The sequence below is a fragment of the Marmota flaviventris genome, chromosome 6, assembly GCF_047511675.1.
Source record: "Marmota flaviventris isolate mMarFla1 chromosome 6, mMarFla1.hap1, whole genome shotgun sequence".
Classification (NCBI taxonomy): domain Eukaryota; kingdom Metazoa; phylum Chordata; class Mammalia; order Rodentia; family Sciuridae; genus Marmota; species Marmota flaviventris.
Window position 1 is genome coordinate 15,664,043 of NC_092503.1, and position 136,722 is coordinate 15,800,764.

The window sequence follows — 136,722 nt, forward strand, 5'->3', positions numbered from 1 at the left end:
CCCGCAGCTTCCGGTTGGGGCCCTGACTATGGAAATGACTTCCTTTGTCCTCACATGTGCCTGCCTGGCTGCTAAGCATCCTCTGGCTGCTGAGATCACCCCGTGCGTGAGACCAGAATGTCTACCCACATTTGCGTTACCCTAGAAATGGCCTACTTCTGAGCTTCTTTCATTCCCAGGAATCCAAAGCCCTTCTGTGCATAATATGGATATTATATAATCTATATGCAAACAGTATATATGTACACATAGGCTGCTTGAGCCAGTTCTTTGGAACATTCTATTCCTCCCTGTCAGCTGCCAAATCTGGCAGGCCAGCCAACACCCAGCTAGGCCATGTTATTCATCACTGTACAAAACCAGGGTTTGGCCCCTCTCTTTCTAAGAATCACAGAACACAAAAGCTGGGAAGGGCTGGGGGATCCCTCACTTCTCCCTTGACAACCCAGGCCCCTTCCTGGGGTTTAGATTAAGCATTTGGTCCCAGCTATTGTGAGCCTGTCTTCCTGGTGATGGAGCACTTGTGGCTTTATTCTTTGGAGAGCGCAGAAACCCAGTCTAAGGAACAGCTGGATGTACGAGAGGGAGGGCAGTCGCAGCCTCTGGGGAGAATCCTATCGAATGACCAAGGCTCCAAGTAGCAGGAATGTCTGTGGCATGAACTCTTTCATTTCATAGCAACTGTCTGATGTAATCCAAGTGTCTGCCATCGGGATGACAATTCTCACGTCTTTCTCCTGGAGGTTACCCTCGCCTTCACAGCTAAGAACAGGAGCTTGAATCCGTTCCATGTTCATTCTGAAGCTCAGTGCCCCCACGTCTCCTGGGAGTCTCAGAAGAATTAGATTCCTCTTGGTGTTCTCTCTCTCTCTTCTCCTTTTCCCTAGAATTCTCCATCCTAGGGTCTCATCATGTTACCCTGTGCTGTTCCTCTTCCTTCATTCCTGAAGCACCACCAACACAGTTCTAGTGTGCATAGTAGGCATTTTAGTGAAGTTCAAGAATGGAGAAGGAATTACAGCAAATTCAGGTGATAACATACCGCTGAGCATGTACAAGCCAGGACAGCCCAAAACGCCAGTTTCCCTACTGATCTCTCAACACTCCACACAGAAAATTCTGTGACCGGGTGTGTGGTTTTTCTCCAAGCCAAACAACTCTCCAACACCAATTGGGCATCCTATAATCCCATTAAATTTTGACACTGGAGTTAGAGGCAGATCCTACAGTTAAGGACTCGGTTCCATGAGATTGCTTCTCGACTTTGGATGCCAGTGGGTTCTACTGATAAACTGGTATACATGGGGAGTCCCCATAACTTCCTCCTTGAGCAGATAAAACTCAAGAACAGCCACATGAAAGAGAAGCATAGAGTGATGTAGATCAGCCATCTGAAGCTCTCTGAACCCTGTCTTGTGGGTTTCTCTGGAAGCTTCTTTACATAGGCATGATGGATTGCATCATTGGCCATTAATCAATTCCACTTTCAGCCTCTCTCTCCTTCTAGAAGGCAAGGTGGGAAGAGAAGGTGGAAATCAAAGTTCCAACCCTCTAGTCATAAATTTGGTTCCCCTGACATTCAGCCCTCATGCTGTAGCTACCCAGGAGCCCGGCCCACAGGTCACCTCATTAGCCAACAAAGACATTTACCTCTTTCAAAATTCCCATGGTTTTAGGAACTGCATACCAGGAAGTGGGGGCCAAATATATATTTCTTATTATAAATCAGTCTCACAGCATGAGACACCAGTCGGACATTTCCTGGCCGCCTCACCAGAGACTTTCTCATGGGCATTCCTTCCTCCCAGGGCTCCTGCCTGGTGATATCTACAGGGATTCTGGGTCTTTTACTACCAATCATCTCCTCTCTTTCAGATTATGAGCCCCTAACTCCAAATTCCTGCTACGTATAGTGCACAGTCAGTCCTTGCACCCAGGCAAGTAAAATATTTGCTTCTTGATTAAAAATAATCTAACCGATTCTTTACCCAATCAAAAAATGAGATATATTTTTCATGTCTACCTATAAGCATTGTTAGAAAAGCCTCTTTAAAATACTATCATGATATATTTCAAAATAACTGAAGGAGTCCAAAGGGTCCCAGCAACATAGGAATAATAAATGTTTAAGGAGATAGAAATGCCAGTGATTCCATTTGGTCATTATACATTATATGTGTGTATCAAATTACCCTAATTAATTAGTATCCCATAAATGTGTACAAATGTTATGAGCCATAATAGTAAAAATTAACTAATTAATTAAATGAAAACTATGAAATCACTTGCACATTTAGAAGGCCTCACTTTTCTTGGTTGAAAAGCTTTACTGGCCAAAAGATAAATGACACGGTTCCCATAGAATGGAGATTTTCAGCAATCATTGTTTCGTAGCTGTTTTTACTAACATGTAATTTCCAGCTACGTTGTTCTCAGACTCCTGGAATAACTCAACCCCCATGAAAGTATATCATTCATGGCTCATGGAGTAGGGATCCTCTCATCTGAAAAATGAGGGCACCTGGACCAGATCACCTCTGGTTTCTTCTCGCAGCCCATGCTCCCTGGATCTATAAGTGCACCCGTGTCTCTCTCCCTGCACTTGGAGATGGAGGTGAAGGGGAGGTGAACGGGTGTGGAGCAAGACCAGTGGTTTCTGATGTCCTTGCTAGTATCAATGCGCTGGAATGATTCTAAAGGCATTCACTGAACAGTTTGTTCATTTAAAAAATTATAGATCCCCAAGTTCTACCTCTGGGAGATTCTAATTTAAGATATCAGGCAAGAGATCTAGTATCTATATTGTTAAAAAGTAAAATAATTATCTCTACAGGAAATTTTGTTTTATACACAAAAGGTTTATAAACCATTGGATTTTTACTACAATCAACTATGATAACCAAAACTGCAGGTTAAAACAATCAATTTGAATTATCAAAAAGGAAAATTTATATTAATCTCCTTAAATAGATTCAGGGAGTGTCTCAAGTATGAGACTATACAAGCTGATTTGGTTTTGACATAATAAAATTGAGAGCCTAAGTGAAGTAAGCCAATCCCAAAAAACAAAGGCCAAATGGTTTCTCTGATACAAGGATGTGTTAATTCATAATGGGAATGGGGAGGTCAGTGTGGAAGGAATAGACGAACTTTAGATAGGGCAAAGGGGAGGGAGGGGAAGGGAGGGGGAATGGGGGTAGGAAAGATGGTGGAATGAGATGGACATCATTACCCTAAGTACATGTATGAAGACATGAATGGTGTGACTCTGCTTTGTGTACAACCAGAGACATGAAAAATTGTGCTCTATATGTGTAATATGAATTGAATCACATTCTCCTGTCATGTATAACAAATTAGAATAAATAAAATTTTTAAAAAATCAAGAGCCTTTCCAAAGGAATGTTTTCATCAAATAGTCATAAAAATGTAGAGTAGCAACCAGGGCTTGGAAGGGTCTCTTTAATATTTAAAAGTAATGTAACAAAGCTCTTTAGCTGGTACTCCCCAATCTAAGGCATTCAGGGGTGCTTCAGAATATCTTTGCAAATGAAGTATTCCTTCTAAATTAAAAATAATCTAACCAATACTTTCTCGTTCTAAAAACTAAACCACAACAAAATGTTGTTTTAGTTGACTTTTCATTACTGTGACAAAATACCTCAAATAATCAACTTATAAGAAAAAAGGGTTTATTTTGGCTCACGATTCAGAGGTTTTAATTCATAATTGCTTGGCATGTTGTTTTGGGCCTGTGGCAGCACACTATGACAGGAACATGTGATAGAAGAAGTCTGCTCACCTCATGGCAGCCAGCTAACAAAATAAACAGAGAGAGAGACAGAGAGAGAGAGAGGAAGGGGCTGGCATTCCAATATCTCCTTCAAGGGTCCATCTCCAGTGACGTATTTTCCTTCCACTAGACCTCACCTCCTAAAGGTTCCATCACCTCCCAAAACCACCACAGGCTGCAGACCAAGCATTCAATACCTGGACCTTTTTTTTTTGGGGGGGGGGTGGGGCGGTGAGGACATACTCCAGATCCAAACTATAGCAAAAGTGACACAGTCTGTTCCTACTTATTTAGATAGAAAAATGTCCTGAATGAAAAAGTAAAGTTCAAAGCGTATATTAAGTATAATGCATAAGGCATGAAATTACTTGCAAATGTAGACAGAGAAAATATTTATAGTTTCTTTAACTCTTAGTTGTAAACAATAAATATTTCCCCATTAAATGTGGAAAAGAGATCATTCTAAAGGAACTAAAAACTCCTTCTCAAAACACAAGTAAAACTTTTTGTTTCAAAATATGTTTTTCCTTGCTTTTGTATTAGTTGTCACTGCTATATAATAAATGACACCAAACTTCCGTGACTTAAAAAAACAATAAACATTGGTAAATTCATAGTTTCTGAAATCTGAAGTCTGGGAGTGCCTTAGCTGGGTGGTCTGGCTCGGGATCTCTCATGAGGTGGCATCCAGATGTTGGCCTGGGCTGCCGTCCTCTGAGTGATGGCGTGGGGTGAAGGAGCTGCCTTCATGTTGACTCATTCCCGCGCCTGGGCAAGTTGGTGCTGGCTGTTGGCAGACTATCTTCACGCCTTTCAACATGGACTCTCCATTGGACGCTGATGTTTCCTGATGACACGGCAACTGGTTTCTTCCAAAGAGAGAGATCTGAAAAAGAACAAGAGAGCAGCAACCAGGTCTTCGATGACACAGCACTGGAAACTCCGTGGTGACTTTCCACAATACCCTATTCATTCACAGGTCAACCTCACTCAGTAATGGAGGGGGCTCACAAGGGCATGGATATGGGGAGGGAACAATAACTGGGGCCATCTTGGACACTGGTAGCACACTGCTTGAAACTAAAATCAGACCTCATTATTGGGCCTAAAATACATTAACTTTAAAACATCTTCATTTCATTTTACAATAAGGAAGGAAAAAATTGGCCAGTATTGGGAGACTCTACAAATAGTCCTGGACTACCAAAGGGTATCCCTTCAGTGTAGGGGTAAATGAGAAATCCATTCTGCAAAAGTAAGCAGAATTCTCACAAATCTCACTGGCAGTGATGAAGGTGGAGAAAGGTTCCCTGGAAGAAGGTTCCCTGAACTCGAAGAGGCAGGGCCACCCATTGAAGACACATTTTAATAGAACTATCTGAAAATGCTCTTCTAAGAAACTTGCTTTGAATCCAGTCTGCATACAATTGTAAGACATATTCCAATTTTAGAGAATGATAAAACGTGGGAAAATCTGCATCTTAAAAAAAAATCACAAAAATACAGTCAGTCATATCAGCGAAGACTTAGGGGAAAATGTCCAGAAATAGATTCGAGTCAGCATTCCTCAGGGCAAGATTATGAAAATGGAGTCTTGTGAAAAAAAGAACAGAATCTCAGCCCATCTGCTGTGTTCTACTGGCCAATACCATGTCCTTTCTCATGTCAGTTTCTTAGACTCAGCTAACTACAGAAGCAGAAAGAGAGGAAAAGTAGAAAACTGATCAAGGGAATCGTGTAGAATCACTAGAAGTGGAATAAAATTTAAAGTAGACCCACTTATGTCCAAGACTTTAATTGCTGTGTTATCTTAAGCAAATTGCTTTAGTTCTTAGGCCTCTAGTCAGTCGTATGACCTCAGGTAAGGTCAAGGCAATGACTTATCTGCAGAGTAAGAGCTAAGTATCACGTATATGGAAAACCCAGCATTGTGCCTACTATGTGAGCTCAGCAGCGATGGCTATTAGTATGATTACCATCTATCAGTTTCTAAGACCCTACTCCTTTTTGGAGATTTCTTTTTTAAGTCTCAGGCAATAATACCCAAGGAAGACTACCTTCCTCCTGTGCTCATTCAGTAATAAGCATGAACATTGCTGAACTTCTGTCTTAATTGAACTGGACTCCTGGACTCCGGTGTTATTTCAGCTGCACAAGCTTGGTGGCCCTGCCTCCTTCCCAAAGGGCTGAGAGAGGAACCGGTCCTAGGGTGGGGATGCCCTCCTCAGGCCATCACCAAGAGGATCCCAGCAAGCCTCCATCCTGAGGAGGGAGGCAACCTTCCCGGATGGGAGATTTGGAATAAGTGGCTCTTTGTTCTACAAATCTTTAGCAAGTATCTGCTAAGTTCCAGACTCAGGACCAGGTTGCAGCGGCACAGAGAGTAACAGAGCATGGTCAGTGAGTGCCCTTGAGAAGCTGGCCATCTGGTGGAAGAAAGAGCGGAGAGAATGAATCACAACAGCCAAATGCAAAGTCCCACAAGAGAGGTAGGCAGAGGTGGTGGGGGGATCTGGGGGCACGTACGGACTCCACCTGGAGATATCAGGGAAGGCTGCGCCATGAAGGATACCCAGGGTTTTCCAAGGCAGATGACGCCATCTGAGAGATTCAATATGTGACATTCGTTTGTTTCTCCCCATCACAAGCGTGGAATCAGTTCAGATATAAGACACAAGAGACAAATGGAGGTCAGAATGTCAGCTTTATTGCTGAGAAAGTCCATTGGAGAACGTGATTTTTATGCCAAAAGAACATGCCAAGAGGAGGAACCCAACGATCTCTACCTGCTAGGTGACCAGGGCCAATGTCGACAGTCGGAAACCATGCTGACAGCAGGTGCCCTGGATGTGATACGATGGGAATGGCACTTTACCTCTGTGTCCTCTTCCCCAAAAACTTTCCCCTCCCTACCTTCCCACTCATGGGACTTTCTACCAAACTCCTGGCCAGCACTCCTCAAAACTGTCAAGGTCATCAAAAAGAAGGCAGGCCTGGGAAACTGCCCCTGTGGAGGGGAGTCGGAGGAGTGACGGGGAAGGAAGGTGCAGCAGTATCCTGGGTGGGACCTTGAAACAGAAGGAAGGTGGGAGGTGAGATCTGAGGACTCTAAACCAGCTGTGGACTTCAGTTAATAATAACGCCTCAGTCCTGACTCCATTGATTGCAACGAGCTCATCACACTAATTTAAGATGTCATTCATAGGGAAAGCCCAGAGTAGGTCATGCTCCTGTAATTTTGAAACTGTTCTAAAAATAAATAACTAAAGATGATGCTATGGTTTGGATGCGACTCATCCCTGCCAAAATTCATGTTGGTATGCAGTTGCCACTGGGGTGGTACTGAGAGGCAGTGGGACTTTTAAGACTTTTAAGGTCATGAGGACTCTGCCTTCATGAGTGGATTAATGTAGTTCTCATGGGACTGAGTTAATTTTCACAGGAGTGGCTTGTTATAAAGCAAGGTTGCCCCAGGTGTTCCACCCTGCTTGCCCGTCCAATTTCCACTATGAACAGAAGAAGCATGAAGCCCTCACCAGAAATTAGGAAGACGATCACATCCTGCTCTCAGACTTCTGACCCTCCAGGACCAATAGCCATGTAAACCTCTTTTCCTTACAAGTCACCAAGACCCAGGTATTCTGTTATAGCCACAGAAAATGTACTAAGCATTAGAAAGAAAAAAACTAGGGGAATGCCACACGCCCCAGTGCCCCACCTCCAGCCCATGCACACATAGACCTTACTGCAACTATGTGGGAACGGGAGCGCCGTTTCTCTGATCCAGGATTTCTGCCCGGAACAGCAAGGAGAAACTGGATTCCAGGATTTGAAGGCACTGACTGGCCCAACCATGGGCCACTGACTGTGACCTGCAATCAGGTTACTAAGGCAGCCTCCACAGAGGGTCAGAGAAAAGGTGCAGAGGCCATGTGTATTTCCAGAGAGTCCCCACAGCAAAGCAGACATGGTATGGCTGCTGGAGCTCAGCCTCATGAACCCAAAGCTTGGGTTGGCTGCTTTTTACCTATGCAAACTTGGCAGGCTGTTTGCCCTGTCTGCATCTCAGTTTTGTGATCTGTAAGAATAAGATCAATCTCAATGGGCTGAGAGAAGATCAGAGACTACAAGTAAAGTGGCTGGAAACGTCACTTTACATGCAAGCTGTTATTATGGTTCACACGAGAACATAAAATCAGGGGAATGATCAGGATGGCAGAAGATCCTGGGGGCTGGTTGGAAGCAGCCCTGCCAAAGAGGAGCCTCCTGGGAACCCGTGGTCCCTGCTGTGGCTGCAGCCCAGGGCACATTCCAGGACAGGGGGTAGATCAGACTGGAGCAGAAGAGACAGGCTCCATCATGACAGACAATGAGCAGGGCTCTCAACCTTTCTAGGAGGAGAGGGGAACATGTTAGACTAGGACAGCAGACTTTTTCTGGAAAAAGACCAGACAGTAAATACTGTAGGCTTCATGGGACCAAGAAGAAAAATCAAATGTCTCATGTAGGTACTTACAGAGGAAAATTTTCCCCAAGTGAAAGTGCATTTTCTAAAAACTATCTGGGATAGGTACTCCTGCACACCAGCTAGAGACTAGAATACAACGGTTGAGTGAGTCCAACCCTGTTGTGTAGCTCCATTGTCACCTCTCTGGATCCCCAACACATACACTTTATTGAAAGCATGGCTTAAAAACTGAGAGCAAAGCAACCAAGGTAATTTGAGGAACTCTGGGGTCTCCATTTGTTAGCAAAAGGCTCAGCACTCACCCAGGTGGGGGACAGTGCCTCAGACTTGCTCCCTTCTACCCTGTCATTGGGAGTTTGACATCTTTAATGAAAATAAGGTGGAATGTCCCAGTCCTGATCCTCTGGTAGCAGGTGTGCACTTCAGACACTGGGGAGCTATCGCCCTGATTTATACCGCTCCAAGCAGCATACCCCCTTTCTGTTCCAAAAAACCTTGACAAGTTAAGGAACAATGAGAACATGCCCGGGCTGAAATATCTAGGTAAATATTACCCAGAAGGACACTGGCTTTCTCTTACTCACACTGGGAACAGGGACAAGTCAGTGTTACCTGTTGAAAGCCACTTTCTTGCATGTACACTGGAGCAGTTGCTGGTCAGAAAAACAAAATGCTGACGATGTCACTGCACCTGCAGCCTAACATAAAACCCCTCCCTGAGTGGGGACAGGCACAGAACTGAGGACACTGTGGAAGGAGCATGTCACTCATTCAGCTGGTTGCCTCTGGACAAAACACCATGAGGAAGAGGAGGCACTGCTTGGAAGGCCCTGTACTAGGTGTGTGTGGGGGGGTGCTGTTGTTGGCCCCTGGCCACTGAGCTCTTCCTGAGCAGTCACTGATCTCTTGCAAGCTTTCCCCAATAAACCATGCCTATGGTGCGGTCTCTGGGCACTTCCTTGGCCTCCCAGCAGCCTCTCCCATTGCCCTGGAACAATTGGCTCATGGACATGACAGAAGCCCACTTCTGAGATAACACACTCCCTCCCTTGATGAGGCCATTCATCTTCCATTCATGCACTGGGGAGCCTCACGTACCATTCACCTCTTAAGCATCCCACCTCTTGATCCTGTTAACCACACAACCAAATATCAACATGATGTTTCCAGGATACTCAAACCTTAGCAAGGGTCAGCTCATGTTACAGAGACAAGACCAGAGAAGCCAGTTGTTGTCCAAGATCCACACTAAGTGGTGGTAGATGAGGCTGGACCCTCAGTGTCCCCAGACTGGGAATGATATGGTGGAGGCACCTGTCTCTTATCAGGCTGGCTGAATCCACAGGATGAATCTCCTTTATACCAGCAGTCTCATGTCCTGCTCCTAAGGAAGTGAACATTACGTTGGGTGGACAGGACAGTGTGGTATATATATTCCACCTCCAGCATCCTTTCCCTCACCAAAGTGACTGTTTTGAACCATCTATGGTCACCCTGGTATCTGGCCTGTTGGAAGGGGTGAAGAAATTAAGGTGTCAGACATGACTATGACCATCTGTCAGGCCTCTCCAAGACTCCAGGTCCAGGCTGGAAGGTTTTAAAAACCTCTTAATAACATACTTGTTTTCTTCTTGCAGCTGTTACCATCGGCACCAGCCTGGTTCAAAGGCCTTACAACCCTGCGGTGATTTTCTCCATGAACAGAGGGCCCAGCGCTGCTTTTCACCCCATCAGTCCAGGAGCAGCCGCAGGGCAAGCGCAGATCCACCTTCAGCACGACTGTACCTGCCCCTCAGAACAGCCCAGGGACCTGGTCACAATCCAGAGCGCCAACACCAACGATTCGGAAAATCCTCCCTCCTTAAGAAGATGACTTTGTAGCCAGCTGCCCTTTGGGAAGCTTAGGTACTTGTCTGGACAGAGGACTTGCCCAGCAGGCTCTGAGTGTGACCCTGAGCATCCTGACAGTCAGTTAATGCATGAATAAAGGTGGCGCAGGGAGTCTGTCTTGGGAGGGTTTTCCTGGGTGGGCTTGGACCCCTTGCAGACAGAGGGGTGCAGTCAGATTCCTGAAGGGCACCTGAGGTGAGTCCCACGCGAGGGTCCCAGGCCATCCCAACACACACCACCCATTTAAGACCTGATTCAGAGACACTCTGGCCGCTCTTTCCCTTTGTGTCTTTTCCTCGGCCTTGTGCTTGCTTAATGGGCTTTTTCCTAGAGCTAAAGGTGAGATCCCCGGGGAGAGATTTAGATTAATGAAAGAATGAATCAGCCAATCAATCACTCAGAGCAGAGCAGAGGGGAGCAAGGAAGGCAGGAGCCAATTACAGGGGCTTCGATCCCGAGAGGGGTTTTGAGCTGCATGGGGTGAACACCTCCTCTGCGTCCCCAGGGAATGCAGAGTATCTGGGCTCACATAATTCAGAATGTCGCCCTGTGTTGTCCTGGTGGCTTCCAGGCCTGGTCTTTCCGTGGCCTCGCCTGCAGCTTGCAGCTCTGCCCATTTACTCCAGGGCACCTTCCATATCACCATGATATAAAAATAATCCAAAGAAACAACCGGACTGAGAAACCCTGAAATTATTCCACCACACTCCTATCTTCCAGGCTTCTCTTTAACTGGTTCATTTGGGGAGAAAGTGCTTTCAATCCACTTTGCCACTGAGGGGGACAAGGCTGTCATATTCATGTATTTTTTTTTTTATCAATATCAAGTAGTCACTATGGACTGGTGGATGCCAGCTCAGGAACAGGGAGGAAGCTGGCTGCCCTGTCACTTCTCTTTGTGTCCCCAGCAGTTAAAATGTGCTATGCTAATCTGTTCCCAAACCTTCAGTCTCAGCCCCTCCCATGTCTCCTGGTTTCTTTCCCTCGGAGGAAGCTTCTCCCGGGCTGGCTGTCTCCCCATCAACACCCTCCTCCTGCTCACTGCAGGATTCATTGTCCCCGGCTGACTGGACAGCTTGAGGACAGAGAATGGAAGTGGTTCCCCCCTGATAGATTCATTGTAAGACTCCTTTGCACTTCCAAGCGTCCCAGTGTGACTTAGGGAGCTGCTTGGGGCTACTTGAACCTCAGGCCTAAACCCACAGGCAGTGACTGCGGTTGCTGAGCCAAGAGAGGCCAGTCAGCCTGCTGCTCTGACCGGTGAGGGTCAAGCCAGGCCAGCTGGGAGCCCCCCATAACAATATCTACGGGCAGCGATGCCTCCAGCACTCCTTTTCCCAGAGCGACCGCAACAGCGGTTAACCAGACGTGCTGGGCCAGTGGCTTTCCTCTGGGAAAGAGAGGGGCGGCCATATGCTCAGCTTTTGTGTGCTTAACTAGTGGAGTCAGAGCATATGTTGAGGCAGCCCTGGAGACACCGCTGTCCACTTAGCTTTGTCCACACAGTTAATTGGGAGCAGGAAGCCCTCATTCCATTCAGTGCGCTCCCGCACCCCCCTGTGCCAACCAGCCCCTCCACTTGGCCAGCAGTGTCTTTGTTGTCTGAAGGAGGTTCCAGACGGGGAAGGCCAGACGTAACCGACCAAGAAGATGGGCTCACACCACCGCGCCAGTTTTGTCATGGAAAAAAAGTATTCCCCGACAGAGTGATGAGTACTCAGTAGAAACTGGTGGTGATGCCCGAGGATTCGTCTTTAGGAGACGGTAGACCCAGCTACCTGTGAGGGAGGCCCCGACTCCCTGGAGCCTACGTGGATGCTTAAATGGACCAACTCGCTCTTGGGTTGCTTTTAGAATCATAGGATTTTAAGGGAGAAACAGCAACAACAACAACAAAAAGAAGGCAAAGTGCCAAAATGTAACAGTTATAATAGAATTTTAGGTGCGTTTTTTCTTTTCTCCTACTGGATACATTCTCCAGTGTTCTAGGGCCAGCACTTACTACCATTATAATCAGACAGAAGACACCGTGTCCTAACACTGGGTGTGCCTGAGTCTATACCATGCAAATGAACGAACTCAGTGGCAGATACTTGTCAGGTGGGATCGGGTGGAGGGGAGACAGGCATCCTGGTAAAGATTTTTCTTTTAAAAAGAACTCAGTGGAAATGTTTAAAAAATGAAAAAAAAAGTCTTCACACACCTGGCTGTGGTGGTGCATGCCTGTAATCCCAGCAGCTCAGAAGGCTGAGGCAGGAGGATCACAAGTTCAAAGTGAGCCTCCACAATTTAGGGAGATCCTGTATCAAATTAAAATATTAAAAGGGCTGGGGATGTGGTTTAGTGGTTAAGTGCCTCTGGGTTTAATCCCTGGCGCACGAGCATGCAAGCGCCTGAGCGTGTGTACACACACACACACACACACACACACACATACACACACACACAGTGGGGGGAGGGAGAAAAAAGAGAGAAAGTCTGTACATGCAGGAACTGTGCGCCTCTGAACACACCTCAACCCAGGCAGCAGGCTCTTAGAAGCAGAGACTGGTGAGGAACCACCAGCCACGCCATAAAACCAGTTCAGAAACCTCCTTAGAAGCTTGGGAACCCTAATTCCATTGAGAGCTATCCTCACCACCACCCAGGCAGGGAGCAAGACTGGAAGAGAAGAAAAGTTGAAGGGGCTTCCTCTGGTGTTAGAGTCGTAAACAAGTCTGGATGGTGCCTGGCAAAATGCTAGAGGGAGTGGTTTGAGAAGTAACAAAAACGAGCCATTAAGTGTGGAGATTCCTTATTGGTTGACTGATGTATCTAGTTTATGCTAATTAGATAAGCTGTGTGGAATGTATAAATACTGCTCCTGTCCTACAATAAATGGCTCCTACTCCTGCTGTATCAACGGACACAAGTTGTTCGTCACACCCCCCCCCCCCCCCCCCCCCCCCCCCCCCGGTTATTTTGCCCAGCCAGCCGGGCTGCGGCACTCTGGCCCACTTGATTCAGTGTCTCTGGCCTGGAAAAGTGGCCAATGTCAGCAATGTTTGGGGGACTTGCCCCAGCCTGGGTTACTAATCATTTTGTCCAACTGTGGCTGCTCTGAGCACAGATTGGGAGTAGGGGAGAGGGGACCTTTGTAGGTAAATATGTGACAGGGCATGCTTAAAATAGGAACACACAGGTGCGGGGCCCCTGGTGCTGAGGAAGCTAATGAGAAGTTACCCTCTTGCCAGCATTGACCTCTCAGGGTATATACTAGACAAAAGAATATCCAGGTACTTATTCCACTCAGCATATATTATATACAAATTTATCTCTTTATTCCAACCTTCTCCCAGGGGCTTTCTTATATTGCAAATTAAATATCCCAGATTCTCTTGCAACTAGTGTTTCCTATATAGTCGAGAATTGCCACCTACATGCCCTTATGAAGCCTTGATAGGAACTGGGTTAAGTGGGGGTGAGGCAGGGCTCACAGATGGGTTTGTAACCAGCAGGCTGGGTGGTGGCTTTTGATCCCTGGATTGTAGCTGGAACTCTATGTTCTTGCAATCACCATTTGCAATGGCTACTTCTTGCTCTTTGGAGTACAGTGAAGGGGGGGATCCTGGAGCCCTGCAGCTAGCAGAGCTGATTCCCCATCTGAAGGGGAAGCTCCTGTCCATCACAGTGCTGAGAGAACGAATCTTCCCCTCTTCCCTTAGTGAGCTCAAAAAATAAAGCACTTCTCCTGGGAGCATGCTGGGCTTTGGAAGACTTTACTTAATCTATGATATCTACTTTGTAATATTTATCTAGTCTATTAAATCCATATCATTTATTCATCTGGATGCTCCCAAGAGAACTTTGCTCTTAGATTAAATGAAAATTGCGGATCTTCACATTTCTCCATATAGAGTAGTATATTTGACCAGTGAAGACATCTTGTCAGCAGTGAGCCAGGTATGGATAAATACCAAATCAGCTCAGGGGACACGTGGCTCTTAAGTGAATCGAGGCTTTTAAACCTGGGGCTCAACTGGCCTTGCTTTTAAAATACACCCTCCACTCAGTGTACCTCTGGGTCCGGACTCTTCCTAAATACCACTTATTCATCTGGATGATCCCAAGACAAAAATCACTCCCTTGATGCCTGGCTCTTGAAAGCATCATAACTCTGAGGCCACTCTACCTGTATCATATTCTGCCGACTGAATATGATGTGTAGCTGTCCCTGTGCCAGAGGCCAACCTCCATGTGCTCACGGGGCCCCAAGACCTGTCCCTTTAGATTCCTCCGCTCCTCTCCCTTCCCGTGGAATTCTCAAGCTGCCAGAGGCAGATATTTCCCCTCATCTCTTGATGATGCAAAAAACAAACAAAACCACCACAACAAAATCCAAAACCAGGCAGAGTTAAATAACCTCAGCCCAGGTCCAGAACCTTTAAATTCCTCAGTGGCTCCCACTTCCCTCAGGATAAAGTCTCTGCGACTTAATACACAGGAGAAGCCCTTCCTGACCCCCACCCAGCCTCACCCCATCCAGCCTCACCCCACCGCCACCTCTCCTGCAGGCTCCAACCCTGCAGAGCCCTGCACTTTGCCGTACCTGGTGTTAAAGATACAGCAACGAACGAACAGACCCAGTCCTGCCCTCCCAGAGCTTACGGCTCAGCGAGGCAGCGAAGAAACATGTTTAAACAGGCAGGAATTGATGCTATGACAGGTGAGGTGACAGAATAAGAACATGGGTGACAGGACCTGATAACATCAGAGTTCTCCTGAGAAACAGAACCATTAGGATGTTTGTGTGTATATCTATAAATAGATTTATTATAAGAAATTGGCTCACATAGTTAGGGAGGGGCAGGTCCCAAGGTCTACAGGGTGAGTCCACCAGCTAGGACAGGGAGAGGAGATGTTCTGCTTTCAGTCTGAGGTGGGAAAACTTGATATCCGAGTCTGAAGGTTGTCAGGTGGAGGACTTCTCTTAGCTCAGGAGGGTCCATATTTTGTTCCATTTTATCTTTCAACCACGGGACTGAGGTCCACTTACATTAAAGAGAGCAATCTGCTTTATTCTGTCTACTCAGTAAGTGTAACTCTCATTCAAAACACCCTTACAGGAACACTCAGAATGATGTTTGACCAAATATCTGGGTACCCTGTGGCCAAGTCAAGTTGACATATAAAATTAGCCATCTCAGGGTCCAAGAACCTCAATTCTAGAAAGGCTCCATGATCCCCTTGCCTCCATAAGACTGCATGCAGTGGCCTGCTCTCTGTTCCTATGGCTCCATCACAGTCCATGTCAGAAGTTGTTGTCATGTCATGTGATGTCATGCCAGAATCCTGCTGACTTCTTGTCCTATCCGCTGGACTGTGACCTCTTTGTCGTCTTTACAGAGCTCTTAAACCCTTGCTCTGGAGTCAGACCAACTAGGCTAACATCCTGACTCTCCTACTTTTATACATGAACAGCTTTCTTCATGACCCCTAGCCTCAGCTTACTTATCTGTCAAAGGAGACAGTAGTACTACCTCGGCCTCACAGGAATGCTGTGAGAATTAAATAAGTCACCTCAGGGGTCCCTAGAAAATAGAAGCCATTATTCTCATTCCTGGTGGAACTCTATCCCCAGCACACTCTCCTGCACATGACAGGCTCCTGATTGGCTCACAGGGCACAACACTGACTCCCAATTCCTGGTCTACCAGTAACTGAATGTGTCTGTGCCCCATGTCCAATGGCAGCCCAGGATCCATTCTTATAGAACCTGCTAGCACTGCCCAGCTCCCTACAGACAGGTTCAGTGGGAAGGAAGTGCCTGATCATGTCTCCAGAAGCAGCACAAGAGCATGGCAGCTGAGCAGAGCATGTGGGGGCTTAGAGGAGCTGGTCCAGCAGCCGTTCCCAGTCCGTACTGAACACTCGGTCTTTAGTGACCTGCACTGTCTCGTTTGCTCTTTGGTTAAGAGCAAGACTTAATTCCATCAGGCAATTGATTTCTGGCCAATCACTTTAAAAAGGAGACCACAGGACAGGTCATTATCTAGCATTTGTTTTCCTCTTCAAAGAGAAACAGCACCCAGTGGAATGAATCAGGTGGGCAATTCCATCTTTTCCCATCATTAAGGATTTTTTTGAGAATTTTGGATCCCATCCTTTCCTTGTCTAATCTGAACTCAGAGGTGTACATATGTGAAGGGTTTCTTGTTCTCCAACCACACAGGGGCATGGAGCAAACCTCAGAATGGGAGTTACGTTCTGTGCTTGCATCTCTCACTAGCCTCTGTCTCACTTGTCATGCCCACTGTAGGTAGGCAGGGTCACCACCCTACATAACATACAAAATGATATCTACACCCACTAGGTGATCCTCGTGACAATGTGTGGGGCAGGATACAGCACAGCACAGTACTGCTGGTAGCTAACATGGGAAGGATTCAGCCCAAGACCTTGCAGAAGCCAAGCTCATTTCTGCATGGAAATAAACGTGAAGTGGAGAAAAGACTTCTCAGAGCATGTGAATCAACGACCACATAATGCTGCTCTTTAAGAGATGATTTTGGCATCATCTCTGATATTCCCTGGAGTTGCTTCTGCTCTGAAGTTAATAACATGGTGATCACAGGATTTGGCCTCCATTGTATTTTTTAATTTCTGATTTTCATTCCAATCCATTTTTTTTTTTTTTTAGCATGAGCACCACCAACTAAATGAAAGCTCATTGCCGCACATTTAAAAAGATGTTGAAAGACAGCAACAGTGAATGAATGTTAAATTAACAGCCCCTAGCTGCCACCGGTGACACTGGCCGGGGTTTCTCTGCATGCAATCACAGTGCACTTTGAACTGAGTATTTGCTCCTCAGATAAAAGGACCAGAGCAAAGGCACAGTTTATGATTCATTGAGCCCACTGTGAAAGTTGGGTGTTAGGGGTTGAATGGTGTCCCCCTCCCCCAAAATGTTGAAGTTCTAACTCCCAGCAACTGTGAATACGACCTTATGTGAGTCTTTGCAGATGATGAAGTTTTGAGGCCAGAAGGGTGAGCCTTAATCTGATTTGACTGGTGTCTTCATAAGAGATGGAGATTTGAATACAGAAACAGACACCTGCAGAGGGAGGGTGTCATGAGGACTCAAGAAGAACACCATCTTCAAACCATGGGACCCTGAAGCCTCTGGAAGCTCAGGAAGAACCATGAACATCTTCCTCAGGAGGAACCAGCCCTGCCAACACCCTGAGCTTGGCCTTCTGGTCCCCCCAAACTCTGAGACAATGAATTTCTATTGTTTCAGCCACCAATCTATTATACTTCATCATGACAGCTGCAAACGGATATCCTAGGCTACTCCTGATTATTTTAATTTGGAGGGATTAATCCCCTTAAGGTGATATCATTTATTTAAACATCCTGCTTCCAAGGCACACAATTAGCCACGGTAACTTGGATACCTAGGAAATGTTTGGGGAAGAAGAATCCATAGCAATCTGGAGTTCCTACAAGTGAAGAAGGCAAAACAATTTAGGAATATGTATAAATAACTGAAATGGTAGCTAGCACCCATTGACTATCTTGTTAAGCAATTCTCACGCATTGATTCATTTAACTTGCTCAACTCTACATAACAGATAAAACCCCCACTTTTTAAATGTGGATAAAGGAGCCCAGAGAAATTTGGTTACTTGCTTGAAGTGGCACAGCAAGAAAGTGGGGATGTCATAGTTTTATCATAGGCAACCTGACCACATGGCATACCTCTTATGGCTAGAAAGGCCTGCCAGTTAACAATCCTATAAGTTATGGTTAATTCATGATCAGCATCTGTGAGATGATAAGGCAGGTTTGTTACCTACTTCTTCAGCCTATACTTACCATGGTGTACCATGGCAGGCATGGTGCTGGGCACTGGGGATTCAAAGCTGAAAACCATGCATACCTACTGTTATGGTTTGGATGTGAGGTATCCCCCAAAGCTCATGTGTGAGACAATGCAAGTAGGTTCAGAGGAGAAATGATCAGATTATGAGATCCTTGATCCAATCTGTGAATTGATCCCCTGATGGGATTCACTGAGTGGTAACTGAAGGTGGGTAGGGTGTGGCTGGAAGAGGTGGGTCATTGGGGGTGTGCTCTTGGGGTATATATTTGGTGAGCTGAGCTTAGTCTTTCTTCTGTGCTTGATCATCATGTGAGCTACTTCCTCTGCCACACTCTCTGCCATGATGTTCTGCCCCAACTCAAACACCAAGGAATGGAGCCTGCTGTCTATAGACTGAGATCTTTGAAACCATGAGCCCCCAAATAAACTTTTCCTCCTTGATAATTGTTCTGATCAGGTGTTTTAGTCATAGCAGCAAAAAAGCTGACTAAAACAAAATACCTTCAAAGAACACACGTCGATGGAGTACAGACCGTGGCATAAATCTTTGGTTTCACTTTTATGTGATTATTCTTAGTACTTCCTACCACAAAATTGAGACTCATGCTAGGAGAAAGATTTCTATAATATTATAGCGGTGGGTAGTTGTATGTATCAGCTTGGCTAGGCTGTGGTTACTCAATCCAGCACTTCTTAGTATTGCTGAGAAGTATGTGGTTAACATCTACAGTTATTGGACTCTAAGGAAAAGAGATCATACCTCAGGACATGGGCTGGCAGACCATTAAAGATTTTGCTGTGGTTTGGATCTAGAAAGTCCCCTGAAGTTCCATGTGCTCAGAATTATGGCTTTGGGAAGTGATTGGATAGGGAGGCCCTGACCTCATCAGTGGATTAATCCATTTATGACTGAATGAACTATTTGGAAAGTGAGTCCTGGTTGGAGGAAGTAGGTCACTGGTGTACCATGGCAGGGCTGATCTTCTCTCTGTCCCTTCCTTTCTCTCTGCTTCCTAGCCACCATGAGATAAGCAGCTTTCCTCCACTATATCCTTCTACCATGATGTGTCTGCCATGTGTCTGCCATGGAGCCCACCATAGACTGAGAACAGGAGCCAAAATAAATCTTTCCTAAGTTGTTCTTGTCAGGTGTTTTGGTTGCAGCAATAAAAAACTGACTAACACAAGGCCTAAGAGAAAAATTGAACCTTTCCAGAGAAGAGAAATTTCTTTTTTCTCAAAATTGCTGCTTTAACTTCTGCCTGAGTTTCCAGATTTTTAAACTAGCCAACCCTCACAAGCACATGAGCCAATTCCTTAAAATAATAAATTACATATGTATAAACATACATGCACATAAATACACATATATGCAAACGTGTGTTTGTATGTGTCCTATTTCTGTCTTCAAAAAACCCTGACTGAAACAATCAATAGTCTAATTTTGAAAAATTACAGAACCATATACCAGCTCTGGGACCTTCAGAAAATTCTAGAAGCCCTTAGAATTCTTTTCAGAAATTCTTTTTAAGTTTTAAATTCTTCATGTTCAAAATGACAATAAAAATGTTTCTGAATAACAATATTTGCGTTCACAGAGATGAAAACTCTTTTATACAATAAAATGACACACTAATAGTTATTAAATGCCAAGAGTATATTTCTTACAGATGATAACCAATTATTTCTTCTTAATTCAGAGTTTGCAAAACAGTCCTCGGAGTAAGACATTAAAAAGGGGATATTCAGTCTCAGATGGAAAGAATACACACAAAAGCAGTTTGGGGGTCCCCATGAGCCAATCAAGGAGGTATTCAATAGGTCGTCCTGCATGGGCTAGCCCCGCCCCAGGCAAGAACTGGGGAAGACAGACTCAGAGACCAGTTCCAGTCAGCTCCTCTTGGGCATGGAGACAGAGGAAAGAAGGCATTTCCCATCTGTTCTGCAGTCTCCTTAAGAGATTTGTGGACAGGAAATTGAACAGGCTCAGTGGCTACTCCTCAGCTTTGTGGGTGAAACTGCTGTCCCTGTAACATGGCTTTACAGAGCTGTGTTGAGGCTATCCCTAAGTATAGCCTGAGCAGAGTACTTGACGGTGTGATTTGGGAGCCAGGAAGGAAACCTATGACAAACCCCAAACAGTCACAGAATTAAAGCTTTGGTTTTATGACCATCTGGGGAGCACAGAGTGCTGGTGAAATCACAGTACCATGGAGGAATGTGAGCATGGACCTCGTACATGCAACACCTGTGCCTGCCGCACCCTGTGCCTGGGGCCCCCAGTATGTGGGTGCAGGAGGGCAGGAAGGAAGGGGTAAGTGTGGGTAGACCAACTGCAAAACTATCAGGAAGCTGTGGCTGGGACTTACTCTTATTGTCTCTGTGTGCAAAACCCAGACAGACCTGCGGACGAGACTATCCACATGGGAGAGTGCTGCTGAGTTCCTCTGGCAATCTGGTGGTGACTTCCTCACTTGCTCCCTTCCCCAGAAGAAAGGAGTTGGGAGGAGCGGCCAAGCCTGCATTTGGCCTGCAAAGCTTAAAATGTGCATCTCGCCCTTTATAGAAGGGCTTAACATCCTTAACAAAGACAATGACATCTGTAGGGTCACAGGGCCACAGGGCATTTCCCTGGTCTTCCAGAATGCTATGCTTTATTCAAGCCAACAAATTAATTCTGAGAACAAGATGTTTTTTCTTTAATTCAAACAACCAACCTTTTGCTCTCATATTATCCTTCTAACTAAAAAATGGCCACGGTGGCGGGCCTGAGATTGATGGAGGCCCGGCTGTGCCTGGCCTGGGACTCCTCCTTACTATACGTTTTCCATTACAAATATTGATGTTATATTCTTCCCCCTGGAGACTCGGCACACTTAACTTTGGTCATTTTCAAAACCCTTTATCATTTGCTTGATTTTCCAGACTCTTCTATTACCCCCCTCCCCAAGATGACCATAACAATCAGTTTTAATGAACATATAACACAATCATGGCAATAAATCATGCTTGAGTTTTATGTATGGCTATGTGTTCCATGAAAACTGCCTGTCATACTTGCTCCGTAACGGTGTCTGTTTGGGAGCTGAAAGTCCCATGGACAGCACAGAGCTTTTTTTATATGGCATGCTGCTCCTCAAACAAAATCAGTAAATATCTGAGGTCAAGCAAGAAGTCCCTGTGGTTCCAAGAAAGGATCAAGTGCTTGTAGTGTGAAGAAACAATGCATTTTGCAAGCTTCATGGCAGAGAGAGACACAGAGGGGGCGGGGGGTGGGGTGGGGAGGCGATCGTGGACTACCAGGGAGAATGGGGGAGTGATAGGGTTTGTGGCTTTCTACTATCATCTCAGAGTATTTGGTACCTCAAATAAATTTAGAAATGTGGAGAGTCCCAGCCCAGGGACACCCAGGGCAGGGCCAGTGCACCAAGCTGGTGGCCAAATCCCCCAGCAGGCTGTTCCTTTATGGCTCACAGTCAGGGCCGTGAAGAAGGGAATTGGGAGGAGCGACCAAGCCTGCATATGGCCTGCAAAACTTAAAATGTGCATGTGGCCCTTTATAGAGAAGAAGTGCCCTAGAGCGTCCTAGACTGGCCTGATCACCTGAAGGCTCGCCTGTGGTGAGTGTCACACACACAGATAAAGCTGGTGGGGTGTCTGGTGCAGAGTGGGCTCGGAGGTCTGTATTTTTAACAATGCCCCCAGGGGTCCCAGGATCAGAGAGTTTGGGAAGGATTGCCTGAAGCCAATTCTGACTTCTGTGGACAAGGAGGGACCTGGAAGGACTACCACAGAGCTGCCCCTAATCACTGCAAGTCAGGATCACCTACACATCCATCCAGGGGACACAGGACATGGCCCTTAGCATAAATGAGATGGCCATAATTATTAATGGAAGAAATCCTCACCTGTGAAAATTAAATTGCAGAGAGATCCTCTAAATAGGATACCATTATATGAAGTTTTTACTGCATATGAATGGGTTCTACACACGGCAAATGCTCAAAGCCAAGCATCGGAAGGACAAATACCAACCTCAGGGTGGTAGTTACTCTGTGGAGGGAGAGGAAAGGGGCAGAGAGAGGTACAATCAGGCTTCCATTTTATCTATAATGTTTCATTTCTTAAGTGTCATGTCACTTAACATGATGCAGGAGATGATATATGGAGATCAATAATATTCCCTGGATTTTTCTAGATACCAGAAATATTTTATTCTAATAATTTTTAAAATGACTACTGAGTAATTTTTAGCTCTTAATTCCAGGAAACCAAAGTCTTTTAGGGTCATATGTGGATCACATGAAAGAAACTTCACATTTTCTTGTGCATTTTTTTTTAAATAATATATTTAGTTGTAAATGGACATAATACCTTTATTGTATTTACTTTATGTGGTGCTGAAGCTTGAATGCAGTGCCTCACATGTGCTAGGCCAGTGCTCTACCACTGAGCTACAGCCCCAGCCCTTCTGTGCCTTTTCTAGTGATCAATTTATTGAGTGATAAAGATTTTTTTTTAAAATCAACTGGCTTTTATCAATCACTATAGGGAGAAGGAATAGTAGGGAGATGCTAGACCAAGAACTTGCCTCAACCTTTTTTCCTAGAAGGCCCTTTATATTTCAGTTCTTTTAGCTGAAGGAAGGAACATCGCTTCCAGAAGCTTCTCTCAGCAGCATGTTATGGTTTGGATCTTAAATGTCCTCCAAAGGCCCGTGAGCTAACACCTTGGTCACCAGCTTATGGTGCAATTGGGAGGTGGTGGACCGTTTAGGAGGTGGGGTCTAGCAGAGGTAAGAGAAGTCACTGGGGGTGTGGCCTTGAAGGGGACATGGGGACCCTGCTCCTCCTACCCCCCGCTGCCACACAGTGAACAGATCTCCTCCACTATGTGCCCCACTGCTATGCCGTATACTGAGCCACCATCACAGGCCCAAAGCATCCAGGCCACGTGACCATGCACTGGAATGCTGAAACCCAGAGCCAAGATAGACCATTCCTCCTTTGAGTTGATTTTCTCAGATATTTTGTTGTGGCTATGGAAAACGGACTAACCTATAGCAGGGAATGCTGGTCAACATCTTTATTAAAACACTAGAGGCAGATGTAGACATCAGGGCAAGGTGGGATAGCTGATGAGGTGGTGACGAGGCAGGCCTGGTGGTTTAAGAGAGAGTGGGCTCTGCCCTCAGCAGCACTCTCAACAAAGACACGCTGGGAAAGAAAAGGATGCAACCTGAGACTGCAGGGGAGAAACTGCACAGCAGATGCTTCCAGAGAGACTCAAACGGATCACAGCTACCAGACAATGGTGAGAGCTGCAAATAAAGCCTGCAGGCCAAGAGGAGAGATTCTGCTAATTGGAGTACATAATTCAAGAGGTGAACACAGCACAAACGCCCCCGCAGGGACTGACTGCAGGTTTAATTAAAGATGATCTTCCATAACCTTGTCCTGATTTAAAAAACACTGGCCCTGAGAAATGCTCAGGAAACGTGCGCGCCTCATTAGTAAGTTTCTTATTCTTCGAATCTTAGATATTGGGGCTATTTTCCCATCTGTAATTTGGCCTCTGGGATGGCTGTTGGATTTAGGATTCTTTCTCAAAGGCTGTCTCCACCCCCGGCCAAATACAATATCACCAGGGAGAAGTGAAACAAACACATTTCAGTATTAAAAAGGACGAAGCGTAACACAGAGATAATAGAGACTTTTTAAACCCACCTTCCTTCCTTCCTTCCTTGTCCCTCCCTTTGCCCCTCCCTCCATTTCTCTCTCTCTCTCTCTCTCTCTCTCTCTCTCTCTCTCTCTCTCCTCTCTCTCTCTCTCTCTCTCTCTCTTCTCAGGAGCATTCTGAGATAGAGCCCTGAAGGTCAGGTGCTCTACCTCTGCTTCTAGAAACATCAAATTGTAGCCTGGCAGACCAGGGGAACAGCCAGCTTCACTGAAATCCCCTGTTCCCCACCGTGGCTGAGCAGAATCAGATGAATGATGGGCACAGCACCAGGAGGAAGTCAGAGGAGAAGAAGCAAGGGCTTTGGGGTGGTCATTGCTTTTAATAATCAAGTATCCATGTAACTCCATGCAGGGTCTTCCTGTTCACAGAAGACTGGCAACAGAGGTGTGGCAAGGTGCTCTATGTGTATAAATGCTGTATGTGTGGTCCCCAACCTGTGGTCCCCAACAGGTTTTACCTGTGATTTTTCAATTTTTCAACCTCACAATGGTGTGGAAGTGATAGGTATTTAGTAGAAATCAGACTTTGAATTTAGGATTTGGATCTTTCCCTGGGCAGCAGCAGCTGCAGCCATAGCCCCATCACGAAGGGAAACAAGCAAGATTCCACGGAAGACTGTGCTGTTGGCAATTTGGGGGATATTTATGTTTGGTTTTCACATCTCATCACGTCTTTAAAAGTTACAGGAGGTATTCGACACTTTTATCAGAAGATGGGCTTTGTGTTCTATGATTTTGTCCACCAAAGGCTAATGGACGCGTTCTGAACATTTTTAAGGTGAATTGGCCAATAATGGTGTTGGGTAGCGTGTATTGAACGCATTTTTGACTTATGACACTTCCATTTACTATGAGATTACAGGGACGTAACCCATCCCAAGCCAAGGAGCCTCTGGTACATACACGATCGTCCTGCTGGCGTTCCCATTTTATAGATAAAGAATGCAAGGTGCGCACGCCATGGCTGCACTGGGAGCCACGCAGCGGTAGGTTGGTGGGTTGATTGGTTGGCTGGCATCAGGTCTTTGCAACTGCTGGAGCATCCAAGCTAATGAACACGCGTCTTACGCCTGCAGATGTTTATACTGTGCCAAAGCTTTTCTTGTTAATTGCTCCTGTGAGACTTTCTACCCCGTGGGAGCATTGCCGCACATGTTTCTGAGTTTACAGATAAGAAGATCAGAGTCCAGACTGGTTAAATCACTTGCCTAGACACCAGGCTGGGTGCTGACAGATTCAAGTATTCTTTCCTCTCCATCAGCCTCCCATGGTCCACAACAGAGACCATACACACACCCCTGTTCCCTTGGAGGCCTTGTTGTGAGCAAGACCTTTCCCTACAATATTTACATTGCATGAAGCACTCTGTGGGTGAAGGAAATACCCAGATCAATGTACCAGACTCACAGGTATGTAGCACGTGACCTTGAACCTGCCTCGATACATCCACATAACACAAGACAGAGCCACACAACGTAATTGCCCGTGCTTCCCTATTGCAGGTAACTGCTCTACACGGTTCGACAGAGTTAGCTTTGCAGACAGACTGCCTGCCTTGAAGCTGAAGCTTTCTCATCCCCTGACCTCGGAACAGAGCTGGTCTTCCAGTTCTGGGAGCTCCACACCCTTGGACTCAACTAACTACGGAGCAGTAGAATTCATTTTGATAAAATTATACATGCGTGGAATACATCTTATTCTAATTGGGACACGTCTTTGTGAGTGGTCACAATGGTGGGATTCACCTGGATGTTTTCATATGTGTACACACGAAAATTATGTTAGATTTATTCTTCTGTCAATATTTTTAAAATTGTGTCTGTATTGAATATGTATAATTTTTTTCCTTGTTATATTCCCTAAACAATACCGAATAGCAAGTATTTTCAAAGCATTTAAATTGTATCAAGTATTGTAAGTACCTAGAAATGATTAAAATACAACATATGGTACACCCTGGAATATTACTTAGCTTTAAACAAGACTGAAATTATGGTATTTGCCGGTAAATGGATGGAGCTGAAAAATATAATGCTAAGCGAAATAAGCCAATCCCAAAGAACCAAAGGCCAAATGTTCTACGCAGATGCTAATTCACAATAAGGGTGGGGGCTAAAGACGAACAGAGATACTTTGAATTAGACAGAGGGAAGTGGAAGGATGGAAGGGGGTACAGGGGTAGGAAGAATAGTAGAGTGAATTGAACATTATTACCCTAAGTGCACATATGATTACATGACTGGTGGAACTGTACACCATGCACAGCCAGAAGAATGAGAAGTTATACTCTATTTATGTATGATGTGTCAAAATGCATTTTACTATCATATATAACTAATTAGAACAAATAAAACAAATACAATATATGGGAGGGTGTATGTAGTTACATGTAAATATTATGCCATTTTATACAAGAAACTTGAGCATATCTTCAGTTTGTTCTCCTTGGAGGCAGGTCCCAGAATAAATGCCCTGTGGATGCAGAGGGATGAGTATATTTAATCTCTCCAAGCGTCAGTGTCCTTATCTATATTAATGGGAATATCTTTGGCCTCCTGGGGCAGGTGTAACTCTGAGGGTCTGTGGACAATGCAGCCAACTACACAGCAGCTGGCACAGGGTGCACTCAATAGGAGGGAGCCAGTCGTCTCTGCTTGTGTTTGCTGATGATTGACAGCTGCTTTAAGTGGTTGGGCTTGGAAAGCAATTCTTCATGAATTCTGTGGGTAGTCATGGTCGCTGGACAGGCAGAAAAGGCAGAGGCTGGAGGACAGTGCCAGGGGTTTTCCAAAACTAAAAGAAAAAAGGCTCATTCTGGGCTGTTCTGGACACAGCTGCTTTGTATCATTATGAAGAGAAAAGAACCTGTCCCCCTTGTCAGTGGGTCACCTAAGGAAGCTGAGCCCACCCAGCCCCCAGCTTCTTCAACATACCTGTATGGATCTACGTACCTGCAGCCCTTCTGAGGCCTGCCCAGCCCTTCCTGCTGGAGTTGGCTCGTACTTTGTTCTGCCCTTTCACCGTCTGCACAGCTGCCTCTGTGAATCAGCAGGGCTGAGGGTGGACCAGTCCTCTGGCTGCTCCTTCCCTGCAGGTCCCACTGGAAACATGTCAAATGCACTACAGTCACAGCCGCCCAGACACACAGCCAGCCCTTGATGACCACCCTCAGCCTGGACGCACATGTAGTTCAGAGGCCCCAGCACAGAGCACATGGGTCAGGGGCATCGCTCCATAGCTCGGCAATCTTTGGCAAAGCTACCCTATTTTTCAAATTTTGTTAACATTAAATCTGCTCCTGTAAGTTCTTTTTTTCTCTTCATCATGCCCCATGTTGATACCACATAGTGTTTTATTGCTGGGCATGGGTTGTTCCCATTTTTCTCTAATATAATAACAAGCCTTTTACATGTATATGTGCACAAGGATTAGGTACATTTTTAGAGGTAGAACTACTGGATCAAGGGGTATTTGCTTGTTATATTTTAATATTTATTTCCAAATTGCCTTCCAAAAATATGGTTCCAGTTTGCATACCTACTGCCCTGTCACTGGGCAGCTTGGCTGCTATTTGTAAATTCAGGCAGGCTGCTGCTCACACCGTCAGGCTCTGGAAGAGGAAGCAGAATGCATTTGGTCAGCAGCCTAACAACATCCAAACAGCAGCCACAGTGGTTCTCTGCCCCTACCTTTAACTAGCCCTTCACAGCCCGCATGCCCAGACCCTTCCCCTCAATAAAGAATTTGATAAAGAACCATTGACTGACAACCCCCCAGGAGTATGTGCAGGTTAGGTTGAAGGAGAACAAACATTGACTGTGGGACCTCTCACTCTAACATGGAAGGCTCAGTGACATGCAAGGGACTCCCTGTGGCTGCTCAAACCTCCTCTGAGCAGGTGCTTGCCAACTCCACAAATCCAAAGTGGATTTGCTGCTTATGTGTCCTTTTGTTTTCCAAACCCATGGCGCTGTAGCTTGGCCTCAGGACCATAATTTAAAATGGGGTGGGGAGGATGGCGTGGTTTTAAAAACCTGAAGTGTGATACAGAGGCCAAGCTCATCCACTTCCTTGAGGAAGCTCTTCCCTCCGATGCTTTTCTAAAGACTTCCAAACTCAGGCAATGCGACATGCAGCTGAACAATTAGTCATAAAACATTCTTTCCAAACCAAAACAGACATTAGCGCTTACTTTCCCAGTGACCAATGAATAACCCCCAAGAACTTCCCTAAACTGACAACACCGAAAGCATTACATTCTTAGTATAAAGTGAGATTCAGAGGAAGGTGACGGGATTCGTGTGGAGTTATGATCTTAAAGCCCCTTCATTTATGCTTGGTTTTCCCTGGATAATCATTGAGAGAACAGTATTTGATATTTGTTGTTGGCAACAAAATGGGAATTTCAGCTATTACAGAGTTTCTGCCTTCAGGCTCTGAGGCTCATCAATAGTATGGCTCTGTAAGGTTCATTATGCAACTGAGTCATTCTTAATCTCAGGTGGTGGACGGCTGAGCAAATACTTCGCCAGGGCAGTTTGTTTCTAACATTGAATGTGTGACCTACTTTCTCTGTACAATGGCACTCAGAAGTACCTTTAGGGTTTCCTCCACATAAAAATCATGAATTAAGGAGCGGTGCTTTGGATTAAATGAGACTCATGATAAAATATAAGCAAAGAGAGCAATGAAGGGCTCGCCTCCTCCTAGCAGGTATAAAATATTTTGCAGAATTTTAAATCCCAGCTCAAATATAATGCAATAGCTTTGTTTCTTTGCACAGTTATAAAACAACAAAAGAATGAACACAAGAGAAGTGTTTTGTCAAGGGACACAGCGTCATTCTTACCCTTTCAGTTCTCATTTTTTTCCAGGGACAAGATGACAAATTGCAACCTCCTTGCATCCCTTATTGTATAATGTACACCACCGCTCACTCATTTGCCCTTAATCGGTTTGATAACCTAAACACAATGAGGATAATGGAAGGATCTGGGAGTAGGTTAGGGTGCTGGCTGTGGAGGCAGGCTGGAGGTGAATCTACACCGGGAGCCGGTGAGCATGAGAACCCCAAGGCAGAAGGCATCATGGGAAGCAGAAAGGCAGGAGATACCTGGAACCCTTCTGAGCGGCCAGTGTGTGCTCCTGAGCCTGGGAGGGACTCAGGTATTTTAGTCAGCTTTTTTGCCGCTGTGATTAAAAGACCCGACAAGAACAATTTTAGGGGAGGAAAAGTTAATTTGAGGGCACATGAATTCAGAGATCTCAGTCCATAGACAGCCAGCTCCATTCCTTGGGATTCAGGGTGAGGCAGAACATCATGGTGGAAGAGTGTGGAGAAAGAAGCAGTTCCCATGATGATTGGCAAGCAGAGAGAGAGACGCCTCTGGCCAGATACAAATATACACTCCAAAGGCACACTGCCAATGACCCACCTCCTCCAGCCACACCCTACCCACCATTAGTTACCACTCAGTTAATCTCATTAGGGATTGATTCACAATTGGGGGAAGGCTTCCATAACCAATCATTTCTCCTCTAAACCTTGTTGCATTGTGTCACACGTGAGCTTTTTGGGGGATACTTCACCTCCAAACCATAACACCAGGCAAAGCTTCCCTGTCAAACAGGTGGTACTTGTTCCCCAACCAGCATTAGGGGGAGATGTTGCCATCCTGGGAAGGAACTCAGCAGAGTGACCATCTGGAGAGGAGGCCTGCAGGAGAGTCCAGGAAATCCAATCAGGGTGGGGGCTGAAGTCGGGACAGGAGGTGTAGCTTGACACCAGCTTTGCCCGGCACACCCAAGTGGGTGTGGGCTGTGGTTCTTCACCTGTTCTAGGTATGGACATCCTGAGGATCCATTGTCAGCGTGGGCCCTCTCCTCCTACTACATCCATGTCTCTCTGAAACTCTGTCACTCTTTCTGGCTCTCTGTCTTTGGCACACGGTCTCAGTTGCTCTGTGTGGCTCTGCCTCCATCTGTCTCCCCCTCACCCTCTGTAAATTCCATCTGACTACAGTGTTACCCACATGGTAATCGAGGTTGTGAGGACCCCACAGGCCCACATGAACTGTGGCTTTAGGAACTCCTAACATAAAGACACAGGGGGAGGGAGGCCCAGCTCTAAGAGGAACACAAATGTTTAAACAGAAATTAAGATTAAGGAAAAAGAAATTGTGCTAGGTTTCTTTTTGTTGTTGTTGTTGTTGTTTTAATACATTTGAGAGGTTTTCTTTGGATTCTTGCCCATTACCAATTAAGTGAAGAACCGATTTGCTAAGGTTTTGGTGCTGTATGTGGAGCAACAGTACAGGCTGACTGTACATATTATTACCATTTTGAGATTGCAGGCCAAAGGGCAAGGTACTGGCCTAAGTGCTATAAAAAAACACTTTAAAAAGGACAAATAATTTGTCTTGTCACTTCTCCATAAGTTACCAACAGAGAGGTTTAAGTCAGTGATATTCCTTCAAAATATCAAATCAGCACCAAAGGAAAAATTTCCTGCTACTAACAATGGAAAACAAAATAGCAAATCACTTACCTTCAGGCAACTTGTGATCCAGAGGGTGGGTTGGGTTACACTTTATGGACCACTTAGTGACCTCACAGAACCAATCTGGTAGAACCAGATCTTCTTCCCTGAGCTCAGTTTCTATTTTTGGTTTCAGTAATCACTGGGTGGACCATGACACTGCAAAACTGCTCCTAGAGATGAGTTTGGGAACTTCAAAAGAGCAAGTGATGACACACTCTTCATACAGTTCAAACACATACATATTTATTAACCTTTACTAACTGTACATATTAATGGGATTCAGTGTGGTATTTGCATCCATATAAAAGAGTGCCTCATCAAATATAACCACCATCCATGCCCTTCCCAATTCCTAGTAGAATCCGATTCTGCTTTTAGGTCAATATGTTTTAACATATGAGAGAGAACATGTGGTGTGTGTTTTTCTGTGTCTAGCCTACTTTATTAACATAATGCCTTCCAGTTCCATATACTTTGCTACAAATTACAAGATTTCATTTTTCTTTATGGTTAAATAATATAATACTCCATTGTGTATGCATATCACATTTTGTTTAACTCTTCATCTGTTTGATGAGCATCTAGGCTGATTCTATTTCTTAGCTATGGTGAACAGTGATGCAATAAACATGGGTTTGTATGTGTTTCTTCACGTGGATTGCACTTTCTTTAGGTAGATTCCAAGAAATGGGATAGTTGGATCATAGGATAGATCTATTTTTTGTTTTTTATTTTAAAGAGGAAGATTTGAGGCAAGAGCTCCTCTTGGCTTGTCTTCTCTACCTCACTGTAAAAGGTCCTTTTACTAAATTTCTCAGACACTGTCTCTTGTCTATTGGTGTCTCTTTCCCTGGTAGTATTTACTTTGTATTGCTAACAAGGAGGGAGAAAGAAGGTGCCTTGATGAAAATAAATTTTGACCCTAGGCCAACTAGTTCTAGGCATGAAATCACTTTAAAGGAAAACATATGATGCTGTGTAGTTGAAAATGATTAATCAAGCTAAGCAAGGTATCTACTCATTACAAGAATAATACACGTCATATTGAAAGAGACCTAGAAGACGGACCATTGTTAAGACTTGTTTAGGGTCTGAGATTTTACTGTACTATTAGCTCACGAGTTGGCATGCCACAGTTCATAGATGCTGGTAAAAGATCTAAAACCCCTGGATCCAAAGGAAGGACAGTTTATTACTCAAACAGCAGTAGCCAGAGTAACAGCACTTTTGAGTATCAATTTGTATTTTTTTTTTTTTTTTTTTTGTGTGTGTGTGTGTGAGACCAGGTATTAAACCCAGGGGTGTTTTATATGCCCAACCATTTTTATTTTGAGCCAGGGTCATTAAGTTGCCAAGGCTGTCCTTGAACTTGCAATCATCTTGATTCAGTCTCCCAAGTAGCTGGAATTACAGAATGAGCTGCCATTCTGAGCTTGGAGTCAATTTTTAATGTTAATTTCTTTAAAGTCCCAATCTCCATAAAGTGTTGCAAAGAAGTACAGATGACACCTGCACATGTAGTGGGTTGTTTTCCAGCAGATGGTACTCTGAATTTAGGGAACCCAAATCTTTTATAATGGGCAGCAAGATACCTGCCCATTACTTTGATCTGGAAGGAAGCATTATTGCTAACTTCCAAAGCTATCTGCTGCACAAATATTCTTGAAAAGATGATCTGATATAAAGCAGTCTGTGCTCAAAAAACATGCACAAGTATGGGGGGCCCATATAAAATTGTCTTCTAATAACTGCAATATGAAATTAAGAACTTTCATTTGAAGATGATCAAGCAATTCCCTTGAAATACAACTCCCCCCTCACACACATTCTTGCTAGGACCACCTACTTCTAGAGTCCACCAGAACAAGATGAGCCCAAAGAAGGCCACCCAGTCAGTTTCATTTAACACCCACCAAGGAGCTCAAACATGAAAGGAACACATACCAAAGACAAATGTGGCCTTACATGGTTGACCCAGTAGAATTAACAGAAAAGAGTGTCTAGGACCTAATTTGCAGATGTTTTAATATCAGTGCCCTTTGAGAGGTCTGTCTGGTGTGGTGTAGTAGGGAATACAATACACACATATAGTAGGGAATACAATATGTTCTTGAAGAACCTTTGTCAGTCATCCCCAGGCAACTTACACCTGTCAACAAGTGAGGACTATTCAGTGTTCATGAAAGACCGTAACAGAATGCTTTAAAAAACAACAACAACAAAAAACCTCTTGCAGCATTATTTCTGAGTGGGGGCTGGAGGGAATTCCATGGAGCCTCACAGCTCTTTCTCACTTGTAGGAGGGTGGGAGAAGGCATTCAATTTTTTTCAAAGATACACACCATAAATTATTCTCCATATCCCAAAGGAAACGAAGCTAGTTCTTAGTAATACCTCTCTAGGATCATCTGGGTTAAAATGAATTCAAGAGAAAAGGTGGGGAAAAATACAGGTATATCTGTCTGTGTCCAATTTTAAAATGGCTTCCAGAGAGTTCCAAATGTTTTATTTCTTAGATGGACCACAGACAAAGACAGCACTTCCCACTGTGTCCTGTTAGGACATGCAGTACAATTAAAGGGTCCTGAGTCCAGTACCCTAGGACAAGAGTCAAAGGAGGAAGGTGACAGGGAGGTAGGGCAGCCCTCCCAATGTGGCTGGATCCCAGGAAGGTTTCCAAGAAGCAGAGGGAATCCCCAGGTTCTTGAAGACTCAGATGTGAAAAGGGGGCTGTGACCCATGGCTGTGTGGCTGGTCCTTCTCTTGTTAAACAGTAGACGTGTTGAAAAGGGCTCATATTCCCAACTGCTGTGCCTTGTTAGAAAGATCCAGATATAGCCATAAGCTCCTCTATTGTTGCTAAGCTGATTCTGCACAGCATGTAATACTTTATGGGGACTTTAGGTGACAAATAATAACCCAATATCAGTATGTTCCAGGAATTAAAAAGTACTTTATCCAGAGTTTCTCTTGCCCCAAAGTTGCCTTCTCAGGAAATAGATGGACGGATATTTCATTCTCAGATACTGAGCCCAAGTCCAGGGACTTTACATCAGGGAAAAGGCAAAACCTGGACACAGGCCAGCAGCCCAGGGAAGGGGAGGGGCAGGGAGCCCCCTGTTCTCAGGAGTGAGGAAGAATGCTGCAGGTGTTCGAGGTCCTCCTTCATCCACAAAACCTTCACCTGCATCCACCAGCTCATGGCCTGGCTCAATTTAGAGGCAATTCCTGGGTTTCACTTCTATCAGTCAGAGAGTAGCTAGAGACAGAAAAGTCCAGTGGTTATGGGGCTTTGGAGTCAAATAGGCTTGGGTTTGAATCTCAGTTTTGGAACTGTGTGACCTCAGGTAAGCCAATAAACCTCTCTGAGTTTATTTTCTCATATGTAAATGAGAAGACAATCTACCTCAGAAGACTAAGGTCAGGATTAAATGAGATAAGTCATGTAAGCACTTAGCGTTGTGCTTTTATTATGATTGTTAAAAATGGAAGCCACCCCATAAAGCTTAAACAGATTTCCCAGTGTTCAAGTGAGCACTGATATAGAATTAGATACTTTTAGCCCATTCCACGCAGTATGAGAAAGAACCAGTGTCTGACGTCATCACTGCCACCTACTGTAGTACTACAAATATGGAAGGCTGAGCTCAAACCAACACATTAGATGACATAAGCATGCCTCTATGGTCCTAGAGATTCTGATTTTATTGGTCACAATAGACTGAAGCCTAGGCATCATTTTTTTTTCTAAAGCTTTCCAGGTGATTCAGATGGAAATTCAGATCTAAGAACCATCACCCTAGCTAGGAAGGAAACTTCTTGAAGAACCTTTGTCACATTCATTCAATCAGCAAACATGCATTGGTCTCTTTGATGGTCCAAGCGCAGGACCAGATGCTGGGTTAAGTACCAGTCCCAACCTCCAGGATGTCAGAGGCTGACAGAAGAGGCCTTCAGGCCTCTTCAGGGCAGGCAGAGTGGCACTGTGGTGCATGCTACAGGGGTGATGCTGGAGCTGCGAGGAAGGGAATCCAGCTCTGTGAACACTGCTGCTGGGGAGGGCATTCTGGGCCAAGGCAACAGATCTTACAGAGCCTCAGAGGAGGAAAGACATGGAATATTCCAGAAATCACCAGGAATTCCGTGGGATTGGATATGGGCTAAGAAGTGGGAGAGGCAGGAGCCAGCACCTCTGAAGGCAGACACAGGAGGTGAGGTTTGAGCAGGGAGCAGGATGATCATTCTTGCTTCACTGGAAGACCATAATCTGGGCTGTTAAGCTTATAGAAACCCTGCAATTTTTTTTATACCACCCATGGCATTATGACAATATTTGGCTTTTTTTTTTTTTCAATTTGAAATCTTCTTGAGGATTTTTCTGAGATGACAAAGGGAAGTTTTCATAAAATAAACAGGGTCTGGCCTAGGTGAGTGCTGGAGTAGAAGCCTGCCAGGCTAAGAGTGTGTCTGGGTCCTTTGTTTCCACCCCTGATCTGAAGAGGCCCCAGGAGGAAGCTAGGATTACCTGCCTGCAAATATGTCTCAAAACTTAAAGCTAGATATATAGACAGTAGGTGCCCTCATCTGCAGAGAACCTGACAAAGTGAATCACCATGTTAATAAATTCTGCAAGACATATGAGGTTTGTAAGCAGCTCCATTTATTTGAGTAAATAGCTTGTAAATAAATCATTGGTAAACATTACAAAATTAAATACATTTTCAAAAGCTTGCCAGTATACGTAGAATTCACAAACATTGTTCTTTTTAAAAAATAAAATATGTTCAGAGCACCCTTGATATAAAATGCCTGGTCCCTGTCCTCAGACAGGGCTACCTGGAGACATCTTATAGTAGGTGGGGTTTCATGGGGAGGCCACAGGGCCTCCCGGAGGGAAGAGTTTCTACTGTCACCTTTTACCCCACCCACATCCCATATGAATGATAATTCTACTCCAATGAGTTGGTAAGCAACTGAAGGGGCAGGGCAGGTGCTCGGGTCTAGCTCCAGGCATGAGATCCAGGTCATACTTAGGGCCAGGAGTCTTCAGAGTCCTCGTCATGAGCCACTGAGTAAAGCCAAAAATGGAACTGTCTTGAGAGAAGGTGAGGCCCTGCTGTCTCCACACTCCCTCAGCACTTCCTTAACCCACCTCTGGTCTGATGTTACAAGGCACAGAGGGACCCAGAGTTCATTTCTAGGGAGCTGGACGCTCAATCTGCTAACTTCCTTTTGACCTGCTTTCCAGAAGAGGGAATAACACACAGTATTTGGTTGAAAGCAGAGAACTCATTGCTACACAGTGCTTCCTTTTTCCATTGCAAAACACCACTCAGACAGCGTGGGCATTTCTCTAGAAATCAGGTTAGCTCTTCAAGTTAAGGGTTCATAAAACTTTAAACAATCACAAACGAGGCAATAAGCATAGGACCTGGCAAAGTGTCCTGACCAATGAAATCACATAAAGTCCACAAATTAAGCCCTTGACCAACTCAACGTTTTCGTAGTGTAGCACATTAGAATAATGGGTACACTAGATTCTTCCACTTTGGTGCAGAAAGTGAATGTTGAAGGTCAACAGCACTCACATGAAGAATGCCCAGTGGCCTCTTGGAAATACATGTGCTGTGACCTCCCATGAAAGGATGACCACAAGTTTGTTCCATCCATGTGAAATAAATCTCACATCTACATTTTAACTTAGTCATGTGTAGATATATACAAGTACAGGAAATTTGACATCTGAGTCAAATGTACAACTTAAGAAAAAAACATTACCAAACTGGTTGTAAGAAAGCCACCTTCCCTGCATAGTAAGGTACTAAACATCTGAGACCTTGAAGAAAACACTGCCTGTCCTGGCCCACCCTTGGAAGTCCCCCTGCTTTGAGGATCCTCAGTAGGGCTGCAGTCAAGAGTCATGATATCTTTGCTATTAAAATATTACACTAATGAAAAACCTTTAAAACAACAAGAACAAAAATGAACACTCTTGAATAAATGTCTAATAGATTCCCTCCCCACACACCAAAAAAGAAGTTGTTCATAAGGACAAATATTGTTTAATAAAAGTCTTCATGAAGTCCAAATCCCAGGACACTTTGTCTCTGAGACAGTTCTACCCTGTTCCAAAATCATATGCTCTTCTTCTGTGGAGGGCTAAGTTTCCTCATGCCTCTTATCCGGGAGAGCAGCTCTTTGATAAATTCCTAAAAGAGATCAAAGAAGTTCACATCAGAGGTCGCACTATTAAAAAGTGTACTTAAAAATCTGCTGAACGTAATTAATGTTAAGTGCAGTTCATTTAGTTGATCAATTTGGTGTTAACCCTAACTGGTAGAACACAGTAATATTTTTAAACAAAGGAAGAGCACTTGAACTTCATGGAAGCATTCTTTCTCCCTCTTTTTCTCTTCCAGGAGGAAGGCAGGCTGTGTCCACTCACTGATGCTACCTGTGGCCTCAGGTAGTGTGCGTGGTTTGGTGTTCCTCGACTTCACTGTGTGCGCACGCATCACCTGGGCGTCTTGTAGCTTTTGATTGAATAGGTGCAGGTTGGTGCCTCTGCATTTCTGACAAGCTCTCGAGTGATGCTGGCACTGCTGGGCCTAGGAACACCCTGAGAACAACTGGTCTAGATCATAGGAAGAGTCCACTTTTTTGAATGCAAATCATAGGCAAACAAAACAAAAGAAAATCACATTTTAGGGCTGGGGTTGTGGCTTAGCAGTAAAGCGTTTATCTAGTGTGTGAGAGACCCTGGGTTCAATCCTCAGCACCACCTAGACATAAATAAATAAAATATAGGTATTGTGTCCAAATACAACTAAAAAATGAGGAGGAGGAGGAGGAGGAGGAGGAGGAGGAGGAGGAGGAAAAAAAAAAAAAAACATCCAGTAACTACACATACCTGAAATTAAAAGTTACGGAACTCGTTATATGCAAGGCCTATTTTCTATTCTCTGATTTTTGTTTTCTATTTCATTCTAATTTTATTTACAAAGGAATGCTAGATGAGACCCACTAAGATGATTCCATAACCTGCAAAGGGATCAGAGCCCAAAGACTGATAAACCATCTAGAATGGTCCCACACTTTATGACACCAGGAGTCTATTACTGTTGCCTCGTGTTTTAAATAAGCTATTAAACAAGTCACATGTATTAGATAATGATTACCTCCTCTTCCTATTTTGTATTTGTCAAAGACAGAATGACAGCCGGTGTCTGACTTTCTGATCAGCAAGTAACAGGTAGTGAACTGAGCATACAGGGGCCACCTGAAAGCAAAACCACCTAGAAACCCTGTGGTCCCTCCAGGCGCTCCAGACCCAGCTCTGAGCAATCTCCCTGCTCCAGTGCAGCCCTGCCATGAGCCCGAGACCAAATGAGCCCTGCACTGCTCTCCAGCTCCAAGCCCCCATAAATTTAAGTAGTTAACATTTTGTCTGACACAATTTGCTTTTAATAGTCTTTTTGCCATTATGAAAGTAATATGTGCCTTTTCTAAAAAATTTGGAAAATACAAATCAGCAATGATGTACTCCTTAGAATTAACCACTATGAAGAAGTTTTCCTCCATGGATATTGTTTTTACTTAATTAAGATCATACTGTGTAACCACATCCTTTCTTCCCACTTAGTGTTATGTCAGAAGCTTTTCCCCACAACATTAAACAGGCTCTCTCAAGGTTAATGTTAGTGTTATACAGTCTTTATTGTAGGGACGTGGTTCAGTCTGCTTAATTCCCCATCCCTGGAGCTCTGTATGGTTCCTGGCTTTTCATGAACAATGGCACAACTAACTTATGTGTGAGTCTTTGTCTGCAGGTGGACTTTCCCTTTGGAGAGCTATCCCTTTAATCCCCACCATCTCCAACCTTGGACAGACACTATCTATATATATATATATATATATATATGGTTATTTCAATTTTCTGAACTCTGCCTATCTAATTTAAAGGATTTTCTTGTGTGAAATAATGTTATTTTTTCCCATTTTTATTTTTTATGATATGGAGTTACACTGGTGATGTATTCAATACGAACACAGGAAAGTTATGTCAGATTCATTCTACTTTCTTTCCTATTCCTATTCCTCTTCCTTCCCTTCATTCCCATTTGTCTAATCCAATGAACTTCTATTCTTCCTCTCCCTATCCTTCCTTGCTATGGGTTTTTATCCACATATAAGAGAGAACATTTGGTCTTTGGTTTTTGGGGACTGTCTTACTTCACTTAACATAATAGTCTCCAGTTCCATCCATTTACCAGCAAGTGCCACAATTTCATTTTTCCTTATGGCTGAGTAATATTCCATTGTGTAAATACACCACATTTTCTTTATCCATTCATCTCTTAAAGGGCACCTATGTTGATCCCATAGCTTGACTATTGTGATATTTTCCCATTTTTCAATATTTATTTTTTAGTTTTTTTAGGTGGACACAATATCTTTATTTTTTATTTTTATTTTTATGTGGTGTTGAGGATCGAACCCAGCGTCCCGCACATGCCAGGCGAGCGCGCTACTGCTTGAACCACATCCCCAGCCCTATTTTTAATTTTCATTTTGAAAAGTTAAAGTCTTTACTATTGTTTCCTTTACTATGTGATTTAACCAACTGATATACAATATCCTGAGTACATAATTTCAATTTTTTTGCTTTTAAAATGTGTTCTGAAAATGACTACTGCAAAGAGTTTCAGTAGTTAACTGTAATTTCCTTCCTTTCTTTCTTTTTTTTTTTTAAGCCAAGGTCAGAATCACAAACCCTGTTATTTATTTTATTAGCAACTCTGGTAATTTTTTGCACTATTTTAATAACATGCTTTTCATAAAGTAAACACTAAAATCACATAAAGAATAATGTATTCAAACTATAGACATTCAAGACAAAAGTGATTTGGTAATTTAAATCAAATTTTCTTAAAAATTTGTCATGATATGCATAAATCTCAGAGGTTAAAAAGTTTAAATAAATGACGAGATCTGTCTTATGTTTATGATGTACTAATATTAATGGAAAACTCTCATTTTAATTTTATATCAATTAATTATATGTCTATATCTTAATATGCTGCATTGTACATGAACAATGTTCATGTACAACGCAGTATATTAAACTGTTCATTAAATTTGCACTTCTTGGTATTCAGCTGAATGAGTTAAAAAATACAAGATCAATACTTAGTCTCCCTACAGGAACATGACAACACCCCTAGCAGACAAGTTTACAGATGGTTACAGATGATGTTCAAGGAAGATTCAAGGATCTCTAATCAAAAATGGTTGACATTACTTGGTTCATATTACTCAAAAGCACTCTCCATCACTGAAAAGCTGCAGGTGGCTTAGAGCACACTGATGGAAATCATGGGCAGGCTTGGTCCATGTTGGAGGTGGAACCAATGTGCATTGCTGCTGGATGGAATGTTGGGGTACAGTGCAGTGGGGAAGGAGGACAGGAAAGACAGAAATGAAGGTGATTGTTCTTCAGCAATGGGATGGGACGAGGGTACAATTTGCTGAAATTGGAGAGACAAAAGCAACAGGTTTACAGATTTGTGCTAAGATGACAAGAAGACAGGTAAATAGGACTTAGAGTCTCAGCCCATGGCCAAAACATAAATATGGACATCACCAGCATCCAAGTCAGTGGCTTTCAAGTTAAAAACAAACAAACACACTACTTGTGATGCATAGAGAGTCAAGACTGAAACAAGAGTTTCATGAAAAATTATAACTTTTCTTATTTTATTTTGGAAAAAATACAGGTCAAGACCAGCTAATGAGCTGCCACCTAGAGACTATAAACACACATTGATCTAGACCTGGACTGTTTGCTACACTAACCACATGTGGCTTTGAAACTGAAATTAGTTAATTCAGTAAAAAATAAAATTCATTTTATTAGTCACACTAATCACATACCAAGCCACATATAGCCACATTGGACAAGGCGGATATAGAATATTTCCATTATCACAGAAAATTCTATTGGCCAGCCCAGATGATGATGATGGTCTAAATAGCAGGGCTATGAGCAGCCTTGGAGATAAGTGTGAATGGAAAGGAAAAGAAGGCTGAAGATCAAGGCTCCAACTCCACCACAGTTGTCACTCGTCACAGGGCCACAAGAAACAGCAGGCAAAAACAAAAAGAGTACTGTTAAGGCACAGGGAGAAGAAAATATTTCTGGAAGGAAGAGGAGATCAACAGAGTCAAGTGCTGATGTGAGGTCAGGTAAACCAAAGGCAGAGACAACGCCACGGGCTTAGGCCAGAAAGGGTCCACTGTGTCCTGGGGACAGAGGTTTTACTAGAAAGGATGGAAAGGAACTCCCACCACTAAAGTGTCTTAGTGACTTTTTCTTATAAACAATGCTTTATTAAGGTAAAAATGGCATGCCATAAAGTTGAACACATTAAAGTGTAAAACCATCACAAGCATGCTACCTGCATGATCAACATAATGGAAAATCCCACACTCTAGAAGTTTCTTCATGCCCCTCTGCAGTCTTCCCTCTTTCCATCTCCAGGGCAACTCTGACTTGCTTTCTGTTACCATGCATTAGTTTTGGCAGCACAAAATGGTTTAAGACTCGAAGCTACAAAAATTCAAATCAGGAACACACTATCGTGACTACATTAAGAAAACACAGCCCACCTCACCCCAGCCCTTGGGGGGAGTTTGACAATGAAGGCAGATGAGAAGTGTGGTATGTGACCCTCAGCGAGACCCTGGTGCTCAGGTCAGGGTGTGAACGTTGCGTTGTGAGTAGTATTTTTATTTCTTCCCTGGAAGCCATGAGCGGTCCCAGCCAAGCAAGCGTTTCTCCCTGTGTGTCTGCCAGTTTCCCGGGCTGCAGGCATGGAGGTCACCATTGCTAGGAAGCCACTCCACCTCCTCATCCTGCCTGGTGGATGGCCACAGTCCCTTCCGCACCTTCCCCATTGCATTCCTGCCTTGGTCCTCCCCTTCTGCATCCTGAACAAGAGCCGACTACCAAATCAGCCACTTCAGAGCCACTTCAAGTGACAGTGTCACTTCCTCTCTCGAGGGGTTACAAATGAGTGTATTTGCTCTTCATATCATGAAGTGTTAGAAATGGACTTGAAAACATTCCTTTAGAAGCATTTCCCCAGCACCTACCCCCCCATACACACACACACACACACACACACACACACACACACACGCTCAATCTTACTAGAAGTTAGGAAAAGGTATATTAGAGCAATAGAGCAATAAGATAGCATCAAATTGGCAAAATCTTTAATGTTTGGGAACACCAAGTTAAAAGGATGTTCTAAAATTCTGTGGGTGAGCCAGTATAAATATTAAGAGCAATATCATTTCCTGGTATATTCCTTGGAGAAACTTGTACATGAGGCAACAGGTAAGTAATAATTATTTTATTGCACCATCCTGTATAATAATATGAAACTGAGCATAGCCCAAGGGAGCATCAACAGAAGAATGGGAAACTATATGATAGTATATTAAAACAAAGAAATGCTATGCTGTAATGAAAAGTAAATGAACTCTACGACAGTCCCCTGTGTTAACACAGATAAATTTCCAATATCTAAAACTGGGCAAAAATAAGCAAGCTGAAAAAGGACACTTATAAAATGTTATCTTCACTGTGACAAAAGCACACAAAATAATCCACATGCATATTTGTTTCTCCACTTGGTTGTAAGAGTCTTACTCACCTTTGTTTTCCTAGCACACCACTTAATATGTAAGAGGTGCTCAGCAAAGGTTTGCCAAGTGAAGAATTATATAAACGGACAAATTAATTCACACGGCTGTGGCATGGAAGGAAAGAAAGGGGGAGGGGGAGCACCAGAATCTTTAATGTCCACTCAGTGACTGGGGGAGACATACAAATTAGGCCCCCACAAATATGAAGGCTGTAAAGTGATTCTGTGTGTGTGTGTGTGTGTGTGTGTGTGTACATGGTACTGGGAACCAAACTCAGGGCCTGCACACTGAGCTAGATTATCAGTCTTTTTATTTTGAGATGTGTTGCCCAGACTGGCCTCAAACTTGAGATCCTCCTGCCTCAACCCTCAGAGTCTCTGGGATTACAGGTGTTCGATGATGCCACACTGACTAAAGGTACTTCTTTTTTGGGGGGAGTAATAGGGATTGAATTTAGGGCCACTCGACCACTCAGCTGCATTCCCAGCCCTATTTTGTATTTTATTTAGAGACAGGGTCTTGCTGAGTTGCTTAGCACCTTGCTTTTGCTGAGGCTGGCTTTGAACTCACGATGCTCCTGCCTCTGCCTCACCAGTTGCTGGGATTACAGGCATGACCATTGTGCCCAGCTAAAAGGTACTTCTCTTTAAGTACTGGCAAACCAACAAAGCCAGGGGAGTTAGGGAAGAAGCTGAAAGAAGAGTGGAGCCTAGGATGCTCTTCACAATCTCTCTCTCTCTCTCTCTCTCTCTCTCTCTCTCTCTCTCTCTCTCACACACACACACACACACACACACACACACACACACACACAGGTGTATCAAAGAAGCAATAGAAAGAAGAGTAACATTTCTACGGAGTTTGAAAATGGACTCTTTGCAGCCTGATCTGTGAGTCTTCTAAGAAAGAAGTCCAGATAGGTTCTGAGGGATCTGGCAGCAGCTGGGAGAACAGAAGGTCCTTTCTTGCTCTGAAGCCTCCCCTGTGTGGCTCTGTCACAGGGGCACCACAGTGGCATACTCTACTCTGAACCCTCCGTCTCCGGATCCCTCCTGGTCTCTGTGGCTTTCAACATCCACGGCCCCCTCCTTGTCACGAGCCTGCTCCAGCCTGTGCCAGAGGAGGCAGATGGACACACGATTTGTAATTATCACCAGAGCCAGGCATCTGGGAGCCCTCCTGGTCATTCAAAGTAATCTGTTACACTCCCTGGTAAGAATCCGCTGCTCTAAAGAAGACAGACCATTGGAAAAAAGGAAACAAAGGAACCACAATGTCACAAACTGCATTTGTGTCATTCTTTCAAACATTTTGAGCCATTTTAAAAGAAACAAGATAAACAGATATTATGCAATGCCCCTTTAATTACAAGTATTTGCCAACAATATAACTTTTAAAAGAAATGCTCAGAATCTCTGTCCAGGGAATGGTGTCACCAACCACAATAACTGTGCCAGGCAATACAGGGAGTCAAGAAGAACTCCAGATGCTCAACCCACTTTTCCAGAAAATACCACTTACTCTTTACTTAGAATTTGGTTACTCTTTAGAGAAACATGTATATGAGGCAACAGGCCAATGATAATTATTTTATTGCACCATCCTTCATAATTATACAGCATAGCCCAAGGGAGTATCAACGGAAGAGAGGGGTGGGGAGGGAGGGAGGGAGGGGACGAGCAGGGGAGGATTCCAAAGGTGGGGATCACACGGCTCTCAGGACCCACCTGTGTGCCATCTCCTCTTTCTCCCCAGACCAATCACCACCTTAAACTTGCCTCTGCCCAGAAGCCTCTGCCCTGCCCCCAGTCTCACTCCAACTTAGTGCAAATCTAGTCAACTTGAGTACAAATTCTAAGTAGCTGCCTTACGCTTCTTCCAAAAAGTCTGACATTCAATAGCCGAGATGGGAGTGTGCTGTTATGCTTTGGATATGAAATGCTCCCCAAAGGCTCATGTGTTGAAGGTGTGGTCACCAAAGCAGCAGCACTCAGAGGTGGGGCCTTTGGAAAGTGAATGGATCATAAGGGTTCTGATCTCAACAGTGGATTAACCCACTGATGGTTCATAATTGAACAGGGAGGTGGTGGAAACTGTAGGACTTGGGGCCTAATTAGAGAAGCACGTTACTCTAGTATACCCTGGAAGGGGATGTCTGGTCCTCAGCCCCTTCCACTCTCTCTCTCCCTCCTGTCCACCAAGAGGTGAGCAGCTTTGCTCCACCACATTCTCTCCGTGTGATATTCTGCCTCATCTTGTGCCTTTAGAAGCAACAGAGCTGGGTGATCCTGGATTCTTTTGAAACTATGAGCCAAAATAAGTCTTTAATTCCTCTAATTTGATTTTATCAGGTATTTTGTCAAAAATTCTGACACACTTGGAAAGGTACGAATGGGATGGAAGCAGAGAAGAATTTCCAATCCACCAAAGTTTAGATGAGTGAAGAAAATTCCAGAAGCGTAGGATGTACCTCTTCAAAAAGATGAAGGTAACACCTGAAAACCATTCCAAATGGCAAAAGCTGTCACCCAGCGAACCAGAGAGGCACTGAAAAATCATGCTGTAAATTTTAGTCACCTTGACCACTCAGGTCGCCCACGGGCCACAAAGTGAATCAGAACAGACGAACCCTGCTTTGGGCGTGTAAGGACTGTGCCATAGCAAGCTCCACCCGTGTCACTCACCCCTGAGACATTCAGTTTCCCCTCTTCTTGAGGGAGGAGAGGACGCCTTGTCTTTAGAGAGGCTCATTTGCTGACAGGGCACACCAGAACTGATTCTATTTTTTATTATCTGAAAAGAGGCTTATGATCCTGTTAGGATCATAATGTAATGGCCTTTGCCAACACCACTTCCTGAAGGCCTTGGCTACATGCTGGCTTTTCCTTCCCTCCTTTAACTTAACGCCACTGATACGATATTATCCATTTATTTTCCTGACTATCTGCCTGTAAAGATGAATTTGTTCTGCTGTGAGAACAGTCCCATTACTCTATCTTAGACATGCAGTCCACCACTCTTAATTTATTTTTTACCTAAATTCCAACCTTTAGTGGTGTGCCAGGGGTCGGGGGGGAGCCACCTGCAATCACCATTTTCAACCTTATGCTCTTAATTCTTTCCTTCCTTACTAACAGGTTTCTCAGAGTCTTTACATTTGCAATTCAGGCAACACAAAATAAAATTCCCCTAAATAATCTTACCATAGAGAATAATTCATGGAGTAAATTCAGCAAAATTATAATCTCTCACTGAGTTATTACAAAGGAAACTAAGTCATTTCACCTAGATTCCCATTATCCATGAAAGAGAATATTATTTCCCATCACATCCAAGGAGGTTATCTGTGAAGCAAAAAAGCATTTATTTGTGGTCCTACAATTCCAACTTTGGAAGCACAGATTCCTGCAGAAACCAGAATGCACCCCATTAAGGAGGGATTCAGAGGGTGCTCTGAAAGAAAGAGGAAGTTAAGTGGGTCACTCAGATGTTTATCACACAGGATTGGGGGATCAATTGACTTCCAGCTAATTGGCTGCATTTTTCTAGGAAAGAGTTTGGTTTATACAATCCTCAGGACGTTCCTTCTCAGCAAATAACTTTTCCTGTGGCATGTCAGCAAGTCCACAGAGGTCACCACAGCACAGGATAGGGTCTGGGTCACAAAATGGTGTCCCTGTTGTTAACGTTTTCTCACAACTTCAAATACCTGAATCTTGTCTAAAGAAAGGAAATGCATTTTCAAAGACTTTTGGATTTGGTTTGATCCTGTCTTTGTCAAAAATATAGAAAACCAAATATTATGTGTTAAATCATCTTTAATTCATGTTTTTTTTTCTGTCCAGATAAGTCTAAATATAGGGAAGGAAGGTAGATCTGTTTTTAATATAGGCATGACCTTTCTGAATTTAGTGACAAAGAAAAGATCCTAAAATCATAATTGATCATTAGAAAATGTCATCCAGGTCCAGCTCCATATAAAATCTGTGCTTTGTCCACCATGTCTTTTAAAAATTGGCATCATTAATTATTGGGGGCAGGGCCACCAAAAGCAAGACACATGTGGCTTTTCCCATAACAGTATGTTATCTTTCCTTATGTCACTGTTTTTATCACCATCACCATAAGCAGGGTCATCCTGTGTCTAAAAAGCACGTGGTAAAGATCTTAGCCTTGTCAAAAAAGATAATCTGGTCTCTGCCCTCAGCTCCTGAGAAGTGAGCTTCAAACCCTTAGAACTTCTGCACTCTCTCCACCCCCCAAAAAAGTTTTTGTTTCCCTGGGGGGATTGAGTCACACCAGATTGTCTAACAAGGTGATTCAGACTGGGTGCTTTGGGTCATGTCGATTCAGCTACAGCTGCGGGCAGCCATGTGGGCAGTCAACCATGTTAATGTGACCAAACTCCAGACACCCGGGCTCAGGAGCTTTCTGGTGGTTACTCTGCATGTACACAATTGCTGAGAAAATTAAATCTGTCCATTCCATGGGGAGGAGACACCTGGAAGCTCCATTTTGGGGAATTTCCCTGACTTAAGCCTATGAGTCTCTTCCCTTGGCTGATTCTAATTTATAACTTTTTACTGTAATCAACTGGGAATGTGATAATAACCAATCTCAATGAGTTCTGTACGCTCCTCTAGTGAATTATCAAATCTGAGGTTGATCTTGGGAACCCTTAAACTTACAATTGGTGTCAGAAGTGAGGACAGTCTTGCGGACTATTCCCTAACTCTGCAAAAAGTGTTGAATAAAGATCAGGAAATAAGTGAAGAAATGTTTTTCATGACTGTACTCCTATGGCAAGCTTACTTAACAATTCCGGGTTGGCTTCCCTAATGGAGACAATCCTATTAGGTTTTATAAATATTCCCGAGTGAAGCTTGCGTTCCTCTCATGTGAACTCAGAGAAAGGCAATGGGAAGTAGAAAGAGCAGAGGATTCAGGCTAAAAGTGGATCCAAATCCCAGCTCCAGCATGCACTTGGCTTTTGATCTGAGCAGAAGAGATGGTGGGCAATGAAGAGTCCAAAAGAAAATGTGTGAGCAACTGGCAGACGAGGCCCAAGATGCTTTTGGCTACCAGGAAAAACTGTATGTTTCTGGCTAATAAGTCCCACTGCTTTAACACCTAGCTGCCTAATTACACTAAAACATTGCAGGGCCTTCTCAGCCAAGAGCCACACCGCTAGAGAGCAGTTTTCATCTGACTTTGGTCTTTTGTTGGAAGCACTCAATTCTCTCTCTGTTCAGAAACATTGTTTTGAAGGTCACAACTGCCCCTTTAAAAAAAATATTCATAAATATATTGTGACACTTTTTACAAGTTTTTTTTTTAACCAGGGATATGCAAAAAATTATCTGAGGATTTTTGGAAGGGTGTCACCTTTTAAAAGGTGACATCTTTTTCACTCATTAATCTCTCTCTCAAGCTCTTGTTCATCACCCCAGCCCAAGAGTGTAGTCTTTTTGGCAGGAGCCCCAGAAGGGGCCAGATGGAAAGGGTCTGCCTGAGAGAGGGGTATCCCTGCCTATGGACACTCAGACCCATTAAACTGAGTAACGTGGCTGCTCCTCCAGCAACAGCAGGTCCCTACAACCACATTCTGGCAAGCAATTTGGTTCCTGACTTAGAGGACCACTGAATGAGCTGAAAACCTGGCATTTTGGTCCTTTTATGAGTCTATCATAAAAGTCTTTGAGTGTTTAAATTCTCATTGAAGTTATGTGGCTTTCTAAGCCATGGTTTTATATATGGATGTAGATAGGCACTTCCACGTCCTGGTCCTTAGATCAGAGACCCACAGATATTCCATGAACATTTGCTGAGTAAATGAATGAAGGGAATGTAGTGAACTTGCTGGTTTATGTGTTGTAACTAACACATTTAGATATTCTCACTCTCATTAGCTCAGTGAAGGACTTCTTCCATATATACAAAAAACGAACAATAATGTTAAGAGATAGATTAAGATGCTAAATGAATAGCAAACTGATGTGAACAGGATGAGTTGACCATGGCCCCTGGCAAAGTCCATCAGGGTAAAAGGTGGGTTTGCCTTGCTACTACCAACACAGGCAGAACAGAGCAGGCCTGTCTTTCAGAATACACTGGTCAATTTCTATTTATAAACCAGGATCACCCATACCATAGCACGGCCATGACATTTCCATGACCCACCAGATCACTGGAACTTGAAATGCCTCTTGCCACCTACTCCCAGACTGAGTCATCCTAGTGAACTCTGGGTGCACAGTTCAAAAAATGAAATAAATGCACAGAAAGAAAAACCTTCAACTATAAACAGAGACTTTTTTAAAAAGTCCATTAATTGGCCTGACAACTCCACCAACAGATGACAAGACAGATGCCCTCCAGCCAAGAGCAAGCGTGCTTTCTGTTTGTCATCTTAGTACAAAGGAAGTACTCCTGTATGATCCCAAGAGTTGGAAACTATGCAAGTAAAGAGTGAGAAACAGGCAAAGAAGTTTCTCCCTGGCTTGGCAGTAGGTGCCCACCCCGACCCCTAATTTGTACAATTAGGACATCACTACATATTATTCAAATCCATGTAATATCCTCAATACAAAACTTCTTTTCTTCCGCATCATATAGAAACATCCAAAATTGCATTTACTTAAGGGGAAAGTAATAAAACAAGTGTCCTTATTAATCAATAACTAACACCTTACTATGGTGACCAAAATTATATTGCTGGGTTTTAATGTATCCAACTCAGAAAAAATATTATATGTTAAGAGTCCACAGTTTGAACATGAATCGAATGGAAAAACAGATGACCTTCTCCTATTAGCCAGTGACCTACACAGGAGAAAACCACAGACCCAAACTAAATGACAGAAGGTGATGAACCAAACCAATATCACATCTAAGAAATTAGCAGATTCCTTAAAGTACAATCACCAAATTTAATAATTCAAGGATACCTTTTGGTGAATTGGGGCATTTTGTATCTTGAACATGTGGTAGAGAAGCATTACTTTAAACAGAATCAGGTTCAACTAACATGTTAAGGGCATACATGCCAAGCTTTATGTTAGATACTTTCATATGTACCCTGACTTCTCCACTTACCAACTGTGTGACCTTGTGCAATTCTTCCATGCCCTACATTATGTAACTGATAACAATTCTGTCCTTCTCATAGCTTTGACTTGAAGATTAAGTAAAACTTCCTCTTTCCATTCAGGCATGCAAGAAGCTTAGATATCACCACTCCATCCTACCAAGCTGAACAAACTCAAAAATCAACAATGTTTTTTGGATTCATAAGAGGCAGTGAAGTCATAGGGCACATAATGCTGTAGAGAGGCTGACAGGTGAATACAGAGAATCCCAACTCACTGGTGCAGAAAGCACAGTCAGCAACTTCTGTGGGAACCAGAGCCATGGCAGGAAACATCAACTGCAATTGAGAAATTGCTAGAATCAGAGTGGACAAATCTGAGGGATTAAAACTCCAAGGAGACTCAGTTATGAGGGCTCCCTATATTTTGTGAGTTCACCTCTAAGATCTTCACATTGAACATCAGAGAAAAATTCCTTTGTGCTTCTGGCAGGAGAAGAAAAAAAAGAACAATATGAAATACACTGGAGCATTTTATTCTTAACAAATACTGTACTTGGGAAAAACCAACCTGAGCCTACCCTGCTGGATTTTATCAGAGCCTGACTTAGAGAAAGGGAAATACCAACTCCTGCTGGTTCTAGCCATCTGTGCCAACTAAAGGGAGTAGGGTGTATGGTGTAGGGAGAGATGAGAAGCGCTTGTGAAGTTTACAGTCCAGGGACGCAGGTTCAATGAAGATTAGGTCCTAAGCACAGGACTACAGAATGTTTCCTTCCCCAAACCTTAACTCCACATTACTAAAGGACTGTTTTCAGCAGTTCATTTTACCCAATTCATCCTGTCCAGATAGCAAGAAAAATTACAAAAGTAAAAGGCAAAAATCATTATTCAAAGAGAAAGAGCGATCATTACAACCAGACTCAGATATAGTGGGGATGTTGGAATGATGAACTTGGGAATCTAAAACAACTATGATTAGTGCTAAGGAATCCAATGAATAAAGGAGGCAGCTTGCAAAAACAGACAGCAATGCAAGCAGAGAAATGGGTGTTCTAAAACCAAAATGCAATTGCAAAGATCAAAAACAGTGTAATAGAAATGAAAAATGCCCTTGATAGACTCAATAGTAGACTGGATGAAGCTGGAGAACAAGTCTAAGTTCGAGGCTATCTCAATAGAAATGGGTGGAGAGATATTCCATGTTTGTGGACAGGAAGACTCAATATTATCAAAATGTGAGCACTTCTCAGCTTGACCTATAGATTAATGCAATCTCAGTCAAAATAAACTAATTCCAAAGTGTATATGGAGAGGTAAAAGAGTCAGAATAACTAATACAATATTGGAAGAGAAGAATAAGTTCAGAGAACTGACACTAGCTAACTTCAAGACTTGCTATAAAGCTACAGTAATCAAAACAGTGTGGAACTGATGAAAGAAAAAACAAATTGATCTATGGAACATAATAGGCCCACATGAATAAAATCAATTGTTTTTTTATGAAGGATCAAGAATATATACAAGAAAGCCACCATCAACAAATGGTGCTGAGACAAGCAAATATCCACATGCATCATACATAGATCTAATTGTAAAAAGTAAGTCTATAAAACTCTTCAAAGATGTCATTGGAAAAAATCCAGATGGTCTACTCTTTGGCAATTGGTTTTAGATACATCAAAGACAAGATTGACAAGAAATGATAAGCTGTATTTAATCAAAATAAAATTTTTCTGCTCTAAGAAATACATTGTCAAGAGAATAAAAAGAGAAGCTGCAGACTGGGAGAATGTATTTGCAGGAGATAAATGAGATAAAGAGCTGTTAGCCAAATATACAAAGGAAGTTTTTGGTGTGTGGTGCTGGAGATTGAATTCAGGGCCTTATACATGTTAGACTAGAGCCACACCACTGAGCCACACCCCCAGATTTTAATAATTCAATAATAAAAAATAACCTGGTTAAAAAATGAACCAGAGACATTAACAGACACCCCACCTAAAAAGACATACAGTTGAAAAACATGTAAATAGATGCTCCAAATTATACATCAGGGAAATGCAATTTAAAGCAATGATATTTCATTCAATGATATTTTACTCTTATTTCAAGTTACATTCCTAACTTGAAAATGATAGGAAAATGGTACAACAATATCATAAGAGTCTGATGGTTTCTTACAAAACTAAACCTACTCTTCCCATAGAACACAGCAACTGCAATTCCTTGAGATTTACACAAAGGACATTGAAACACTGCTACAAAAACCTGAATAAGAATGCACATAGCAACTTTATTTATAATTGCCAATACTTGGAAGCAACCAAGATGTGCTTCAGTAGATGAATAAATAAACTATGATACATTCAGACAATGAAATATTTTTCAGCACTAAAAAAGAAAAATGTGCTAACAAGCAATGAAAAGACACGGAGCAAATTTAAATGCATATTATAAGGAAAATACACCAGTTTGGAAAGGCTACATGCTATATGATTCGAATATGGCACTTTGAAAAATGTAAAACTATGGAGATAGTAAAAACATCTGTGGTTATCCGAGGTGAGAGGAAAGGAAGGATGAACAGGCAGAGCACAGAATTTTTAGGGTAATGAGAATTGCTCTGATGAATACTGCAATGGTGGATATGTGTGTCATTATACGTTTGTTAAAACCCATAAAAAAAGCAAAATAACAAGAGTGAGCCCTGATGTGAACTATGCATTTTGGGTGATCATGATATGCAGTGTGGGTTCATCAATAGTAACAAATGCACCACTCTGGTAGGAGATCTTGAAAGTGGGGGAATGGCAGAGGTTGTACGGGTTGTATATAAGAAATCTCTACCTTCTGATCAAGTTCACTATGTACCTACACCCTGCTCTAAAATGAAATCTACTAAAACATTTTTAAAGTTATGGATGATTGAGTAAATGTTTGAAACTTTTATGAAAAAAAAAAGATTAAATGAGTTAATATAAGATTAGATCAGTGCCTGGCATATTAAATGCTTAATAATTATAGTTCTTACTAAATAATTCTTACTAAATAGCATATAGTTCTTACTAAATCCAATTGGTTTTAGATACATCAAAGACAAGATTGATGAAGTCTCTGTTATGACTACCTCCATTTTACACATGAGGAAACTAGCTCAGAGAAGCTAAAAATAAAACTGCTTATAGTCACACAGCTAATACTGGCACTGCTGTGAATCTCTTGACTCGAAGTTTGGTGTTTTTTTCTACCACCTACCCTACTTCCACAATGAGACTATAAATAAATATATCTGAGTCAGCAAAGACATCTTGCTTACATTCCTAACTTGAAAGTGGTATACTAATTGTATGTAAAATAATTTTGATCAAATATCACACCTCCAGAGACAGCGATTTTTAAGGATATCATCAATTGTTAAGCATTTAGTTCAGATAGGACAAGGTCCTTTAAGGTCCTAAATCTCTTGTTGAGTTAAGTAGTTTAGGAAGACTGCAGACAAAGCACAAGATCAGGTGTCAGAAACTCAGGTGGAGTCCTGGTTTGCTTGCTCACTGCTCTGGCATCCTGGGTAAGTTACTCAAACCCTCTTCACGTTAAGTGATCATTGTGAGTCCAAAATAAGATAAAGGAAGTTAGTGCAAAGTGAACTACAGAACTCTGGAAAAGTAGAAGGTATTATTCTTATCTCACAATCCAGGTGCCAGAAAAACCTATTTCTTATGAACATTGTCTCAAAGGCAAAACTGCCCCCCGCCTTTCTGAAATGATCCTTTCACAAATACACAAAATTAAATGAAATTTCTCAGCATTTCACAGCATTTCCATTCCTAGAAACCATGAGCTAAAAAAAGAACACAGAGATATTCACTTGGAAGCTCCAGCTTATTTTCCTCCTTTCTTCTTTCAAAACTCTGAAGAATATTCAAGTATTATATCCTTTCATCCTTAAGCCTCCACATCAAAACTAGCTAAGGAGATTTTTGTTCCAGGGGCAAACCCACCATCTTCCTTTAATTGCATGACTGTTAACCACTGTAAATTTGTTGTTCCCTGGACACTGCAAAGACTGGAAGGTGAGGTGGGGGAGGGAGAACAGGGCTCATTGAGAAACAGTGAGAAAATGGGGTGTCCACTGACACTGTGGCGACTGTGGAGCCAATCAGAAGAGAAATCTGCAAGTCCAAACCTTCTCACCTAAATAAACAAAAGGAACTTCTCACCTGGGTGAGTACTGAAGCAAAAGGGAATAAGCAAATGAGTAAACACCATTTCTATATCCAGTCCAGGTGCCCTGAGCAGCAACCTCTTCACCCCCACATCACCTGGTTATTCTGCATAATCCATCACTGTCTTGTCTACAGTCCTACCTGTCTCTTCTAACTCACCACAAGAGTTTAAAACCACTCTCCAAATAACCAATTGTTTTAGCTCATATTAACTCCCCAAATAACTGTAAGTAAAGTTTTATTCCAGATTGTACAGATGCTCCAGAAAAAAAGTCTGGAGGTAGGAAGATGGCAATGAAGTGTTTAAGCACAGAGGAAATATATTACATGTTTGACAAAAACACTGGAGCAATAAAATAGCAATAGGTACTAGACAAAATAAAAGGCAAGGCAGTTATCAACTCCAGGAAAACAAAGAGCTATATAAGAGAGGAGTCATGGTCGTATGATATTGTGGGCTCAGTAATGAAAAATATTTTTAAAATCATAATATTATTACTCTCAACTACTAATTTAACAAAATACTGTTATATAATTTTATTGTGGAATGGATGGAAAGAAATTGTGTGAAGAGTAAAAGTGCTATCATCTTTCCCCTTAAGTCAATAAACAAAGAAGAAATAGTAAATGCATGTAGTCAATAAACAAAGAAGAAATAGTAAATGCATGTTTAGGATAAAAGAGCAAATAACAGGGAAGCAAAGGTGTTATTATATTTATATGTGATATATATATATATATATATATATATATATCACATATAAATATAATAACACCTTTATATATATATATATATATATATATATATATATATATATATATATATATATATATAACACATATATATACACATAAACATAAATGTGTGGATAAATATATATATATTTGTAAATCTATATGTGTGTATGTGTGTGTGTGTGTGTGTGTGTGTATATATCCATTTTTTCAGAGTTCTGTAGTTCACTTTGCACTAATATTCTTTACAGGGATATAACATCCATTACAGGGATGGATGGATATATATATATATATATATATATATATATATATATATATATCCCTATAAAGATGGAGCCAAGAAATGGAGAAACACACTATTTTTTTCTTTATGAGCCTTATAATATTTTTTTGGTTTTCAAAAGTATGAATATGTATTACATTGACTAAAAGTATATATCTTAATAATTAAAATTTAAAATCTCTGTGACTACAAGATGTAATCAACAGTGAAGGCTGTAGGAATACAACTCAAATAGTAATTACCTCAAACCAAATAATCATAAACATCTTTATTGTTGAAATCTTACACACTCATAAAAATGTTTTCTTCTCTCTTTGTAATATACCACTTCAAAAATCACAAGACTTACCATCAATTGCTTTTATATTACAACAAATTATAAAATATCTGATGAATCTTCCAATGCCTCCGATTTATCACAGGAACACCTAAAGTACTTCTTTTGCTAATATTTTCAGATTAATCTCTACCATGTTCTTGCTTTCAGTCATCAGAGTCTATATTAAATACCTCAATTTATTCCAATTAATAACAATTGTTTTTATACTAATATTTACATATACTATAAATACCTAAACAAAGCATAACATTTTTCTCTCAATAAAGATAATTCTTTTGTAAAAACAGAATCAGCTTTAAGTTTTTAAAAAATATATGCCTATAAACTGAAAGGATATATTCTCCAGTAATAAATCTAAAATTTTACAATGATTACATACCGTTTCACAATTTTCTTTGAAGTCTGGCTTTTATCTAAAGCAAGCAACACACCCCATTCCATTAGTTTTAAGTCTTCCTGAACTAGACATTTTAAGCTTAGAAATAATGAAGTTGTACTGTGAAACATGCGCATTCATAGATAATAACAGTCGATTAGCATTCATCTACTGTGATTTAGCATTAAAAACAGACAAATTGTTTTAATAAAAACCAATTCAAACATCACATTTAGGAAAAGTGATTTGTTTACCTCTGTTGGTTTGTAGCAGTCTACAAGAGCTTCCTGGAATTAAACACATGGAAAATCAGTTTTATTATTTTAAAATTCAATGCCACTTTTAAAATGCAATTAAAATCATTTTGTCTCTATACTATTATTTTTACAATGATAAATCAAGACCTCATATTGGTTATCCACAATCAAGCTTTATTTCAACACCAGCTGGTCATTTGAACATATTAAAATATGCAAGGATGCACATACATGCATGCACACCTTTACTTTAGAAAGTTTTAAAATAGAAAAAGACAGGGTTTTTATGCTCTTATAGCATTGAAAACAAACCCAATCATTGACTAGACTATGAGCACCACTGAGGAGAAGGACTTACTTTAAAAAATCAGGGGGAAATGAAAGTGACCATCAGGTTCTAGTCTGCAGAGAGATGCATACTGACTCTGAAGCTCAACCCAGGATGGCCCTTAACAGGAAGTGAATGCCCCACTGCATTGTTCTTGCATTAACTGAACCAGAGGGATCCTCTAACCCACCTACCTGGTGCATGTCCACCTTTCCTTTGGGCTGTATACTTTGTTAATATTAAATTGTATAAACTTGAAGTTGAGATCACCTGTGCAAGAGGGTGGTGATCACAGTGGACCTGGAGAGGGAGCTTGGTCATAATTCAGCCACAGGTCAGCTTAGGACCCAATCTCCTCAGGTTCCATGTCTCAGCTGGGAATCAAGGTGGGGGAATGACAGCTAAGAAAGCCCCTTTCAAGTTCTTGGTTTTAAAACAACCTTTTAATGTCACTCTACTTCCTACATAACTGGTATCTGCCTTATCTTTTTTTTTTTTAACTTTTATAACTAGGATGCTATTGTCTTCCAACTAAATCTACCCACAAGAAATAATCATTATAACTGAGGCTGTCCACCATTTGAGGGACACTAGTAATTACTAATACATTAAACATATCAATGCATTAAAATGTGCCCTTTGAATTGCTTTATGACCATTCATCATTGGTAATAACCATTAACAGTAATTATCCGTGGACATTAAGAACAATGGCAGGTTAAAGGTTAATTAGTTTTCGAAACTTCCAAATGCAATTTTTAAATGATAGATTTGGCCTCCCGTGGGAAAGACTGCACCTATTTTATTGCTTTCCACTAGGAAAACAGATGTTGGCACCCCGATCAATTTGCTAGAATGCTGTCAGGTGAGATCTGTTAAAAGGTATCTTACTAAATAGAATTATGCCATAAGCAAACTAATCCAGAAATTAATGTCAAGCATGATACAATCCACCTCTGGGCTTGGACAGTCCCAGTCCCACTCAGTTCATCTCCCTCTTATATGCTTGTGGGCACCACTATCCTCCCTGAAAAATGATCTTTGGAGGTGAAACCAGCCCTCTTCCAATAAAATGAAACTGGAGAAGGTCACACCCAAAAGGTGTTAGAGAGCAGACTACAGTCAAGAGCTGATTTATCATCAGAGATGCAGCTTATGAGGGTGAAGACCCAGCAGTGAAGACCCTGTGCTTCCCTCTCTGCAAAATGCCCCCACCCAAGCCCTGGTACCAATGCCCCCACGGGGCAGATTCAGCTCTGGCAAAGCCTTGGAGACCAAATGGATTCAAACATCTGAGGCTAGAAATATCTTGAATATCTTGAGAGCAGCTTACCTGTAGTTTTAATGCTCTCTCTTCCTCACTGTCTGCATCAAGAAGGTCGTCGATATCGATTTCCACGTCTGGCATTTCTTCTTCCTGTGGGCAAAAATGAAGGCATTTTATTTATGGGAAAATGTATATTGTGCCAAATCAATTTAGTTGAGTTAAATAAATGACTATGTTATCTATGGAAAGGGGATGAGGGGTAAGAAAGGGAAGGAGATACTTCAGGGAAGAGGAGGGGAATGGGAGAGGATAAGAAAGGGGAAGAGGGGATGGGGAAGGAGGGGAAAGAGAAAGGGGGAAAGGAGGGAAGGAAGAAAACCACAGAGGAACGGAGGGAGGGAGGGAGTCAAGAGCTTTAAGAGTCACAAAACAAAAAAGTGCTATTCAGAAATGACAATTTTCTACTTGCTAACAGATCATACCTGTGTGCTCAATGGCTGGGCAGGCAGCCCACAGACTGGGTGGGAAGAGTCGCAGTTTCCCACCCAGCATCTACCCCTCTCTGCCTACTCAGTCTTTATGAACTGACCCACATGTCCCTTCAGAGCTCGGGGTCTGGGAATACCCCGAGACCCCGTGATACCACCACAGGTTCTGGGTTTATTAGCAATGCCCCAGCCATTTCTGATTTGAAGAGGATGTGTGATCCAACTGAGACCCAGGGAGACTCTGGGAAAGATACTCTTCCTCCAAGAGCACACCCCCCCGCCAACACACACACACACACACACACACACACACACACACACTCCCCCTGTGAACTGAGCATGGGTTGAGGAAGCACATAGCCCTGGAAACCACGAAGAGAGGCTGGTTCAGGATGAGGCGGAATCCATGCTGGAAAAAGAAGGGAGAAACAACACAAAAAAAGCAGGTTCTGGATAAAATTACCAAGACATCAGGTCAAACTATGTCTGAGTAGGTGAACAAACCCTGCATGTGGCTTTAGCCAGTATGGGTTGAGCAACCAAAGATATCCAGTCCAGAAAAGAGGGCTTTAGAAAGGTGAAAGGCTTGGCTAACTTGGAATCTAAATTTATTTTTTCTCTTTTTAATTTGTTCTAATTAGTTGTACATGATGTAAAATTCATTTTGACACATCATACATAAATGGAGTATAACTTCTCATTCTCTGTTGTGCACGATGTACGATCACACTGGTTGTGTAGTCAGACATGCACATCGGGTAATAATGTTTGATTCATTCTACTATCTTTCTGTTAATGGTTTGGATGTGAGGTGTCCCCTCAAAAGTTTACATGTGGAACAATTCAAGAAAGTTTGGAGGAGAATGATTGGATCATGGCCTTAACCTAATCACTGAATTGATCCCTAATGAGATTAACTGAGTGGTAACCTGGAGGCAGGTGGGGTGTGGGTGGAGGAAGTGGCTCATTGGGGGTGTGGCTATGTATTCGGAGAATAGAGTCAGTCAGTCTCAGTCCCCCGCCCCTCTCTCCCCGCTAATCTCCATATGAGCTGCTTCCATTTGCCACACTCTTCCACCATGTTGTTCAGCCTCTCTTCAAGCCCCAAGGAATCGATCCAGCCTTCTCTGAAACCTTTAGCCCTCAAACTTTTCCTCCTCTACAGTTATGCTGGTCGGGACATTTAGTCACAGTGGTGAAAAAGCTAACTAAAACACGTTCCTACCCCCTTACCACCTTCCGTCCTTTCACTCCACTCTGCTAATCCAAAATACCTCTATTAGAATCTGAACTTCTAACACAAATAGACCTGGGCTCCTTCTCATCTCTTCTGTTACCTAAACCACTTCTATACCTCCCAGATCTTAAAATGTCAAAATAAAGTAGCATGTAAGAGACACCTGTAATTTTGCATTTCATTTTCTATGTGCAGTCACCTGCAGCCCAACTCCTCCCAGCCACTGGGATGGTGGAGCACTATCCTCAGGAGCTGGAGAGAAAGCTGCACACTAGGACACCTGGAAGGCCCCCCACCTGGCTTAGCTACTCTGTGTAAGCTATCTCATCTTGACTTCTGGGGCAAGGCTGACTTTCTGAACTCTTCTTTTCTAAGAAAATGAACTTAGTACTCGACCTGTTGTGTGTTTGGTTCCAATACAAAACAAGGACCCAAGCACATTGGAGAAACAGGAATATGACCCCCTACCTCTAGTAACACTAGATTCCAAGGGCAGACCCTTAATGGGCAGGAAAATTCCAGAAACAATCCTTCATTTGAGCCACTAGTGACTTATCCCTGGTCCCATGGAGAATTTCTTTTGAGAGACTTTGTTCGGATATTAAGAATTAACCCACTTGGACACAGTATTTATTATGGATGTGAACATTTCAGGTCTCATCTGCAAGGCTTTACCTGGTGGAAGAAAGATTTTGTATTTTCATATCTGCACTTAATGATAATTTACCTATTAGTGGAAACTGGTGATCTAGCAGTAGGAAATTTCAATGTTTTGACAAGAGTCAGACTGCAAGGTGACCTTTCTCTTGCTAGGACATGGATTCTGGGAATCTGGCAGCTGAGTCAAAGCCAGTTGTGACTCCAGGGCAAGTTATTCTGTATATAAATGATAATTAATGACATATAAATGATATATTAAATGCCAACTAACTTTGATGCATGGATTAAATTAGTTATTTGATATCAAGCCATCAAAATATTACCTGACACACAGATAAGACAACCAGAGCACTGGTGATTATTTCTAAGGTATTATAAAATAAACTTAAAACACAATCACCTGGTTTCCCAGGATATCAAGGTGAGGGGTATGAATATGACTTTGAGAATAGCTGAGGGTACCTTCCTTGTCCTGGGAACTTCATCTGTATGAGCCAATGTACACAGGCATCCCTGGCCTCTGAATGGATGCGGCTGGACTGCTGTGACTTTGCCGTCCTTCCCTGGATCCAGCCATCTCACACTCACATCCAGCCAGTCAACCTCTCAGACTAATACAAAGCAGGTGTTTCCAATGAGACGTCATTTTTTAACCGCTCCTCAGGGGTGGGTCAGGAAAGTGGGTACTAGCGTGCCTCCATTAGGGAAGAGGATGCCGGAAGGATCTCAAAGCTACACTTTGTTGCCAGAACACTGGAAACCCCACCCAGGACTTTGGGTATTGCTTTGCTCTACAGGTGCAAGCCTCCCTGGCCACCACCACTGACCCTCCACCATGTTGTTGTTCTCTTGTCCAGATGTTCTTGTGTCCAGCCATCTAATTTTGTGTATATTTGGAATCATGTTGAAAGGAACACTGGTAGGAGAAGAAGAGGAACTTTTAGGAGGACCTCAAATAGAGAGCAGTCCATACAACTTGAAAGTGTACCTTGGTAAAGCAGCAGAGCTTTCAAAGGTTGGCCAGAATTTCCAGGGAAAGGACCACTGGGGACACAAACACCAACAAAGAAACTCACTAGATTACAGAAGAACTGACAGCCCAGAAACAGGAACACAGATTGCTGGTGGCAGGCCCCAACACAGATGAATCACCCTCAGAACGGCCCAGTCCAGTGGAGGGCAAAGGCCATCATGAATCAGACCCTGAAGAAGAGCTGAGCAAATGCTGCATTTGTGTTTTGGAAAGTGCAGCTCAAGATGAATTCAGTTACGTCCATAATACCAGGTAGCTTTAGTAACCACCATACAAGGCCAGAACAGCCCAGCCGGTCTCAGCCAACTGCATTCAAGAAAAGCCAAACAAAATAGATGAATCGGCAAGTCCCAATCTGTGTGACAGTCTACAGAGTCTCCTCCTACCTTCTCCTGCTCTTCCCCTCAACCAGTCCCTTGGTTCAGTATTTATATTCTGTAGACACAAAGCATACATTATGTCATGGCTTAATGAAATCAAGCAAAGGAAGCTGGATATAAAACCTGTTGAAGGAACTGCAGCCAAGAGGAGCTTGGTGTCTACCATTCTTAAAGGGAGTGAAAGAATAGTACGTTCCCAATGCTCTCCTCAGAACAGCACAGCCACACGGTTCCTGCAAACTTTACTGACACACTTTTGATGACACTTGGTCAAACGGCTTTCACTGTGAGTCAGCCAGATGTCCCTTCATTAGGACTGCACAGGGCTCTCTGTTAAAGGTACTGTGTTTGACCTATCTCCCCAACCCTCGAGATCTGGGCTGTCCCTATGGCAACCACATGTGGTACTTAAACTTAAATTCATAACAATGATGACTTCCATTCTCACTCACACCAGCCACATGCACCAAACAGCTACTGCACTAAAAAGCACAGACTTAGAACACTTTTTGTCATCATAGAAGGTTCCACTGGACAGCGCTGACCTACAGTCCACTAGCTCTCTGGCCTAGAATTAGGAAGCAAAGCCCCTTTCCCCTCTCTAAAGGGCCTGACAGAAGGCAAGGAACCTGGTATCTCAAGGTCACTCCTACCACCCAAGGGCATGTGGCTGGGAAACCCTGGGCAAGCTGAAGCAAGCAGAGTGCTCATGGAGTAATCATGGCCCTCATTAGGCATCAACACTTTCCACCCATCTGTGAGTCTCTCCTTTCTCAATCAGATTCTTCAGGCCTGGGAGGAGAAAGAGCTCAACGTGCTTGCCAGGAGCACAGAGCAGGGTGTTCCCGCTACTGCTGGAGATTCTGCATCCAGGGAGAGTCTCCTCAGCCCTATGTTCCAAATATTAATTAATGCTAGAGCAGTAGGACGGAAATTCCTTAGTGACAGGCCAAACCCTTACAAGGGAGTGAAGACACCCACAGCCACCCACCACAGTGGACCAGGGTTTGGTTGCATTTGGATATTTGCCTCACATTAAAGATGTCTCCCCAAACAGTGGCTGTGGTGACAAGAAGTGAAACAGTGGTCTTCAGAGTCACTGGGGGAGGTTACCGGCTAACACAGTTCCTCATCAGTCAGGGGCCCTCCTGGTGATACTGATGAATCCCCACTGAGAAGCAGCGGCAGAGTGGCCGCCTGCGCAAGCTGGAGTGTGGGCTGTGGGCACCAGCGGCTGGCGTGGGCCCGAAGCCTGGTAAGCCAGAGCTGAGGTGAACCAGGGGGGCCCCACCCTGACTGGTGAGCAGTGAGGAGACGGAAGTGAGGGCAGATCCTGACAGAGACTGAAGGGAAGTTCAGACTGGGCTAACCAAAACCACTGGCACTTTCTGAGTCCTGATGAGCCTAAATTTGAACCCACAGCATGCTGGTACTTTTCCAGAACCATATTTTGATTAGCAAAATATGAACAATAGCATTGACCCAAGAGCAATATAAACCCCTAAACTTACACATTCAACTGGCAAGCCTTATAAGGTCCCTTATGTGAGAACTCTCTCTCTCTCTCTCTTCTTCTCACTTGAATAAATTCTACTCTTTTACACTCACTCTTCCTTGTCTGTGAATTTCATCCTTCAAATTCAGGAGATAAGAACCTGAAAGAAGAAATGGGCAGTCTAAGCTGTTGGGGTGAGCTGCTGGGGTCTGCTGTGACCCTGGAGGACACAGCCTGCCATTGAGAGCTGTGAAGACCCTCAGAGCTGAGGCTGGCAGGCTGTGATTAGCTGCTAACACTAGAATGGGTTTTCCCTGCGGCAAAAGCCTGTAACTTGTGCAGACCCCATTTGCCAGCAGAAGTGGAGAGCTAAGTTTCATCTCAACTCCAGTCTCACTGCAACACGAGGCCTGTGATCATCTCCATCATCTATCTGGTCCTTGCCTCCCTTGAGAACCCGCTCTGCCCCAGGCATTGGGTGTGAGACACTGTGAGGCCCTGGGCCTGGGGTACAGGCAGTAGAAGCACAAACTCCAATAAACAAAATAACAAACAATGGCACCAAAAGCCACTGAGCTTTAGTGATTCAGGGAGAGAGAAGACTTCCACCTGGGGCAGGCAGGGAGGTTTCATGGGGGAAGCGGGGAGGTGGGTCAGCTTGTGGAATGACAGACTTAGAGGGGGAGGGAGCATATACACAAGAGGCAAATGGTGCACAGGCAGCCAAAATACAAGGTTTATTCTGAGTATTGAGTGTAGAAAGATCCACAAGCTAATATTAATGTATGGAGTCCAGACAGATGACACAAATGGACCACATGGGGGTGATATAAGGAGTGGTGGAGAGTGTGGCACGCTAGAGGAATATGGCCCAAGGAAAGGCAGTGGGGAACACTTCACTCCTACCTTCTGTTGCCTTTTGGGGATGTGTGCTCAGTACTGCCAGATTTTCCAAGCTCTCAGGGAAGGCCCAAAATAGATATTTTCAGTATAAAAAAAAAATCTCCATTTTTAAAAACTGGCTAACAATTCCTTAAAAGATTGTGTAGGACAAACAAAATGCATCAGCTTACAGGCTGCCAGTTTCCCCCATCCTGTAGGGATTGTAGTCACTGAGCTCCGGAAGGAAAGAACAGAGCAAAGAGCTGGCCTTGACGCAGGCCCAAGGTGAGAGGCAGAGGGGGCCGAGATGCAGCCACCAGGCCAAGCACGAGCCATGAAAAGAATGAGCAGAAGATTTTAAAACAGCAATAAACAGGGAGGGAAAAACAGGTGCAAAGTGGGGATAACCTGGATGTTGGATGAAGAGAAGGAAAAAGTAAAGAGAAGATGCAGGTTCTGAGCCTGAGAGGTGTTGGAGAAAATGGCAATGACAAGGACACGGGACCTGGTGGACATTCATAAGCCAACCAACAGTTCAGAAGTCAGCCACTTCCAGCCCCACCCCAACTCCTAGGCAGAAGCAGGGTGACCACGCTGCCCTGCACAGGGATACACTGCAGCGTAGAGTGCCAGGTGCACAGCCTGGGCAGGCAGAGCAGATCAGGCCCCGGAACTGAGGCAGAGTCCCCAACACAGCTGGCCTGCAGTGGAGACGCACATCTGCACACACACGACCATACGTGACTCCCGCCACACCATGCACAGGCTCACACACACACACACACTTCCAACTAACCAGAAGATCGACACTGAGCCCTGGCAGGTGTCATGTGAGCTTTTATAAAATGAAACACTCACCCTGGTCTCGCGGTGAGCGGTGGGCAGGACTACTCAGGCTGAAACTCAGCTTGAAAATGGATCATGTCTTTCAAGCCCCATCAACACAGCTTAACAGCAGTTCTCAACAGTGGTCTCAAACTAGGGATGGTAGAGCACCGTGGGATTCCACCGCTGTGCAAGGTGGCAGCTGGCAAACGGGCAGCAGGAGGAGGCGGCGATGGGGAGTGGCATGCACTAGCTCCTATGGCCTGTCCAAACATTCTCCAAGAATAGCCAAAGCCTCTGCTGGCTCACCTTTCTCTAAGCCTTCCAGGAGAAAGCAGGCAGAGGAAGCCTGAAATAAGAACTGAACCCTTATATGAGCTCACTATGATAATATTGACACTTGGTGTTTCATTTTAATGATAATTCCAAAAAATTCCTGTACACAAACATATTCTCAGAATGCTCTGTGTGGGCATCCTACGACCAACTCTGGCTGGGCCCACTCTGTGTCTACACATTCACATGAAACAGAATTATGTCAGTTGTCATGAGCTAATGAGAAAAAGGCCACAGGGCAGATTTAATATATAAATTTAATATATATAAGTGACTCATTCACACCATCGAAGCCAGAAGTTGTCCTTCAAAAGACACTGAGCTGCAAGCAATCTGTACTTAATCCCTGTTACAAAAGGAATAAAGTCAGATATCACAGTAAATTAATGGTGTGCATTTCAGTCTCATGGATTGTATTTTGCATTTAATTTGCAGTCCTGATGTGATTTTATAGTTGGAAGAACCATAAACATAAGGTTTATACCTGGCTTTAAGTGATACATATTCAAATAATATTATAATATTAAACATAGAAATCAGCCCTGGCATCTGCAATAAATTATCTCCACTTAAAAAGAGGCCGAACCTACTTATGGCACATCATGGCAGAATATCAGAATATCAGGGGTGGAGGCAAGATCATGGAAGCTCTCAGGAGAAAAGCAGGTCACACACAGAAGGATAGAATTCAGGACAGAATTGAGCCCCAAGGCTTCCCAACAGCAACATTAAGTGCTCAAAGCCAGGAACAATGTCTTAGTCTGTTTTCTGTTGCTATGACAAATTGTATGAGGCTGAATGGTTTGTAAAGAAAAGAGGTGTATTTAGCTCACAGTTCTGAAGGTATAAGAGCATGGCACCAGCAGGCCCTGGTAAGGATCCTATTGAGGCCTCATTGTGATGGCATCCCATGGTGAGATATGTGTGAGAGGTCTCATTGCAAGATAGAAAGCAAGAGGCCAGGGAGGGACCAGGCTCCCTCTTTTGTAGCAAGTTGTTCTCTCAGGAACTGATCCACTCCTGTGAGACCCAACCCACTTTGCAAGCCTGATATTAATCTGTTCATGAGGGTGGAACCCCAGTGACTTAATTATATTCCACCCCTTAAAGGTTCTACCACCTCAACAGTGACATGCTGGGGACCCAGCTGCCAGCTCATAAACCTTGAGGGATAAGCCATATCCAATCCATAGCAAGCAATGATTCCAGAATCCTAAAGAGAAATGGTTTCCAGCCCTGATATCTACTTCCTCCTAAACTGTCAATCAAAAGAATGAAAATGGCCAAATTTTGTGTTGTGTATGTGTGCATAAATCATAACGAATCCCACTATTATGTAGAACTAAATGCAACAATTTACAAAAGTAAGAAGAAAAACCATAGACATTTTGGCACACTGGGTCTTCTGTCTTCATATTTTATCTCCAATTTTGGGAAAAAGCACTCCAGCAAAACAAAGAAACTAAGGCACTCACCTGGACTGTGGCTCATGAGGAACAGAGGGTGCTTAATGAAATCAAGACTGAGGCTTAGAGAGCCAGCAGCTAAACAGGAGGGGTGTGGAGGAGCCTGATGTGGGCACAGAGGCCAGCGCCTGGCAGGCACACATCTGCACAGGCAGCCCAGCCACCTAGGGCCCAGGGCAGGAAGGCCTAACAGAACTAACCTGGGTGAACAAGTGTACACTGACTCAGTTTGAAGCCACATGACCAGTATTTCCCTTATACATGCTTGTTTTAAAATTAAATAACCCACAATGGCTGAAATTTGCTCTGAGCCAAAGAGCGAAATCCCCCAACTCCTCCTTTGAAAATATCAAAACAGCCCAACTGAACTTGACTCTGTAGTAAAGCAAAGGATGTTTTCAATAATATTCCAGGAATTGCAGTTCTTGCTACTCAGGAGACAGGTCTTGGCCCACCTTCATCCCCTGCACCCCACAGCTCGGGGTCACTACCAGAGCATTCGAGGCATACACAAGTGACCACTGCAGCAGAAAGGAGAAGCAGCATGGGCACATGCCATCCAGCACCTGGTGCAGAACGCCTCCCTTCCCTCCTGCCCGAGACACAGTAGGACACAGTGAGCAAGAGCAGGCTTATTGTTCAAACACACTGGAACATGTTCTAAGTTTCTGAGGGTTCACAGGCTTTATTTAGCACTTCCAGTATTATTAACCAATGTCTTGTGACACACCCGCATGTCACCTGTGGTTTCAAATGGCTCATGAGGCCACTTCATTGTGGGGTAGAAGGACCCCAGAGAGTCCACCTGAACAAAGCACAGCATGAGTGCCAACTGACCAAACCTCAGTCTTCCCTCCTCTGCACAGGCTGCCCTGCTTCCAGCAGAAGTGAGGCCCCTCCAGTCAGGGCCAGGTAGGGCGTGCCCCAAGCATGGGGTATGGAGAGAGCCAGGCCCAGGTGTCTGCCATCTCCAACCTGTGTGAACTGGGGTGAGCTCTCCTTTCATCTAATGCTCAGGGCTGGATGAGGAGCTGGCATGATCGTGCCCAGTCACACAGTGCAAATGTAACACATGCCAATATGACCTTAGCAGGTACCAAGTTGAATGGGCACCTCTGATTAGCTGATTCTTCTTATAAAAAAATAAATAAAGGGGATTTGGGTTGTGGCTCAGTGGCAGAGCATTTGTCTCACACATGTGAGACAATGGTTTCCATCCTCAGTGCCACATTAAAATAAACAAAATAAAGATATTGTGTCCATGTATAATTAAAATTTAAATTTTTTAAATAAAATAAAGGAAGATAATGAATGTCAACACAAGTGTCTCTTCCAGAGAATCTTTCACTGCTGATGTCTGAAAATTGCAAGTGAAGACCTAAGACATTTCCAACTTATTCAAAACCACAGGATTAAAAGGAAAAAATGAGAGAGAGAAGAAAATGTAAGCAAAAATCCCCAGGTGCAGAGCTTTCTGGAAACAATAACACTTGTCTTTGCCTAGGAACACTAAATGTGCACAGCTGGTCGTCATTAACAATGCCAAAGTGACAAGAACATCAGGAAGCTGTTCCATATAAGGTCTTTGAGAATAAGTTTTAACTAAGATAGTTTGGCAAGGACAATGAGAGCATCCAATGGCTCTGGATACAGGGGACAGAAGGCCACCATCCTCATGCCCACTGTGCCTGCCCTCAGGACCCCAGCTCTCCACAGCAGCACTTGCATGGGAATACCCAAGGGACACAGGCAGCTCAGGGACACAGATATCAAGACACACATCCTGAAAAGACAGCACCCTCCCCCTCACTCAGGAGGTGCTGGGCAGCTCACGAAAATGGACAAAGACAAGCCACCAGTAGCTTAAACTGGTGTTGGGCCACAGTCAATGGCAAAGGACAGGGGGCGGGGGGATAAAGACATGTTCCAAAACCAAGGGTTGGTGTCACCCAAGGAGAGAATGAGGCAGCGACAGCCTTTCCTGTCCCTAGGAAGGCACATCTCCTGCATTGGAAGCTCTGTCCTGCTTCCCAGTGATTTAGGGATGGGGCCTGAACTGAAAGAAGATGATCCATAACCTCTTCTTAGTGATACTGCATAAGGGCAGGCCAGGATTCTCTTAGGCTAGGAACCCTCAAATGACCCCACTGTCACACAAAGACAATGGGAAGAAGCCTGTTACAGCCCACTCCTTAGAGAAGATGGCTACTTATTCTACCAAATCTAGGCCACAAGGGTGCCAGGTCCAATATATACTCTGATCCTGGTGGTCCTGGCACCAAGCATGATCCCCTCTTTCTCCTCTCTCTCATGTGATATGAGGGAGCTAAAGAAAGGAACTTTCCAGCAATTCCTCATGCTCATGCAGAACAGGCCGAGGCTGTGGAACAGAGAGAACTAAGCCATCCAACGGCGCTTCTGCAGTGTTGGGTTTCCTAACACCAAACACTAAATCCAGTGATTGGCAGGTGCGCAGAGGAGTTAAGACTGAGAAGATTATGGGGAAAAGCCATTTGGAGGAGACTGAAAGGAAACTGAACCCCATCCAGAGGCTCCAGGTGGCAAGGAGACACCCTGCACTTTCCAGTTTTAAATGACTATTGTCAAAATGAACTTTCAAGCTGCAAAAAGCCACAGAGGAACCTTAAATGCAAATCTGGAAAGGCTTTCTCTGTCTGGTGACAACTACAAGACCTTCTGAAAAGGACAAGGCTGTGGAGGTCATCAAAAGACCATCACAGTGGTTGCCAGGGGCTGGTGGGGCAGGAGGAGCATGGGATGTATGCTGGGAGATCTTGTAGGTAGACGCTAGTCATCATACACCTGTCAAACCCAACCAGAGGGTCACACACACACTCAGAGAATGTATAAGACCAATGGTGGACCCAAGGGAAACCTTACACCTCAGCTGATAATATGGGTCAAGATTGGCTCCTCCATGCAACAAGTGCCCCTAATGCAAGGTGTTCAGAAAAGGGGACACTGGAAGGGCATGGAGTGGGAACAAGTAGATGAGAATTCTTTGTACGTCCTGCTCGATGTTTCTGTAACTTAAAACATCTAAAAAATCAAGTTTGTAAATTGGAAAAAGAAAAAAACATGACTTCAGGGATGGTGACAGCACATGGGAACAGGGGATGCCAATTCCACTGGGCAGCCTGTTATAATATCTGGACGTGTAAAAGGTCTCAGGCGATTCGGACAATGACATTCAGCCAAGAAGCCGACCTAGCCCTCCTCACCATGTTCAGCTGTACCTCCAAACCAGAGCAAGTTGTGGGAGGTGCCGTGGGGCACTGCATTAGTGAGGAAGGAGTCGCTGAGCCACCCAGAGTCTGCTCTGCCAAAAGGGGGACCCCCACTCCATGCTGAGAGGAGTCAGGGTCACAGCCAGCAAGACAAGAGCCTGGCCAAACCTCAGAACAGAGGGGGTTTTGAATGAGGCAGACAAGGCCAAGTCAGGAGAGCATGGAGCAGGGAGCTGGGCTCCATCTGAGAAGAGCTGCCAGGGTCAGGCTCTGCTCTTCTGTGCCTGTGTGGCAGTCGGGCCTAGGGAGGGACAGAGGGAGGAACGCAGACTTCATGCTGGCAAGCCTTAGGCTGTTCTGCATGAGCATGAGGAACTGATGGAAAGTTCCTCTCTTTACCGCCCTCACACCACATGGCAGGGAGGGAAAAGGGACTCATGCTTGGTGCCAGGACCACCAGAATCAGAGTACAGGGCCCTGGCACTTTAACCCACTGCTTTGAGTCAAATTCCATTGTTAAAGTGAGAGGGTGACACCTGGATGTGAAATGAGCAGATGGAGGGGCACACTCATTGTAAATAACTGGCATGGCCATTTCAAGGTCACAAGTGTGCCCTACACAGGCAGTGGTATGTGGAGGCCTAAGTAGGAGTTGTGTAATGGGATAGTAAGGATTGGCACTGAATGGAAAGGAGCCTTCTGCCTTCTGCCATGTGAGCATGCATCACATCAGAAGTGTGACTCTTCATAGTGCCCTGACCCCCTTCCACCATCTGATCAACACCATCAGTTCTGAATCTCAGTGTCCCCAAGTCTGTGCTTTTTACCACCTCCCCTGTCCCCAGGCTGAAGACAAAACACTCCCTGCCTAAGCTACTGCAGGGACCTCCTGACTAGCTCCTGTGCGTCCACTCCCATTCCTCCTCCAACCCCATTTTCACTCTGTAACCAAAGTAGCACCTTCAAGAACACAAATCTGTCATTCTGCTGAGAACATTTGGATGGCCTCCCAGTGCTCCTAAGACCAAAATTCTAACCATCCTGTGCAAGGCCTAGGGTGTTGGGTTTCCGGGCTCCTTTCCATTCAGTGCCACTCCTTCCTATCCCATGACACAGCCCCCACCTAGGCCTCCACATACCACGTGGTAGGCAGGGGAAAGAGGGGCTCATGCTTGGCACAAGGGTGGAATGCTGTTCTCATTATCCACCTCAGCTATCACGTCCTACGGCAAAACGTCCCTGGTCATTCTGGTGACAAGGTCAACCTCCCACCCCTTGAAGCTTGCTCCATAGCACTGTGTCCCTCATTGCACTTACTGCACGGTTACAATTTGACATTGTCCTGTCCCCTCTCTGTACTGTTAGCCCATAGAGCAGCGCTCTGCACGGTGCCAGGCACACAGCCAGCCCTTGGTAGCCATTTTTTGAATGAAAGGACAAGCAGCTCCCTGAGGTGGACATTGCCATCATCTCTATTCATAGATAGGAGGTCTGAATGTGTTGTCCCCTGGGGCTGACAGCTTGGTTTCACACCTAGACAACCTGACCCCAAAATGCATAGCCCCGGCGGCTCGTGCCATGACCATTCAGGGCGCAGCACAGCGCAGTGCAGCTGAGGAAAAGCGTTCTCCTCTCTGATTTCAGGGACCTTCGAAGCAGCAAGAGAAAACAGCAGAGCCTTCAGCCTGCAGCCCGAGAGGCCTCCCAGGCCACGCTGCGGCTCCAGCCCCTGTGTGTGCGAAGTGGGGAGACACCCTCAGACACCTAGAACCTGGGGCCTCCATGGAGACCTGGAGGAGGACAACCCTTTTGAGACATTCAAGGTTCCACAGCCCCTTGTAAGACATGAACAGACTCGGGGTCAGTGGAGACCTGGGAGAAGCGCGAGTGAGGAAGGGCTGATCATCTCTGCAACATGAGAACCCGCAGCTGAAGGCCCAGGCTTAGCCTGTTACAAATCCAGTAGAGGTGGTGGCTCTGGCTGTGGTTGTGCTCTGGGCCTGTCACAGGGGAGGCCACATCCGCACCTGAGAGGAGTGTCCAAAGGGAAGGACAGCCAGAGGCTGGGCTGAGAGACGAGTCAGAGGGTGACCCCACTACCTCGGCTCAGAGAGGAAAGGGAGCACTCCCAGAGTGCCAATGGGGCCTGGGGAGGTTGACTTAGTGAAAAGAGTGACCCTCAATCTGCAGACTTGGTGACAGCGTTCAGTGAAGATTATCGGGAAGGAAGAGGCAATGGCCCCATAGAGGCAAGTAACGAAGGCCCTGGCACCGCAGGGGTAGCTATGACAACTGCCAGCCTCTGGGGGACAAGAGAGTTAATTTAAGATCACAGGATCTTAAATTAGATACTTAATATTAAATTAAATACTTAAATACTTCAGAAACTTAATTGGTTTTTAATTGTTTATCTGTAGTAATATTTATTTATATGTTTGTTTCTTTGTTTGTTTTGGTTCTCCTGTAAAAGTACTCCACTGGTATTTACCATGCTGCTGAAAGTTTGAAATTGACCTCAAGATAATTGTACAGTGTACCTGGTGGACTAAATAAAGCAGCACAAAAAAAGTCAAAGTGTGGAAAATCTCAAGTCAAAGATAAAAGTTAGGTGAAAATGAGCCACTTGAAAAATATCTTCCCAGAGCACATCTGTCTTTGTCCATTTGTGCCATTATTATGCAATACCACAGACTAATTGATAAAGAATTTGTTCTCACGGTTCTGGAGGGTGAGAAATCCAAGGCACTAAGGTTCTAGCAGGTTCAGCATCTGGTGAGGGCACCATCACACTGCCAAGGCGGCCCCCTGTGACAGTGCCCACCCCAAGGGAGGAGTTATGCATGCTCACATGGCAGAAGGCAGAAGGGAAAGCAGGCCCAACACTGCACACTGCATGAAGCCCCTTTAATAAGAGCCTTGATCCCTTTCATGATGGAGGAGCCCCCGTGGCCCAAGCTCCTCTTAAAAATCCACTTCTTAATCATATCTCATTGGCCATCCAGTCTCAACACCTGAATTTTAGAGAAACACATGGGAACCATACCAACACCTCCGCAGAGAGCCTGCAGTGCTCTCTTTCAAGTCATGACTCATGGAAAACCTGCCTCAGAATCCCCCTGTGAATGTTTAGAAATGCAGATTCCTGGGAACCCATCTCAAAGTCAATGAAACCTAAGATCTGAGGCAACCAGGAGAGGCCACCATGAAGATCCACCGGTGTTAGCGTTTGAGAACAAGAGGCTTTCAGTTCCTTTTAAATAAGAGACACCATTCCATTACAGATGATAACAAGGAAAAAAAAAAGAGGGAAAGCCACCACTCCTGAATGGTCACTGATCTCCATGCCCCTTTTAGAGGAAATACTCATTTGTGCTATGCCAGTCTGCTCACTTCAGGCTGGGCACCATGTAGGTGCTGGGGATTCAAAGATCAGCAAGATGCAAGACCCATGCCTACAGTTTGTGCAGGGTGGGGGCAAAAACACACTGAAAGCAAAGAGAGAGGCAGATGGCGGCTGCCTGAGGAAACCCTGCCCCTTGGCCAGGAAGCGAAGCTCAGTAGTGTGAGGGGCAGCAGGGCTGCCTGGTCTCCATGAGGGACTTGCCACTCTGCCACTGCTAGTCTTGGCTTCTCCTGAGACCCTCTGTGAACAGATGGCATTGCTGAGGCCCCCTTAGTGTTTCTCAGCCCCCGTTGGCACCTCCATTTGGAAAATGAGTCAAGAAGAGCATCTTCCACAATTTTTGCAACCATGTAGGCCTTCACCCCAGCGCGAGGCAGGCTGGGTGAAGTGTTGGCAAGGGGCTGCTCCAGCAGGGGGCCCACCCGTTCACACCCACACCCAGCAGGGGCTCTCCTCTCCTCTCCGTGGGCAGGGATCACCTGACAACCATGCAGCCAGGGCAGGGGCATACAGGGTCAGACCACCTGGTCCTCCTCCTCCCTGACTGTGGCAGGTGGGGGACACATGTCACACCAGATTGCCTCCACACTGGAAACACAAGCATCTTCTTTCACCCTGCTTCAGCCACCTGCATGCCCACCACCAGGCATCCTCTGACGGTATGGAAATCAGCAATTTTCAGCCTCAAACTCAGCCCATCAGCTTGTGGGCCTAATTCACGGACCCCAGGCAGGCAGTGAACATTCAGTTCAATTCATGTAAGACAAGGCCCCCTGGAGACAGCAGTTTGGGGCCATCTTCTGGGAGTGACTGTTGGAGGTTAGAGGCCCATGGTTTAACTTCTAGACACACAACAGAAGCTAGAAAGTCAGGCTGCTCCTGTGCACTGGGCCTGAGGCTGAGCCTCTCACACAGGGCTCCTCACCAGCTCTTTCCTCCCCCACGGACTCCTTTACCTTCTACCTCTCGAAGGCAGAGGAAGACAAGGGCAGCTGACAATCCTATGACCCTTCCACAGCCCTCCAGTCATCCCCTGAGGTTGCATATCAGGTAGCTGAAGGGGTGAAGCAAGCGGCAGAAGGTCAAGCCTAAGTAGGTGAAGGGCAGAAGGTGAAGTCTATGGGGTAAGTGGGAGCATGAGGCCCTTCTTCAAAACTGGGACACGCTCGTCTTTCTTCCACAGGTGCTGCAGGAACTGATGAGGGCAGTTTCACCTTTACAGCTTAGACTGCAGGCAACCAACCAGCAATCACATTCCAATAATTTCAGAAACCACATTTTGTCCTTTGGATTCAGTCACAAAGTACGTTTCGACTACAGAGGCAGCGAGTTTTCATCTCCCCCACATCTTCTCCTTTTGCTACCAAAACAGACACCCCAAGCAGACACGAGCAAAGGCAGATGGAAAGAGAGAAAGGGATGCCATGCTTTAATTTTAATAAACCAATGGACTCTGCGTTTATTTTACAAAGGAAAAAATGGTGGTAAAATTTAGGGGATAAAGTCTATGCTGATCTATGTTTTGATTCAGAGAAAGAGGGGTTACATGGTGAAATCTTTCCCTGGAGCTTTGTTTATTTTTCTCCTGGGCAGGGAACACTTTGGATTGATGACAAGTTCAAAACAACCTTGCTGATTAAAAAAAAAAGGCTTGAAACAAAAATTAGATCCAAAAATCTGATGCTTTGCTGCTCCCACTCCTGTCAAATATTGACACAAATGAAAGGAGAAAACAAATGTCCTACGCCTGGTGGGTGCTCCATAATGATCTGTGGAGTGACTGACTGATTTACTTTGAGTCCCATGGCTCTTCACACTAGCAAGCTTGCTCCATTGTCTCAAAGCAAGCAGTGCTCAAGATTTATGGCTGCCCAGTTGCCCCCAATGACCATAAATCCTTGCTTGCTTCTAGGCTGTTCCAGGAGGCCCAGCTAGTAAATGAACAGGCGTAACCAGGGTCTACTGTCATGAGTCCTTCTAAGGAGAGTGTGCGTTCCTGCTTAGAAAGGGGAGGGGTCAATGAGGACCACAGTTCTCCCTGTCACAGGAAAGGGGTACCCTAGTTCTGTACTCTCTGAGACACGTTCGTCAGCCTATATATAGAGTGGCCAGGCTGAAGAGCCTTGGATCTTTGATCCTTGGGTCCTTCCTGAGAACTCCCAGAGGCAGTCACCATCGGGAGATGGGGTGAAGGCCATTCAGGATGATCACTGCCCATGACCATGACCTGGCACTATGTCAACTCCAGGAATTTCTGTTCCTATAGTCTCCACAGCTCTGTGGTCATTTGCATGTTCAAACGTATCTTAAATGGGTCTGGTGTTCCAATTTGGGGGGATGAGAAAGTTCTGGGGATAGATGATGGGTATGGTTGCACTAAAATGTGAATGTGCTGAGCACATATTTTAAATGATATGAATACTTAAAAATGGCTAACATGGTGGCTATGGTGTGCACACTTGTGATCCCTGTGACTCCGGAGCATTGCAAGATGGAGGCCAGCCTCTACAACTTAGCAAGATCCTATCTCAAAATAAAAAAAATAAAAGAGGTGGTAGGATTGTAGCTCAGTGGCAAAGCAACCCTGGGTTCAATCCCCACCATACAAGCATACACACAAAAAGACTAAAACAGTACATTTTATATTATGTATATTTTAGAACAATAAAAATAAAAACAAACTACAAGATATATGAAAATTGTCTCAATCAGCAATAAGAACAATCTTCAAGGACAGGGACTGTTTCATCTATTTTTGAAACTCTCACACCTAGCACAGTAGCCAGGCCCCTCCCTAGCATAATTTTTGTTCTGATTAAAAAAAAAAAATAAAGCTCTCTCTCAAGTAAGATGCTTAGGCCTGAAAATTCCATTGAACATCTTTTCTGGAATGTTCAAGTTAAGAAAGAGTGTGACCCAGAGAATTACATGGGTACTTCACTTCTTCTAGAAATTGGCCCAGAATTGGAGACAAGCTGATCACACAGTTGATAAAAGGGGCAGGGAGAAGGTAATAACTAGTAACCAATCTAAATATGTAAGTAAAGAAAGTATAATAGGAAAGTGGACATACATTGTTTTTATCACTCCTGGCTTTTTAATGGACTCACCCAGACAGAGAGACTTCAGGATTAACTGTCATATTTATGAGCTGGCTCCATCTGACCTTTAAAATGTGTCAATAACTGTATCCAACATGTGTATATTAAAGAAGCAGACTTCCTCTGCACTCTCTGAGATGCTAGACAAATAGCAAACATCCACCACCAGGCAATTCAAATAAACAAGACAGAAGCTTTAACTATGTAACAAATTTTAAGAGCCTCTTACTTTTACAGCAGACCATGGAGGCATTTTATCAGGTTCATGAAGGACAGAGTTGCTTGTGCCAAAGACAAGAGGAAGGTAGCAGGGGGCCAAGGAGGTGGGGAAAATTGTAAAATATTTTAAATGAAACACTATTTCATCATTGTAAAGGGACATTTTAAAAACATCCTAGGGTCATAAATGTTTGGTTAGTAAACAATCAAAGAGTTCTTCCTTTAATTAATGGAAAAGAACAACTTATAATTGATCCACAAATCATAGCAGAACATAATTTGGTTCTCTCCACTAAATTACACACACCACTTGAAGCCCATCTTGCTTACAGTGTCATTTTGAATGCACTCCCCAGAGAGAAACAGGAGTTTGCTCTACCAAGAGAATTCTTGGCTCAAACTGTTTCCAAGTCCTCAAAATGGTTTTGAATTAGTTGAATAGTCATTTCTATGGGGGATGTAATAGAAAAGGGAGATGGATTTTGAGATTAAAAAAAAAAAAAGATTAATTAAAAAAAAAAAAGCCCTCATCAGGCATTTGGTAATGTCTCCTGAAGAAACAGATGAGAGCCAGGGGCAGGAGGCTGCTCTGGAGCCTCATCCCATGAACAGCAGTGAAAGGAAATGGGGAAGGAGGTGTTGCCAGGAACAGCTGTTCAAAATCCAGAGGGAGGGCCTGGCAAGGACATCCCAGATGTTGTGAGCACCCCTGCAAAGGCTGTGGAGCACCGCCGCCCCAGATGCACATCTCTCTCATCCTCCCTCCCGAGCCCTCCTGACAGCACGTGAGTCCTTCTAACCTTTTCACCTCCTATCTCTTGACCTTTAGTCTCTGTATTCTTCATCTTCCTAACCTCCCACCTGTACCTGAAAATCCTTTTGAAAATGTAGCCTTTTTAAGACAGCTTCCCCAATTCTAGCAAAACAAGTGTACTTTTTACTTTCTTTTTTGTTTTCTTACTTTTCTGAATAGCTCAGCATTTGGAGACCACTGACATAGCCAGCCTTCTGCCTGGAACAGTCATTTCTGAGATTTCCCCACATTCTGAGACACTTTTCCTTTGTAAACACTGATGCTTGGGTCCACTCTCTGGAGATGAGGATAAAAACCTGGAGTACCTGTTAAGACTCCTGGACAATTCCCATCATCAGCAGCTTTGAGGACACTAGACCTGGTACCCCTGAGCTGCTTCTTTCTATGAATCACAGCCTGGCCCATATCTGCCAGGGGAATGCTATAGAAACGGTTTTTGCTTTGTAACCAAACAAGAGATTAAGATGAAAACTGAAGAGAGAGAGAGAGAGAGAGAGAGAGAGAGAGAGAGAGAGAGAGAGAGAGAAAGCGCTGATCACTCAGAATATTCTAGAGTCAATCTCCCTTCAAGCAGCTGACGACCAGTGTACAACTATGCTCTGGTTGTTCATCCTCAAGTACAGTAGAGTCATCCGGCCAGGACTAGGAAATGAGGAAATATCTGCTTGAACTGCCAGCAGCAGGTCAAGTCCACAAATCTGCAGCAGCCAAACCTCTACTATGGAATTTCTATGCTTTGTGAGGACCCCCAGAGGCCATCCAATAGCACCCTTCTAGGGAGATTCTGTACTTCAAGAAGACTTGGAAACAAACAAAACCAAGGTGTTCATTCCCCACGCTGAGTCTGAAGGCTCCAGTCTCTGGGTACCTGGTCATCTCTGCATGTGGTCTTCCCCATCCCTCTACGCCTCAAAGCTCAGCTGAGACCTCCCTGGTGCCTAAGTCCATTTCTTTCCTGAATAGTCAACAGGGTAATGTTTCTTTCAGTGTCTCACCTTTCTGTGTCAATGATTACACACAATGTGCATGAGTACTCAAACAAGCAGACTCCTCTCTATATCAGTGAGATGCTAAAAAGGGCAAACAAGTATCAACAAGTAGTTCAAATAAACAAAACAGGGTCTACGATACTGAAATAAAGATTCTGAAGTAGGGATCATGCACTTATCTTTGCTCTCCACTGTGAACTTTCAGAGCATTATACATGACTGTTTTACTTTTGTATCTCTCCCAATTCTGAGCACTGTTCTTTGTACACAGTGAATAAATAAGCATTTGGAGGATACATTCATTCCTCAGACATTTACCAGGCGCCCATAATGTGCCATATAGTGCTCTAGGGCTAGGAATAAAGACCAAAATAGACATGATCCTTGCCTACCTGATATTCAGATATGCAAACTCTCCTATGAGGATAAGTTGCTACACGGAAAAGGAAAGCAGGAAAGGGACACAGGCAGTGTGTGTGGGGGGGGGAATTTCAAAATCAACTGATCCTAGAAGGGTCACAGGAAGTTGACCTATGAGAAAAGCCCTAGGGAGACAGCCACACAGAAATCTAGCAAGCTGCAAAGCCCTTAGAAGGAACATTTTTGGCATGTTCCAGAAAAGAAGGGAACAATGTGGTGGGGGGGTAGGGGTGGGCAGAGAGAGCAAAAGGGAAAGAGTAGAATATCAAAGAGGTAATAGGCAGGAGGGATGGGGACTTGGATTGCACAGGCTGCACAGGTCAGCATGAAGACAGGTATATAAGGAGACTGACATCAATAGGATGGCTGTGGTATCTGTGTTGAGACTAGAGTAAAGGGTAGGGAGAAGAGAGGAAGCAGTGACAGCAGGTAGAAAGTACAAAATTACTCAAGCAAGAGAAGTTGCAAAGGGCCCAGGGTAGAGGAGGTCAGATTTGGTGTGTATTTTAAAGGAAGAGTGAATGGGATTTGCCTACCATGGAATAGATAAGGGGAAAGAGAGGGTGGTCTGCCTTGCGCAACTGCTAGACAGAGTCACCATTCTTGCAATGGGGAGGAAAAATGGCTAAGAGCTGCTAAGGGAGGGACAGGGATCAGGCTCAGGAGCTCGACTTAGAACATAAGCAGGTTGAGCTTCCTGCTAAAATGAAGACTTCAACGATACAGCAGATGTAAAAGAATGAAGTTTGGTGGAGGGGTCCGGGCTAGAGAGATCATTGTGGGATTCACCTGTATATAGATGTCACTGTAGGTCACCTAAGTAACTAAGTAAAAACTCCAGAAGACAATATAGAAAGATCAGAGAAGAGGGCTCAGGCCTCCTGTGTGTGACATTGGAAAGCTGTAGGAGAACCAGCAAAAGGATTGGGAAGAGTCTGGAAGAGTCTGGTGCCTGGGAAGCCAGATGAAACAGCACATGTCTTAGGAAGAAGCGTGATCAGCCACCAAACCCTGCAATGAGATGCAGACTGAGGATGACGGGATATTAGGTTGAGCAACCTGGAAGTGACCAATTCCCTAACAAGAACAGCTTTGGTATCATGTTGAGGTAAAACCCAGAGCCAGTTCAAGACACAAAGGACCACAGAAAACTTTCTCAAGAAGTTTTGTTTTGAAGAAGAGGAAAGAGAGTGCTAACTAGGGAAAAGGGTCAAGAAAATATTTTTCTTGATCCATCAGTCATCATGAATCTAAAGTGAACCATGGCCAAATAGTAAAAATGAACGAGTACATGGACAGATCTTTTGGAAGAGATGAACAAACCAAAACCTGCAAACGAAAGGAAATTTGGCTCAATCTCTTTTCCCCTCCAAACAAGTAACAGCAGCGTTGGGGATGTTAGGCAATGGAACATGTTGAAATGGAATCTTGTTTTTAGTAGACCACACATGATCTTGTGCACTCCTGACACTCAATTAAATATCTGCTCCCAGAGGAACATTTTTTCAAAAGCAACGCCAAGCAGTAATGATAATTAAAGTAGGGCTAATGATTTAAGAGGACAGAATTTAGAGTCGCAAGATCAGGACTAGCTGTGTGTCTAACTTCTCTGCATCTCAGCTTCCTCATCCAGAAAATGGGAATATCTAACAACAGTAACAACAGTACCTGCCCACTGTGCTGATTCAAACATTAAGCAATATGTTCTTTGCTTGACACTGTGCTTGTCTTATAACCAGTGTGACTCTTTTTTTCTTTTTCTTTCCTTTCTTTTTTTTTTTTTTTTGTTACTGGGGATTGAATCTCAGACGTGGTGGGGCTTAATCACTAAGCTATATCCAAGTCCTTCTAATTTTTTATTTTGAGACAGGGTCTTGCTAAGTTGCTTAGGGCCTCATAAACTACTGAGGCTGGCCCCAAACTTGCAATCTCCCTGCCTTGGCCCCCAAGACACTGGGATTATAGGTATGTCTCACCATGCCTAGATGCTCATTGGGTAGTTTCTGAGAGTTTCTGGCCTCTGTCCAGAACATTGCTTAACAATGATTTGTACCCTCTAAGGATCAGTAAAGTCTTCAAGACTATCATGTTCATTGATTAACAATAAAAGGCAAATTCCTAAACCATAAGTCTGTGGCTCAGAGTCTACATGTTTATTTTCTTTGGAAACGTGTATGAGATGTAAACTATCACAAAACACTGTCCTGGGTCTTGTCACAAAGTGCAAAACTGAATAAGGCAGACCCTTGTTTTCAGAATAAAAAGAGCCAAGCACTGTGTAATAACTTTTACAAATGAGTTTGATTACTTCTCACATCAATTCTGGTAGTGGCTACTATTGCTACACATGAAGAAGACTTACAGACATGATGTGATTTGCCCTGGGTCAGCAGCTTGAAGGGGTGTGACCAAAACCATTATTTTCTTCCTGCAAATGGGAGTCAAGTCTCAGCTAAGAGTCTGGAAGGCTTTGCCAAGCAGTGGCTGTCCTGGACTTCACCTTCCTGTAGATTCCTGGGTGTTCTGTGTTTGTAGAGGATGGGGCAGGGGTTGTTACAACCCAGGTCAGATCTGTGCTATTCCATTCAAAAGAACAGGAGGAAGGAGCAGCAGATGCTGGCTTCTTTCTAGAACTAGCCACAGTCAGGATTCCCAAGCATGGCAGTTGGCCTCAAGGTATCTACAGCTTGCAAACTTCATCCAGAGGCATGTTGGACAACAAGGCATTTTGTGTCAGTCTGAGGAGAGGTTTGAAGAGTTCCAAATGGGGGTGGTCCTAAAATACAAGGTCAAAAAATGTTCCTGCTGAAAGAAAAGCTAAAATAATCACTACTGAAATGATGAGATTCACCATCACCAGAAATTCCTCCAACGGGAAAGATGGTTTGATTATGCATTGCACATGAGAGAAGAATATATTTCCAACCATCCACCAGGAGATCAGAATGTTTCCAAACCCAGCCAAGGATGCCCAACTGTTTCCTCATCCAATCAAGAGACCAGAGTCACCTGAAATCCCTTAAAGTCACCTGAAATCCCTTAAAGATTTCAGTGGTCTTTGGTGACTGAGTTTACCAAAACTCATGGGACCAGCATGTAAACTCAGTCACCAAAGACCACTGAAATCTGCTCTACTGCAAGTGACTTCTCTCTGAAGGAGTACTGTGTCAACAGAAAGAAATAATAAAGAAATGCATCAAGTGGGGTGGAGTAGTACCAAAGGCTCAATGTGTATCACTGTCACCTGGCACTGCTGAAGAAAAGGGGTTGCACTCACCCTCAAGGATTGACCTCAGGGATGTACAGGAAAAAAGAACTTATAAGACGTAAATGAGTGAACATGGGTTAATTAAAATGTGCCGTAAGAAGGTAACCCTTTGTTCTGTCCCCCACCAGACAACCTTCTGAGTTTCCATCTCAGTTTCCAAGTGGACCTGCCCTCCAGGCCAGTGTGCCCTGAGCAAACAGCCACTGCCTGCAGAGCACCTGCATCTACCAGTCACTCCCTGTCCCTGTGGCCAATGTGACCACCTTTCACTCTCCTGCGAGGCCACCCAGCTCTGTCCTGACCTGCAGAACTGCCCATTTCAGGCTGTTCTCCACAGGGTAGCAGGGTCCTTTTAGAATTCTAATCTGCCTGTGATCACTTAAGAACAAAATTTATGGTTTTAGAATGTGTAGCAAAAAACGTGTCTGGCCATTTAATTAAGCTATTAGCAAAAGAAGGAAGAATCAAATACATAGATTATCCCACCAAAAACCAAAAAACCCAGAAACATTAATCTACTTAAATTAGGAACTCTCAAGGCCTTCAGTACATAAACACAAAGTTCAATTTTGAAAAAAAAAAAATTGACAGAAAGCAATAGCAATCACCTAACGAAATAAGAAACTATCATAAGAAACAGATCTTTCTCATAAGTGATGAAAACTGATAGAACACAATATTTCACTCCTTTATTATATTGTTGAACTTTCTTTGTGAGTGAAAAATATTGAAAAGAATCACCTTTAAATGTGTTGTTGTTACTTAGTGTAAAATACACCTTTAGGGTTAACATCAATACTGCAGAAAGGAATTAGCTGTGGGAATATAAATCATTCCAAAAAGTAAAGCACAGAAAAAGTAAAAAATGAATAAATATGATTTAAAATATTCAAACCTGACCACCTCACTCCCTGTGTTGATGGTTCTCATTTGGACTTCCTCCCGTGGCCCACAAGGTTTTTATGGTCTGACCCCATCAACTTTCCCAGCTTCATCTCATGCAGTGAAGCTCAGCCAATGTCCATAAAATAATTAACTGAAAGGTTTTTCCCGTAAAACGCTCCCCCTTTGAGGCCTAGCTCTGGATTATGCAGGACATTTGCTGTTCGGGTAGTAGAATTGTACCCTCCAAATAGATGGGAAATGGCTCCTGAAGGCTTTAAAGACCTTCTCAAAAAAGCAAAGCCTTTGTTAAGCTTCCTGTAATATCTTCTCTCCTTGACTCCATAAAGTAACTAGTTAAGATGAGGGTGGAGTGTGGCAAGAACAATCCCCGGGGGGAGTGCTACCAACAATGAGGGAGCCCTCTGTCTATCAGCAGAGTCCCCCTCTGGTCACAGCAGCCACTAGGGCTACACCCAAATATTCTGGTGGCCTCCTTCCTGGCACAGGGTAGGTTGGTGCTCTGAAGTTAGACTCCAAGGGTTGTGTGATTTGCTTTGGCCAATGAACTCCAGGGCAGAAGCAATGTGAGCACTTCCTGCTGGGAACCGTAGGAGCAGCTGGGTGCTTTGCATGACCACTGTGAAACTGGTCAGAATAAAAATGAGGTTACTTATGTCAAACCTAGTAAAACAGAGTCAGGAGGCCTTGAGGGAAGTTCCTCATGCACACTTTGCCCGATATCAGGAACTTGTGCAAGAGATCCCATCAAACATCCGCATACAGGAAGCCAGACCCTTGCACAAAGGTCACCTCTACAAGGATATCTGTTCAGGAATTGCCTATTAAACCCCGGACTGGTACCACCCTTGTTACTAATCCTTGTAGCCCAGCACAATTGTTTCAAAACAATTTATATAATCCTCCTCATTTTACCTTTGTAAACCCATCTTCCTTTCGCACCCCAGATCTGCCTATAACCAATCCATCACAGTGACATATCCTACATATGCAAATTCCCAGCTCGGTCCTGAATAAATTCAGTTTCCTTCACCTTGCTCTCTCTTCGAGTCCAGATGGAGCGCCACCAGCTTGGGTCACTGAGTGGCAGTGGAGGCAGATCCCACACCAGCCAGCATGAGCTGCTCAGCATGAGTGAGAAACGCAACTTGGTTGTTAAGCCACTAAAACTTGGGGTGGCTCTGGACTGTGACACAATGTAGCCTATGCTAACTGACACACTGAGTGGACTTATCAATGATCACTGGGTTCTCACTGCAGATGAGGAGGCTGCAGAACCATTATGCAGTTGTAGCCGTCACAATGCAAAGCCCTGAGCCCCACGCCCAGCAGCAGGGTTGGGCAGGCAACCCTAGAACCTTCCAATCAATAATTATTTATTGATGCACTGTTTGTCAGATGTTGGGCTAGAAGCCAGGGGCATCAGAGGACTATGCTGGACATTCTGTGGTTAGTGTGTGGAGGGTCCATAGCAAGATGAGCAAAGTTGGCCAGGGTAAAGAGGTAGCAGGGTCTCAGGAGGAGCCTCTATGTGTGTGTGGAGGCCCCACACGTGGTCAGAGCTGACAGCATTACCCTCTCATCCTCCCAGCCACCCTATAAGACAGGCAGCCTCAGTGAGATAAGGAGAGGGAAATCAAAAGAAGTTGAACACTTGCCCAAAGCAACCCAGCCAAGCTGAAAAGCAGGGACTCAGGAACACTACAGCAGAAACTGGGTGTGATTAAGGTTAATCTGGAATCAAGAAAGACCCTGCTGTGCTTTGGACAGACCCAAGCTTGGCCCTCAGTGAGGTCCTGTAGGAAGTGATTGATCCTTTTAAGCAGTGGTGCTGGGTGCAGGTAATTAGGTCACTGGGAACACGGCCCTCAGAAGGGGTTGACGGTTTTCCTGAGATCCCAGTTAGTTCCCATGGAGTGAGTTGTTACAAAAACTGAGTCAGTCCCCTGAATCTCTGGCTTCCTATCATTCCATGCAATCTCTTCTCTTTTCCCCACGTGTTCCTGCCACTGTGATATCATCCACTACCACATGGCCTTCACCAGAGGCTGAGCACATGCAGCCACCCAATCTTGGCCTTTCATCCTCTGAAACTAAGTTAAATAAACCTATTTTCCCTGTCACAAATTATGATAGCCAAGAGTCCACAACAGATGCTATTTTGGGCTAAGAAGAGATCCTGGCTGCAACCACCGGCACTAAGGGTATGGAAGGGGAATTAGTTGATCCCACCCTCAATGGATGTAGAAAGACTAGGCCCAATGGTCAAGAATATCTCAGCCAGGCTGTGTGGCTACCCATGTGTGTCCAGTTTGCTCCAAGACATAAAACCAATCACTTGTTAACTCATTCACAGATTGGGGGAGGGGGGCACCTGCTATGTGCAAGGTACTGTCTTACACTCTGGGATGCAACCGTAAACAAACTGGTGGAGTGGCTGCTCCCGAGGGGCCTTTACTTAGTGCAGAAAAAAGACATAAACTGAGGGTGAGGGCCCAGAGGGGGCAAAACACAGGTCACTTATCATCACTTCTGGCTCAAAGTACACTCTCCCCCAAACATGATTAATGGCAAAACCCACCATGTGGCCATAAAAAGATGGGGTGGGGGAGAAGGCAAAGGGGTTGGCAGCCATGTTTCCCAGAATGGCTGGATGTGTCAGCTCAGGGACATCAGGCTTGCCTGGAAGCAGGGCAGGAGACAGCCCTCTACTGCATTTAAGAACCACCTCAGAGGTTGGGTTGTGGCTCAACGGTAAAAGCATTCTCCCAGCATTTTCGAGGCCCTGGGTTTGATCCTCAGCACCACATAAGAGTGAATAAAATAAAGGTATTGTGTTTGACTACAACTAAAAAATAAAAGGACTACCTCAGCCCAAAGACATGATCGGCCACAGCTGAGTCCTCCATGTTCACATTATGTACTACCCAGAATGCCTGCCCAGCAGGTACACGAGGACAAATGGCCATTCCCACCAATGAGTTACTAAGCTGTCCACATATTAACTTCGAGGTGACATCTGACCTGCTCCAGTTAGCTCACCAGGTGTTCATATCTAACTAATCCTTCTTCAAAAGCCAAAAGAGCCACTTAAATGTCTTCAAAAGGGACAACTCAAAGCTTGGGAAACGTACAAACTATCATAAAGTAAGCATCACACCCTAGCAAGTAGATGCTGAAAATAAATATGCTTATAAATGTGCCACCACAAGATTATGCATATATCATTGAAACTTTTCTGGGGCACTTACTTACTTTAAGAGATATCACAGTTTGGTGACTCAGATAGAACCTGCATTCAGAGATAAGCAGTAGATTCATCATAACTCTCCATGAACCACGACATTTGAAAGACTTTTTCTCAACACTAAATTTCACTGAATTTCTAAGAGAACATATATTTATTTTTTATTATACTTCTTTTCCATAGTGGTAGAGAGATAAAGTTGAATTTATAAATACATCTTAAACAACTCATTTTCTTTTAATCCAGTGCTAACTGTACTACAGAAAGTTCAAGTAAAGTTCAAGGCTAACATCAGCCAGAATTGCTTGCTAATAGTCCAAGATAACTCCTTAAAATAAAAAATAAAAAATCACTCCCTTTCAAGTGCAAAAAATCTAATGCACCATGGTAATCATGAAATGATAATCTGAAACCTTGTAGAACATTTGTATTTTAAATGAGTACTTATGGATTTCTATCATACGTGGTGCTTACTTAGTGACAGGCACCTTACATATATTATCTCATGGAGCCCTCAGAATGACACTCTAAAATGGGTTCATGCCTTTATTATCCTCATTTTATAGTTGAGCAAAAAGGATGCTATGAACTAAATGCCTGCATCCTCCAAAACTCATACTGAAGCCCTAATGTCCAACATAACATGATGCTATCTGGAGGAAGGGTTTGGGGGAGGTAATTAGGTCATGAGGGTGGAGCCCATGTGAATGGGGTTAGTGCCTTATAAGAGAAGGAAAGAGACGATCTCACTCCATCATGTGAGGACACAATGAAAAGACAGCCATCTGCAAACTAGGAAGCAGGTCCTCACAAGACACCAAAACCTACTGGCACCTTGGTATGGACTTTTGGGCTCCCAGAACCATAAGAAATAAATGAATGCTACTTAAGCTATCCAGTCTGTAGTATCTTGTTATTCATTGCCTGGGCAGATAAAAACAGAGAGGTTGAATAATTTACCCCAAGATATACAACTTGGAACACAGCAGATCCAGATGTACAGTATGCCCTTAGACATTATGCTAACCAAAATTGTTACGTTGCTGATCATAAGCTGAAGATCTACATATACACACAATTTGATGAAGATGCCTGAATTTAGTCAAATGATAAGACTAGGTTTTAAGTTTCTTTAATATCTTTGACACCCAAGCTAGTTAACTATGTAGCCAATTTGACACCCAGCATTTCCAGAAAAAACTCATTCTTATTCCACCCCTGAATCCTATTTCCCACTTCAACTGGCAACTATTATGGAAGAAGAAGGAGAAAATAAACATACTGCAAACCATTTACTGCAGAAAGCCATTCTATTTCAAGTCAAATTAGAGAAGCAATGAAAAGGAAAGTCTGTCACAGCCCCAAATCACAAATAAATCAAGCCACAGTTAATAAAAGATTTTAACAAAGATACATGAAAGGTATGCTCTGTTTGTCAGAAAGATGGCTCACACAGACCCAAAATGAACCTGGCTCAGCTCTCCAGCAAGGGACAAGCAGCAAAGGGACAAATCATTGTACTGTGGTTGGAAACAAGGCTAGACTCACAAGTGACATGTTTCCTAATTAAGACATAAGATGCACACATGCACACACACACACACACAACTCATAAAAATGGGCAAGGAGACATGTTTTGATTGGAGAAGTGGATCACCTGGGGGACAAGAAATACAGTAAAAGGCCAGGCACAGGAGCACATGCCTGTACTTCCAGCAGCTCGGGAGGCTGAGGTAGGAGCTCAAGTTCAAAGCCAGCCTCAGCAACTTAGCGAGGCCCTAGGCAACTCAGTGAGACCCTGTCTCTAAATAAAATATAAAAAGGGGCTGGGGATGTGGCTCAGTAGTTAAGCACCCCTGGGGTTCAATCCCCAGTACTAAAAAATAAAAGAAATATAGTAAAAGTGGAGAGATAAGAGGACTGAAAAGAACATTGGGAACTAACAGTTAAATATGTTTTACTACATTACTAAAATGTCTTCTCTAAAGCCAATCTGAATTCAAAAGTAGAAAGGAAGGGGGAGATACCCACCAGGGTCCCACTTCCTGAAAAGCATTTATGAATAATAATAACCTCCAGGTTGGAGCCAGAGCAGGCAATCCCTCCAATTACACACCTTCACACACCTCAAGTGGTCAGCTACTGCCCTTCCAAAGAAAGAGCTGCCAAATTTCACTCCTCAAAAAATATATCAGCCAGCTATTAAATGTAAATGTGAACTTTAGTCCCTAAGAGAGGAATTAGTGTTTCTTGCTCTTGCCTACAAACCTCAACTTTGACATTCTGTCCCTATTTTGGATGCACCGTCAAGTGAACAAGGACACTGATGCATTTTTCTAGTGATCCAGACTCACATCCAGGGTCCTTCTTAGAACCCCTGATCTAGTCCTTGTTGGGCAATAAAAATACAGCACTCCAAACAGCTCAGCAGACTGCTTCCTTCATTTTGTAGGTGCAGCTGAGGCTCAGACAGGGAGGTTTAGGTATTTGCTCACTGTTACACAGCTAGAGGCCAAGACTTGTGCCAATCTGTGCTATTCTGTCTCAATTGCAATAATCACTGGCACTCAGTGACCACTTCTATCTACTAGATACTGTGCTAAAGTCTTCATGACGTAATCATGTTAGCTAAGTCTCACAGCTTCCCTTTTATTACCACCTCCCAAACCACACACCAAGTTTACAGATGAGGGAACCAAAGAACAAAGAGGCTGAGAGACTTCAGCAAGGTCACACTGTCATATTGTGTGACTTAAGTTGGGACTTACGCCCTGGTCTTTCTTACGTATTATGCTTGTATATTATTCTTCAGTTTTGCCACAGCCACACTTTGATAAAAATGTTGTTCCATCTTACAATAGGTATCACCAATTTTTTAATAGCCCAGGAAACCAATGGCAGAGATTTAGCACAAGACAGAATGTTGGGAATCGAGATCCTGATGAAGGGCAAATCTGCAGTTAGTTTCCTTTTCAGAAGACCCGGTGGCCAAGTCAAGGGATGAGACGCCATCTGGCTCTCTGACGTGGGCCATCCTCTGGGGCCCTCACTGTGAGGACACAGGCTCCACAGGCAGGCCCTTCCCTCCCCACAGGGGTTCTCATCCAGGACCAGTAGATGCCACAGGCCTCCCTTCTTTCCAGGAGAAAGTAGGTTGTGGGGCATCTGGTCAAGTAGACCCAAGCTTTGAAAAGTACTTCTCTGCTCCCGGTGACAGCTTTAACCCCGACAGCACAGCTGCCTGGCTCCGCCTCCTCAGTGCACTCACCTCGGTGCCTGCTCACTCAGGGGCTCACCCAAGGGGTGCACGCATGCGCCTCCTTCCCTTTCCTATGGATGAAGAAATTTGTCACCTGGGAGATTTGAAAATTTGAATGTTGGAGAGTCACTTAGATGCTTCCTGGTCAGATACCATTCCAGGAAAGCCCAATCAATCAATCAATCAATCAACCTCTCCCCCTCTTTCTCTCCCCTACATCATCACTGCTATTCACAGTAATGACTAAACAGTGGCCTACGGACCCTGTTAGTGTTTCTGACACAGTGTTTTGTATCCTTTGACAACTCTGAAAGCTAAGACTGATTTTATTCCTAATGATCCCACAAAAATCTCAGCAAAGCAGCTGGGAGATAGCAGACATCCCTCTGCTGAGACTCACAGTAGGTCGGCAAGTCAGCTGTGTCGACTTTGCCCAGGTGAAAGAACTGAGCTCTGGGTTCGGCAGAGCAGCACAACCAATCCTTCCCTGCACCACCTTCTCCCCTTCAGTCTCTCCCCAGAGACTCTCCTCAGTCGGCCCACACAGGCAGCTTCCACTGTCCCCGCTGTCCCTTGAGGGGCCCCTCTGCCTGCACTTGTCCAGCCTCCAACACAAGCCAGACCAGCTGGACCTGCATCTAGACATCCCTTCACAGCTCTCAAGTGGGCCCAGGAAACATGGCAGTGAGGCTCATGTGACCACAGGATGCAGATTTACCAGGAGGATGCAAATGGCACGAGCGAGCCTCTGTACAACAACCCACTGTGTCTGGGGGAGTACAGGGGCCAGAGGCTGCATCTGGAACCAGGGGACACTCACACAAGCCCCCTAAGAAACTGCAGTCCTATACATCTGAGAAAAGGACATCTGAGAAAAGCCCTTTCACAGGCAAGGGAAGACACTAGCCAACAAGAAATTGGACAGTATACCACGAACAGGGCAAACGGCACCTTAACGAGGAAAAACAGATGAAACAAACCAAGTTTGTTTAAACAACCCAGAGTCGTTTAAAAATATGGCACCTTGGTGATGAGTCTGTCCCTAGCCTACTGGTTGAGAGAGTCATTGTGCAGATTTGGTCCCTGGGGTTCGGTTACAGGTCCAATTAATCCAGTTAAAATAACTCCCCCACCCACTTTCTACCTCTCCATCACAGGGTGCCAGGACAAACTGGAATCCAAGAAGCATACAGAATTGGGAATCTGGGGGCGGCAAGAAGGGACAGGTGCTCATGTATGTGCACCCCACACATTGTGTAGGCCCAACCCTGCTGGGCAGAGAAAGATGGGGAAGGGCAGGCAAGGCATGGCTAACAGTGACATCAACATGTCCTCACAGAAGCTCCAGGGCCCCCAAGGCCAGTCCTAGGACTCTGCACACACACCCCTGCTTATTCCCTGTGTGTTGACAGACAGGTTCCAGGCCTCGGGCACACTCCTAAGAATTTCCACTTATCTACCAAAATAGTTCTCTTCCCAATATAGACCTGGCCCTGATGCTCACTCCATGAAGCAAGACCCATATACGGGCCCAAACTATCACTTCGTTTTCCCTCTTTTCCCCAGACCCTTTCACACAAGCAGCCACTGCAGGTAGAGAAGCAGTGTGTCTCAGTTTCTGTGGAATCCCGAGTGCATCTCTCCTGTCACACGGATGTGCAGTTAGGAGGACCCAGGCCCTTTCTGCTGACTGCGAAGATGGCTCAGCCGTGCTTGGAGGGTTGCTCAGAGTCAAGATCATCCACACAGCTGCAGGGCATCCTTGAGAGTGAGGGTCAGGTTTGCAGGCTGGGAAACATGGACATGAGAATTTCTGGTAAAAGGGAGGCAGCAAACAGGACATGGGTCAGGAGCACAGGAAACAGGAGGAGAGAGAGTGAAGGCCAAGTCAGAACACAGGGGAAGGTGAGATCACTCATCCGCACAGAACTGGCTTTTCCTAGTGGCCTCTTATCCTACTTTCCTGAGTGGCCTCTCTGAAGCAAACCCACCTCCCTGTCTCAGCATCCTCACACAACAAACAGGATTCTTCTATTGAAGACACTCCTTCAAGTCCTCTGCCAAACTCAGGCCCATGTAGCAAAGGCAGGGCCCTGCCCCTACTACCTCAGACCTCACTCCTGAGAGCTTAAAGAAAATCCCTACCTCTGTGAGTTTCCAGAGATTTGCTGGAATATGGACTGTTTGAAGATGATGAGAAAACTCCACTGGACCCAGAAACACCAAGTACTTATCTACCCAAATATCAGTAGGAAGATGCAGAACATTAATTAGGCTAAACAATTCCTTCGGATAAACTGAGGACAGTCTCACATTTCTTGAGCCCGGAACTTAGGTGGTATTTTGGATGAGACAGCATAGATGGAAACAGGATGCTGTTCTTGTGGTGCTAAGACAGTCAATCCAGGGGAAAGTTCAGCTTAATCGGAAGGATATTAAAGCCATGATGCAGGAAACGAGGCAAGGGGTGGCTTCCAAGGAAGTCAGACACTCTGCACCATGGCATCCTGTCCAGAGTTTTGTTTTTAGAAGCCATTCCAAGCTAGAGAGCTCAAAGAGGCCATGGGCACCCCTGTGGAAAGGGAGGAGCCTGGCCAGTAGGGTGTGTCAAGGGGGCCAACCCACACTCCCTCACCTCGTGGTGCCAACAAGGTCCCTCCCTTTCACCCTAATCCTAAGAAACCAGAACCCCTAAGAAACAGGTAATTAAGGAATCACCCCACAGGACAGGGAGTCTTAAGAACATAAGACCATGTCAGGCCAGGGTTCTCAATAGCCCCTGTGGAGTTTTGAACCCTTCTTGGGTAGAGTAGCTTCTAACTAAGGAATGGCAGGTGTAGAGAGCCTACCACCAGAGAATCTCAGAAATCCTGGGCCTGCTGTAACAAACAGGGCTGCCCAGCCACGCAGGACTTTGAAACACCACAGTATGCTGCGTCGGCAGTTTAAGCTGCATGTTCCAAAACAGACCAGGAAATGCATCCTGGTTTTATTTTAACTGATTCTGCGGAGGAAAACATCAGCCCTAAATCCAGCACAGTCAAAAGCCATAGGTTAGCCAGGCGTGGTGGCCCACGCCTGTAATCCCAGCAGCTCAGGAGGCAGAGGCAGGAGGATCACAAGCTCAAAGCCAGCCTCAGCTAAAGCAAGGGACTAAGCAACTCAGTGAGACCCTGTCTCTAAATAAAATAGAAAATAGGGCTGGGGATGTGGCTCAGTGGTCAAGTGCCCTGAGTTTGATCCCCAGTCCCCCCCGACCTCCCAAGAAAAAGCCATGTGCTATGTACCCAATACCACCCAGGTAGGTGCTGTGAAACAATTACTCATTGGCTCAGGGAAAACAGACAAAGCAAGACCTTCTGGAGTTTACCAACCTCCCACATATGGGCTGACCAGGCCACCACTGGGGAAATGTCAAAGGAACTTTCTTGCATTTAGAAAGGAGTCCTCAGGAGCTTGCTAGTACTTTTTATTGATGAAAGAATACTTTGCAAAGGAAATTACCAGCCAATCATAAGTAGCAAGGAGTTCAATATGTATAAAGGCTCACAGTATTAAAAAGACTCACTTTCCCAAAAATGTATTCAAAATATCAAAGCTTTGTATCCTCAGTACATGACCACTGTGATTTTCCAAAAACAAACAAACAAAAAGGCACATTCTAGGTACTTCTGAAACCTCTGTGGGCAAAGACCCCACCAAGGAAGATCAGAAGACAAAGCCCATAGCAGAAACTTCGGCTCTACCACCAACTTGGCAGCTCTCAGAAAGTTCCTGAACATCCATCTTCAAAATGAGGCTAGTAACACAGAAGACAGAGGACAAGTTCCGAGACTCAGTGGATTCCTGAAATGGCCAATAGTCCCAAACCCTACATATTTTGTGTTTTTTCCTTTGTGCCTCTTCATCTTTGCCACAGGGCACCAGAGTTAATCTTTCCATGTCTTCTGCCTGGTGCCTCCTTTGCATCACCACTCTTCTGCTTCGGAGTCATTATTAAGTGAAACAAGGGTTCCCTGAAAATAGTACCGTACTACTGTGATAGTCAACCCGATAATCATGACAGCTACAAAGTGACTAACAATATGGCTCAATGGGTAACAGGTAGCAAATACAGTATGGATATGCTATATAAGGGACAATTCACCTTCCAGGTGGGACAGAGCAAGATTTCATGACACTTCTCAGAAAGACACACACTTTAAACTGTCTGAGTTATTTCTGGGATTTTCCATTTACTATTTTTGGACCACAATTGACCGCAGGTAACTCAAACTGTGGGAGGTGAAACCAAGGGTAGGGAGGATTTCTGTAGCCTCCACTTCACAAGTGGATGACATAAGTTGACACAGAAAGGCCTTGCAGAACAGAGCCCCACACATCACAAATGCTGAGCTATTAGTGTTATTGTTGTTTTAGGTTTTATTATTTGCTCAACAGAGAGTAAATGTCATTACAACAACTTAATCCATGCTGAAACCAATGTTTCAAAAAGAATAAAACCAAAAAAGAAACATTCTTGTCACCATGTGTTGTCAAATGGTCTTCCAGGGAATCATACCTATTTAAAACATATATACTGAACACTGAATATTTGCCAGGCTTTGGGAGGACATACTATATTATTAAACAAAGTTCCTACTCTGTAAGAACTTACAGTCAAATTGAGAAGATCAGCGACACAGATGTAAGAAACTGCACCATGGGCCGCAGACGGCAAGTGCCAGCCCAATGGACCTGTGGCATTTTTTTTAATAAATATTATCATTTCTTTATAAATATTAAGATAGTAAGTGTTCTCACCACAAAACAGTAAGTCTGTAAGGTGATGTATGTTGCTAGTTACCTTAATTGCATCATTTTACACCATATGTAGATGGATAAAAGCATCCCATTGTACACTGTGAATACATATAATTTCTATTTGTCCATTATGCATTAAGGAAGCTGTGGTGGGAAGAGAAGTTCTAAATAAGCAAACCAATTCCAGTCTATTATGAAAGAACCGTGGCAATGGAGTGTGAATTCAGAGAACAGGCAGGATTCTGAGAGAAAGGAAGGTTTGAAGAAGGGGGATTCTGGAAATGGTGTGAGTGGAAATTATGAGACTATTTCAAATTTGCAATGAGATACTGGGGTGCTGAGAGTGTGAGGTCTGAGGTCAGAAATACTCCAATCCTTAACCTCCTGCTAGCTGGCGACTGTTAGCCAGTTACTAACCCTCCCTCAGGTCCCCAGCTGCTGTCCCTCATGGGTACTAGAGACTGAAGGAGACAAAATATGTGAGGAGCTCATGCTAAGAACAGGGCATGTTAGGAACTGAGCAGTGTCAAGGAGATCTACCTTCCACAGAAGAGGGCTGGAGTCCGGAGTGGTGCAGGATGTGGTTGGAAGTTTGTTCAGGGATAGTTTGAGCCACCTGAGAAGAGCTCTTCTGTGCAGGTTCACTCTGCGCTCTGGGAAGCTCACAGTGGGAGAATCTGGAGACAGGAGCCCAGAGACAATGTGCAGGAGTGTACCTGTGGGTGGTAAGGGGCTGGGCCCAGGCACTAGTCAGACTAGACAAGAAGGGTGGGAACAAGGGACCAGACTAGAAGGTTCAAAGGTGAGCAGAACATGGGAAGAGGACACACAAAACCCACGAAATGCAATGTGCTGCCTGGAAGAGAAATGGGACAGTAGAGGAAAAACCCAGGGAGTCTGAATAAAGACTACAGCTTAGCTGCACTGGACCACTGTGGATTTCTCAGTTTGGACAAATGTACAAAGTTATAGAAAATGTTAACATTAGAGGAAGCTGGGTGAAGTGCACATAGGGAAATTATGCACCACCTTTGCAAATTTTCTTTAAATCTGAAATTATTTCAAAGCACAAAATCCTGCAATCTTATTGTGTGATCCATGAAGCAAGCCCCACCAGCTTGGAATCCAGGTGATGAGTTGACTGATGGGCATACAAAGCAACACGGCAGATGGGAAGGCCCAGGAGGCGCCAGAGCTTGACTGTGAGCCTGACCTTGTAACCTGCATGCAACCGGCCATGGGACTAATCCCTCCAGTTAAATCTGGCCTCAGGGATGTGGAGCGGCTGACTGTCCTCTCAGGTTACTGGGCTTACATTCTGTTCTTTGTCACAAGCTATCTCCCCACCGATTAAGACACCCCACACACTCTGCTTCCTGGTACAGCAACTGCCCACCAGGAGCGGGGTCAGATAGCATTTTCAAAGAACTTTATCTTCAGGAGAAAAAGCTTCTATTTTAAGGCCCATAATAAACCAAAGCTTCATTAAAGTGTGTGTGTGTGTGTGTTTTTATATATATATATGACATCAGTTCTCAAGAGTCTAAATGAAGAATAAATCACCCACTTAGTGAGCAGCAGACCTGCAGTCTGGACTTGGCCCTGCTTGCTGGGTGTGCCTCCAGGGTACCCCAGCACCTCATACAGCAGGCTATGAAGGGTCTAGGGCAGAAACACATGCATGCAAAAATGCAGCTCTATAGAGGAACTTCATCTTGTCACAAAAGTACCAAAATCTAGGGCTAAAGAGATCTAATATAAAGCTGTCTGATCCCATCAGCCCCAGGGAATCAAATATTTCTTATGTATAATAATTTGAACCCTTAGTCCTTTAATAAATAAATAAATAAATATGTCATATATATTATATATACTTTATATATACATATACAATATAATCATATATACATATAGATTTAGTTAGCATATATATGTTATAATATATATAATATGTTAGACAACATATATAATGAATGCCTTTATAGATGGTTGTTGAATGAACAAAATAAATTCTTCACGGGAGAAGAAGAGAGAAATCCTGAACACCTACCACCTAAGAAGCATGAATAAACAATGGTTGATATTACTTAATTAAATTAATCCCTACATAAATATATCTTGTTCTACATAATGAAATTGGGAATATGGTTGTTTTCATGAGAATAAAATTAGAGAGGAATAAGAGGAAGGAATTAAATTCCAGCCTTGGTTCATGGCCTGAAGAAGGTCCCCTAACTTTCAAATGCGTATGTCAATCATGAATTCTGCGTGGGGACATGCGAAATCTGAGCAGCGGTAGCCTGGGAGATCCTTTTACCAGACTGTGGATGGAATCTATGTGTCAGCCAGAAAGGTCAGAAGCGACCATTGCAAGGGTCTATTAAAACTCTGAGCTCCTGGGATTCTCTTATAGAGTTTAGATTGTTGAGCTCAAATAAAATCACAAAGCCTCCCTCAGCTATCGGATGTTACACATGTGCGGTGGTGTGCAGGGGCCGAGAAATGGTGTGTGGTGGAGGCAAATGTTAAATTTTTAGAAAGTTTACAATTTGACAGTTAAACGCGGTAATCAGAGAATCTATCGGGCAGTGAAGCTATCCTGTACAATACCATAATGGTGGATACATGTCATTATACATTTGTCCAAAGCCACATTTGTACAATGCCAAGAGTAAACCCTATGTAAAATATGAAATGTGGGTGATAACAGTTTATCAATATAGGTTCATTGATTATAACAAATGTACTGTTCTGTGGGGGGTTGGGGTGTTGCTAGTGGGGGAGCATGGGGGGGTAGAAGGTGAGTGGGAAATTTACCTTCTCTTCAACTTTCCTGTGTATCTAAAACTGCTCAAAAAAGAAAATTTTAAAAAAATTTAAATGTACTTTGAAAAAATATGCCAAATAAAAGTGAACAATAAAAATAATAAGATAAATAAAAATAAATAAAATAAAAATAATAAGATCATATCACTTCCTTACAGAAAAAGACATCATACTTGCACACCAAATTCAAATTCCCTATCATGAAAAAAAAAATTCCTTTCCATGACCTCCAAGGCTCTGTCTTTCTAACCTCATTCTTCCCACTCATTTCACTAGAAAATAAAACCCATAGGAAGGAAACTGACTTTTTTTGTCTCTTTTTGCTCACTTTGGTGTCACAGGAGCTTCAAAAGGTATCCAGCACATGGCAAAAGTGCAAAGAATATTTGTTGAATTCAGTTCTCGTCACCCATATTTTTTCCTTCTCAGGTGGCAGATTATATTTCCCAGATTGGCTTCGACACTACTTCCCATTCCACTTCCCTTTCCCACTGCCAGGCTTGACTCCACCTTCCTCCCATAGAAGGTGAGCTGCAATGTCTCCTTTCCTTGAACTGTGGACAGAGCTGGACTAGAACCTAAGGGACGCCATGTGACCTCCAAGGCCAAGTTATTGTAAATGATACAACAAATTCTCCCTGATTTTATTTAAATGTTCACTTAGAACCCAGTCACTTACTGCAATGAAACTGAAGTAGCACATAGCAAAGCCTATATGTTGAGGAACTGGCACAGTGGCCACAGCCCCAAGTTCCCTGAGCGTGTGAGTGAGGCGTCTGGACAGTGGACACTCCAGCCTCAGTTGGCCACCTGGCTGATTCCTCATGAGTCACCCCCAACTAAATGCTATCCAAAGCGCACACTTGTACACAGAATGTTTTGCCACTAGGATTTGAGAATGTCTGATATGTAGAATTAGCAATTTATAACTTAAAAGGAATTCTACTTTCAATTTCTTCCTAAACAGGTTTTTACACTTTTGCTTTTGTCTACCTAGAATTTTCTCCACTCAGAACACCCTTGTCCTGTGCCCTCACCATATGCAGGAGTCTGGTCACAGGACATCTTCTCTGTCAGGGATGGGTTTACTGTGGCTAACAGTAGTAACACTTTCTCCATTTCACCACATGATTGCTGACCCCAAGTTAACTGTATTCAAAAGTATTCCATGTATCCTAACCTTGCACCAAGGACAGTTTAATAGTAAATGATTGTTAGTAATAATGGCACAATTTTAAAAAAAAATCTTCACATAATGATCACACTCCACTTTGTTTGTAAATTTAAAAAATGGAATCAAATCTGGTGGAATATAGTTCTTAACAGCTGTTACAGAACCAAATAGGGCTTTTTGCTTTCATATGTGGAGAAGTCCAAGGGAGATGGATATTGGCATTTGTTCAACAGTTCAAAGACGCCACAGATGAACCTTTTTAGTTGTTTTTGTTTTTAACTGTCCTGTCCCCTTCTACTTACATATTAGGAAGTCAGGGCAAGGACTAAAGTTCCCATGTCAACAGAATCAGCTACCATTAAATTTTTATGCAGAAGCTCCATAAAATGAATTCTATTTTCATCTCATTGGTCCAAATGTGTCACAATATCACCCCTAACTACCATGGAAGATTATGTCATTTGAAAAGAGCATAAAGTCTTATTAATGATTTTATGTTGACTGCATATTAAAATGGTAATGCTTGGATATATTGAGTTAAATAAGGTGTAATATTAAAAATGTGAACATTAAACCACATAAACATACAAGGCAATCAATTATATTTAAAAACAAAGTTGTAAAGTACTCAAAAACCCATCACTTTCTAATTATTTTGTTCCATTTGACCATGATCTGGGATATTGAGGTTACTCTGATCCATCGTGTCTGTGTGGAGGAAATATCTGCTCCCCAGCCGCATTCAGCAGCTTCACAGCGGGAGCCTAAAATCAACCCTGGAGAGAGCTCTTACATGAGGAGATCTGTGCAAGCTGTGAATCGGGGGCCTTTTCTTCCTGAGAGCCAGTGGTTAAACATTTACCTGCAACCCACTGACGGTGTGCGAACTTCAAAGACAAGGAAAAATGGGAAACCCTATTGTGTTGGGGAAGGGCAGGAGCCAGGTGGAGGGACAGAGAGAAAGTGAAAGGGAGAAGAAAAGCCATGTGGGGAGGGGATGAAGGAGAGAGAAGAGAGCCATCAGGGACAGAGGAAGGAGGGAAAGGAAGGGAGACAAAGGAAACAGGAAGAATGATTTTATTTATTTAGTACCTGAGGCAAAGAGTGGTCCCACAAAAGAAAAGCATTTCATGTACCCAACATGGAAACTCTGAGAATCTCTACAAATGGGTTAGAAGAGACCCACGAGGTTGGGGGTGTCCTTAATGACTTGACCCCATGATCAGGCACCCCCTGTGCTGCATGGCAGGGAGACCCTGCCACACAGGGAGCTCTTTATATAAAATGGCTCCAGTCTCCTGAGCTTTTTATAGATTCTGTCTCCTCCCTTGCTGACAGGCTGTCAGCTGTCACTTCGAGATGTTCTCCCAGGGCTTACATCTAGGAGCCTCGTGCTTCCAAACCCCAGCGAACTGGGAAACCAGAAAACCACACTTGTTGGGATCGTGTCTAAAGAAAGCGTAAACAAGTTCTAAGTGACAGCCCACAGCTCCGTCCAATAAACAAGGAGCCCAGCTCTAGGATCCCACTGCGTCCCCAAAGTTCCTCCTGCTTTCTTTCAGGTTCTCCATCTGTGCCAGATAACTGAGGTTACAGAATTAGTGGCTTTGGGGATAGGTGAGGTTTCCCTAGCTACATAAAATATTCAATGGAAAGAAACTAAAAATTAAAGAAAACTGAGATGACATTAACTAAATAAGAAAGAGAATCCAAGTCCTGTCAAGCAGGTCATAGTCCATAGCATCCGACACCCTGTTCCCTTAGTAATCTATTTCCTTTTCCAGGGGCAGACCCAGCTCCATGGCATCCTTTCCCATGTCCACAAAAGGCTCTGGAGCTGCCGACACTGGCAACCAGCAACAGGCAGAGGGAGGCGAGAAGTGCTGATGGAGGCGACCTCCACTTCCAACAATCGAGGCCTGGGGATGGCACCAGCCAGGGCCTCTGCCCACTCCCTGCCACTCCTAGTTCACAGTCCTCTAAAGAGCAAGGAGCAGAGAGGCCCTATGACATGAACCAGGCCCTGGTAGAACCCAGCAAGATGGCAGCCACAGGAGCAGCCTCCTTGCCCCTTGCCCCAGACAGTTCACCAGGAGCAAGAGCAGCACTTTCCATCCAATCTGAAATAAGGACATGCTGGCATATCCCAAGTCCATGCTAGCTGCCCACAAATGCTCCTCCCTCCACCCACCTCTCAACTTTGTCAAGGGTCTGGCATTAAATTCTGAAAGTGAGAAGAGTATTAAGCTGCTTAATGAATTTGCTATATGAAATACCATACTTTTAAAAACAAATCTCTTTTCTTTTGCAGGGTGTTTGTTTTAAAATAGTTTGATAGCAACATAAAAGCTCTAATTACTAGGCTCGTTGCCTATTTACCCAGACTATCATACACACAAAAAAAATTTTTAAATAACTATAATAGAACAAAGCTATCCCAGAAATAAAACTCCCAAAATTCTCCCTGTGCTGAGTGTTTAATTTATAAAGGAAGAAATAACAAATATTCTAAAATTCAAAATAGAAACTCAAGAAAGAATTTCACTATTTCAGTTCTACCTTTAGCTGGGCACATAGGAGACCCATAATACATATTTATCAGGTGACTAGACAGTTAAATAAACACAGTACAACCAACTGGATATTCTGGTCTTCCCTAGGACTTTGGCCAGCAGGACAGGTCCAAAACCATATTTGGACCTGTTGAAGAAATAAAATTAACTAGCCAAGTAAATTGTTCTCAAAATGAAATCTGAGTATCTTTTCTGAGCCTAGTCCTCTGGCAAAGGGCTCATATGCTACAGGCAATTTCAGACCTATCAACCAGCTGATATCTATGGACCATCTACAGAACCCGGGCCAGGGCGCCACAGAGAAGGAGTCTACTGAGCAAGACAGGAAGGCCCCACTCAGCATGGAAACCCACTCACTGGAATCGAACTGGACACACACATGAAAGGTCTCATGCCTCATTTCAGACTGCTCTGACAAGTACCATTGACCAGGGGGCTTAAACAATAGAATGTATAACTGACCAGCAGCAGAGTGCAAGATCAAGGTGCCAGCAGATCCCATGCTGGTGAGGCCAGCTTCCTGGTTCTGAGGGACTTGTATCCTCGTATGGCAGAGAACCGAGAGGGAGAAGACTTTCTGTGTCTTTTATAAAGACACTGATGCCACTCATGAGTGCTCCACCCTCATGACCTAATCATCTTCCCAAGGTCCCATCCTAGCACCATCACACTGGGAGTGATGATTCAAACACATGAATTTGGGGGAGACACAAACATTTGGTATCCCCCAAATTCATACACTGAATAGCATCCATAGCACTACGTGACTACTGTGAACGGGAGAGGGTGGTCTTTTCAATGGAAGGTGCTGGATCAACTGGATAGCCAAGTGGGAAAAATGAACTTTAATCCATAGCATGCCTCTAATCCTAGCCACCTGGGAGACTAAGGCAGGGGGATCCCAAGTTCAAGGCCAGCCTGGGCAACTTAGGGAGACCCTGCATCAAAATAAAAAGAGTTGGGGATGTAGCTGAGTGGTAGAGCACCCCTGGGTTCAATCCCTAGTGTGGGGGTGGAGGGAACATAGGAGAAAATTGTCATGACCTTGGAGAAGACAAGGGTTTTTTAGACAAGGTACAAAATGAGTCAACCAACTATACAGGAAAAATGGACAATATTCAGATTAAGAACTTCTGATCAACAAAAGACACCATTAAGAGAGTGAAAGAGGCAACTCACAAAGCAGAAGAAAATACCTACAGCACATGTTTCTGACAAAGGATTTGTACCCAGGTGTATAAGGATCAGTCCAGGATATAGGTCAGACAACCAAACTGAAAATTGCTTTGCTCTCCCTTTCTTTCCCTCTCCTTTCTTTCTTTCTTTTTTTTTTTTTTTCCTTTTCGTGGGCATTTCACAAAGAGGATACTCAAAGGGCCAAAACACACACAAAGGGGCTGAGCTCTAAGGTAGAAAAAAGCCCCTGTGAGCAGGTGGAAGGAGCCAGGCCCCTAGTGAAGGGCAGGGGTGACCTGACCTCCTGTCTAACTTTCTTTCTGTCCAGAGATAAGGACAACATCCCTTACCAAAAATAGTCTTTTTACCCCCCCTCCCCCAAATGAAAAGGTCTTAACTTCCCAAATTGGCACAATTGCTTATTCTGAAAATGTAAAGAAGTGAATGTGAACAAATGCTGCCTTCTTTTTTTCCATTGTTTCTTACAATTTTTAAAAGTGTGAATGCCAGCCTTCCTCAGGAGAAAACGGCGAGACTCCATAGGAGCTGCTGTCAACACCGGAAAGCCCAGTGCAGGACAGGACCTACCCCCCCGCAATCACCCCAGGGCCCCTCCACAACTCATGAAATTTCTCTGCTGCAGTAAGCACGCAGCAGGCCTTGAAGAGGGGCAGAGCCCTTGTGGACAGACGGAGGCCCTCACAGAGGAGTGGGTCAGTGACGGAGAGAATGGGCTTCTCCTGACAAGGACTAACTAGGTCTGGCTGCTTAACTTCTAAGATAAGACTGAGCTGTTTGGGGGGCTATGGCTGCAGAAGTTGGGAGTTTGGCCCAATTCTTTGCCTCCGTCCTGGGCAGGCTCATTTGCTTTTCCACCAAGTCAGGACACAGCACAAAGGCTCTTTCAAGGTGCCAGCACTTGGTCTTGGATTTCCCAGCCTCCAGAACTGTGAGCCAAATAAACTTCTATTGCTTAGAAAGTACCCAGTCCACACGGTATCTGTCACAATAGCACAAAAAAAGACTTAAAACATGTCCTACTCTTACCCATGACTGTAAGAAGAGTGTGATATTCATGCCCACCTCTTTCTAAAAATAACTTAAGGGTTCTTATAAAAAATGCATGTTTATTCCATACAACATAAATAAAATAAAAATATCCATAATGACACTAAAAAAGCACAGTTAATATTTATTATGAACTGTCCCTTATCTTTTCTGGGCACACATAAAAGATACCCTAGGAAAAAGAAGATTTTTTACCCAGAATGTATGTTTTTCCAATGTTATTTACTTAACTCAAATATGATATATAGATGGTGTTGCAAGAAGGTAATTCTCTTGAAGCAAACCAAAAGATTTTTTTTTTTTCATTCTGAGGCTCTCATTAGATTATCTTATATTCATAAAACGTGGTATGTAACCAACATTTGAAATGAAGGCAGAAACTCTACCCAAAAATTTAGAAACAAAAACAAAAACATAGGCCTCCACCCCCTTTCTGGTTGTAGAACACAGCTTTAATTTGAATATATGTATTAACAAGGTAGAATTAATTTTGATAAAAGGATACTAGTTATCACTAATGTTGCTTTCAGAAATATCCTGGGCTTATCTTGGAATGATTTTCAATACTATTAATTCTTAGACCATCTCTGAGAGGCCTAGATCATTTAAAGGGGGAAATTAAAGCTAGCTAAGGACAGCATATGACAACTATTCTAGGAAGAGAAGTGGATGGGGGTAGGTGGCCACTCCATCCTTCTGGGCAGACCCAATTCCCCCAAGGAAATGGGAAGGACAATCTTAGAAGGTAATGACCTCTCACTGGGTGTAAAGAACTGTTGTGGTAACCAACAGGGACCTCTGAAACCAGACCAACCGTTCATACTGCCCATGAGAAACCACACGTAGGAACTTTCCAGTTATGATTTTGTAAAGCAGGCCAGAGGGAGGAGGATACAGCCCTGTTTCTGGAGAGGAAGCTGATTCCTGCCTTCTACCCTGGACTCCAGGTGGGGGCATTAGCCTTATTCAGAATGACCAGCATGACAATTTCAATTCCACTATATCAAATGTTTTATCTGGTATCTCTGTCTCGAGCTTTTCCCTCCTTTGCAGCTTATAGTAAGGTGTCAGGGATAAATTAGCTCCTCATTTTCTTCTTCTTTAGAGTTGCTAGGTAATTTAACTTCGGGATGGTTCACTCGTTGGATACAAGCCCACCATCCATCCTCCCAAAGTTTAACGGGGGGACCCCTCAGACCTTTGAGGCATGGCAAGCAGCTAAATGTGTTCTGAGTCTCAGGGTAGAGTAGACGATGGCTTATTTATCTACATGCAGACAGGTGTTAATTAGTTAAGCATATATCCATCTTATCTGGTATAAGATTACTAAATGCTGAACCTTCTGGGGTTTGATGAAGAAATGGAAAATTTTAGCTTAACAAAAGGCACTTGTCTTCCAGAGACAGTCCGTGTTGTTTTTTGTTTTTTTTTTTAGATTTAATATTTGGAGGGTGTTTTCATTATAGCAAGCATAATCATGTTTTAGCACCAAATCAATGAGTCATTTGCTTTCGACTTGTTGGGGAGCTGCCACACCCCACTGCACACATGAGAAAAGCCAGTTGACTAATGTATCGGGAGAGTCTGAGCTCCCAAGAATGAGCCAGAGAAGCAGCCATCTTTGCCAATCTGAAAACTCAACACCTTCCCTCCTTAGCCTGAAACAGATTTGAGTCTATTCGAATTAGTAGAAATGACTGAAGTAGTTCTGGCAGCTGCACTACACAACACGTAAAATAAAAGAGAAAGAGATTAACAGATCATCAACCACTGCGCTGAGGGTTGGAGCAAAAGCCTCTGTTAGCATAACCCAAACAAGTTGTCCAGGGGTTTTCACGACATATTTACTTGTTTCATGTCAAAAGTAATATCTGCTCTTTTTAAATACACACACCGTATCCCGTGACTTTTTTTAAGTGACCTTCTAAGGTCTGGGGGTGTAGCTCAGTGGTAGAGAGCGTGCTTAGCATGCACAAGACACTGGGTTCCACCTGCCACATCACAGAAAAATAAACAAACAGAGCATCTAACTTTTAACCTCAAAAGAGATTGAGCATGGAGCCAATTCCACCTAAATGGATAGCTAGAGAACATAAGGACCCCTTACTAACCGCTTGTGCAACTTGGCAATCAAAGAAATAAACAACACACTCATAGAGATGTATACTTGAAAGCTAATGGATTCGAATTTTTTCTAAAGAAATGGTTGCAATGGTTTGTCTAAGAAAGAACAAAATCCTGTAAATGGTTCAACTAAGATGAAGCATATTGGAAAATGATTCAAATCAATTTTAAAAGACTTGCCCAGAGGATGGGGTCAAACATGCTCGAATACATGGAACTGATCAGGGCCTAAGGTGAGATTGGTGCTCGCAGTTTGGGGGGACGGCTTCCCGTCTCCTGCTCTTGTCTCTGGCAGTTTAAACCCAGGCATATTAGGCAAAGTTCCTCTGAGCTTCCATTTTCTCATTTTGAAAATGGGATAACTAGTTAGTTACATCACCAAGCTTTTGTGGGGGTTAAATGGGATTATCTGATGGTGCTTCACGATTCTATCATTCTACAAAATAAACAAATATTATAAAGAGTAATAAATTTTGCTTTCCACTTCCTTCCAGGACTGCCCACGAGAAATCTCAATTTCTTTTTGTTATCCTGTCACTTGCGTTCTAAAACTAACTAGAACACGACATTCCGGTGAAAATATATTTGCTTAATATGGATTTATTCAGACTCTTATTCAGACTGATTTGTAATTTCACCTTTTTAAATTTTATCCCTTAAAACTGCTGTGGTTTTCCCTCTCTGGTCCTCATTTTATATCTCAACTCAAACCTCCCCAAGTTAAAATAAACACCACCATTAGCTCATTAGGAGCTGCCAAGACAAAGAACAAATAATGAGAACAGAGAACCAATGTTATTAGTTATACGCCTAAAATTGTTATGTCAAATATGCCAGCTCCTCCTAAAGGTTAACCCAATTAAAGGCAAAAGAAATAAAAAGCAGACAAGGTGACTCTAAGCAACTATACTCTTAGATTTCAAATTTAACCCAAAAGCTGATACCTAGGGGGAAGGGAAAAAGTAAGTTCTGAAAATGAATCTGATCCTTGCCTTCCTGGTCCTACTCAAGTCCCATCACAAGACAGATCACGTCCAGTGAAGCGTGACGTCACTCCCACCCCAGCCAGGAGTCAGCCATGCCAGTTAGACTGCTCTATGGAGAAGTAGTCTAACTCTGGCCTCAGGTTTGCCTGGAAGGGGAAAGACATTTCTGTGTCTTCTGCTCTCAGTATCACCCTCCCTTTAAAAATTCCCTTTCTGCAATACACAGCCAGTTGTAGCACAGAATCTCTGAAGGTTAGAGCTATAAAGCCTCAAGCCCCCACCCCAATTTTTTTTTCACATGAGGAAAGAAAAGCTGAAAATAAAGCACTACGGTGATGATGACTTGCCAAGACCACCCAGCAGGTAAACAGCAGCCAGGCGAGAGCAGAGCTGAGCAGGCCAGGGCCCCTCCCGAAGGATCTGATTTCACAGATGCCAACAGGGCTCTCGAAGCCCACAAATAATAATCCTGCCTTGGCTTACTCGCTGCTGAACTTCAGCAAGGGAGATCGCTTTCTCTTACTTAAGCCCTCACTCTTCCCATTAAAATGAAAGACAATTAAATCGGTTTTAGTCCCTTCCTTTAAAATGTCAACTCATTTGTCACATCCTCTCCTGGAAACAGGCTTTGAGTTAAGGAAGTGCATGCATGGCTATCACACTCAAATGCACATGTAAAGACACACAAGTGGCCACAGGACACGGTTCCCCTCAAAGTCTTTCAGAAAAGAAAGGCTCTATTTGGATCATTTTTTCCTCAATCATAAAATGATGCTTTAGAAACTCGTCTACACTCCAGTCTCTTCCTTTTTCCAAGCTTTTACTCAGTGGAACAGATTTCTTCCAAAATGCCAGTGCTGACTAAGAAAAACCTGGTGAGAATTTATTGGCCTGAACTTTCCACAGAGACAGGAACCTGGGCTTTTTCATTCCTTGTTCTATGGAGACTTGTGCGAACCTGTCACTCTGAATCTTATCTGCAGATGGAAAAGCACTCAGCTCTTCTTAGTACAAGCAGCACTTCCACTCCCAGAGAAATGAACGATTCCTTGCAATAAAACAGTATTCTTGTGCATGCTGAAAACTGAAAATTACAGAGAAGAATGGCAGTAGCCTGTGATTGCTTCCTTTGAAGACTCGTATCACCCCTGCATCTGGGCTTTATATCATGACAACTTCCTTTTAACTCCCAGGTTCAAAGGACTGTATCGTTATAATTCATAACCACGACAAAGGACTGTTAACTTCAAGTCGACAATGAAAGAGCGGGTTTTGACGCAGGCAGAGCCAAATTACATTAGTGCACTTAATGTGGGGTGTGTATTTCTGGAATGCACAGTAAACTGCCCTAAAGGACCAGTTTCTGTCTTACCCACTGACAGTCAGATACGGGACAGTCTTGGTCTGCTTGGACTGCTATGACAGAATTCTCAGACCAAGCGGAAACAGCATTTGTTTCTCACAGTACCAGAGGCTAAACCCAAGATTAGGGTGTGGGTGTGGCTGGGTTCTGGGTGAGGGCCCTCTTCTGGGCTGGATGGGGCTGCCTTCTTGCCATGTCCTCCCGTGGGAGGGAGAGTGCTCTAGTCCCTTCAGCTCCTTATAAGGGCACTAAGCCCCTGTTGATGGCAGGGTCTCTACTCTTAGCACCTCATCTGGCACTAATCACCTCCCCAAAGCCTCACCTCCAAATACCATCACAGTGGGGGTTATTTCAACCTATGAATTTTGAGGCAACACAGTCCACAGCAGGGACACAAGCATAAGAGTCACCCCGGGGCTAGGAAGAGGCGAGATTCTGCCTCCAGGAAAGTGCAGCGAGGTGGGAAATGGGATTGCAGAAAGGGGTCCTAGAAAGGCCTATCAGCCAGCCTGCAGTGGGGCAGAGCGGAGGGGCTTCCTGGAGGAGACACCAGCCAGTGCCAGCCTGAAACCCAGGCAGGAGGCAGGTGCTGAGGTGGAGGGTGGGGACAGATGATTCTGGCCGAGGAGTGCCTGCTGACACACGCTGGTGACTGAATTGAGAGCTGAAGAGGCAGGCGGGGGATTGAGCAGCGGCACAGGTGACTCTAGAGAAGACCCCTGATCCCTGGTAGTAAGCTAAGGCGCTCATGCTCTGCCTAAAGGCTGGGAGAACGAGCTCCTACCTGGATCTTCAGAAGTTCTCGGGCAGCAGCGTGTGCTGGTGGCTACTCTGAACACCGCAGCAAGGCTAAGCTGGGGGCTGGGCCCAGGAGGCCCCACCCAGCCTCCCACCAGGGCCTGCAGCTCAGGCCGAGCCTCTGTGCCTCAGCTCCTTCGCCTGGTCTGCAGAGTTGCCATGAGGACGGATGAGAGCCCTTGAAGGACAGAGCACGCTCTAAGAACTGAACGCTGTAGCTGTCAGAAGCCAGAGCGGCATCGTGGCCAAGTGACTTTGGCGTCACTGTGACCTTAGACAAGGACAAGCTACAACCTCTCTGATCTCAGTCTCTTTAGCTATAAAATGAAGAGAATACCACTCACTTCACAGAGTTATCTCCAGGACTGACGGCAAGAGAGGAAATGTACGGCCCTCACCTGGGAGCTGAATTAGCAGCAGAAGTCGTAGCAGTAGCGGCAGCAGCAGTAGAGGGGCACTAGTAGTACTCGTAACCTGAAGGAAACTAGACTCAAGTGGCCATTCCTATAATATAAAGCAGTGATCGGGAGAAGTCAAGAAATTAGTTTCCAAGAATAGAAGTTCACTGGATTAGACAAAAGGAATGATGGGAGGGGAGGAGATGGGAAATAGGAAAGACAATAGAATGAATCAGACAGAACCTTCCTGTGTTCATGTATGAATACACGACCAGGGTAACTCCACATCATGTACAACCACAAGAATGGGAAGGTACACTCGGTGTATGTGTGATATGTCAAAATACACTCTACTGCCATGTATGTCTAACAAGAACAAATAAAATTTTTTTTACAGAAATTAGTTTCTAGAGCTCTAAGAACAAGCATCAACAGGACTTCATGAGTGTTGGATGTGACCGGCAGGGAGGGCAAGAGATAAGGATGCCACATGATATTTTACTGGGACAGCAGCACTGCCCTGCATGGAGGGAGTAAGGAAGAGGAGCAGTGTGCAGAGGAAGATATCAAACTCCTCTCACACCATTGACCCCAGGTTCCCCTGGGGCACCCAGGGAGTTGTCCATTTCTAAGAACTCTGCATATGCCTGGCACTCGGAAAACAGATCGAGGACAAAAACCCAGATTTGGAAGTTGTCAGCAGATGAACGACAACTGAATTGGAATATACTCACCACCCAGGGAGAGTGTGAGGGAGCGAAGGAAGCAGAGAAGACAGTGAGCTGGGGGCCCAGAGACCAGCCCAGGAAAGAAAACCCAGAAAAGGGGCCGGGGCTGGGAGAGTAAAAGAATGAGACCTGGGAGACAGGCTTAGGAAGGAATGTGAGCAGCTCACTAGGTGGAAGGTCAAGTCAGAGAAGGACCCAACGAAACTCACTGGGTTGAGAGACAAGAAGGTTCTAGGGTAGCCATGGGGGGAGCTGACGTCAGGTCATGGTAGACAGAGGAGGTGCATGTCTTGGGTGGGGACAGAGCTTCTAGAAAAATGAACAGTCGGGGAAGGAGCAGGGCAAGATGGCAGCAGGGGTGTGAGACAGAGGAAGGGAAGCCATTCCTGTGTACAGCGGGTGGTGAGTCCAAGGGGCTGATGGAAATGGAAGATGACCAGGGGGCGGAGAAGAGCATGGTCATGGAAGGAAGTCCCTGGAGGACAGCAAGGGGTGCCTGGACAGGAAGAGGCTGCCAGGACACCAGCTGAGAGAAGGGGCCATAACCAAAGGTACCTTGAAAAGACAGGTGAAGGTTGAAAGAACAGAGTGCAGGACCCAATCTAGGTGCCCTTCAACAGATAAATGGATAAAGAAAAGGTGGTATCTATACACAATGGAATATTGCTCAGCCATAAAGAAGAATAAAACCATGGCATTTGCCAGTAAATGGAGACTATCATGCTAAGCCAGTCCCAAAACTCCAAAGGCCAAATGTTCTCTCTGATATGTGGGTGCTAACCCACAATAACAGGGAAGAATAGAAGTTCATTGTATTAGACAAAGGGAAATGAAGGGAAGAGAGGGGAAATGGGCATAGAAAAGACAGTAGAATGAATCAGACATAACTTTCCTATGTTCACATATGAATACACAACCAGTGTAACTCCACATCATGTACAACCACAAAAATGGAATCCTAATTAGAATAATTTCTACTCCATATATGTATAATATGTCAAAGTACCCTCTACTGTTTGTGTGTGTGTGTGTGTATATATATACATATATATATATACTGTGTTTTATATATATATATATATAATGTATATATATAATTATATATATATTTATAATCAATTTTAAAAGAGACAATAAGAAACTAAAAAATAAAATCACATGGACAAAGCACAGCTAGAAACACAATTCAGACCACATTCCTCCCACCATGTAGAAGAGAAGACTTCATGGAGAAGAGCCACAGCATAGGCAAGGTTGTGTCCAGGCTGGGAGGAAGACAGAACACACCAGACGTGAACATGCAGCTGAGATGGCAGGCAGAACATGTGTGTGCCTGCTGGAGCCTCAGAGCAAGGAAAAGAGCAGTCAGCGACTCAGGAAAGAAACAGTGAAATTTCCAAAGGCATTTTCTCAATCTAAATTTAAAAGCAAATGGCTACCATTATCATCTTTAAGTTCATGTTTGGGGCAAGTAAATCAATGAAAATAGGTATATTTTCCAGCAATGCTGAAATAAAACAGTAATGGTGCAAGAGAATGATGTGCTTCTAGTAACAAAAGAATACATTGATTTTTTTTCACCTCTCTGATTAAGAAACACCAACTGGAATGATGGGAAGGAAGCAGGAATGGGAAGAGGAAAGACAGTGGAATGAATCAGACAGAACTCTCCTATGTTCATAATATGATTACACGACTAGTGAAACCCCACATCCACAAGAATGGGAAGTTATACTCCATGTATGTATAATATGTCAAAATAATTCTACTGTCATATATATCTAAAAAGAATAAATTTTTAAAAATTTAGAGAAACACCACCAATTAATTTCAATATAAAACATCACTGACTTTGAAAACATCTTATGAAAATTCCTCTTTCATTTGTTCAAATAAATTCTTCAAGATTGAAGAACTACACACTACAAGAGATATATATGATGATATATATATCTGATATATATATATGATAAAATGGTTCCTGCCTTCAAATTGTTAAATCCACAAAAACATTTAGGATGAAAAAGGCTCAAGGAAAGGAGGGAATAATTTCAAGTATATTTGCCAAGTTCAAGTTCAAGCACACAGTAACACCTCTGACTACAAAGTACCCACACATCACTTTCCTAAAAGTCTAGCACCCGATCTATGTGAATACCTTGTCCTTTCCCTGCCCCCTGCTCCCACTCTCCCTTCCCCACATCACAGAGAATATCCAACAGCTAGTGGCCAGTTATGGCCCCAATAACAACCCCAAGCCCACACCCACTGTGTTCCGGGTACTGTACTTGGTGTTTTTCTATCTAGTCCTCACCACAAGATGATCCCCTTAAACACATGAGAAAGGGGGGCTCCAAAGGGTTGAGAAAACTGCCTGACCTCATACACTCAGGTTGGTCTAGCATACAGCATGAACTCCTACCCCACTGCCCGACACTAAAATCCCCTGCCCATTGCTTCAAGGGGAATTAAAAGTGCAGTTTTCTTCCTTTGCAATTTAGACTTCTTTTATCAACTGATCCTTTATGTTTAAGATACTCCTTAGTACTTCACGCAGTTTTATTGAAAAGTCTGTTCCCAAATACTAAATCAGTGGGGATGCACCAAATCATCTACAAGCTGAGTTCTAAGCAGCAGTTTTACCTCCCAGCAGACATGCTAACAAAGCAGCAAAGCAGGCTGATCTGATGCTGTAGAGTGGGAAACTACACACAAAGGAGGGACTTGAACTTAAAATGAGAGGCCTCATCCAGGCAGAAGAACAAACCCAGTGACACTGGTGTCCCTGAGGACACTACCAGGCATATCAGAAGTTACCATAGCAGCAATGGGGGGACAGGCAATTAGGGGTGCACAGAGGGGCCAGCTCTCATTTCCTGGCCACCCCCCTGCTCTGCCACAACCCATCTGATGGCCCTAGGATAACTTCACTGCCCTGTGCCTTAGTTTCCACATCCATAAAAGGGTGGCATAAGAGGTTGATAGTAGGATAACATGAACCTTGCATACACAGAGAAAGTATCCATCAATGTCAGCCAGTTCTATCACTTATGAATACGCCTTTCCATTTCTCAAATAACATTTTTTAAAAATTTTCTTTGCTATTTTTCTTTATTTATTTTAATTAGGTGTATATAACAACAAAATGCATTTTGATTCACTGTACACAATTGCAGCACAACTTTTAATTTCTCTGGTTGTACATGATGTAGCGTCACACCCTATGTGCAGTCTTACATGTACCTAGGATAACGATGTCCATCTCATTCCACCATCTTTCCTGTCCCCATGCCCCCTGCCCACCCTCTCTCCCCTTTGCCCAAAGTTCCTCCATTTTCCCCATGCCTCCCCCTTCCCCATTATGGATCAGCATCCACTTCTCTGAGAGAAATTCTGCCTTTGGTTTTTTGGGATTGGCTAATTTAGCATGATATTCTCCAACTCCAACCATTTACCTGCAAATGCCAGGATTTTATTCTCTTTTATCACTGAGTAATATTCCATTGTGTATATATACTATCGTTTCTTTATACATTCATCTATTGAAGGACACCTAAGTCAGTTCCACAGTTTAGCTATTGTGAATTGGGCTGCTATGAACATTGATGTGGCTGCATTACTACAGTGTGCTGATTTTAAGTCCTTTGGGTATAGACCAAGGAGTGGGATAGCTGGGTCAAATGGTGGCTCCATTTCAAGTTTTCTAAGGAATCTCCATACTGCTTTCCAGATTGGTTGCACCAATTTACAGTCCCACCAGCAATGTATGAGTGTTCCTTTCCCCGCATATCCTCACCAACATTTATTGTTGTCTGTATTCTTGATAACTGCCATTCTGACTGGCGTGAAATGAAATCTTAGAGTAGTTTTGATTTGCATTTCTCTAATTACTAGAGATGTCGAACTTTTTTCATATACTTGTTGATCAATTGTATGTTTTCTTCTGAGAAGTGTCTGTTCAGCTCCTTAGCCCATTTACTGATTGGGTTGTTTGGTTTTTTGGTGTTAATGTTTTTGAGTTCTTTATATATCCTGGAGATTAGTTTTTTGATGTGTGTGTGTGTGTGTGTGTGGCAAAAATTTGTTCCCAAAATGTACGCTCTCTGTTCACCTCATTGATTGTTTTCAAGTAAGATTTTTTTAAATTGCAGGTCACAACTCACAACTGTGTTAGGAAATCAATTGTGGGTCTCAACCAGCACTTGCAGAAAATAAAACAGAATAGAAAGTTGCATTTATTTTTTTTTGTAAATATAGGGGGGTTTTGTAGAATGATGTATTTAAACATTAACAAAATCATGGTTTAGATGACTCATAATTTTTCTTTAGTACATGGAGTAAGATTAACTGGTGCCTAGTGAAACTCTTTTTCTATATATCCATGTGTCTGTGTATGTATCTGGCAGCAAGCTACCAGGTATTTCTTTCTGTGTCACCATTGAAAACTCAAAAAACACTCTTTTATAGGATGAGGATTTTAGAATCAGGGAAGATGAAAAAAAATGTAATAAGCCAGAGGCCCCTTTTAAAAAGGCAGATGCCTGAAGCAAAAGGAAGACCCCAAATGGACAGTCAGAATAGCACAGCAATTACCCCAGCACACAGATTGTTCATGGCTAGGCAGCTACTGGCATTTCAATAATTTGAGCTTAGCAACTTACTTTCTTTTCCAAAGCAGACCAAACTGCAAAACTGGAAGTACAGATGTTATCTTGACTGAAAAAAAAAAAATCGATGACTTATCCAGTAATTCATCTTGCAACACTTGTCAGAGTAGACAGTATGCCAGATTTCAAATGCTCTTAAAAACAGGGTTTGGAAGAGATATGAAAATGTCTTAAAATAGACATCCTTACATATGGGTGTAGATTTAACCTAACAGTTCCATTACAACCAAATTCCTAACTAAAAAAATTTAACTCTCTGTACAAGCTTTCCCACAAGAAGATGAAATGAAAAAGAACTATAAACACATAGCTAATCATTTTAGAATTTAATAAAAACATCCATCTATGTATGCAAACTGTATGATTCCTTTCCATGAATGCTGTCGGACAATGTAGCCCTCAGACTGGGTAGGAGGGGCCACAGCCCTGGGCTCTACTCCTGCCACACCCCACCTTCCTGGAGATATCTGAGGACCAAGTAGACGCACCTATCTGAAACTAATGTCTCTCTACCTCATTTTAAGCTTTACTCAGGTCTCCAGAATAATCTCATGAAATACCAAACAGCTTCTAGAGTGTTGCAGGGTGTCTTCCCGGTTGGGGGTGAGCCAGAGGCAGCATGATCAAGGATGGCCAAAAATGCATACAAAGATTGGTCATGCAAGTGGACACAAAGGCCTCACTAGGGGGGACTGTACCAGAGTGGGAACCAAAAGGGAACACACCCAGGCCAGGGGTTGATTGCCCCAACTGCATTCCTGCTCAGAGCTTGGGGAAGTGCAACAAATCAAAATTCAAACCTAGCCTTCCAGGACATTCTGAAGATTACAAGTGTCAAGGTAGGGGAATAGAACAGATTTATATAAATACCTATGAGCAAAAATTTTTTTATTAAGGTTAAAGTATTGGGAAACATGCTAGGTGGACTTCCTTGTTCTCATGCAAAGAATCCTGCAAAGTTATAGGCTGGCCTGGCAGGTGTGGGTGGCTCAGAGTCACAATGCCTGGCTTCCTACTCCTCACCCCCATTCCATTTCCCAGCTATGTGAGCTTGGGAAAGCTTCTCAGCCTTACTCAAATCTCAGTTTCCTCATTTGTAAAACACTGTTAGTAAAAGCACCCTCACCAAAGGGGTTGCTATGAAGACCAAATAAATTGGTGCATATGAAGGGCCCAGAATAGCACCCAATACTTCAGTACACAATAAATACTGTTTATTGCATTTTTCTCCAAATAAAACTGATTGGCCACTACAAACTTCTGGGTAAAACCACAGTCATGTCTGTGTATTTCTTTCCCATTTCTTTCTAATTTTAAATATCTGGCTTTATGCCACTCTAAAAAAAATGATTTTTCTATCCTGAAAAGGACAAGGACAAGTCATCTAACTGCTATCCTGTCTGATACCAAAGTTCTGAACTTAAACATCTATTTACCCTCTACCCCAACTCAGCAGTTAACTCAGGCCTTGGCTATAGTGAAGTTTGAAATCAGGCAATTTGGCCTTCTGTGTCAATTTCATGCAATAAACATTTGAAAATATTATCAGTTTTAAATGTAAGAAGGCTACTTCCTAATCTTCATAGTCAAGAGGATTCAGAGCTATAAGTCAGGGTAGGTGCTTCTAGATCCAAAAACCAGAGGCTGAAATGCTTGCAATCAGCACAGAAATGCAATCAGAGAAGAGAACCTAGAGCTAAAAATAGAGTCCCACCAGTGGAGAAATAGATGGGAAGTCATAATCCTTGATTTGGCTACTTTTCAGTCCACAGTGTTTCTTTATTATCAAATGAAGGTCTGCCACCATCATAGTGATGACAAATGACCAACTAGCCTTCTCAATGATATTTATCCCTTTGTCCTTTGATGACTGCACAATTTGCAAAGAAATACTTGCCACATTTTAATGACATATACAGCATCTTGTATTGTAGTACTCTAAAAGCCTCTCTTTCAAATGTTAAGCTGTTTCCTACAAATTGAAGCTCTAAAACCTGAGAAGAAAAGTATAAGGAAAAGATTCAAGGTCATATTTACTTTTTAAAATGCATACCTCACCAATATGGTCAATACAAAGAACATTTAGCCCCCATCCCCCCCAATAATAAATAATAAAATATATAGTTTGTCAACCTACATAGTAAGTAGAACTCTGTCTAGTTTCCCAAGCTACATCTATTGAAACATTGTTAATTTTAACAATAGTTTTTTTTATTATTAACTCAAACCTCCTTAAATCTACTCCAAACCCAAAATGGAGTATAAAGACAGTAGGAAGTAAATGAAAATTAGATTCTACAGAGGCAAGACTGAGCACATCTATTCGTCCAATTGGAATTCCACCTAAATCAAACATAGTTTCTTTAAAGAGTTCCACCAACTTCCAATAAAAAAAAAATCCCATGAACACTTCTTAATTTGGCCAGTTTTTATTTAGGCAATTAAATTGGCTTATTTTAAGAGCTGGGATGGAGAAACAATATATTTTTACGAGCTCATTAGTTATTCAGTCAAGCTTCATTATATCATAATCATTCATCAGTAGTCAGCAATGAGAATGCTGTTTCTTTGTGCAATAAGAATGTGAAAGAAAATATGTATTTGCAATAGGCCATAAAACGTGTGAAATACAGAATGCCCCCAAATCAGTGGTAAAGCCAGTGAGTTCATCTGGCTTTCATTTTTGCTGAAGAGTGTAACAGTTTTATGGACACAAATCTAGCTTTAACTTAGAAGCCATATCCTTAATTATTAATCCCCTTCATGCTTCCACCTTTCCAAACTCCACTCGTGTAAGAGAGGTAGAATGCTTCATCTCTGTTATTAAAGGACTCTCTTGGGAGATCATTTGGCTTCTGTCATTTTTCTAGCATATGTTTGTTACCATTTATTTTAAATATTTCTCCCAATATCAAATGTGTACGTCAGACCCGTGGATAACCTTAGCTCCTGAACTGTGGGCAGCCACAATGTGATGTGGAGGGAAGCTGAGCGCCCCAACTGGCAGATCCTGGGCATCCCGCACACCACCCATTTAGGCACTTTACGAGGTGGGCCCAAGGGTCTCGTTCTGCCCCCATCTGTGGGAATGAATAATTGAGCTTGAATAGCCCCAAAGAAGCTTCTTCAACAAAGGCCAACGTGTGCAGCTTTGGAAATACAAGAACGAATTATGGGGAAACGCATAGGGTCTGGCTGGAAAAGGGAAAGCATTCATCACATGGTTTTGATATCGAATCTCTGAGATCCCCAGAATCTTTCCTTTCTGTTACACAGTTTAAGATTTCTTCCCTGTTCCTTCTCCATCAAAATCTGGGCTGCCCGTCTCCGGGGTAGTGGGTGCTGTTCTCTCCTGCTGCGGTTTCCCCAACCGCTGCTTAGGCACAGCTGGGATGAGTCTCTCCGAGCCCCACTTCGTGTAGCTACTGTTGTAGCCCAGAAGCATCCGGATCTCGGAGAAAGACCAAAAAAAAAAAAAAAAAAAAAAAAAAAGCGCTTCCCAAGACCCAGCACATAGACCGCCCCGCGCCATCAAGGGAGCCCGCAGGCTCTCCAGGCACCCAGCAGCTAAACTCGGCAGCGGCGTCCCAGCCTCAGCGTCCCGGCGCCAGAGGGCACCCGGGGGAGAGAGATCGCGCAGCTCCTGGGTCCCAGCGCTCAGTGCCCAGGAGCCAGAACTGTGCGCACCTGGGAGCTGGAGCCGAAGGGAATTCCTGCGCAAGCACAGAGGAGCCAGCGAGGTCCCAACCCTCCCGTCCCCTCGCCCAGGTACCTCGCAACCGTACAGCTGACCCAGCTGCTCCACGATCCACTCCTCCAGCACGAGCCGCTTCCGAAGCTCCTTTCTGTCGTATTTCACTGTCACTTTTCCTTGCTGGTGGCGCCGCTGCTGCTGTTGCTGCTGCTGCTGCTGAACCTGCCCGGCATTGGCCGCCGTGGCCACCGGCGCTGAGTCCTCCCGGGAGGAGCCCGAGCTGCCGCTGGCACCGCCGCGGGGGCTCTGGAAGAAAACCCGCGCCCCACCGCCACCGGCCCCGCCGGCGGCCGCCTCGCTGCTGCCCGTCACCACCGACATTTCCTCGCGCGCCGGAGTCCGAGTGCGGCCCCGAGGAGGGGCGGGCGGAGCCCCCGGCGCCGCTACCACTGTCAGTCGGGCAACCTCATGCGAGGGGCTCGCCCGCACCTGCTCCGCGCGCAGCGCAGCGCACGCCCGGCTCCTCGGAGAGGGCGGGAGGAGCGGCGGCGCGAGCGAGGAGGCGGGCGGGAGGGCGGGGACCGGAGGGCAGGGACCGCAGCCTTAAAGACACGGCCGCAGACCCTCTGGGTCCAGTCGTGGGAGATGGGGTCTGGCGCCCGCGAGGGAGAGGGCCCCAGGCGTGGGAGTCGCCCGCGGGGGCGGGGATTTGTGAGCGGGGACACCGCGATCGGCGGTGTGCAGGCAGCGGAGGGCCCTGGCGCGGGTCTGGGTGGCAGCGGTGCAGAGCTCTCTCGAATTGGAGACGGAAATTGCCCTTCTCGCGCTGTCCCGAAGCTCACCAGACCCGTCACCTCCCGCGGCCTTTGGCCCAGGCTGGCCGGACAGGGGCCCACCACTGAAGGGACAGGGAAGGTTCTGCTCGCCGCCGTGATTCCTCCGAGGGCGGAGTGTGTCCCCCCCCCCCCCCCCCCCCGCTCTCGGCCCCACCCAGAGACTCCAAACACGCATTCCTATTCAGGCCACGACGGATGCCGCTTCCTCTCTGGGATTGTGAGAAAAATTGATGAGGCGATGTTTGTGCAATCAGACAATTACCACGCCTGAGCAATTATTTCCAGACCAGTTCTTCTTTCCTTACCAAGCATCTGCTTAACCATAGGCAGGGCACTAGGATAACTTTATATCTAAAGGACCAGAAGGCTTGATCAGCGCTGGGGCGGAGGGGCTAGGGACATCCAAACACTAAGAATTTCTCTAAGAGAGTCGTCCGTTGGGGCTTGCTGGGCTCACAGATTTTTAGTATTGCAATCCCTACTCAGCCAGCTTTCCTCTCTCTCAATGCCTTTCCAAACAACCTCTTTTTACCCAGGAAAACAGATGCATTGACTAACTCTATTTGAAAAACATCATGCAACTGAATAGAATTACGAATGAATGAGCTTATTATAAGGTTTAGTGCAAGGATGTGGGGAGGGAAGTTATAAACCAAAGACTGCATGCGCATGTGTGTAAAATTACAGGGAGACACATTAACATATTTCTGCTGTACATAACAATCCATTTCTGTTTCGGCAACTGAAAGAAACCACAAAGATGTTCCAATACAAGTGAATAGAGTGAGTAACTTTTATGAATCAAGAAAAGTTGGTAAGAGTTACTTGTAGCTATTCAAAGAAGCTTCCCTGAGGTAAAAGAGGCAACCGCATTACATGGAACATTGTCTATGGTGGAAACCATTCGGTGTGGGATTCTAGATTGACAGTTGGAAAAGACCAGAAATAAAAATAACTAGCTGGTGGGACTCTGATGTACAGAGTTGCTCTACTCAGATTCATGATCACCTTTGTTCCCTCAGTTTGGAACAAACAACAGTTTGAGCAAGAGACCAAATAGGGATTTTCCCAATGTTCCATGACTGCAGTTGATCATAAGGACACATCAGGCCTTGAAGAGTGATAGGGAAGGATCTAAGTGTGAAGTATTAGAGGGCCAAGGCTAAAAGATCAGATCTCCACCCCCCAAAGAGACCAGCTGTAGAAGATGAGGTTTTGTGCCAATCTATCAGAGACAAGGGACAGGAATTACCATAATTGGCCCATAGAGACTGATGACCATTCTCCATATCACCTACCCCCATCTGCCTTGTGGGGTAAGTCATCCTCAATGCTGAACCCATAGGGGAGCACTACCATAAAATGGAATTCTGTCCACAAGGAGGAAAAAGAGGGAGAGCAGCAATCCACAGGGGTGTCTCCCACATAGAGGAAGCTTGTCTCTCTCCAGACATCGGGCACCTTGCCAAGTTGACTAGCACCAGCTTTAACCAACCCACTAACCAAGAGAATTTAAATCAAAACAAAAACAGCTACAATTTTAATTAATAAGAAGAAACTACGTGAAATCTCTGCCCTGTTCCAGAGCTGAATTTCTGGTAATGCCAATTATTTTATGTAACTGTGATCCTGCAGTATGGCAAAGAGTGGGAAATTCCAACTCCTTAGTCTGAGTCTTTGGACAATGAAGTCAGTCATTTAAGAATAACTTCAAAGAATTTATGGAAATTCACGAAGTTCTTTCTGAGGAAAATTCTTGTGCCCATTTTTTTTTCGCTCACAGCATAGGATGCTTTTTCCTCTGTGCTTAAAACTCAGCTTTTGTTTGTTTACAACTTCAAAAATGACACATACTAAAAGACATAGTTGTAGGTATCTGAACTTGTATAAAATTGTGAGTAGTCAGTTTCTTTCCATGGGCATATTGGCCTTCAAAGGCCCGAATAAGTCACCTTGACTAACAACTTGAGGTTGAGCTAACATGGAGAGGTCCTTTTTCTATAAGTCTTCTTGCTCCACCCAGGACATAACTTATACTGGAAGTGAACTGGATGTCCCTGTCCCCCAAACACACATGCTTTATTTCATGTTTGAAAAAGTAAAACTCAGTATTCAGATCTTGACAGAGAGTAGAAATAAATAATGCTTTTGCAGATTTCCAAAATGGAAGACAAAATATTTGGGGAAAAAAAAAAGAAATTATGCCCAGGCTAGGGTCCCTTTTGCCTGGATGACTGTTGAGGTGTAGCTCACTGGTAAAGCATTTGCCCAGCAAGCCCAAGGCTTCTGTTTCTTTTTCCAGCACCATAAGAAAATAAAAATTATTAAGAATATAATAAGTTGAGCACAACCAACCACATTGCACATCTACCACACTCATACACACAACACACACACACTCACACACACACACACACACACAACAACAACACACACACTTGTTGAATGCAAGTTTTGTTTTAAATCTGGCTAATGAAAACAATGAATAGTTTTTAGTGAATGGAAAGGTCTGGAGATTTTTAAGAATGAAAAGGAAGTACTTTTACCCTAAGGCAGTTACTCCCTCCTGTGAAACTAAGGAAGAGTCACCTGTCCATCAAAACTTTGCATTTTCCTAACTTGGCCATTTGTTTTCCTCATTCCTTAATTTTGAGAAAGTTTTTTTTGGGGGGTGGGGATTATATAGAGACTTTTATCTCTGAATACGATCTTTGTGTCCAAAAGCTATTAGATAAGATGATTTATACAGGGATTCCAGAGCTTTCCACAGGTCCCCCTCCCCCCGAAAACCCCAGGGAAATAATTAAATACTGTACAAATGTTTATACTCAGATGCAAATTTTCTTACTCCTTAAAGACTAGATGTCACAATAATTATGCAACACCTGGTAATCTACCTTGAATATGGTATAATTACCACCCAAGGCCCCAAACCTGAACATAATATTCCAGTCTTGAGTAATGATGCCTATATTCAGATTCCCTCAGAAGTTTGGTAAAACAAAAAGACCAAAAGAAAGCTGATTTTTAGTTTGATCATCACCATAAACATGGAAGAAATTAAATCTGTCCTTTGGGATTTTATCAGTTACCCAGAGAATTTTGTTTTCAGAATATCTCATTGTTCTTTACGGAACAATGTTGTTTACAGGGTATGGATGTGAGTTTTGGAAGAGCTACTGTTTCATCCTTTTTTGTTCCTTCTCATTTCTGCCTCCTCCTGGACCTATGGTTCTATGATTTGGAATCATAATTTAAAAATAGATTTCTCTATTTACTCACATAAATAAGAACAGCCATTGTCACAAGGCTAAATTTTGTCTCAGCAATTAACAAAAATTCTTCTCTGATGTTCAGACGTGATGAAAAGTAGGGAAAGAATTCACAGCTTCATCTCATCCCCTTTAACCAAGACGGAATACCCCTGCCCATTCCAGGAACCCTAGCTTGTAGAATATTTTGTCTCTTCCTATAAAACTAGGTTCAAGTTTGTTCCTAGTGGACCAATTATCTCCCTTCTAGCCAAGGGCCTCTTGCTGTCCCCACTTTCCCTGCAAAACATTTGGGAAGGGTTGTCCCTACCCCTACATCTCTGTCTTCCACTTTGGGCCCTTCACAGTCCGGCTGCCATCTCTAGACCCGAGGTACCTCCCCAAGGTCACCAGCCCACTCTGTGTTGCTCAAGTCCATGAGCATGCTCAGGTTTCAGCACTTACGTAACTCGACCTCCAGTCACAGTTGACAATCTTGAACTTCTTTCCCTGCAAAACATTCTCCTCTCTTGGCTTCTGATGCCAGGCCCCTCCTGATTCTCATCTGCCGCTTGTCTGCATGACAGTGATTTCTGTGAGCGGCTTCTCCCACACCCCTGTCTCAGAGTGACAGTGAATGTAAGTTTTGTTTTGTTTTGTTTTTTAATCTGGCTAATGAAAACAATGAATAGATTTTAGTGAATGGAAGGGTCTGGAGATTTTCAAGAGGTCAGTGGTTCCCAGCTCTGCTCATAACCCCATTCCTTGCTCTTTGGCAAGCATCTGCTATTTATGTCAACCTTTACAACAAACAGAGGATCTCCAAAGATAACAAATGCATTCTGGAGTTGCAGAGCAGTGTCCCAAGAACATATGTGGGAATATCAAAGAGATTTGAGATAAGGGGAAATTTTAAAGGTGAGACCAGAAGAATTGCACAAAGATGTTTTGCAACCACCCTCTTGGCTACTGGAATCAATAACAAGAGTGGCGTCAGTCCCGGGTTGGACAGAGAGATACTGTGAAGATGTCCTTGCAGAAGTACTTTTTGGACTAAGTTGTGATGGCCTTTGTGTGAGGTTGTCATTTTTGCCTCTGAAGCTGTGACTTCACCTGTCTGCCACAGGTTCCCAAATCAAGACTTGAGCAGATCTCAGGCTCCAGCTTCCCATCCACAGCACACCACGTGCAGTACCAAGTAAGGAGTGTTCCAGCCCAGTGATTTTCACATTTTTTTTAATCACAAAGCACAATAATAAATACACTTTAGCTAGGTGCACTGGCACACACTCGTAATCCCAGTAACATAGGAGGGTGAAGCATAAGGATCACAAGTTAACAAGTATATTGAGGTGGTTCCCAGGATAGACCCAGATCCCAACTGCCTGGATTGAATCTGGTCCCAAATAGGAAACTCCTTCTGTCTACTTCTGCCTGTGCCTACAACTCCTCCTCCACATTCCCCTGGTTCCAGGGTCGTCCCTTGTTAGGGTCCGTAAACAAGTCAAGATGGCGCCTGGCACTTTGCCAGAGGGAATGGTTTGAGAAGTAACATCAGCGAGCCATTAAGATGGTAGAGATTCCTTAATGACTGACTGCTGTGTCTAGATTATGTCAATTAAGTTAAGCTGTGTGTAATCATTAAGATGATGAGGATTCCTTATTGGTTGTCTGCTGTATCTAGTTTATGTTAATTAAGATAAGCTGAGTGTAATTAGTTAAGTATATATACCTCTGCTGTCCTGCAATAAAGCGGCTCCCGGCTCCCGCTGTATCAATCTTCACAAGTTCCTTGTCACTCGCCCCCAGGTTATTTTGCCCAGCCAGACTGTGGCAGTCCCTCTCTCCCCTACAAGACCAGCCACCTAGATACTGTGTGACCTTGTTAAGTTATTCAACCTCTCTGTGCACTCTCAATACTGCTTGTTTCACCAGTTGTTGTTAAGATGTTGTTACCTGGAAAAAGCACCCAAAACAGCACTTGCTATTGTCTGTGAAAGGACCATAAACAATGGGACATTCCAGTAATGTCCCACTATGGCCACAGCGTATCCTGACTTTAGAGATGGGAAAACATCTCCACATGGGGTCCTGTTCCAACTCTGTATATAGAAAATTCAATTATTTCTTCCTCCCACTGATGAGTCCCAGTAAATGGAGGGTAATCATGCATCTCCAATGGCTCTCTCAGTTGGCACCTCCACCTGGATGTTTTGAAGATACCTCAAACTTAAAGCAACTCAAAATTATGTCGCTATTGCTAGTACCTGTGTTCCCTAAAATTCACATGTTAAAACGTTTCCCATGCAATGACATTAAGAGGTGAGCACTTTAGGAAGTGATCCAGTCACGAGGGTAGGGTCCACATGAATGGAATAGGATACTCATAAAAGAAGTCTGAAGGGGCTGCCTCTCTTTTGCCTTTTTGCCCCTTCTGCCATGGGAAGATACGGCAAGAAAGTCCTCACCAGACTCAGAATGCCAGAGCCTTCAGCTTGGACTTCCCAGTCTCCAGAACTGTGGAGGAAAAAAAAAAAATCTCCATACCTTATAACTTACCTGATCTCAGGTATTTCATTATAGCAACACAAATAGACTGAAGACCCATCTTCTACAGCTGAACATGTTTCACTCCTGTATTCCTTTGGCCAGAAATGTTTAATACCATTTATTTTCTTGCCCAGTCTGGAAAACTGAGAATCATCCACCTCTCTTACCAGTAAGCACATTCTAATGATTGCCGCAGTCTGGCTGGGCACACAATCACAAGCCACCACACAGCTTGTAGATTCAAACAGCAACTCTTTATTCCCGAACTCACACCAGCTGTCTACAAACACGTTCTGGGGAAATCCACGTTCTCTGCCCAAATCCACCTCCACTGGGCTTCTATCTCCCAAAAAATACTGTCTGAATCCCGTGAGAACTCAAGGGGAACTCAGGCAGCAGGATACGCCCTATTCCCAGCAGGAATAATCTTAAACCTGGAACGCCCTAAACCCGATTATCCTAAACCGGGAACACCCTAATCCCGGATCCGCCCTGGTCCTTGAGCAAGGTCACCTAACTGCAATGTCACTGCAAAATGTCCTATTTCCACGAGTCCTTCCACTAAGCAACATGGGGTACGCTGGCAAGGAAATTGTCATACCTACTTGGCTAATGGCTCCCAGCAAATGATTCCATGTTTTCTGGATTCCATGTCTTTCCCCTCTCTCCTGGATTTCTCCTCTGGTCTCCCAATTTGTCTGCAGGTCCTTCAGTACTGATTGCCCTCCTTCCATTATCTCTATTGCTCCTTCAGAGAGATCGCTAAATGCAAATGTGATCGTGCCATGCTGGCTGAAATGAGGCTTAAAACACCTCCATTTTCCCCTTTCCCTTCAGGCTGCAGTCCAAAACGTCTTGGTGGGGCACACAGGCTCATCTTGAGCTAAGCCTCACTTTCTGCTCTGTTCACAAGCTCCCCACCCCACCCCCTCACTCTGCCCAATACCCTACCCAACCTGGGGCTCCCAAATAGGAAATTCCTTCTGTTTACTTCTACCTGTGCCTACAACCGCTCCTCCTCCACATTTCCTGGTTCCAGGGTCATCCCTCTCTCCCCTGCAGGACCAGCTCGGGTGTCACCTCCCTGGTGAAGCTCTTCCTGACTTCCCTAATCTTAGCAAAATGTCACTTTTGCACTAGCTCATGGCCACCATCCCTGTCTCTATCACACCATCCATGAAACCTTTGCATGAAGTCTCTGATCGATGTCACCTCCCCAGAGGGACCTTCTCTCTGCACACTCTCTCCCTTGTCCTTTATATTTCTCTTCATTGTGATGGCTTGAAAATTACATATGTATTGGTTCATTGCCTTACTGTTCCACCAAAATGCACATTCACAACAACAGGGACAATGGTGTTCACCTCCATGTCTCCACTTCTTAGAACCAGTGAGACAAACAGTAGCACTGTCCAACTCATTGATGACAGAAAGGGTTTGTTGGGTCATCTGTCCCTCCCAGTACATTGCAAGCTCCTGAAGACAAGGACATGGCTAAATGTGTGTGTACTGTCAGGACCAAGAATGGTGCTTAGCACGTGGTTGGTGTCCCAGATTAGTGAATGAGAAGGCTACTCCACTTCCAGCTGTGCAGATTATTTTTCTTGATTCCTTGATGCAAATATCTTAAAGTGTAGGTTTTAGATATTTGTTTCTTTCATCCCTCACCAGCATAGGCCCAGTTGGGTACTGTTAGTTTTACATCCTAGGAAGTCACAGTTGTCCCTCTAGAGAGACATTCCTGTGGGTTTATTATGTTTCCATAATGAACAAAGGAACAACTGTCACCCACTTCTTCCAAGGTTCTACCCATGAGTGGAATCCCTGGTCACCTTTTCCTCCACCTCAACCTCAGCTTTTTCATACCTTGTTGGTTCAAACCACCATTGTGAGACCGTGGCTGAGGAAGCAGGTGTAACATCAAGTTGTAATTCCAGTTCTAATCCTACCTGGCTGTGCCAGCAGTGCATCACACTCCCCCACCCCAGTGGTTGTTTTCCCATCTACAAAGTAGGATGATTCTGAGGGTCACCACCTGAGGCCATCTATTGGGAGGACCAATTTCATTTCCCCCAAGTTCATTGCAGAGCAATGTGTGGTTCTACCATGTGCAACTAATATGGAGCTTGTGCCACGTGACTCATTATGTGAGTCTGACACTCTGAGGGTCGGAACCCTGATCTATGAGACCCATTCATACCACTGGTCTTGTGACATGGTCAAATTACCTGAAAACTTTCTAAACATCTATTCTCCTTTTCCATTGTCCATTTCTGTGCTTATCTCACCATGGACCAACAGCAAACAGCTCACCAGTGGGCACTGGTTCAGAAACTACACCCCGAAAAGCACTGTGCCTTACAAAGGTCTCATTTTGTAATTATGAATGGCTTGTAAACTTTAATAACTATAATACTAGAAATAATAATTGGGCATTCTTGATAGAATGGGAGACTGATTTTAATTTCCTCTTCTGGAAATTTTTCATTAAAATGCAGATGATCCTAGTGACCTGGAAAGATGTGACCCTTCTATCTGAAGCCACACAGTCTTTGCCTTGTTCCCTTACCATGTTGTACCATGGAGGATGGTGCAAGAATCCTTGTTTGAGAAATCAACTTCCTGGTTCTATATGGGTCTCTATGGCTGTTGGAATTCTTGCATGCTTCTGAATGCCACAGCAGGCCCCACCCCAGCAGGCAAGTGGCTGAGTATCTGTGAAGGGCCTCTTATTCCCCAGTGTCAATCATCTGGTCAACTGACAGTTCCTTCTAGTAGCCAGAACTCCAAAAGACCTGCTGATGGGGTGGGAGAAGCCATTTTACTGTGACCTTGCGATTAGAGTCAGAGGAGATTTCTAGATCTCACTACACTTGTGTGTTTCCACCATCAGCAAAGGACCAATATGCAGGGTAGACAGGTCCTAAGCTAATACTATCTATAAACAGATGACCCTGGCTTATAATAGTTTAGGTCTAATAATACCCAAAGCTAACCATCACTGACACCCATTAAATTTCAGGCATTTTATTATAAAATGCTATCTCATAAAATTTTCCCACAACCTTGCAAAGTTCCCACAACCATGCCCTTCCCATATCCTCTTAGTCCGTTTCCTATTACTGTAACAAAACACCTAAGACTGGGTAATTTATAAAGAATAGAAAGTTATTTGGCTCACAGTTCTGGAGGTTGGGAAGTACAAGAGCATGGCTCCAATATCTGCTCAGCATCTAATGGGGGTCTTCTTGCTGAATCACAACGTGGCAGAAGGCATCACACGGCTAGACAGGTCAAGCTACCAGAGAGAGGTTGCTTTTATAACAAAGCTATTTATGCAGTAACCCATTAATATATGAATCCATGAGTGGATTAATCCAGTTATGAGAGTAGAGAGAGAGACCTCATGACCAATCACTTCCCAAAAGTTCCACTTCTCAACACTTCTGTTTTGGGGACCAGGTTTCTAACACATAAAATTGGATACACATTCAAATGATAGCAATAATCTTCTTGCAAGGTTGATGATTATGTTCTTCAGAAAGATAAAGAAACCAAGTTACTGGGTCTGTAAGGCAAGGCTGTGCGTTTGAGGTCTCAAGGTCATGGGTGTGCAGTACCCCTTCTGTCATCCTAGCTTGCCTTGGTGGAGCCTGGGACCCCTGGGAGAGCATCAGGTCAGCCTCAAAGGAATACCCACCCACACCTCAGAAAGGCTACTGTTCAAGTTCCAAATTTGAAGTAGCCAAGTTCTGTTTTGATAAATGAAAGCATTTTTTTTTCTTTCTCTTTCTCTGCTTTTGAGAATTGAGATCTTCTAGAATTAATTGGTAATTATATTATGGTATCTGCTAGATTCCATCTCCACATTCCCTGACCCATGGGATGCTGGGCCCACCCCAGACCCTCCAACACAAAGTCTGTTGGAGTCAAGCTTGGCACTCATGTTGCTAGAAAGTTTCCACATGATTCCATTATGCAACCAGGGCTGAAGACCAGTGTCCCAGATCATTTAGAGACAATATTGTGGGTGAAAATTGTATTATTCTTCAAACATTGCTCTCTCTCTTCTTGGTCTGCCTTTATGCTTTTGCACTCTTAAATGCTCTCTCCTCTTTGTTTTTGGCTCCACAAAAACCTCAGAGTTAACACTATCATCATAATTATCATCATCTCCCCCATAATTTTTCATCAAATATGCCCATGTCTATAGAAATGCACTATTCAGTTGCCATGTGAATCCCATTGTACAGTTTGAAATTGGTAAAGCAATTTTTCCAACAGTTTTGAAATATAGAGAGCAGATCTTTATGAACACACAAAAACACTTAGACTAAGTAGTATTATAAAGGGGGTCAGACATGTAAAATTGTACAAATAAAAAACAATCATGCCATCCAGAAAGCTACTTCTTTATTTAAAAAGAAAAGAGTATGGTCTGTCAGAACCTTGTGTAGAGAAGTTGTGCTGATCCTTGGAATCATGTTGAAAAAGTGGAGAGTGGCATTTCTTTCTAGTTTTCATGTCTAAGATAACAGGAAAATCTGTTACAGTATGTCACATGCAGACAGTTTGAAAAACAGACCAAATCTTTACATGGTAGAATGTTGCAGTCTAAAAAATGGACTGAACAGTAACTGTGCTAGTATATTCAGTGTAGACAGCAAAGCAATAAGTTGTATAATAAGTAATAAATGATATTAACCTCCTCTGACCTCACTGCCCAACCCATGGAAAGAGAAAATTATAAAATATTCCACAGATGCCCTTTGGCTCTCTGAGCTCCTGTGAACTTAGAAAGAGGTTTTACACTAAAATCCCAGAAATGCAGCAGAGCATAACGAATGACGATGAGCCTCAAGGTACTTCCCAAACTGTCACTGTATATATCATAGAACTACAATAGTGGCCACAGCCATCATTTCAGAAAATAAAAGTTCTAGTAAATTCATGATTCTAGTGAGCCAAGAAATGGGCAGTCTTTCTGGAAAACAGTTGGAATTTAATTTACACATGGCACTGCATCCTCAGTGTTGTCCTTTAAAATCAGTCTGGCAGGGTGAGGACCTAGCTAGACCCCACACGTGGGGAGGTTAAGCCGGGCCATCTGTGGTTGCTGATTCTGGAATGCAGCTGTGGGTGGGTTCTGGGCCCAGAGCCCCACTGTGAATGGGAGGACTGTGTCCCTCCTTCTAACTTCCAGGCCCCCGCCTCCCTGGGTCTGTGTTCCAGGTACCCTGTCCTCCACCACTGTCCTTCCAGCAGTTCCCCAGGACCCCTGCCACATCCCCCCCACCGCTTCCTCCTCCCACTGCCTACGCTCTTTCTGATCCTCCAGGACCAAAGTGGCAGCTGCCAATTGGGATAAACCCCTGTGTGGCAATGACAAAAGCAAAGAGCCCGTGCTGGGTTGAGAAGTGCCCCCCACCCCACCTGCCCTTCCTGGAACATCCCAATGTGACTTCATTTGGAACTGGGACCACTACAAGTAGACTCAGGATGGGTCATGCCAACCTGACTGGTGTCCTTATAAGATGAGGAGGAAGACATGGAGAAGGGATACACAGAATGTCTTGTGATGGTAAAGAGACTGGGGTGATGTGTCTTCCAGTAAGGGACGTCTCAGATTGCCAAGGATTGCCAGGAACCACCAGACACTGGAAAAGACAAGACCAGAGTCTTCACAGAGCCACGGCCCTGCCAATGTCTTGATTTTGAATGTCTGGGCTCCTAAACAGTATGGACTTCTGCTCTTTTAGGCCACCGCATGCAAGGGACATTATTACCCCAACCCTGAGAACTAGCACAGAGCCTTCCAAGGCAAACGTGTCCCTGGCTGCTATAACTTCCTATAGAATTGGAGCAGAAAATAAGCCTCATCTCCAGTGACAACTCACATTGCTGCACAGAGTCACTTGGTTCTCTGTATGGGGAAGGGATCAAGGAATCTCGCCCTTGGGCATTAGTGTTGTCTGCCATGGACCCAGGAAAGAGAATGTCAGCCTTGTGCCCATTCCGCCTCCCACAGCCCAAGCCTCAGCACCTACGGAAGCTGGGTGGCTCCCATAGTCACCTGCCTGCCTGTCATGTCAGTGTTTCTCATTTTTTACTTTCTGGGAGAAAAAAAAGGAAATGGACACAAAATAGCACACTTAGAATCAGTAATAATCTTTTTTAAATGCTAGTGGTCTAAAAGTCTAATCCTTTTTACTTTTCCATCTTTATTGGTGCATTATAATTATACATATCAGTGGGATTCATTGTTATGCATTCATATAAGCACATAACACAATCTGGTTAATTTCATCCCCCCTCCAGTACCTCCCCTAGTACCCCTCCTTACCCTCCAATCCCCCCTCCTCCTGATTAAAAGTCTAGTGTTTTTTTTTTGAAAGTAGAATAATTAATTCTTTTACAAACACAGCGAATGTCAGATGATTTCTTAACTAATGGAAACTGGCCCCAGGACCTAATACGTGGTAGGCCAAAGAACATTAGGGAAGAGTCACGAAAGGAAGGACCAGACTATAAAATTTGGAAGATTTAAAAATATAACGTCAAAGTGGTTTTAGAAAATTTGTGGGGCTGGATAAAAGGTTTTTCACCAACAGGGTTGATTATGAATTCTTAGAACAAAAACAGAATGGATTTGGCTTATTGTATTAGCTTAGTATTCCCAGTACTTAGCATAGTATTTGGCAAGCAGTTAGTTCTAATGAATAAATTGAAGACTACATATGCTAATTTTTAAAAATAACAGATATTTAAATACCAAAAGCTATTTGAACCAAAAAAAAAAAAAATACATACATCATCTCTATAAGCTGTAACTATTCCATACTATTTCTACTCAGTTTATTTAAGAACACTGACAGTTACTTCAATGTTCTTAAAATCAGTATCCAAGGAGAATATTAATACTGCTACTGTAAAAATAATAGCAACAGTCACATAACCATCACTAAATGCCGACCACTGTCATAGAGCTTCATTTACATCTCCTGTTTAATCTTCACCACTCATCACCTTGGAGAGAGGAATGGCTGAGTGCGCAAGTCACTTGCCCAAGTCAATGGGCTCAAGGGGCAGGACTAGCCAGGGAGCCCCATCCCATGCAGCAAACGTTTATTAAGTGCAAGCACTGTGACTGGCCATCACACTGAGGAAGGGGAACAGGGAGTCTCTGCAGAGGGGTTTCCTCCTGGTCGCAACCTACTGATACTCCTCCAGACCTTCCATGCTGAACTTCCACAGATTTATCTTCATTAATCTGATTTTTAGACTCAGCAAGCTCTCCCTTACCTAGTTCTCTCTCCCCGAGTCAGGCAGGTACATAGCAATCCTTAGAGTCACACCATGAACAGGGTGTGAATTGTGGTGTGATAGGAAGAACCCGGGGTCCAGGATCATCTTCCTCAGGGGGGAAGGGAGTGTTTTCAGTAAATTAATTGAGCTTGTTTTAAAAGCTGAACTGTTTGTCTGCTCCAATAGCTTCTTTTCAGCAGTTGCATTTCCCCTGGGCATGGTTAGAATGGCCAGAATTGCCATGAAATGTTAAAACAGACAAGCAAGAGGACAGCCATGATGCTTCCGTTTGCAGAATCCAGACCTATGACTTTCTTTTGTCAAACCTCCTGGAGGTTTTAGTAAAATTTCTGAGTGTACATGAGAAATTAAAATGGAATCTGGGGAGTTTTGCTAATGGGGACCCTTTAGTTAATGTGGTCAAGATAATGTGCGGCTCATGTTTATTTATGGACTCTTTAACCTGCCCCAGGACACCTTCCAGGCTGCAGCTAGAGAGCCAACCCTTATTGGCACTAAATAATACCTTAACACTACTAAGAAAAACTTGAATCGATACATTTATTTTTCTGGGAAGTAAGTAGCAGTATCAGCAGACCGTGCCTAGGTCTTCCAGAGCACTTAGCTCCATCTGGCCTCTTCCTAAGCTTCTTCCTCTGCTTAGGCACCTGCTGCTGCACCAATAACGCAGTGCATGTTCCTTAGAGTAAGCTAATTGCTGTGGCAGACACCCAAAATATACAATGGCTCCACCACTGTGGATATTTATTCTGCACTCATTTGTAGCTCTGGACAGATGAACAGCCCTCCAATATGTGGTCATTTCATGAGGCCAGGGCTCATGAAAGTGCAACCACCTTTGATATTTTTTTTTACCTCCATCTCTTCATATGTTGAAAGTCAAGTAATTTCAAGGTGGTCCTCAGTGTTAAAATCAAATCTGCAGGAAGGGGGGAGCCTGGAAGACAGCATGGGGTGGGATTTCCTGGGCCAGGCAGGAAACGGAAAGCATCCCTTCCACTCACATTTTCTTGGGTTTGACCCAGTCACATGAGCCACTCCTTAGGGCAGAGGGACCTGGGAAATACAGCTCAGGTTCAGCTATGTGCCCAGGGAAAATAGGCAAACCAAAGTTTTGATGCACCCTTACCAGTGTGTGCCCCATAATGATCTATGAGTTTATGAATAAACCCTGAATCTTATTCCCCACTTTCAATAAAGTAATGTTTCATTCTGAACAACACAGGCTGCAAAAGACCTTTTTACTTAACAATTTAAAGTTCTGTTTTTAGGGCTTTTCTCGACAAATGAAAAACTGATAGGTAAACATCTACTGCAGTAAGCTTTATTAAGCCTGGAGGCAGATCTGAATCTGGGTTCTGTCACTTTGTAGCTGGTTGATCTGGGTGAGATGTTGATTGTTTTACCTCCATCTCTTCATATGTGAAATAGGTGCAAGAATAGTGTGTATCTCACAGAGATGTCATAGGACCAAATAAGATCATGCCATAGACTATATTGCAGAGTGATCAATAAGGGTCTGGTGCAGAGTACGCTCTGGAAACAGGAATCAAAGCACATTTCACTGTGACCCCAAATGACCACAGAGATCACGTTCCACAGTAAAGCATAGGACCCACAAAGAGTAGAAGGTAGAAGTCAGGCCACTCAAGAGGAGGAGTTGGGAGAGGGGCACTGCTGCTGAGAGTGCAGCTCATCCAGCCCCAGGACACACAGGCTGCAGGGCCTGACTTTAAATCCATGAGGGTGGTTCTAACCAGGGAACTTGGTGGGCTAGCGTCTGACTCAGACCTAGAAACCAGACAGAACCTGGCTGGCTGGCTGCAGTGCTGGAAGAGAAAAAAGGGGCAACTGCAGGGGACAGGCCACTCTCCTAGAGTTTGTCAAAAAAGCCTGAGTGTTCCCTGGAACCCACTGTGGAGCCCCAGTGAGAACCAGGGGAGACCAGGGGAATAGGGGACAAAAGGGGGTCATGGATCCTGATCAAAGGGACCTTGCAGAGGGGTCAAGATACAACAGCAAATGAGTCCTTCGAGAAGACACAGGGGTGTGGAGTGGTGACTCACAAGATGCAGTACTGACATTTCGCCCATGTTAAGTTGCTGCAAGTGAGAGATTGAGGGATGTGTACTTTGACTGGGCAAGGGGGTCCTTCCACCAACCCACAACCTGCCAAGCCCAGAAAGGTGCATTTCTTTCTTTTTTTTTTTTTAATTCACTCATTTGTTCATCAAAGGCTTACTCACTGAGCACCTGTTCCTGCCAAGCATGCATCCAAGAACTTGGAAGCCATCAGAAAACAAAACAGATTTCTCTTTTACACAGATTATGTATTAGTAGACGAACAGTGAGCAGAGCCAATGGGTAAACTATATAAAGTATGTTAGAAGGTGATGAGTTCTAGGGAGAATAGACACCCTGTTAACATGAACAGGGGTAGGACTGTCATTTTAATCATGAAAGTCAACTTTCCTGCCTCTCTGATCTGCTTTTCCTGCCCTAAGCTCCAAACCCTGGAGGACTCAATGCCTGAGGTAGTTGATTTAGAGGAGCCTCTGTTAGGTTTTTATCACTATAACAAAATACCTGAGGCAGTTAACTTTAGAAAGAGATAAAGTTTATTTATTTACATTTTAGAAGTTCAAAAATCAATCCAATATTAGGTGATACCATTGGTTTAGCCTATGGGGAGAATGGTAAATGGTGGCAATCATGGCAGAAGCATGCTTGTTTGGAAGACCTTAAATCATCAAAAAGGAAACCAATGAGAGAAATTGGAGACTCATATTTCTCTCTAAGACACACCCCAAAAGTTCTAAGTACCTCTTTCTAGACCTCACCTCGCAAAGCACCTCCCAACAGTGTCACCCTGTTCAATCACAATGGACCCATGGGGTACTCTCAGACCACACCCAAACCATAGCATGGCTCAGGAGGCCCTGGGTGAAGGGAGAGGCAAAATCCATCCCACAATTTCTACTATACCAATTTCCTGGAAAAGCCCTGGTAACTCCTAGACTGTTCAAGTCAGAGTTGCCAGAGGGAAGGAGCTTTAGAAAAGATTCAAGTTTTCATATTACACTGACTTGAGCATATTAAATGGTGAGACTGCTCAACTAAAATTGATCAGAAAACTTCTAAAAGTGATCATAAAACCTCCTAGTGCTGGTCCCTAGAGCAGGGGGCAGGCCTAGGACCACAGAGTAATTTAAGGAACCACAAAAGGCAAAAATCACACTGCTAATTATTACATAGCAGGCCAGGATTTGTGCATGTTACAATGCACACACCCTCACTAATGACAGGTAAGTGGAATACTCAGAACCCTATAGAATCACCCCTTAGTACTTTGCATTATACAATGTAGTTTACCTTTTAAAATATATCTATGAGGCAAAAATTTTGGAAGCTTAAAATGAAAGCTGGATATCTAAAAAATAGGCTTCCTCTATCATTTGAAAATATCTAAATGAACACATGTAAAAAGAACTATATTTACACAAAAATAAAATAATGCTTTTAGGAATGCCTCCATATCGGTCTCCTAGGACTGTTGTAACAAACAACCACAACTGCATGGCTTAAAACAGAGAAATGTACCCTTTCACAGTGCTGAAGCCTGGAAGTCCTAATCAAGGAATCTACAAAGCCCAACACCCTCTGAAACTTTTGGGAAGGATCCATTTCAGTGTTAGTCACCTTTTTGTTTCTGTGACCAAAATACCCAACAACCACAACACAGTGGAGGAAAGATTTACTTTGGCTCACGGTTTCAGGATATTAAGTCCATGGCCAGCTGGTTCCATGGCAGAAGCATCATGGCTGAAGAGCATGAAAAGCATGGCAGAGTAAAGCTGCCGAGCCGTGGCGGCCAGGAAGCAGAGAAAAAGAGAGAGGAGAGGGGGAAGAGGGAGAAAAGCAAGCCAGGGACATGATATAGTCTCCAAGGATATGCCCTCAGACCTACTTACTCCAGTCATATCCTACTGCCCAAATTTAGCACCCAGTAGTTCATTCAAATGATTAACCCATCAAATGGATTAATCCACTGATGAGATTGCAGCCCTCATTATGCCATCCTTTCCTGAAAGCCCACCTCTGAACTTTGCTGAGCCAGGGACCATGCTTTCAGCAGATAGTTCTTTGGAACATTCCAAATCCAAACCATTACACTTCCTTAGCTCTGCTTCATTTCTGGTGGTAGTCGTCAATTCTTGACATCCCTTAACTGCTAGCTATAGCACTTCAATTTCTGACTCTCTTGTTATATATCAGTCTCCCCATGTCAGTAAGTGTGTCCTCTCCTCTTCTTATAAGGACATCTATTATTCTGGATTAAGGATCTACCTTACTCTAATATGATCTCATATCTTAACTAATTACATCTGCAATGACTATTTAAAATCATATTTTGAGGCACTAGGTATTAGGACCTCAAGTATCTTTTGGGGAACCCAATTTAATCCAAAATAACCTAGTAATAACCCATAACAATCAACAACAAACTACTAACCTTTCTAAAATGTTTACGGTAGTTTACCATATAATCATCACAACTGTATTAATATATATTCATAAGAGTTCTGTGCATTCTGATCTCATACCAAAGACAGTTTAGAAATAAATTATTTTAAAAGCAATTGGCATGATTTGCTTAAATATTCATATAATGGTCACACCCTACTTTTTGGCAGAAAAAAAATTGGCATAAAATCTGTGACAATTATGCAGCGAAATGTACTTTTTTTCTAGGATACTTACAAGAAAAGAAAAATATAGGCCAATATCCTTGATGAACATAGCAGAAAATCCTCAAAAAGTACTACTGAACCAGATTCAACACCATATTAAAAGGATCATTCACCATGATCAAGTGGGATTATCCCAGGGATGCAAAATTATTTCTATACATTTTTGTGATATACCACTATATATCTATTAATGAGATATACCACACATCTTAGTTTTCTCATCAGGGGCTGGGGTTGTGGCTCAGCAGTGGAGTGCTCGCTTAGCACGTGTGAGGTGCTGGCTTTGAGCCTCAGCACCACATCAAAATAAATAAATAAATAAAGGTAATGTGCCCAATTATAACTAAAAAAATTTTAAAAAGAGAAGTATGTCATCAAGACACTATTGAAATACAGACAATATTTAGAAACTATTTTGAAAATCTATACTCAAATGAAATAGAAAATCTTGAAGACAATGACATCTTTCTAGAGACATATGACCTATCCAATTGAATTAGGAGGACATAGAAAATTTGAACAGATCAATTTCAAGCAATGAAATTGAAGATTCCATCAGAAAAGCCCAGGACCAGATGGATTCTCAGCCAAGTTGTAACCAGACCTTAAAGGAAGAAGGTGTTAGCGCCACTATTCCTCAAATTATTCCATGAAATAGAAAAGGAGGGAACCCTTCCAAACTCAATCTATGATATTATAACACGCTGATACCAAAACCAAACAAAAACACATCAAGGAAAGAAAACTTTGGACCAATATCCCTGATGAACATAAATGCAAAAATTCTTAATAAAATACTGGCAAATTGCATACAAAAACATATTTAAAAAAATAGTGCCCCATGATCTCATTCCAGGGATGCAAGGTTGATTTCACATACAGAAATCAATAAACATAATTCATCATATCAATAGACTTTCAGACAAGAATCACATAATTACCTCAATAGATGCAGAAAAGGCATTTGACAAAATAAAGTACCCCTTCATGTTCAAAACACTAGAAAAACTAGGGATGGTAAGAATATACCTCAACATTGTAAA

The 136,722-nt window shown here is 43.7% G+C and overlaps 1 protein-coding gene across 1 annotated transcript; it reads right to left on the reverse strand.

Annotated features, from left to right (window-relative positions):
• Nucleotides 1-35,038: 35,038 nt before the first annotated feature.
• Nucleotides 35,039-117,441, reverse strand: Ppp1r14c (protein phosphatase 1 regulatory inhibitor subunit 14C). The gene is made up of 4 exons (XM_027939379.2): nucleotides 117,044-117,441; nucleotides 56,981-57,064; nucleotides 55,317-55,349; nucleotides 35,039-36,506 (listed from the first exon to the last, which is right to left on the reverse strand). The coding sequence occupies exons 1-4, from the start codon at nucleotides 117,344-117,346 to the stop codon at nucleotides 36,432-36,434; spliced, it is 495 nt and encodes a 164-aa protein (XP_027795180.1). The 5' UTR covers nucleotides 117,347-117,441; the 3' UTR covers nucleotides 35,039-36,431.
• Nucleotides 117,442-136,722: the final 19,281 nt, after the last annotated feature.

Bases quoted from the DNA above. Each gene is read 5' to 3' on its own strand.
- Ppp1r14c (XM_027939379.2), bottom strand. From the start codon at position 117,346: ATGTCGGTGGTGACGGGCAGCAGCGAGGCGGCCGCCGGCGGGGCCGGT. The intron at 55,350-56,980 runs GTAAGCTGCTCT...GTTTAATTCCAG, and splicing joins AGAGAGCATTAAAACTACAG to GAAGCTCTTGTAGACTGCTA. The intron at 36,507-55,316 runs GTAAACAAATCA...GATCTCTTTTAG, and splicing joins ACTGCTACAAACCAACAGAG to GAATTTATCAAAGAGCTGCT.